The following is a 144,179-nucleotide window of genomic DNA, read 5'->3' as shown; positions in this document are numbered from 1 at the left end:
GTATATGTGGTGTTCTTGGTCACGGTCCCGAAACAACACAATGTGTAACGTTTACACCTATTAAATTCCCACTTGCCGCTCACGTGACACACGTTTCAGCCTCACATAATCACGCCGCCTTTGTCACACAATCGGGAGAGGTTTGAAAATTTTTACATTAAATATTGAAATGAAGATGAAATGTAGTAATAATTATTATTAATGTTTGTAGGTTTTCACATGTGGCGATAATTCGTCTTATTGTTGTGGGCATAGTGATACAAACAGGCCAATATTCAAGCCTCGGCTCGTTGAATCGTTAAAGGAAATCCCGTGCCAACAGGTGGCTACAGGGGTTAGTTTCACTATGTTTTTAACAAATGATGGTCAGGTTTACACGTGTGGGACGAGTGGGCACGGTCAGCTCGGTCATGGTGACACGTTGGACCGACCGACACCGAAGCTTGTGGAGTCGCTTGTGAGCGTCGGCCCGGTGGTTCAGATTGCTGCTGGTCCGAGTTACGCGCTTGCGGTCACTAGTGATGGAACCGTTTATTCGTTTGGGTCTGGAACTAACTTCTGTCTTGGTCATGGTGAGCAGCATACTGAACTTAACCCGAGACCGGTGCAGTGGTTTAGGAGAAAAGGGATCCATGTGGTTCGTGTGTCGGCTGGTGATGAACACGTGGTTGCACTTGATTCTAATGGTTATGTAAGTCAATATTTTAAACTTTAAATTAGGGGTTTGAGTTTCCGACATGACACGAACCTAACACGAAATTCGCAAGTTTGGGTTTGCTTTTAACGGGTTTGGGTCAGACTCTACGAACCCGTTTAGCTAAAAGGATCTTGTTTGTGTTAGCCTGACAGGTTCGCGGGTTGACCAGTTTAACCCATTTATTATTATTAATTTGTTTAAAATGTGTTTTATGTCAAAAATTAAATTTGTTGGTTATTTTATGGCAAATTTGAAAAGAGAAATAGACACAAGATTTTATAATTAAAGTGTAGTTGTTTTATATACACTTGTATATTTTGTTGTAAGAATGTAAATGAAAAGCATTACTACGCGAAAATAATAAAAAGTCAAAAACTTTGGATCAAATGAGCCGTGTTCGTGTCAATCTGCGAATATTCATTTCGTGTTCGGGATCACTTATTTGACACAACTTTTGGGTCCGTCTCGTGTTCGGACCTTTTTGTAATCCACAAATTATAATCTTTTAGTCTTGAATATACCGTTTTATGTATCAAATTCAGGTTTACACATGGGGAAAAGGGTATTGTGGTGCACTTGGTCACGGTGACGAGATTGATAAAACGACGCCCGAGCTACTTACGAGCCTCAAAACTCACCTTGCTGTTCAGGTTCATATTATTTATCAGAACACTTGTGTTTATAATTTTTATTGAATACTAATTACATTTTTGTGAACTTATGATTTGTAGGTGTGCGCAAGCAAGCGAAAGACATTTGTGTTGACGGATAATGGATACTTATACGGGTTCGGATGGATGGGGTTCGGGAGTCTAGGGTTTCCCGATAGAGGTCCGTCTGATAAAATTTTGAAACCGAGAATGCTTTACACTCTGAAAGGTCATCATATATCTCAAGTAAGCACGGGTTTATATCACTCGGTTGTGGTTACAAACCAAGGCCGGATATTTGGATTTGGAGATAACGAACGAGCACAACTTGGGCATGATATGTTGAGATCTTGTCTTAACCCGACTGAGACCTCGGTTGAAGAAGCAAGTGAATTTGGTGTTTGTTAGGAGATAGTATTGATGGCTTTGTTTGTTGGATGTTGTTGAAATAATAAAATGGCTAGGATTGTTTGTGTATTTGAGGCTGTAGTTATATTGGTTTGTTTTAAAATTGTTTGAAATGAAATGTCTATTGGTGATTTACATCAATGAGAATATAAACTCTTGTTGACTTAATATAGACATTGGTGATTTACATCAATGAGAATATAAGCTCTTGTTGACTTAATACATATATGTAGTTTTGTTATTGATGCATATCTTTACTGTAAGTTTTTAAGTAATTTACAAGTTAGAATGCATGTGGTACATGCATACAAGGGGGTAAGGTAGTCTTTTCAACATAATTAACCCACGTTCATTTAGTTTTAACAAATATAATTACAATTATGGTACCTCAACTTTACTCAAATTTTGTAATTCAAGAACTACTTACAACTTTGACCCTTCATGTTTACCCATTTTTAACTCAACTTTATACTTTTTTATTTTAATCTAATATGTTTTACAAAAATATGATTTAAAAAAATCTGAGCATACCTATTTAAACGGACTTATTTTTGTCTACGTTTCAATATAATTTTTTTTCAAATCAGATGAACGGTTTGAAATGTACAAGTTATTAACTGCATAAATATATGCATGAATGTACAAATTTTTTAACATAAATGGTTACAATTTCATCTCATTAGTTACATATCTAACCCTTTATCTATTTGATAACAAATATAAATAAACTTGTTACAATTAAAAAAGTTCACTCATTAAATATTATACTATTTGATGTACAACTTTGACCCCTCGTGTATATTCAAATTACTCAACTTTATTCTTTTTTTTTTATATTCATTTTATATGTTTTACAAAAATATAATTAATAATACTCAAGTTATATAAATATCAAAATAATCAAGACAATCTCGACTTTAAGATTTCAGCTTTAGTTTAGAGCAGAGCTGAGCTGAGTCGGCTTGATGTAAAGTTCAAGTCAAGCTAGACTTGACTCGCTAACAACCTTAACTTAAAATGTTATTCCCGCTACATCGTGCGGGCACTCGACTAGTATGTAATTATTTGTAATTCTATTAATATGAAAAAAGCGAGGCTTGTTCGACTGTGCTAAGCCTACCAGAAAGGCGAAGAGGTCTATTTGGCGACCGATTGGGAGCGCTACTAGGGTGTCAAGAACATGAAATCCAAACATTTATTCCCAAGTCAAGATGTTTAATACCCAAGAAACTTATGAACATTACATAATCATCCAAATGATAATATCACAGATGATTTCATCATGAAACAAAGATGAAATTCTAACAAACGAAGACAAAGAGATAGAACAAGACATCTACAGACCAAGTCACAAACTCTACTTTGTAATTAGTAGAAGAGACAACACCGATTTGAGATGTTGAAGCAGTGCACGAAAGAATAACACGTGTTCGAGATAAATCTAAGCGAGTGGTGTGGAGACGTCATATTACCGGGTTCCATACCCTACCCGAAACCGGTGACACCAGGTATGGTGTTTCAAGCCAATAACTAGACCTGAAACCGAACCGGTATGGTCAATACCCGATTTTCAATACCCAGCCATATCCGAACCTCGTTAGATATTAGAAAAACCCGATTAGTGCATTTATACGCGTGATAGACCCTTTATAAACCCATCTAATCTGGCCCAGTAAAGTATCCAAGCCCACAACAGTTAACAACAAAACAGGCAACACCAGCCCAACATGAAAAAATAAGACACAATTAGAAAGTATTTATATATAGTATGACAATATGAATTAATACTGAATTGAACCTAGCATATATTTAACTATTTCAACATAATAACATGTAAAGTAACACAAATGTTTTTAAGCTATCTTGGAGATCTAATTACTATTGTTTACCCAACAACGTAAATACGATTAATAATACTACTGTTACCTTATGATATTATACCTATTAAATTATTATTAAGTATCCATAAAAGTTTGTGTTATTTTAGGCGCTTAATTTGATGTGTGAATAGGCATGTGGACTGGCAGGTGACTTACTAGCTACACTCTCCACGTAATTATGTCTTTAATGACACACGTAGTATGAACAAGGTGAAATGCCACGTAATGTTTTGTACGTATGTCGTATGAAGTAAAACCACGTGAAAGCCTTTAACGAAGACACATTTGCACGAGGCATTGGACATGTTTTTTTCTCAACCAACATGACAGATGTGGTGATGAGCTACTTATTTATTTCTTTAACAAATGATTAATAGTAATGTTAATGATAATAATGGTACCTTGGTAAGAATAATAAAAATAAATCATACTTTATAAGTTATAAAATGATAATTCATGTTTTAAATTTTAAAAAAATATGTGTCACACATGTTTAACCAGCTATCATATTATTTTGTCTGTTTTCTATTTCACAGGAACAGAAAGAACATGCTATTTTTTTCTATCAACCTCAATAGTAAATTATATAAATTATATATACTTTTATAACCATTGTTGAAGTAACTTAAAATAATACTTGCTTCATCATGCTTTTATGTTTTTATTTATGATTTTGATGCCATCATCAAACTTGCACGCTTTTTATAAGATATGATTAAATTTTCACACTTTTTCTAAAAAAATTTATAAAAATTTCACATCTTATCATAAGATCTGTTATTTATTCTCTACTTTTTATTAAATTGTTTCGCTCTATCAACATCATCATCACATTTAACAAAAGTCCGGGCTTATTTAAAAATATATTTAGTTCTCATTATGTTTTCAAATGAGAGAACTTGAACACGTATACATTCACGGACAGCAGAAAATATTAGATTAATCATAAGTTCATATCATGGTATGATATGATATAAAGTGACTACACTCACATTTTTTAAAATAAGCCGTTCATTCACTACCCAAAATAGAGGTATTCATCACTAGAACAGAAATTGAAAAACTCCAAACTCGATACAAACCAAATTCGAACCGTCAATCGAGTTGATGATTTCGATTCAGATTTCAAATTTGTAGTTTTCGATTTGTTTAAAAAAATCCATTTATAATGAAACAAATTTTAACTATTAATGTCTATGTTGGACATAAAGTAATTTCACAAGCAACTTTTTATATCAAATTACATTTTAGGAAATATTCGTAACAAATTTTGTCTTTATTAATAATTATAAGCAATGCCCAAAAAACCACGAAATAAAATAAAATTTGTGAAATAAAATTTTCTTTTTATTTATACTTATTAAATAAAATAGAACAAGTAAACAACCTAAATAGTTCATATTTACGTAATTTACCCTTCATCTTTCTCTATAGGTCATTTTCATCACCTAGTAAATCATGCTCTCCAAATGTTCTTGAAAAACTTTCAACATACTTGAAAACTTCACAATTCCAACCACACTACAATCCTCTTCAATCACCCACACATAACTCACTCGCATCGCGATCGCCTGAATCATCACCGCCACCAACGAGCTTCCAGGATGGCACACGATCGCCTCAGACCTCCTCATTATCCTCGCAGAGTAGCTGTCTGACCGTTTGTACCGCCCAGACCGGGCAGTACTAGGCGAAAGAACATTTTCTTCATCAGAAGAAGAGCTGGAATTACAGTACGGAATCCCAGACGAGTAAGTCAAAAACTCGTCCAGCATTCCGTATAGATTCCTCTCTCTTAACCTGGATTCCACTATCCTAGTAATATCCTCTGGAGGTCCCCCACAGTCTATGTACGCCAGGAGATCGCCAGAGGATAACGTTGTGATTGCAGCCGCGACCATTTCGTCGCAATAGTTCAAAGTGAACGGCGAGATTTCGCCGATCAAAACCCCGTCGTCGTCGATGACTGCGACGGATGTTTGGACGGCGAGAGAGGTTGAAATGGCGTTGAGCGCTTTTGACGCCGGAGAGTGGTAATTTACTGTGAGAATATCCGTCGTGATGATTCCGAGTGACTCGACTGAATATGCGGAGGTCGGAGAGAATAATCCGATTGAACTTAGAAGAAACCTCATCACATCTTCTTGGGTCAACCAGCAGAATTCACGGCCGCCAGAGTGAGTCGTCGGAGCTATTGACGGTAGCTGCCGGAGCTGTTTTCTTTTGAAAGTTGTGTTCTTTATTGGCACCACAAGATTCTGAGCTCCATTGATGATAAAATCAATAACTTCAAGCAAACTGAAAAAAAAAAGTAATAAAAAGTTGAATCAAAACATAAAAATAAAATAAAATTTGAACATGCACATTATCAAATAAAATAAAATTTGAAAAAAAAAAGTAATAAAAAGTTGAATCAAATAATGGTCGTCCGGGTCTGGATAGAAACTGGACGGCCGCTTTAACAAAAGTTTTCAAAATTTGACGGTCAATGGTCATATTGTCGTCCTGATATTAGCCAGACGACTGTTTTTACCAACATTTTTCAAAATTTGACCCCCTATATACAAAAAAAATCCATTTGCATATTGTTAAATGACTGTTTTGACCAATATTTTTCAAAGTTTGACGTATGTAGTCGGAATCTCCATTTGCATATTGTTCAAACAACTGTTTGAGTAATATTTTCCAAAGTTTGACCCCTCTAGTCAGAATGCCTATTTGCATATTGTTCAAACAACAGTTTTGACCAATATTTTTCAAAATTTGACCCATGTAATCAGAATGCCCATTTACATATTGTTCAAACAGCTATTCCGACTAATATATTTCAAAGTTTGCTTTTTGTTCACTAAAAAATCCAGAAAACAAGTAATGGAGAACCCAATTATAGTGGCTAAGCAAAATCCAGAAAACAAGTAATGAACAATTTAACAAATATGTAGCAACCTGTACGAGGGTTCCACATGCTGAACAACCTCGGCCGGGACACGCGACAACAAGACAGAAACAGGCGCTTTAAGCGCGTTGGAAGGTGATAATATGTTGTCTTGTTTGCATAGGTAACAAATAATATCAACCATGCAGAGTTTACCAACGCAACGGCAAACATCGGTCGTGGAGTGGTCGCAAGTCCAGATGCTGATGTGGGTGTCGCTGGAGGATTTAAGGGCGGTTAAGGCGTGGTGGATGGTGGCGGAGATAGGTAAGGAGGTGAGTGGTGGCTTGCCGAGGCAAAGATCGGATACTTCATGTGCTAATAAGCGATTTGCCATACACTGGTTTTAGTGACGAATATGCGACGATGTGGGTGTGAAATAGAGAGTGTGTTGATGTGGCGTGATGTATTTATAAGCACTAGTAAATCATGAAATGTATTTTTTTTTATAATAAAGATAAAATGTAAATGATGTTGTTTGTACAAATCATGTGCTTCACTATTTGTCTCTATAGATATGGAAAAATCATGTGTTTGTTGGAAGTGGCCTGAAAAAATTTCGAATAAATAAAAATCATGTGTTTGTTCATTGTGTTGAGTTGGCGTGTTGATGGGCTGATCGGTTTTGAGTTGGTGTGGGTTATCGTGTTGAGATATTTTAACCCTAACCCAACTCATATATTTATTCGTGTCGTTTCGCGTCGGTCCAATTAATTTCATGTCGTGTTTCGGGTTAACCTATTTTACGTTCATATACGAAAATGAGTAAACAACTAATTACTCTTATTCATATAAAACATGTTCAGAAATTGTGATAGATTTAATTGTTTTTTTTTTGTATTTATCACTCATTTCTCAATTAACAGTGATAGATTTAATGGTTTTTTTCCTTTTTTTTTTGTACTTATCACTCATTTCTCAATTAACAAACTTAGATTCACATATTTAGTATAAGATAAGAACAAATGAATGAAAATAATTAAAGAATAGACGTTATAACTAACAAAATAAAACCGTTAGAAGTAAAATTTAGCAAAAAGTAGTTTAAAAAGAAATTAGTTTTACTTTTAAAGTTAATTGATAAATGAAAAAATAATAATCTAATTACTTAACTTGTAAAATTTAAAACTTCTTATACCTAAAATCAAAATAATAATTTTCTAAAACTCTTAAATGAGATAACAGGTCAACCCACTTTTTAACAAGTCGGTTCGAGTTGACCCGTTTTTTAAACAGGCTGGGTTCGGTTTGACCTTTTAAAAAAACGGGTCGTGTCAGTTAACCCAAAACCCATATTTTTTTATGTCAGGTTCAGGTTGTATCATGAATTGACACCCCTATCAAAAGTTGAGTCATTCGAAATTCTAACCCTAAATATTCAAAATTTCCAATAAATGTTGAAGCGAGATCAACGCTAGAGTGAACTTCGTGGGTAGCAAAACCAGTGAGACAAACACACAAGTACGAGGGACATAGCGTGATTAAATCTAGTGATTTTACATTTATGTAGCACATTAGAAAGATATTAACAGGAATATGATCAACTAGTTTTGTTTTTCCTGCTAAATACAATTTCATCATTGCGTTCATCTGGTCTTACATGAAGCAAGATCAACGACTAGAGAGCATTTCTCACACTTCACACGCTTTTTGAACTGCCTATAAGAATCGGCACACACACACACCACATTGATTTCAAAACTTATACACTAAGAGTTGCAATAACTTTATAATAGTATTGTAGTAATCCCTAGTCACTAGTCGGATGGTTGGGTGAGGACAAACGATTTTGTGGCACTTAGTCATACAACCATGCTTATACGTATTGCATTGGTGTGACACATAAGACGCTTAAATATAAGTGTTGCTCTCTCATACAGACACATTACTTTTTATTATATGTTACACATTATGTACAGATATAATATGTGGCTCTCATAAATCCTAGTATATAATTAACTTAATTCCAAATTATATTTTCTTTACCAAAGAAGGGTAGCATGTATATAATTGAACATCACTTTAAGTTTGTGGTAAATAATTATTTTGCTTGTCAAATCTAAGGTGGTTCATGTTAACCAATCTTTATTCAAGAAATGTATAATGGATCCAACATTGAGTCATTTTATTTGTCCAGTTCCTAAATGTTCATGTTAAATCATGGAGTTAAACCCGGGTTGTTTTGTTTTCTAGTCCATACGTTTCATGTTAACCATTCTTATTATTATTAAAGGAATCTATACAGAACCTGATTATCTTAAGTAATTTATAAGATTGGCTATAAATTAACAAATTACAACATAACTCATCCCAATGAGCCTAACCAAAGTATGTGGCCTTGATCAAAAGGAGAAGATGTTGACTTGTAAATGTCATAACAAGTGTTTGGTCCAACTAGTATTTTTTTAGGCAGTTATCAGTTTTTATGTTAGAATCTTACATGCAACTATGCAAGTATGAATCATGCGGTTTTCTTGATTTTTCTATGAACTTTTTTCTTATGAGAAAAATAGGAAGTTAGTACAAGTTAAATAGTACTTGAATTTAGAAATGAATAAATTGGTGTAAGACTTTTAAGAACATGGCATAAATCTGTGTTTGACTTATTTACAGTTAACATGTTTGAATTTCCTAACGCCCTGCTTGCGGTGCGCGCATATAAAGTATATATGTGTGAACCCTCGGGTGGGCAAAAGTAAAATTGCACTAATTTTGACGTTATTTTACCAATCTCGTGAAAATAACGTTAAAGGTGGCGGAAGGTTAATCAGGCATCATGTGGTGGCATTGATAGCCGAAAGACAAGGGCACATGCACCAATCAGCCGGTGTCCCTGATGATCGAGTGCTATGTGCCTTATGTCCAAGGCTTGATGCAAAACTACTATCGAGCCGGGGGTCTCACCGGAAGCAGCCTCTCTATCCCTATGGGATAGAGGTAAGACTGTCTACATCTTACCCTCCTCAGACCTTACCATAGCATTGTTATTGGTGGGATATACTGAGTACGATGATGATGATGATGATGATGTTTGAATTTCCTGTTGGATTAATTTCTATTCCGGGTCACAAGTCGGTGAACCGGGCCAAAGAGGTTTTAACAAGTCAGTTAAAGTCTAAGGGGTATTATGAAACATTCCATATGCTTGGTGGCCAAGTTCACCTTGTTGGCCAAGTTGACCTTGTTGCCCAAGTTCACCTTGGTGGCCAAGTTGAGTGGTGACCACATATTATGCTTGGTGACCAAGTTGGGTTACTAGTATAAATACATGTACAAAGTTAGTGTTAGACACAACAACAAACACAACACTCACCATCATCACTACCAAAGTTATTATAATCAGTTTTTTGAGTTATATTTTCTGGTTATAATATAAGTCGGTTATTTACAAGTTGTGCGTTAATTATCGTTTATCATTCTTGAATTGGTATCAGAGCTCGGTTCAAGAACGCGATAATTAACGGCCAACAAAGAAGGTGTCTCGATTGAACAAGTTGTTTGATTTCCTGAAGAAGTTGTTAACGTGGTTGATCGAACAAGTTGGTTTGATCTCCCAAAGAAGTTGTTGTCATTGTCGATCGCATAGTTCGTTCAATTGTTACTTTATTCAAACAAGTTGGGTTTGAGTAGCCATGGGTGACACGACTCCACCGCCGCCGCCAAAGGGGAAAAAGAACGGGCCATCTTCCGTTCAATGTCCAATGTTAACTACAACGAACTATACCGTGTGGGCTATGAGGATGAAAGTAGTCCTAAGAGTTCACAAAGTTTGGGACACCATCAACTCGGGTGTCCCCGATGAAGACAAAAATGACATGGCTATGGCCTTGTTGTTTCAATCCATACCTGAAACCTTGATAATGCAAATTGGAGATCAAGAAACAGCTAAAGCCATGTGGGATTCGATTAAAACCCGACACTTAGGTGCCGAACGGGTTAGAGAAGCACGTCTCCAAACCTTGTCAATGGAATTTGACAATATGAAGATGAACGAGTCAGATTCCATAGATAACTTTGCGGGCAAGTTATCGAGCATTGCCTCGAAATCAGCGGCTCTCGGCGAAGTTATAGATGAAGCAAGGTTGGTAAAGAAGTTTCTCAAAAGTCTCCCAAGATCGAAGTATATTCAAATGGTTGCTTCGCTTGAGCAAATATCAATAAAACAGGATTTGAAGATGTTGTAGGCCGACTCCGAGCCTATGAGGAGCGAATCCGAGAAGAAGAAATTCAAGGGGCTGACCAAGGTAAACTTTTATTCGGTAAATATGATTCATCAAGTCATAGAAGTTTTGAATCTAATGGGGGGCGAGGACGAGGAGGTCGAGGCCGTTTTAACGGCCAATACCGAACCCCTAGTACCGAACAAAGGGTCATCAAGTCGGGGGAAAACAAAGGTGAAGAAAGATCGGTCAAATTTTATGTTACCGATGTGACAAGTTTGGTCACTTTGCATCAGGTTGCCCGGACCGAGTTCAAAAGCGTCAAGAAGCAAACCTAACCGAAGCCCGAGAAAATTTTGATGATGCGGCGTATATGCATCAAGTTGTGTTCATAAATGAACAAAACCTAATACCAAAGAAATACGAGACCGAGCGGGTCGAAGATGATGTATGGTATTTGGATAATGGGGCAAGTAATCATATGACGGGAAACCAGTCATATTTTTTAGAGTTAAACGAAAACATAACCGGGAGGGTTAAGTTCGGAGATGGGTCATTTGTTCAAATCAAGGGAAAAGGCTCAATTCTTTTCCAAGGAAAATCGGGTGACCAAGACTTGCTAACCGAGATTTATTATATTCCGGAGTTAAAAAATAATATAATAAGTCTCGGCCAAGCAACGGAGTCCGGATGTGACAATCGGATGAAACACGATCTTCTGACCATGTACGATGAGAACGGGAGGTTACTCATGAAGGTCAGGAGATCCGAAAACCGACTCTACAAATTACGAATGAAAATTGGAGCTCCCGTGTGTTTGCAATCAAAGATTGAAGATGATGCATGGCGTTGGCACGCAAGACTTGGGCACATCAATTTCGAGTTAATGAAATCGATGGCTAAGAAGGATCTTGTACGAGGTTTACCACATGTTGAACACGAAAATCAGTTGTGTGAATCGTGTTTGGTGGGTAAACAAACGAGGCGTTCGTTTCCGGGTACATCATCGTTTAGAGCATCCCAACCTTTGGAGTTGGTTCATGGTGACTTGTGCTGTCCAATAACCCCATCCACTATCTCGGGTAATAGGTATGTCTTTGTTATTATAGACGATTACTCACGATATATGTGGACGTTTTTATTGAAAGAAAAATGTGAAGCGTTTGAAAGTTTTAAGAGGTTTAAAGCCCTAATCGAGACGGAAGCGGGTTTACCAATGAAAACTCTCCGAACCGATAAGGGATGAGAATTCACTTCACGTGATTTCAATCGCATCTGTGATGAAAGTGGAATTATTCGGCATTTAACCGCCCCGTACACGTCGCAACAAAATGGCGTGGTAGAAAGGCGAAACCGGACTTTAATGGGGATGGTGCGGAGTATTCTAAAGGCGATGCAGGTACCGAATTATATGTGGGGAGAAGTAGTCCGACATTCAACCTTTTTAATCAATCGGGTCCCAACCCGGGCCTTGGTTGATCAAACTCCATATGAACGGTTCAAGAAAAAGAAACCGATTATTGAACACGTTCGAGTATTTGGGTGCATGGCGTATGCTAAAGTTGATAGTGTACATCTAAAGAAACTTGATGATAGGTCAAGACAGCTCGTTTATCTAGGGTCGGAGACGGGTTCAAAAGCATACCGTCTCTTCCATCCGAACACCCGGAAAATTGTTGTTAGTCGAGACGTTGTGTTTGACGAAAACAAAGGGTGGAATTGGGTAAAGAAAGTCAAGAAGAATGACTACGAACCGGGTATGTTTTCTATTGTTTGGGGGGTTCGGTTGACAATGGATCTGGTCAAATCGAACCCATTATTGAAGAAACGTCTAAAAGCAACCCGGGTAGCCCAAGCTCTGAACCTACATCATCAGTTCAACCCGAGTCCAACGACTCAACCGAACCAAGTCATATCGGGCCTAATTCCTCAACCCGCTCTCAAGTTCAGTCGACGAGTAATGGGTCATGTGACATCTGCCCCGATCCGACCCGACCCAGGTACCCGTTTTCCGATCCGATCTCTTTCTTTTATGATTTAATATTTATTTATACTTATATTTTACTTTTAATAATAATAATATATTTTCCTTCCCGCCTCTTTCTCTCTCTTTCTTTCCGCCGTCCCCTCCCTCTTCCTTCTTATCTCTTTCCGCCTTCTTTTCCCTCTTGTCGCCGTCCCGCCCTTAAGCCTTGTTTCCTTCTTTTTCTCCTCTCCTTGTCCTTTGTTTCTTCCCGCCTAAGGTTGTCTGCGCAGCTCCACGCGCCAGACTCCTTACAAGGAAGCCTGCGTGAAGACCATCTGTTCCAGCGATACGCGAGACGAACTCTTCTCGCAGCGCGCTAAGAATTGTAATTCTTCTCGCAGCGCGCTAAGAACGGTAGTTCTTCCCGCGACGCGCTAAGGATTTGTAGTTCTTCTCGCAGCGCGCTAAGAATCGTAGTTCATCCCTCGACGCGCGAAGAATTCTAGTTCTTCCCGCGGCGCGCTAGGAATTGTAGTTCCTCCCGCGGCGCGCTAAGAAATGTAATTCTTCCCGCGGCGCGCCTTAGCCTTCTCGCGCTAAACCCTTTGAGTTTTCTTCTGTTTAATCTAGCCGTTTGCTTTTGTGTTGTCTTATCTCCTGTGTTGTTGACCTGACCTATCTTATGTCTGAAAAGCCACTTTTGGCGCAGCATGCGCACCAACCCCATTGGTTGGCAGAAAAAGTGACTGACATTATCTTTTGAGATCTGCTTTTTCCATGCCTGACCAGTACCTTTATCTGACCCGCCCATGCCTGTTTACTGTTCCCTGTCAGCTTTATCTTGCCCCCTGCAGCTGCCATATCTTTTGATATCTTTTGCTTTTGGAATCTTTTGCTTTTTGAGATCTTTTCCCCTTTTCTAGGGATTGTGTCCCCTAGGGTTTCTCTATAAATAATAATGTTATTTTTCTTAACACATCACACACAAACACTTAATTTAACCTCCTCCTTGCTCTCTCTGCCTCCGTCTTCCTCCCTGTTCTGCCCTGCTTTTTCGGTAATATATTATATATAATAATTTACTTATTAATTATGCTAACTTATAATCAAGACTTAAAACAGATCATTAAAACAATAATCTTATTTATAGGTTAACTTGTGCTTGTTTAAAGTTGGTTCTTGCTTTATCTTACACCGCATCGTTTATCAAGTGAGTAATCTCGTACCTAATCCCATTTTATTTTTAATGTTTTGGGATGTTCATGTGTTCATACAAACTTAGAGTCTTAAACTTGTTTATGAACTTTAGTCGCGCAGTATCCCATGTGTTGAGGACGTAGACTTGGCTGTTTATTTGTATGTGTGGATCATTAACCGTCTTGTCGGTCTATTCCGCAGTTCTCATGGTACCATTAGATGAACACGGGAGAACTATCGTTTATGATTTTCTCTTTTGTTTACACTTGCACAGTCTTTCTTGTTTGTGAGCTCAATTGTGAGCACTGGCAGTCTATGAATCTTAGAGTTGGTCCCGATCGGATTACACCCTTGTTGAAAACCAGACATACACATGTTGCGCGCAGATTTATTGTTATCTATTATCTATTAAACTTGATTTCTCACCAACACGCAAGTGTTTGACGTTTTATTTTAACACATGTTCAGGTTTGCAGTAGCTACATTTGGAGCTTGTGGACACGTAGGACGTTTTTACTTTTGGACCTAGATTAAAATGTATCAAGACAAGTTATTGTTGTTCGAATATTTTGCCTTATAATATATTGAATTATGTTGATTTATGTTATCTTATGTCTACTTGCGCGTGCGCGAATGAATGTATTTATTAAATATTGACACCCAATAGTGTCACGAGTAATGAAACAATATGTGGCGCCCCGATGTATAATCCGCCTTTGGTCGGGGTGTTACAGATTGGTATCAGAGCTCGTTGACTTTAGGATAGGTGGTTAGACGTAACGGCCTAGAATACCTAAGAGTCCCTTCTCGCGCATGAGAGAAATCTCATGTTTGCGCGCTTATTGTTAATTACTCGTTATTTATGAATATGCTCGCGCTTGCGCAGTGTATGATTTTATGTTTTACTCCGCGATATTTCGATTTTTGTTGAATTTCGATTTTTATTGATTTTACTTACATATTCGTTTGTTGGATTTGAAAATCCGAAAAGTCATGGTGATACATGAATAGTTGATTTTCAATTTCCATTTACGATTATGTTCTGAGGTTGGAGACTTGAAAAGTCATGGTGATACATGAATTGTCAACCTCCAATACTCATTTTCTTGTATATTTTATATTGAAGATTGAAAAGTCATGGTGATACATGAATCGTCAATCTCCAATACTCGTTTGCTCGTATATTTTGAATTGGGAATTCGGAAAGTCATGGTGATACATGAATTGTCGATTCTTGATTCAAATTTGTTACCTTTATTAAGTCTGCATTTAGGGTCATTTATTTTACTTTAACTTTTGACAGTAACTGACTCCGTGAAACCAAGCTTTTCGAGGTTATACTTTGCGCTAAAACCAAGATATTAACTAAAATTAAAACTTTTATAGAATGCCTCCGCTATCTCGTCGCCATCTCAAGAAGAAAGAAGCCGCGCGCAGACGTTCGCTGCAACGTTCCCAGGAAATGGCCGCCGCAATAGCCCAAGCCTTAAACCAAAACAATGCTAACACCTCTGGTTACAACATTAAGTCCTTTAACGCGGGTAACCCTCCAAAGTTCACAGGTCTTGAGGGAGCCACCGTGATGCTCCAGTGGCTTGAGAAAATAGAAAACACTTTCCTCCACACCCAATGCCCCTCAGACAGACGAACCCTATATGCCTCTAGTGTCCTGGAATCAAGGGCGCTTACTTGGTGGAATGGAGTAGCTCATGCGCGTGGCGCAGAAACTGCTTCTAGCATGCCCTGGGAGGAATTCAAAGAAATTCTGACGCGAGAATTCTGCCCTCCCAACGAAGTTAAGCGCCTGGAGGAACAATTTTGGAACTTGAAGCAATACAGCGATGAAGCGCGCGAGTACGCGACGCGCTTCCATGAACTAAGCCTGCTTGTCCCTCACCTTGTTACCCCTTCCCGCCGAGCCATAGAGAAATTCCTTGGGGGTCTCCCCATGGAAATTCAAGATTCTGTATGGGCTAGAAACCCAGTTACCCTCTCTGACGCCATCGAGTTGGCCGCTGTGCTCAGCGACAACCATGTCATAGCAGGAACCCTGTTCCTGCGGGGATCTGAGAAGACCAAACTCACCAAGACTGTCCCTGAACCAACAGAAACCAAACCTGAACCCTCACACCATAACAACCCGAAACGTAGGCGCAGACAAGCTTACGCGCTTACCAGCCCGCCCATAGTCCAGCAACCCGCCTACCAACCTCTAGTTTACACGCCTAACCCACTGTCAACCTACCCAACTCCCCCTATAGTCCACAACTATGCCCTAACCAATCTCGCACTCCCTGCCCCGCCACCTAAGAAACCTTATACAGGAAACCACCCCTTCTGCCCAACCTGTAGACTTCACCACCCACCTCAAGTCCCATGTCGACTTTGTAACCGATGTGGCCGCGCTGGTCACCTTGCAGAAAACTGTAGAGTCCTTCCCGCCAACCCAATTGCACCAACACCACCAGTCTACCCGCTGAACCCACAACCAACCTACCAAAACCCACGACCCAGATCGTGCTTCAACTGCGGTGATCCCAGTCATTTCCGGAACGCATGCCCGAGACTACAAGTGCAAATCACGCAAGCGAATCCGGTGAACCAGATTTCGAACCAAGTGACACGCGGACGAGCTTTTAACATAACCGCGCACCAAGCGCAAGCGAATAATGACGTAGTTAATGGTACATTTTTGCTTAACGGATTTTATGCTTCTGTACTTTTTGATACTGGCGCCGATCGAAGTTTTATTTCTCGCGCGTTTGAGCAGAAGCTTGCGCGACCGCGCAGCGATTTAAAAGAAAATTTTTCAGTTGAATTGGCTAATGGCGAAACTGTTTTAATTAACTCAGTGATTAAAAATTGCACGCTTAACCTTAACGAAAACGATTTTCTGATCGACCTCATCCCCATGCCTCTTGGAAGCTTTGATGTTATCATTGGTATGGACTGGCTTACGCATAATCGCGCCGAAGTTATTTGCGCCAAGAAGATGATTCGCATACCTCGAGAAAATGGTGATCTTCATATCTACGGCGAGAAACCCTCCCGCGGTCTTAAACTTATGTCTTGCGCCGAAGCCCGAAGGCTCATGCGGAAAAGGTGTATTGCATTTTTAGCCCATGTGGTCAAACCTGCTGAAGAAAAGAAGAAGCTTCGCGATATCCCTGTTGTGCGTGATTTCCCTGAAGTTTTTCCTGATGATCTTCCTGGTATCCCTCCCGCTCGTGAAGTCGAGTTCCGTATTGATCTTGTCCCTGGTGCTTCCCCCGTAGCTAAATCTCCTTATCGTCTTGCACCCGCTGAAATGCAAGAATTGGCAAGTCAACTTCAAGAGTTGACTGCTAAAGGATTCATTCGCCCTAGCTCTTCGCCCTGGGGTGCTCCGGTGTTGTTCGTTCAAAAGAAAGATGGATCGTTTCGCATGTGTATTGATTACCGCGAGTTGAACAAACTCACCATTAAAAACCGGTATCCCTTACCGCGTATTGACGACCTCTTTGATCAACTCCAAGGTGCCTCCTGTTTCTCCAAGATCGATCTCCGCTCTGGCTATCACCAGTTGCGCATCCGCGATGAAGATGTTCCGAAGATTGCTTTTCGAAATCGTTATGGCCATTTTGAATTCTTGGTCATGTCCTTCGGTTTAACCAACGCACCCGCCGTTTTCATGGATCTAATGAATCGGGTGTGTAGGCCTTTCTTGGATAAATTCGTGATTGTGTTTATCGATGACGTTCTGATTTATTCTAAAACCAAGGCCGAGCATGAGCAACATCTCCGATTGGTATTGCAAAAGCTTAGAGCCGAGCAGCTCTTTGCCAAGCTCTCCAAGTGTGAATTCTGGTCTGATGAAGTACAGTTTCTTGGTCATGTTGTAAACAAGATGGGTATTCATGTCGACCCATCCAAAATTGAAGCAATCAAGAACTGGATTACGCCGACCACTCCTTCTGAGATCCGTCCCTTTCTGGGCTTAGCTGGTTATTACCGGCGCTTCATTTAGAACTTCTCGAAGATCGCTTTGCCTTTAACAGCTCTAACGCACAAAGGTAAACCGTATATTTGGGGCTCGAAGCAAGAAGAAGCCTTTCTAACGCTCAAGTGATTGTTGTGTGAAGCTCCTGTTCTTGCGCTACCTGAGGGTAATGAAGATTTTGTCGTGTATTGCGATGCATCCAACCAAGGTCTCGGTTGTGTTCTCATGCAACGAGGCAAGGTTATCGCTTACGCATCAAGGCAACTCAAGGTTCATGAAAAGAATTATACAACTCACGATCTCGAACTAGGCGCAGTTGTTTTTGCCTTGAAGATCTGGAGGCACTACCTTTATGGTACTAAGTGTATCCTTTACACTGACCATAAAAGCCTTCAGCATATCTTTGATCAGAAGGAACTCAACATGAGGCAACGCCGATGGAACGAACTCATCAGCGATTACGATTGTGAGATCCGGTATCATCCTGGTAAGGCTAATGTGGTAGCCGATGCGCTCAGCCGAAAACCCTGCCAGCTTAACTGTATCTTGCCGCGCACGCAGCTTCACTTCGCGCCGATCCAAAGCAACCTTGAATCGCGCATTCGTGACGCGCAGCGCGCATCCATCAGTAATGGTAACCTTCGCGCCGAGTTAGCGTGTGGCGCGGAAGCGCACTTTGTCCCTAATCTGAGTGGGATTCTCTGCTATCTCAATCGCATCTGGATTCCTTGTGATGAGAATCTTCGCGCTGATATCCTGAGTGAAGCGCACAAATCTCGGTATTCTATTCATCCCGGCGCTGATAAGATGTACAAGGATTTGCGCATTACTTATTGGTGGCCCGGTATGAAAAAGGATATTGCTATGTTCGTAGCTAAATGCCTGACTTGTTCTAAGGTAAAAGCTGAACACCAACGCCCATCTGGTTTGCTCGAACAACCAGAAATTCCTATGTGGAAATGGGAAAGTATAGCGATGGACTTCATTACCAAGTTACCTTTGACAGCAAGCAAACATGATAGCATTTGGGTAATAGTGGATCGTTTGACTAAGTCTGCTCACTTTCTGCCCATTCGTGAAAACTACCGTGTTGAGCAACTCGCGCAGCTTTATGTCAAGGAAATTGTCTGCCGCCATGGTACTCCTTTGAGCATCATATCCGATCGCGATGGCCGTTTTATATCTCGCTTTTGGAAATCTCTCCAATCTGCGCTAGGAACTCGCTTGGACATGAGTACGGCATATCATCCTCAGACTGACGGTCAGTCTGAGCGAACTATTCAAACTCTTGAGGATATGCTCCGATCTTGTGTTCTTGATTTTGGAGGTAATTGGGATTCGCACCTGCCTTTGATCGAATTCTCTTATAACAACAGCTATCATTCCAGTATCGGTATGGCCCCATTTGAAGCACTTTACGGTCGTAAGTGCCGCTCCCCGATTTGTTGGAGCGGAGTGGGAGAAGCTCAAATCACAGGACCCGAACTTGTTCAAGAGACAACCGATAAAATCGCCAAGATCCGTGATCGTCTGCTGACTGCTAGAAGCCGACAGAAGAGTTACGCAGATCGCAGGCGAAAGCCTCTCGAATTTCAAGTTGGTGATCTTGTTCTCCTCAAAGTGTCGCCCTGGAAGGGTGTTGTCCGCTTTGGGAAGAAAGGTAAGCTTGCTCCTCGATATGTTGGACCATTTAAGATTCTCGCGCATGTAGGAAAAGTTGCCTACAGACTTGACCTGCCGCCCGCGCTCAGTAATGTGCATCCAACGTTCCATGTATCCAATCTCAAGAAGTGTTTAGCTGACGAGAACCTTCACATTCCACTTGATGAAGTTCGCGTTGATGAATCTATGCATTTCGTTGAGAAGCCTGTTGAGATTATGGATCGCGAGGTTAAGCAAACCAAGCGCAGTCGCATCCCCATCGTGAAAGTTCGCTGGGAGTCCAAGCGCGGAGCCGAGTTTACATGGGAAAGGGAAGATCAAATGAAGATCAAGTACCCGCACCTGTTCTCTGCGCAACCTACTTCGAGATAAATTTCGGGACGAAATTTCTTAAAGTAGGGGAGACTGTGACATCTGCCCCGATCCGACCCGACCCAGGTACCCGTTTTCCGATCCGATCTCTTTCTTTTATGATTTAATATTTATTTATACTTATATTTTACTTTTAATAATAATAATATATTTTCCTTCCCGCCTCTTTCTCTCTCTTTCTTTCCGCCGTCCCCTCCCTCTTCCTTCTTATCTCTTTCCGCCTTCTTTTCCCTCTTGTCGCCGTCCCGCCCTTAAGCCTTGTTTCCTTCTTTTTCTCCTCTCCTTGTCCTTTGTTTCTTCCCGCCTAAGGTTGTCTGCGCAGCTCCACGCGCCAGACTCCTTACAAGGAAGCCTGCGTGAAGACCATCTGTTCCAGCGATACGCGAGACGAACTCTTCTCGCAGCGCGCTAAGAATTGTAATTCTTCTCGCAGCGCGCTAAGAACGGTAGTTCTTCCCGCGACGCGCTAAGGATTTGTAGTTCTTCTCGCAGCGCGCTAAGAATCGTAGTTCATCCCTCGACGCGCGAAGAATTATAGTTCTTCCGCGGCGCGCTAGGAATTGTAGTTCCTCCCGCGGCGCGCTAAGAAATGTGATTCTTCCCGCGGCGCGCCTTAGCCTTCTCGCGCTAAACCCTTTGAGTTTTCTTCTGTTTAATCTAGCTGTTTGCTTTTGTGTTGTCTTATCTCCTGTGTTGTTGACCTGACCTATCTTATGTCTGAAAAGCCACTTTTGGCGCAGCATGCGCACCAACCCCATTGGTTGGCAGAAAAAGTGACTGACATTATCTTTTGAGATCTGCTTTTTCCATGCCTGACCAGTACCTTTATCTGACCCGCCCATGCCTGTTTACTGTTCCCTGTCAGCTTTATCTTGCCCCCTGCAGCTGCCATATCTTTTGATATCTTTTGCTTTTGGAATCTTTTGCTTTTTGAGATCTTTTCCCCTTTTCTAGGGATTGTGTCCCCTAGGGTTTCTCTATAAATAATAATGTTATTTTTCTTAACACATCACACACAAACACTTAATTTAACCTCCTCCTTGCTCTCTCTGCCTCCGTCTTCCTCCCTGTTCTGCCCTGCTTTTTCGGTAATATATTATATATAATAATTTACTTATTAATTATGCTAACTTATAATCAAGACTTAAAACAGATCATTAAAACAATAATCTTATTTATAGGTTAACTTGTGCTTGTTTAAAGTTGGTTCTTGCTTTATCTTACACCGCATCGTTTATCAAGTGAGTAATCTCGTACCTAATCCCATTTTATTTTTAATGTTTTGGGATGTTCATGTGTTCATACAAACTTAGAGTCTTAAACTTGTTTATGAACTTTAGTCGCGCAGTATCCCATGTGTTGAGGACGTAGACTTGGCTGTTTATTTGTATGTGTGGATCATTAACCGTCTTGTCGGTCTATTCCGCAGTTCTCATGGTACCATTAGATGAACACGGGAGAACTATCGTTTATGATTTTCTCTTTTGTTTACACTTGCACAGTCTTTCTTGTTTGTGAGCTCAATTGTGAGCACTGGCAGTCTATGAATCTTAGAGTTGGTCCCGATCGGATTACACCCTTGTTGAAAACCAGACATACACATGTTGCGCGCAGATTTATTGTTATCTATTATCTATTAAACTTGATTTCTCACCAACACGCAAGTGTTTGACGTTTTATTTTAACACATGTTCAGGTTTGCTGTAGCTACATTTGGAGCTTGTGGACACGTAGGACGTTTTTACTTTTGGACCTAGATTAAAATGTATCAAGACAAGTTATTGTTGTTCGAATATTTTGCCTTATAATATATTGAATTATGTTGATTTATGTTATCTTATGTCTACTTGCGCGTGCGCGAATGAATGTATTTATTAAATATTGACACCCAATAGTGTCACGAGTAATGAAACAATATGTGGCGCCCCGATGTATAATCCGCCTTTGGTCGGGGTGTTACAGGTCACAGGTCCATTCGGGTGAAAATGAGGCCCAAACGGGTCTAAGACGTTCAACCCGAGTCTCGGTTTTACCAAGAAGATTATAAGAAGATTATGTGTTACATATTGACTCTGACTATGAGCAATTGCTTCTCACAGCAAGTGGTGAACCGAGTAGCTATTTTGAGGCTAAGTCGAACCAAGAATGGGTTCGAGCTATGAATACCAAGATCGATTCGATAAACAAGAATGAAACATGGAGGTTAGTCGAACTTCCAAATGGTGCAAAATGTATCGGGTTGAAGTGGGTGTTCAAAATCAAACGAAACGCGGATGGAACGATAAACAAGTACAAGCAAGGTTGGTTGCAAAGGGTTACGTGCAACAACCCGGGATTGACTTTGATGATGTTTTCGCTCCGGTAGCCCGAATCGAGACCGTTCGGCTACTAATCGCATTGGCAGCATCTAACGGGTGGGAAATCCACCAAATTAATGTAAAGACGGCTTTTCTACATGGTGAATTGAAAGAAGTTGTGTTCGTTTCACAACCCGAAGGATACGAGAAAAAAGGCGAGGAGGCAAAAGTTTACAAGTTGTCAAAGGCCTTGTACGGGTTAAGGCAAGCTCCCCGAGCTTGGAACACAAAGCTCGATAACTTCCTACGAGACATGAAGTTTCAAAAATGTTCCAAGGAACAATCGGTTTACCGAAAGACGGATGGGAAACATTTTTTGATCGTAGCCGTGTATGTGGATGATTTATTTGTGACAGGTACAAGCTCGAGTATAATTTCCGATATCAAAAGGTATGGCGACCAAGTTTGAGATGTCGGATCTCGGGAAGTTGACCTACTATCTCGGAATCGAAGTAGTCCAACAAGAGGACGGGATAGTAATTACACAAGAAGGATACGCCCAAAGGATTCTAAAGGAGACCGGTATGCAAAACTGTAATCCGTCTCAAGTCCCGATGGATCATGGTGTGAAATACTCAAAAGCCGAGAATGAAGTCGAACTTGATGCAACCGAGTATCGAAAGGTAGTGGGTTGCTTACGGTATTTATTACACACTCGTCCGGATATGGCATACTCTGTGGGTATTGTTAGTCGATATATGCAAAGCCCACGAGAATCTCATGGTATGGCAATACGACACCTATTGATATATTTGAAGAAAACGACGAGTTACGGGATCAAGTACGGGAAGAACGGGTCCAAACGACTTGTAGGTTATAGTGATAGTAGTCACAACATAGATGAGGATGATGGTAGAAGTACCACGGGGCACGTGTTTTATTACGGGCAATCTCCAATTACATGGTGCTCACAAAAGCAAGCGACAGTTGCACTCTCATCGTGTGAAGCCGAGTACATGGCGGCTTCATCAGCCGCGTGTCAAGCTGTATGGCTCCGAGAGTTGTTGAGTGAGTTGACTGGAGAAGCATTGTAGAAAGTTATGTTGAAAGTTGATAACCCGTCCGCAATAGCCCTTGAGAAAAATCCGGTTTTTCACAACCGAACAAAGCATATAAAGTCTCGCTTTCATTTTATCCGAGATTGCTACAACGACGGCGAGGTCGATGTTGAGCACATTAGCTAGAAAGAGCAACGAGCCGATATCCTCACTAAAGCACTCGCAAGAATCAAGTTCACGGAGATGCGCGAGTTACTTGGAGTTGAAGACCTTTCTAATCCGAATCAGAACTTAGGGGGTGAATGTTGGATTAATTTCTATTCCGGGTCACAAGTCGGTGAACCGGGCCTAAGAGGTTTTAACAAGTCGGTTAAAGTCTAAGGGGTATTATGAAATATTCCATATGTTTGTTGGCCAAGTTGACCTTGTTGCCCAAGTTCACCTTGGTGGCCAAGTTGAGTGGTGACCACATATTATGCTTGGTGACCAAGTTGGGTTACTAGTATAAATACATGTACAAAGTTAGTGTTAGACACAACATCACAACAACAACAACAAACACAACAAACACCACCATCACTACCAAAGTTATTGTAATAAGTTTTTTAAGTTATATTTTCTGGTTATAATATAAGTCGGTTATTTACAAGTTGTGCGTTAATTATCGTTTATCGTTCTTGATTTCCTCACCCATAGAATAAGATCAAGGCAATATTGTTTGTCAAGACATTAAACTCAGTATATGAACATGCAAAGACTGTATGCTCAACAAGTATTTAAACAAAAAGCATAGTAAACACTAAAAAAAAAAACAAGGTTGCAAGAAACTGCAAACTAGAGGTCGAAGATGATCATGGATTCAGAACGATCATCGACAACCTCGTAAATTTTGATCTCTAAATTGTCATTTCGTATAAATTCTAAACTTTGTTTCACACTTGCAACTAATTATAACTTGAAAATCGCTGAGTAACTAAGAAAACAATGTTTATGTCTTGTACAGTTGTACTCATGTAACGATCATTACAAAATTCTTATATACACATATTTATAAAAGATGATCACTACGTAAACTAATGAAAAGAAAATGCGACTATCACTTCCTTGATTAATGAAATATTGCTAGGATCCCTTCAAAGAAGATATTAAGAAAAAAGATAAAAAGAAAAAAAGAAAAAAGTTATAGTGATCTCTATATAAGGGACGATATCATGTGCTACAAAACAACTTTTGGTGGAAGACTGAGTTGTGAATGTAAGGTGGATTTATTAACATCTATCAACCACTATATATACATATAATGTTATCTCTTCGGCTCTTCCTCTATTTCTTTGCAAAACTTCAAGTCATATAACATTAAATATAACATATATTGTTTTGTATATATTTAGGCTACATATTACAAATTGGGTAATGGTTACGTTCGAAGTACAAATCAAGGATAAGAGAATTGATGATCCTATCAAGTGTTGTCAATCGCGGGCGTCGCCACTGCACCATTGTCGTTGCCGCCGCAACCACCACATGTCACCTAGGCGTACCATGAAAGATTTAGCGTTTGAAGTTTGAACCTGCTTTGATATTTCTTTCCTAAACACCCCGAGTCTATTTTGATTTGAACTCGTTCTCATTCAAACCAAAGTAATACTTTTTAAAACGATAAACCCATAGTTTTGCTAATTAAAAAGGTAACGTGGTCGTTAAGGAAATGAATTCATTTAATATCAACTTTCATATCCCAACTATTTTCATAATAATAATAAATTAACTATAGTGACTAACTTTGAATCAATTCATGGGAAACAAAACATATTTAACTTTTGACATACAAATAATATGTACATACGTGTTGTGTAGAAGTACAGTTAAGTGTTATTGTTGTAAACACATAGATGACATCGAAAAGGTAGGAAACAAAACACATGTTAAGCAGCAGGTTAAGATTTCGAAGGTGACAAAAGAACCGCCGTGAGGTTCCAATAGTGAGCCATCTCGGCTGCATGCGTCCTGAGAGGTGCTGCTGCTTATCGTATACGTTCTCCACTGTCCTTTCACCTCAACATGTGACTTACCTAATTGTCTCTATATATATAATATGCATCTCTCAACATACATACTCTCATATTTTTGTTTTAATATATGCCCAATATTTTTATTTCTACTCTTAACAAAAACAACAATTTCGGGATTGCATAAAAAGTAATATATGTTGTTCCGGTTTATAAAAGAGCTTCTGTACCGCTAGCCCTTCTTGAATAGCAAAACTAAGTCTTTAAAAAACTACATTAATAGATCTTGTGTGTCATAAGATTACTAACAATGGCTCGTTAACTCGACTTAGAAGCTCCATAATCTCATGCACATGGAAATTAAAGTAACAAGTGCAAATGATATAAACATGTGTTGTTTGTCAATGCGCGTTTTCTCATGTTTGGTAGCTTTACATGAAACAACTTTTATAAAAGCAGATGGGTCGTAAGCGCTACTCTCAATCTCACAAGAGGGGAAACCGTTGTTAGATCCACATACGTGTGTTTCCTTTTTTTCTATCCAAAGACTAAAATGTCAGTTGGTATAAGTGTTAATCTTCCTTCCAACATGTTGGTTAAGAAATACATTAACGCTTCTTTCTTAAAAGAAATCTCGGCACACTTGAATATATCAAAAAAAGCATACCTAACCAAATTGTATCGGTAGTTGAATCCTAGGAGCACTCTTCAATGTAGTTCATGTTCGCGAGAGGAGTTCAGATACACATTGCGACAAACAGTGCATATCTCATCAATTGGGGATATGGGAATCATGAGGCAATGGATAGTACGATACTCCACTAACGACATATGTTGGCCCAGCCCATCTATTAGGCTAAGGGTAATGGGGCTTGGTTGAGCCCCAAGTGATCGAATCAAAACCCGACACGTACGCGATGATATGGCCCTGGATCAAGCCCCTCAACCAAGCCCCAGAGGGTGTAGTGGTCCAAGTGATCCGGGGCTTGATTGAATTTTTTATTTATTTTTTATTTTTTGTTATGCACACAATTATAAATTAAAATACTTCATTAAAACATAAATAAAAAGAAAAATAAAAATAAAAATTAAAAATAAAAAGGAAAATAAAAAATACATATAAATAGCGTTTTTGTTTTTGTGTCGCCAATTCCTTCCGAATACGATCTTTTTCTTTCTCCATTAGCGCTTGGTCGGATGGCGGTAGGTGGCTAAAGTCTTTGGCTAGAAAAGTCAAACTCTTGAAACGGCTTCTTTTATGTCGAGCTTCACCAATCGAGAAGAGGCCACTTGACAATTCCTTAATTTCTTTTTTATAGTCGTCATCAACAACCGTTTTTTTCCCACGATCCCTACCCGGAGAACGGCTACAACCTTAGTCTTTCAAATGACCTTCGGACAAGTTTAGGTCCGTCAATTTGATTCTCCGACCCGCTCGAAGATACGTATGTGACGGACGCACTAGTTTTTGTACGTTTTGCCCCATTGGCCACGTCCTCCGCACATAGTTCAATCCATTTCGAGCACTTTCTTAACACCTCCCACAAGTAGCCCTCGTCAAACGTCTTCACCACCCCGTACCTCCTCAACACCTCTTGTTTCCATTCATCACAAGTGAATTGGTAAATCGCGAGATCGGACCCACTCGGCCGCATTCGGTTAGTATTGCGGTTATGTATGTTGGTAAACAATCCTACATATTTATGAGTATCGGTCCACCGACCCGATATCATATTATCGGTACGAGCCCTACTCCCAACTTGATCATAAAAACATTCCCGAACCTTGGCCCAAAAAACTCGAGCTCTTTGAAAGTCGGCTACAAAATAAATAACAAAAAATGTATTAAGTACACATAAAACTTAAAAGAAATATTAAATAATAAAATTCACGAAATAATTTACCCGCGTCCCGATCTTGGGATATTTTAATCCAAGCTTTCGATAACGCAAGTTTCTCTTCTTTAGACCACGGAGTAGACTTCCGCTTCTCCGGTGCCGAAGGACCATCCGCTTCGCCGGTTTTCTTCCCCTTCTTTTTGTGGGATCGTTTTGCCAGCTTCTCCGCTGCCGGCTCCGGTTGTGTTTCCGGGACCGAATAATCGGATTGTGACATATCCATGAACGCTTGAAACGATTCGTCGGTTCAATCCCAAGGGAAATTGAGTGTCGTTGATGTTGATATTACCGTAACCCGTGCCCGACATAATTTTTAACTTGAGAGGTTCTTAAATTATTAGAGAAAAATGTAGTGAGAATGGTGTGTTATTGTTAAAAAATGGGGTAGTTATTTATAATGGGTTTGTAAAAAAAACATTTAAATGGCCAACGACTATTTTTTTAAAAATCCAACTAGCCAACGGCTAGTTATTGCCCCGCGGTCCCGGCCGCGGGGCTCGTCCGCGCCCCTGATCACTTGGGTGTTGTGGTGTTCGCAACCCACCTAGGCCGCCACCTGGACCGCGCCCCTTCCTTCACCCCCCATTACCCATGGCCTTAGGATAACAAGAAGAAAAAATATAACATGTATGGTGCTCACAGACACCCGAAAACGGCTTTTTGTCGAACCATGTCAAAGTGTATTTCGATGTCCTAGATAGTTTTACTTAAAAGGGACATTCACCAATGCATGTTACGCTTTAGCAGGTGGTGTCCTTGTTAGTGAAACTGCTAAAGTTGAAGCTTGGAATTGTGTCACGAAGGCAAGCTAAAACACCAACATAATTAGAATCCATACAAAAATACCCCTGTCGAGTTGAGGTCATGAAGCACCCAAAATCAGGCACTCGAGGCTACAAAGGTATACGATGAAACCTCAAACCTGTACTACCATCGACGTGTATAGGTTGACACATACTTAAGCAAGAGAAATTTTGCCGATACTCATACATGATCGAAGTAAAAGTTGCTCACTAAACATGTTACCTAGTTTTAGAAGATGCATTGAATGCTTGTGATCGGACAAAGTTAAATAATGAAAAGCTCTTACATAACTATTTTAATTAACTTTGATTCTTAAATAAATTAAAATAATTAATTTAATACGAACACTATTTAAGTTTAATAAAAGCGGGCGTTCTAATCAGTGTTGTAAAAGTCGGATTCCAAGGTCCTCGGACATCAACCTTGCCGCCTTTTCCCAACTCGGCCACAATTACTCGCCAAGGTCCAACTCGGTCAAAAGTCGGAGTACTCGGGATTACTCGGCCTCCAAGGTCAGGTCAACTCGGCCAAAAAATTTTATTTATTTTTTAATTTTTTCTATTTTTTTTTTATTTTTTTATTTTTTACTTTTTAGTAAAAAAATTAAAAATAACAACAAAACATGAATTTTTTTTCATATGAATTATACTTATTTTGACATTAATTATGTTTATCTTAACATATATATAATATCCAATATTTATTTTATGTTATATTTATCATGGCCGAGTACTCCGTACAAGGGGGTCGGCCGTCTAGGGACCGCCTAACAATTTTTACAACGTTGGTTCTAATAATATTTTAATTAATCTATGTTTCAATATAGATTTTATACTATAGTAACATACATGTTAATATCCTGTTAGTCATATCACAACTTTATATTTTTTTTATATTTCGGTTTATATAGCGAGTGCGCTACTGTTTCGGAATTGTAACAAACCAAGCCAAGATAAACTAAATCCCCGTCACATTCTCGCTGAAACGCGAGGGTTTCGTCAGCTAGTTTGAACTAAAAGCATAGTAGCAGAAGGTAGGACTTGGCCTTCGGTCATGAACTCATGATGGCTTCATTCACTGTCAGACTGTCAGCATTAAGCCCTTAAAATCTGTTTAGCTGAGTGGCATGGTTTGGCCCGTACTAGTCATGAATTCATGGACCACACTTCCTTAATGGGCCGGGCCTTCCGGGTTAAACTTTTTAAAACTTGAGATTTCACTTCATTTGAACATAATTTGTTAATAGTCTAGTATTTTAAATAATAAAAGTGAAATAACGCTACACTTTCTGGATGCATAATGTGTATAGTATATACATATAACATATAAGAGTATATACATATAACATATAAGAATTTGTAGATCTAGATGTGTTTGTGCTTGTATTTGTATAAACATTTGCATGTAACTCGACAACTAGACATATTAGCTAAAGTTGACTTGTTAAGTATTGTTTTAAATTAGAAAAGTGATGCATTTATTTAGCCTTTTTAGCCATTTAGGTGTTGAAAATACACATAAAACAACTCCGTTTTCTAACCCGTGAACTATGTATTAAGATCTTCGTAGTGGTTTTACAAAAAAAGTTAAGAATGCTACAACACACATCACTGTCACGTAGGTGAAGATGTTCACTAAAATCTTGTGTAAAAAGTATATATCCTAATGTGGTTTGAAAGTTATAGTGACAAAAGATAAAAGTTGTATTACCATTATTTATTTTATATTTTGTAATTGTCAAGTTGACTTGATATTCAAATGTGTATCTCTATATATATATGTCGTCGTCGTCATCATCATCATCATCGTACTCGGTATATCCCACCAATAGCAAAGCTATGGTAGGGTCTGAGGAGGATAAGATGTAGACAGCCTTACCTCTACCCCGTAGGAATAGAGAGGCTGCTTCCGGTGAGACCCCCGGCTCGATAGTAGTTTTGCATCAAGCCTTGGACATAAGGCACATAACACTCAACCATCGGGACACCGCCGATTGGTGCATGTACCCTTGTCTTTCGGCTATCAACGCCACCACATGATGCATGATTAACCTTCCGCCACTTTTAACGTTATTTTCACGAAATTAGTAAAATAACGTCAAAATTAGTGCAATTTCACTTTTGCCCACCCGAGGGTTCACACATATATACATTATATGCGCGCACCGCAAGCAGGGCGAACTCTGTATAATATATGTGTTATATTCAAATGATAGCCTGAATTATTTGAGTTACGAGAATTGTGTAGTAGATATTGAAGTTGAATTAAAGACCTTCACAATCAAAATTAGTAACGTTTACAAGTGTTCTTGAAGACAAGGATTTTCAAAACTGAGATCAGTGCATCTCATACGAGTGTTGGGTCATAAACATTGGAGTAGATTTTGATACAATTTTTTTCTAAGGCCCTGTTTGTTTTTGCCTCTTTTCTCTGAATAGAGGAAAACGTCTGATTCGGTCAGACGTAATCAGACGTGGGGCTGTTTGTTTTTTTTCTGGCATTAAGAGGTTCAGCGTCTTAATAGCATCTGAACAAGTAAGAGCTTTTAGTGGGTATGAAAACCTCTTAACCCAAAAAAACATACGTTTGTCTCCGGCCTCCATTAACTTCTAACCCGGAGACTAGGCTCCATCATCGACGACTAGAGGTTCGTCTCTAGCCTCCACCTCTTAATGATTCAGATTTCAGACATCTGAACAACCTCTTAACATTCAGATGTGGTATTCAGATTCAGACTTAAATCTCTAAAAAAACAAACGGGGCCTAAAAGGCCGAATTTAATAAAAGGAAAGGGAACAATTCGCAAACTACAAGAAGACCAAAATAAGAGTTCAAATACAAAATAAAACTACAACTTTATGAGTTTTTGAAGAAAATAACTTTCATATTTAGCAATTTATCTTTTTTTCTTTTTTTTGATTGAGAATGGGAATCCTACTATCGTACACAAATGATCCTAAATTACTATTCTTGCATAGGTTTAAACTTGAAACCTCTCGTTTAAGAGGTATATGTCTCTATCAAGTGGGTTAGCCGCTAGCCCCACACTGGCAGCAATGTGTTTTGTAGGAATATAAATTTATTTATTGGGATTAAAAAAACTTGAAAAATCTCTTTAAAAATATAGGAAAAAAAATGGCTGTCCATGTACAAAGCTCAAACCCAGCAAAAAGGTATGCTCAACGGACCAAGACCGGCCATAGCATATGGTAGGGTAGTCGACCGCCATAGTTCCGACTACCCGTTTGGTCCGGATTTTTTTTTAAATTATATGTATTTTTTTGAAAAACTATATTTATACTTAATGTTTTAACACAATTATATAACAACTAATTTGGTCTAGTGACAAAGGGGTATGACTCCCAACCAAAAGGTTGTGGGTTCTAACCTCATTTGAAACATGTTTTAGCCTATATTTAAACATTAGTTTTTTAAACAAGCTAAATTATAACCAAGAAAGCCAAATTAAAAATTAAATTTTTTAAACCCAACAAAATACTCTTTTTTTACTTTAGGCCCAAATGATTTTCGCCTTCGGCCCAATTTTTTTTTAATTCTCAGAGCCGACCCTGCAACGGACTTATGTCCAGGTCAAGAAATAGGACATTAGGGCTCATGGGTTTGCCCGCATCCAATGAAAAAAAATTATTTGGTATGTATACGAGTATTCTGGTCCGACCCACAAAAAACTTGGACACCGACCTCCTACGAAATTTCAGCCTAAGAAAAAATGAAGAACTTAATCAGAAATAAATACATATATATAGTTTAGCTATTTAAACACATATAAAGATCTAGTATATATATAATTAAACCATTGAATAAACTAAAACAAGAAAAAGACCAAGACTATGTTAAAGTAAAAATCTTTGGAAGTATCTTTATTTACTTCTCTCTTATTGTTTTCAGATCAACATCTTTTAAGTGTACTAAAAAAAAGTTCTTCAAGTGTAGATGTAGATTTGATTTTCTATTGAGCCTTTTAAATTACATATGGATGAAGAGTCGAATCAGGGTTTTAATCTTATGTTAGAATCTGACAGAGGGCGAGGGTTTACAAATTCCAATCCAATTATGACGCATCAAGGGCTACGGTCTTACGGTGTGACAGTGGTCATGAAGTTGACCCATGACATAACCTCAAAAGGATAGATTTACGCGTGAAAGCTTCAACAATTAAAGAAATATAAATAAATAAGTGGACGACAAGATGTAGTCTGGTTTGTCAATGGGACCGAAATATTGGTGTAACCCTGTTGTGTATGTTAAAAGTTGTCGGTTTTCACTTTTCACTAATGCTTTGTTTTCAAGTTTCAACTATTAAACAAATAACAAGAAACAAGTAATAGTAAACAACTAGATTTCAAAAGATTCATCCTCAATTTACTCAACAAAACAAAGTGAGCAACTCTTATTACAACTAAAACAAAATTTACACAACACCAAATTCCTACACTCAAGCCAACCCAACAAGCTTCTCACTTATCTCCCACACCTTCCGAGCCTTGTCCGCGTCACTCGCCTCCGCGGACAACTGGTTCTCAAACGAAGCCGAATCCTTATTCCAACTCCAATACACCCCCGACTTCGTCAAACTCGGATCACTCACCACTTGCGCAAGCCTCTTGCCCGATTCCTCTTCCGAAACATACCCTTTCGTAATAAACTTTTGGAACGGAGGAAACAATAACCGAAACAACGGAATATGTTCCCTAAACAACCCTGTTGTCGCAATGCACCCGGGGTACAACGACGCGAATGTAATCCCGGTATCCTCATGATACCTTCTATGAAACTCTTGCATAGTTAACATGTTACATATTTTACTATCTTTATACGCCTTTGCCCCGTCAAATTTACCCCCGTCTATCATGGTTGAACTGTTTAACCCGTTTAGTCCACCAGCTAAACCCCTCATGTCCCCTAAATTAGCTTTAGGGGGCACGTTTCCCGCTAAAGTATTCGTGTTACCCGTTATCGACCCCACGATTATTAATCGTTTCGACGGGTAATCTGATTCTTTCATGTCATCAAGTAATAACCTTGAAAGAAGGAAATGACCTAAATGGTTTGTTCCAACACTTAACTCTATTCCATCTGCGGTGAATGTCGGTTCTCTCGCGGTCGGTTGGTAGACCGCGGCGTTACATACTAACACGTCTAGCGGTCTACCCGATTGTTTAAAATTCGCGACGAATTGTCGGACGCTGTCGAATGAGGCGAGGTCTAGATGCATTACGGTGTAATTGTCTTTTGATATTCCTGCGGATTTTGCGGCTCTTTCGGCTTTTAGGAAGTCGCGGCACGCCATGATGACGTGCCATTTCCCGGTCTCGGCCAAGGCTTTGGCTGTGGTGAGACCGAGACCGGAGGAGGCTCCGGTGATGATTACGGTTCCTTTTCTTAGTGTTTTCTTCCCCTCCGGTGCGGCTCGGGTCACTGGAGGAGCACTTGTGGTGGCTACTGCTTGAGTTGTGAACACTTTACTTCTGCTGAATGTCAAAACACAATTTATTAGTTATATTTCTATTGTAATAATGTTTTTATAACCGGATCGGATAGCGAACCGGTCAGGTAACCGGTTCACCAGTTTAACCGGTCGAATCGGTCAGACCGTCAGCCCAAATTCGGCTTAAAAAATGGCATAAAAACAAATTTTCCAAAAAAAAATTATTTTTTAATAGGAAAACCGGTTCAACCGGTCTGGTTTTCCGGTCAGACCAGTGAACCGGTTCGAACCGGCCGGTTTTTTGGAAACCGAGCTAGCAGCATATAACCGGACCGGCCGGTGAACCGATTCCCGATCCGAACGGCCGGTCCGGTCCGGTTTTAACAACATTGGAAATTACAATGATCTTATAGTAAAAATGTAATACGGTTATCCTGTAGTTACACCACTCTCGTCTGATTTGATGCTATCAAACGAGTGTTAGCAAAACACTCAAATAAGAAAAGGTCAAACTTTGAAAATTATTAGCTAGAACGTCGCTGGATGACATTATAACAATTGTTTTAATCATTGGAGATCAAACTTTCAAAGCCGGTCAAAACATCCATTTTGGCTAATATTCAAACGGCCATTCGAACCATAGATCTACGATCAAACTTCAATATTTATTTATTTATTTTATGTCAAAAAAGGTCGTTTGACCACTATCCAGGCAGTTGTTAGAAACAGTGTGAGATATGTCAGATTAGTGCATGACGCATGATGGCCCCACCATAATAATCTATCTCTTCTAATAAAAAACTACCTACTAATGCCACTTGTCAATCTCATAGCCCTCCTCACCTTTTTTTCATTTATTTCAATATATAACCCTTATCTTTTAAGCTACTTCAATATATGAGATTCAAGTTTGTTTTTATTACATGTAAATCTTAATCGATTCATTCATTAACATCAATGATGAAATAAGAAAATAAGGAAATATAAAAATTGACGTTGCAAGTTTGTTAGAATAAAATTTTAAAGTAACAAGTAAAATTAAAGCAAATAAAATGTGCATCATTATCGAATAATTTGGAGTTGTATGGTAAACTACAAATTGTCTTTTTAAACTCGGATTCGAGCAACAATATGTAATTTGAACTCGGGAAAATGTGTATTTTCTTTATTTTCTCCAAACGTTTTGTATAAATATTACAAACATGGAGAATACCTATTATATATATATCTTGGTGTTTAGCATTAAATTATTAAAGTTGAATATGATAATTATAATCTATATGTATACCGATTTACTATATGGTATGTCATTTATTTATATGATTTTTCTGCTTAGTATAAAGGGTTTTAGTAATAAGAAAATCAATATTTAGTTTTTAATATTTTCTTCTATAACTCAGACCAAAATGCTTAAGAAACATATAGATTCACATTAATATAAAAAAATAGTTAATCCGGTTAAAAGTCATTTACCATGCTTCCAACAAATCCGAAATCTTTGTTTTTTGTCTATAAGTTGTTAAAATATAGATATCGATTAATTAAATATTCCAGCAACTCCCATAATGTTAACTAATAAAACGGTATTAGTATTTAAAATTTAAACATTTCTTATCGAATACTTTCAACTATTATAAATAAGAATTACTACATTCACTTTATGTAACTTTAAATATTCTAATATCCTGCTAACTCAGAATAATCACTTTTATTTGAACATGATTTTAAGGTTAGTATAAATATTACACATTTATTTGAACTTATAAATGTGTATTTTCTTTATTTTCTCCAAACGTTTTGTATAAATATTACAAACATGGAGAATACCTATATATATATATATATATATATATATATATATATATATATATCTTGGTGTTTAGCATTAAATTATTAAAGTTGAATATGATAATTATAATCTATATGTATACCGATTTACTATACAGTATGTCATTTATTTATATGATTTTTCTGCTTAGTATAAAGGGTTTTAGCAATAAGAAAATCAATATTTAGTTTTTAATATTTTCTTCTATAACTCAGACCAAAATGCTTAAGAAACATATAGATTCACATTAATATAAAAAAAATAGTTAATCCGGTTAAAAGTCATTTACCATGCTTCCAACAAATCCGAAATCTTTGTTTTTTGTCTATAAGTTGTTAAAATATAGATATTGATTAATTAAATATTCCAGCAACTCCCATAATGTTAACTAATAAAACGGGATTAGTATTTAAAATTTAAACATTTCTTATCGAATACTTTCAACTATTATAAATAAGAATTACTACATTCACTTTATGTAACTTTAAATATTCTAATATCCTGCTAACTCAGAATAATCACTTTTATTTGAACATGATTTTAAGGTTAGTATTTCTTTGTCATTTTTCACTAACATGAAATGAAAAAAAATCATGTTGTTATATTTTAATTTCCGGCTTTATATGTTGCTTGATTATACAATTGTTAATTGTAAAATATAAATCAAGTAAAAATTTGTCATACACAGAATATTAATGACACCAAATTTATCATGATAAATCAATTTCAAATTATAAAGTTTATAACGATGACTATATCATCAAAGTTCATGTTATCTGGTTTTTTTGGATAATCATGTTTTTGAAATAAACATGAGTAGATGATCTCAAATGATATTATATTAATTGATTAAAATGTATGATATTTTATGTGTATGAATATTTTTTTATAGTTTCATGGATATTTTATCATTCATCTAGGGTTGGCATGTACTTGAAGAATCTTATTTGTCACACTCACAACTATACGTGCCTATATCAAGAGTTATAAGCATACCTATATGTTCCCTTATCAAGAGTTACAAGTAGACATGGACTAAAGATTTTGATATGTGATAAACAATGTGTACCAACCAATGCAATCACAAATGTAGTGTACAATGGAGGTTTTACTTATTTATAACATATTTGTGTAATCTTAGTTATGTAATTTTTGTAATTTTAATGTAAATTGTAACCATATAAAATATATGATCATTTTGTTAACTATATTTTATTTAATGGTTACAGTATAAAACTTTTAACAATTACCCGTGTAATACACGGGCTCAAACTATTACATAATATATCATGATAATACAAATCATACATGGTTTTTGTTAGATATAATTAACAAAATAGTCATTTTGATCAAGATAATCAACAAATATAGCTTTTATATTTTCAAAAGTTACACCCAAAGTTACACCCAATCAGGTGTGACATTAGTTATCTAGTGTTGCATATTTCAATCTAGCGCAGCATATTAGATCACTTTAGCGTGACATATATGATATATCAACCACAAGGTTTGCAGGTAAATGAACCAATTTTGTTACTAAATATTATTAAATTCAAAGATCTTTATATAAAAATGGTTTTTTAAAATGACAAAATTTTAGTAACTTTCCAAATATATAATACCCTGCTTCATGATGCCTTAGAACTTTGCTTCTTGATACCGACAACCCAAAATGATGATCCGAAAGTGAAACTCCAAGGAGCGTTGACTCCTTCAAATTTACAGTTGACTTTCCAGGCAAGTTTAGAACATTGTGAACGGAGAATGAGGTTGCTAGAAGAGCCATTGCCGACTAAAATTAGTGGAATATTAATTAATATAAGTGATGGTGGTGTTGAATAATAATATGTTGGGTGGTTTGGGTTTATATAGAGGTGGGGGTTATGTGTTTTTACTATTTGTGGGAATAAAAGTGGATAAATTTATGTTTGAAGTGGCCAATCAGGAGACGAGATTTGGATTGCAAGCACGTGGGTTTGATGATATTAAGGTGCCCCATCCAAGGAATATGTTTTTTACTTCCAGAGTTATGGGTAGCGGCATGGGAGTTCAAGTTGTGGATAATATGAGACAAGTGAAAAGGATATAATAATTATTCATTTTTAGAAATTGTCTTTTGAAAAGTTAAAATTAAAATACTACTCTCCTGTTAGGAGTATGCATAGGTACAGTTATTGGTTTATTCGATTTGTTCGGTTATGAGATTTTTTTTGTCCCTAATCGAAGATCAAACCTAACCCAATTTGGAAAAGGGTTGATCGAACCATAATCGATCCAAATTCAGTTATGTTCGGTTTCGGTTAAAACCTAACAAATCGATTTAAACCGTATTTAAATAACAATTTATTTTGTTTGTGTTCCGGATTCGGACGACTGTCTGGGTTCCGTACTACATCAAAATATTTAAACAACCCCGGCATATACATCCTAAAACCAAAAGTTAAAGACCATAATAAAGCATCCAAACCGACGAACCATTAAATAGTTTTAAAATAGGAAAATACAACTAGCTAGTCAACAAAAATAACCATCCTAAAGCATTCAAAAAAAGAAAATATGAATTATTGGACTACATATTAGACAAGGACTTAAAAAATATTTGGCCATGTCCAAAAATAATTAATATACTTCATATTTTATCGATTAATTCGGTTAACCGAATAAATCATACTAATCGCCTAAAAGAAAAAAACATAACCGAAAATAAAATCGTAAATTGAGTTCGGAATTCGGTTTTCGGTTATAACCAAATCGAATTTGGATTCGTTTTTTTGTTACGGATACGATTCGGTTTTCGGTTTTTCTGAACACCCCTATTCCTGGTAGATTTCGTTTTAAAGAGACATTATATTATAAAAAAAAAAAGAACACAGTGAGACTGCCAAGCTATTAGTCATGTAAGATTGCATACACCAATTCAACACAACACCGAAACTACCATACACAAAACACAAAGATACAATAAAATCAAAACAAGGACTTACATCAAACCTTCCATTCTAATCCGACTATTTTCCCTCTGTATTTCATCCAAAGAAAATAGAAGTGTTTTTATCTTCCTTCAACCGATTAATCAAGACTCTTGTTTTATTGAAAATGGTATCATTTCTTGTTTTTTTTTACAGTCAAAGCTCTTTAACCTCGAACGCAGATACTGCAAGGATTCCACTCCATGTACTTATAAACTGTCACACTACTGAGGCAACGTAACATGATATTAAAATGTATTCCATCGACTCCAAATCGTCTTCACATAGTGGGCACATATAAAATGCATCTAAATATCTAATATCCCTTCTAGGAAGCGCATCCGATGTTGCTATTTTCCCCATTTCTGTTTTCCAATCAAAGAAGTTCACCTTAAAAGGTACCCAATTATTTCAATCTGAAACGAAATAATATGCGTTTCTACTTCCAATTTCAAAGACTGGCAAGCATAATTTTGTAGTGAATGACCTGCCTCTTACTAGCTCTGAACTCCAATCAACTTTTTCAAGACCAAGACTGATAAGACCGCTTCAAGATGGTTAATCTTCAAACAAATTTCGCCTTTTGTCGTAGGAAAACACTCTCAATTATAAGATGAACAATTTTCTCTGATTAAAACTCAATAAACGATAAACCTAAAGACACAACTAAAATTCAAACAAGCAAACAAAATAAAGGTAAATTATCCAGACGCAGTTCGGTTTGTGTTATATATAAAATGATTTACAAAAAGGTAAATTAGTTTGCCGATAACTTTTGAAGACTTTCTTCTTTATCTTCAATATTAAATTAATTCATAGATATTAGATCGTATCAATGTCCACCTCCACACTCTCCCGATAGATAACTGCATTCAATCCTTAAATGGTTTTTTTACTAAATAGTGTTTAAATCTAAGATTTCTACTTATGAATAAGACATTAGTTTTATCACAATTAAATGTTAGATACTGAGAGTAACTATTTTGATTGAATATATTGTTCTTATCTATGCATTATTGTAACTGCATTCTCTTTCATACACAAAGAGATCAACTATAAATCTATTCACTTTAATTAACTTACGTGAGACGATTTTGCGTATTCATATTATGTTTTTCTTGTTTAACTAATCATCTATTATTACAAACCCTAGTTGCATTGCCACATGGTGGCACATTCATGTGGACCCGTCATTTTCTTTTCATCTTCTCATTTTTCCAAAACGAAATTAATTACTTTTTCTTTGTATGTTCTAATTTTGTTATTGTTCTCTTTAAGGATAAGATTTTTTTCCCGGTTACTTGTACCCCGTACATGCACCCACATATTCAATACTGGTATTGGTACCAAAATTTTGGAACTTGGTATTCGGTACTTACGAGAACAGGTTAACCTAATAAAATAGTAATTAGGGTTATCACTTAGAACTTTTATAGTTCATTTTTTAAATACATAAGTTGACAATGGTATGTGAACATGTGTTAACATATTACATTATACTTTGATAAACCGATGTAATACACGATTTTATTTGATCCATGTAAGACATGAGTTTGTTCATTAAAAATGACCACATAACTTATTTAAACTTTCACTTAACAAACACCAACAGATACCAAGTGACTCACTTGATTAACCAACTGAAATAGACACATGATTTGTGCTTCATGCTCATTCTAGGACAACATTTTCTTCTGGTCCCTAACCTCAGGTCCCAATTATCGACCGAAACACGAAAAACACACGATATTTGTATACACAAATCAATAATTCATTCATTTCCACCAACATAAAAATAAGTTAAAAAGAAGATACAGAGACTCAACTGAATACACAAGAAATGAATCATAAAAATACAAATTAATATCTCCAAGTCTCTACAATTTCATCATTCGCTTAACCGTATTCTCTTCGGGTTTTTTTCGTTTTTCTTTTGTTATTTTTCCTGACACGTCTATTTGTTTCCTACTCAAGAACTGGCTCCTTCATCAGTTCCATATTTGAACACGCAGAAGCACCGCAAAAACAAAACACGACTCTCCTGCTAATATTACAACCTTTGAAGCTATCTGTACAACCCAACAATATTCCACTTATATCCGAACCGGCATTCCAAAATTCTGGAACGTTCTGATCTCCCCACGCAACCCCGCCGTCACAATAACCATCCCCCACGCTGACTTTCCTGCAGTCAACCCATTTGAAAAGTCAACACTGGCCCGTGGACTTGGGTTCTTGGAACCCATTACAAGCTTCTCCTCGGGCCACGTAGCCGATATCCTATCGAAAAAGTACCCGTTTGATGCGCTCGATATGGTCCCGTGAAGCGGGCTGCTGATTAACGAACTGTCTATTCGGTTCGTTTCGTCTTCGGGTGTGGGAGGATGGTTAGCCGTTGACGCCTCCTCGTTGACTAACCTTTCGTGGTCAACGGCGGGTTCGGTTGACCCGAACCCCCAACAGGTGTCGGTGATACCGGGCCAGGGGATGGCCATTGATACGTCTTGACAGTGGAAGTGCTCGTATGATTGCGTCACGGTTACGCCTTTGGTTCGGCTGGCTCGTGAGTCAGCTTCGTTTTTCCAGATGTACACGTTGGAATCCTCGCTGGCACACACCACGTATCGCCCGTTTGTCGACATGCAGGCCGAGATTTGGCTGTTCGTGTTGCGAAAACCTGTGATAATATAATACGACAACATATATAAAATTATAACAGAATATATTTATAATTTTTTTTAACAATATGATATACGTGGCATAGATCGTTTACCTTTAAATTTGTGGATCAGGTCAGCACCTTCAACGACACGAATTCGCGAGTCTGCAGATGTTATTAGCACTTCTGTTGAACTCCCAGGAGCAAACTACAAGTTTAAATTAAGAATTTTAATCAGCAATGTATTTAAAAAATATATAAATAATATAAAAACCGAACCGTAAAAACTAAACTGTTGTATCACCTGAAAACCGGTTATTTTTTTATGATGTGGTTTTTTCTTCTTATTCTGCAGGTTGATCTGACTCTTCTGCTGCAATCTATTTTCTGAAGAAAAAAAATAAAGAAATTAATTAAAATACAAACAGAAAAGAAAACACCAAAGATAACAAAAATTGTTTCGTACCGGTTGTATTGTATAAACGACAGCTCCCTTTGTATGAACCGACTAGTGCACCCTAAATTTTTTGAAAAAAATATAAATAAAACCATTGCCTATGATAATAATAATAATTACAATAATCATATATGGTTCAACGTTTACCCGACCATCGGGCGTATAACACGCAGCAGTGACCATTTCATGCAAATCATTCCAATCAACAACTTGTCGATCGGGAATACTCCATATTCGAACCTTGGAATCTAAAGATCCACTTATGAAATATCTATCATCAACAGGATTAAACTGTATACAAGTCACTGCAAAAAAAAAAAAAAACAATGAGCAAAACATCCTTTTAATTAGTAATAACAATATAAACAATATTAAGTTCAGTTCTTATTACCATAATCACTATGAGAAAAGACCTTTAAACACGACTTGCTCGACAACTGCCATAACCGTACTGTTTTATCCATTGATGACGAAAGCAAATGCTGAGATTATATTATTAAAAAGCACATTAATTATTATACAGCTAATGTCGATAATCAAAATCACAAATGTGTATAACGATATCTAACCTGAGATTTGGACCACGAAAGATCAAGAACGTCTTCAAGATGACCATTAAACGAACAAATCGGTTTTTCCGAAAGTGCAAAAACGGTATCCGGAACAACAATCGGATCCAAACTGATAGATTTCCTACTAATAGACAACCGACCCCTTCGTTTCCTTTCAGGCACGTTTTCCAAATTCGATAAAGAACTCGGTTCGGGTGACCCGTTCGACATCAACAACACGTTCAAATTCCCGTCTTCTTTATCAAACAAAAGATCACCTTTCCGTTCCGTGCTACCAACTTGCCAAACATGAATCAAACAATCCTCACCCGCACTCGCAAGATACTTACCGTCCAAACTAAACTTAATCGTCCAAATCGACCCGGTATGCGCTTGAATCTCTTGACTTTTAAACAAACCGGTAAAATCTTTACACGACTTCCCGTACTGTCGAACCCGTACCTTTTCCGGCCCGTGAAAGGACCCGTCTTGGCTATCATCCGTAGCCGAGCTGGACCGTCTCCCGCCTTTTTCCGACGAAGTGTCTTTCTCATCACTGCTTCGTCTTTCTTTATGACCCGTAACTGAACTTGCAACGTTTTTAATACTTTTCAACCAACTTCCTTTCTTCTTCGACTTCGATCCACTTCCGTTACTATTATCACCACCGTTCAAATCCGGTAACTCGTTCCCACCAGTTTCGAAATTCTGTCGTCTCATCAATTCTTGAACGATCGGTGAATGCCCGACACACATTTCAAATTCTTCAATCGTTAAATGCTTTCCCGTACCGACTTCCGTCAAATTAACCTCTTTTACCACAAACTCCTTTCCGTTATCCAAATTCTTAATCGTACACACCGCATCGTCGTCATCTTCATTCCCATCATTACGAGCCCGACCCAAACTCACATCCGTATCGACCTCCTCCACCACCACATCATCACCTCCATTCACATTCAAATTCATAACAATCTCATCGCTACGCCTAACGGGTTTACCCGACGGAGGCTTACTCGGCGACACACCATTCGCATTGATCACATTATTATTTACATTTACACTCTCTAAATTAACCTCTCCACAAGAACCCAAATTGGGTTTCGAAACCGAACCCGAAACCAAACCCGCATCCGAATTGGGTTTTTCAACCAAACCCGAATTGGGTTTTTCAATTGAACCCGAACCCGAACTGGATTTAAGTTTACAATCACAGTACTCATGATCCGCAGACTTAGATCGAACAATTACAGGCTTATAATCACTAAACTCAACAATTTCTTGAACATCTAAACAATCAGCCGAGACAGATTTACCGAATTTCAGGTCACCGGAGTTGAAACCCACGTCTTGATCGGCGGCAAGACCCACCTGCCGGAGCCACCGCCGCCGCCGTTCCTCCACCGACGTGGGTTGCGAGATCCACACGTCGTAGTTGCCGGAAACCCTAGCCCGTTGAAACTGCTTAAACTGTTGAAACCCAACATTATTATTATTAATAATATTATAATTTGGATCTAATAAGTTGTTGGTGACGTCAGCATCGTCGTCGTCATCGGAGCAACAAGAAGAAGAAGAGGAGCAGGTGGTGGAAGATAATATCCGATCAAGAGAGTCGTGAAAGCAGTCGTCGTTAACCGCGTTATCTTCTCCTCCGTTATCTTGGTTAACGGAGTTGGTCATCGTTCGGGCATTCCCATCGGAAAATGAAAATGCCCGCCGGAAAAAGATGAAATGGACGGCTGAGATGAGATCTGATGATAAACAACAAACAAAACGGTGTCGTGTTGGGTAATGGGAAGAAGGAGAAAAGGAGTTTGGGATTGGTTTGGTTTTGGGTTGTGTTTGGTTTGGTTGGGTTTATGTTATTATGTGTGTGTGTGATGACTACTACTACTATAATAATAGAATAATAAATAAATATTATTAATTTTGTAAAATTATAATAATAAAAAACATATGTGATGAATATAGAGTTGTACAATAATTTGCATATGTATTTGTGTTAGAGAGAGAGAGAGGGACTTGAAATTAAATTGTATTGTCTCTATCCTTGATTAAATACCTCAATGTCATTTTAACGGTTTTGTGTTTTTTTAATTAATGTTTTAGGTTTTATTTTTACATTTTATCAAAAATTGATGTAATGATGTTGCTAACTCAGGCTACATGTTGTGATAGGCGAGTGAGGGTGTGAGCGAAGGTGGCCACATTAGTTGCAAATGTACGACGCTTCTGGCGCGAGTGGTGGCGCGATGGCCTCCTGTGAGCCCTCTAGGGAGATAAGGTGAAGGTTTGGTTTTTATGGCTTGTGAGCAGGGGCTTTATTCACGACAAGATTAGTGAGCGAGCATGGAAACTTCAAATTAAGTTGTATTGTCTCTATCTTGATTCTCGAAATCAATTTTTAACGGTTTTGTGTTTTTTTATTAATAATATATTTTAGTTTTTTTAAATGTCATCAAATACTGATGTTGCTAACTAACATTTAACCTACTTGTTGGTATATTTAGTTTATGGATTAAGGGTTTTTTTAAATGAAAACAGTTTTTCTAAGCGGTGTAATTTAGTGTTGTGTAATGTAGATTTATCTCTCGACATTTGCTGAATTCATATATTTCAACATGCATACTTCATGTACTTTTTTATGCTACCAGCTTATAAATTACGAATCTCTCTGCTTTGATACATTACGGACGTAGCTTGTAATTATTACTTCTCAAATTGCTAGTGTAGAAGAAAAAAACATATGTATTTTTTTTAATTTTGTTTTTAACTAGGGATTCATGTGATCTTGTTCTTAGTTAGGGTTTTTCTTGTCATTTGACTTTTTTACTTTAAAAATGTGAAGGTTTCACAAGACTAACCTTATGAAGTTGTGGGTTAAATGTAATAATGATGTGAATAAAAGGGATTAATTTGAAAAAATCAGATTGTCGTCTTTTATCTCTTTTATTTGAATATTATTATTATTATCTTACAAGAAATTTTCAATTCTTATTCTAGGATGCAGTCAACATAATATATCACATCAAAGTTAATTCTAGTGTCTTATATGACCGTCATTTTTATATGAACAAAATATCAAAATTTAAATATATAGAGTATATGTAAAAATTGAAGGGAAAAAAAGAGAGATCAAAGTGAATGGTACAAAATAATAAAAGTAAATCCACAAATATATTTATTTCCTTTTTAAAATGCATGTTTTGAAAAATCCACCTTAAGTTATGCATCAATTTTTTTCTCTATCGTATTCTTTAATATTAATTAATTTTTATTATTTATAAATTCTTAAATTGTTTGAAGAATGTATATGTAAAACGGAGTTTTTGTTACTATTTAATGCAATATTATAAAACTTTTTAGTTTTTTACATAGTGGAGATTTGTTACAAACTATAACTAATTAAGATTGTAATGTCCCTCAATAGACATAATGTGATGATAAGGGAGAACAAAGTACAACTCGTTCGAACTTGACAACAACCTAATCAGCTGTTGACAACTCATCCACTCCATTTGAACCTCTCAAAACCCGCAAACACCGATGCCTCTCTCTCTCTCACACACACACACACTCTCCATCTCCTGTCCTTTCGGTAGGTATATTCACACAATGACTTTTTTCGTGGGGTACTCGCAGGGCCGATGACACCCATGATACTCGAATGGAGGTACCCGAGGGTGCCCCGTCCCCCTTAAGGTGTCTCCCCTTTGTTCTAGAGATGAAGAGTTCAGATCTTATAAAAGCAAATGTAACTAGTTTATAATAATGTGCAAGAATAGGTGACTTTGTCGTCAAAAAAAAATAATAAAAGGATGATTTTTATACAACAAAAATATTCATATTACAAATACACATACTTCTAAATTTGTGGTAGATTTATATGTATATTTATTTTATTGTATATTAACCAATTTATAAATTCATAAACTAGAAAAGATGACTATTCTATCAAGAGAAAATGTAAATAAATACAAGTCTACAATAAATGTGAAATAATGAGATGTGGACCATGCTAGTATAGATAGGGTAGGAGGACATAGGGTGCCCTCCCCCACCATTATCATTGTAGTAGTACATTTGGATGACCTCCCCCACCAGAAAATATGCCCTCTTTTTAGTTCAAAAAATCCAATTTAATTTCATCTTAAATTGTTATCTAACTTCTTTTACACACTCTACAACATAATATTAAATGACAATACCATACCCTTTTTAGTTTTCCATTTATTATACTTACTTCTTATGTTCAAGTCCAAGGACATAGCAAATTCAAAATTAAAATGTAACGGTATATAATATGAGGTACAAAAAAGAAGCAAAGTAAATGTATGCACATTATTCTATCATATGTTCCTGACAAGTGTAATATATTAGTTATAGTTGTTGTTAGGTGTTTGAGATTAATTGTGATTATATTTGCTAGAATTTGGTTGGATTTTACATTTTTTATTACTTTTTTCATTATTATACATTGTTGATTAAGTTAATCAACTGAATTATGCCAGCTCAGTTCATTATGGCTATGAAGTTATAGAATAATTCAAATGTGTAGAAAGAAATATTTTAACATTTGAAGTTATCGATTTAAAAAAGATTAACCTGAATAGATAGACTAGGTTTATATTAAAATGAAAGGAGACAAGCAAATTTCAACTAAAGATAAAACATTGTAATGTACTATGTTGTTAAAGAATATTATACAAGAATATTTTGTGCAACGTGATATGTAAATCAACTGGTTAATTATTATTAAGAGAAAGTACAGCCTACCAATGCATATGTATATTACTGGTCTAGTCTTTGCATATTGAAAAGATATCGATGTATTCGGATTTGAAACAACCTAGAAATGTCATCTCCGACGAGGCATATTTTAACTAAGCTAGATATGTAGCGTAAGACCGTGACTTAGATAGTGGACGAGGGTTGCCCTAAAGGAATCATCATCAAAGAACAACTAGGTGATACCAGTGCTCAGTGATGGATCTAGAAGAAAAAATTCAAGGTATCCTAAAAAGTTTTTTGAACTTGAGGGAATCCTAGCTAACATTTGCCGAAAGATATTCGAATACATAAAACAGAGAAAGAAAATTTTTTTGTCCTGATAGTCATTTTGCCCCTGGGGGATCCTTTACCCTCCCTATATTTTTGGGTTAGAGAGTTGAATACGGGAAACCAAGTATAAATCATATATTTATTATTAATTACATCAATATTAACTTAAATACATTAAAATATATGCAACCAAATCCAACACGTGTAATCCATTTATCTAAACGGGTTGTCAATTTGTAAACGAGTTGGTGGCTCGTAAGCGAAATGTAATAAAATTACAAATAGAACGTCGGGTTGTATACAAGTTGTACTTAATGATTTAATCAGCCATGAATAAACAAGCTGATGATTTGACCTTGTGAAATATTTTTATATATATATATATATATATATATATATATATATATATTCTCATTTTAAAGGATTGACGAGGCGGTCTATTAAATTATGAATGTGAAACAAGTCAAGAGAAACACACATTTGTCTACGGGAAGAATTGGCTAGCATGTCACTTTTATCTTGAAGCAATCCCAATAGTATAAATTGAAGTTGATCCTCGCTTTGCCGTGATATGCGCGTTTTGCATTTCTTAATATGAGTTCTTACCCACACTAGAGGTCTTACATGGTTCTCTCTATCCTAGTCACTTCTAGTTTAAAACAACTTACAGATAAAAGGAGTGCTCTACTCAGATGATGCATCGCATTATTGCAAATTCAGTCGTGTAACGTGACCCAAATGACACAGTATCATACAAAAAGAAAATATAGGAAAGGATGACATGCATTTGTAATCTTGAAGATTATGAGATGTATAGTCTTTCTCTCTAAATAGTTCTTATATTTGGATCAGATCTAATAGCGAGTGAATATATGTGTTGGAAGTCTTAGACATGAATACAAAACTCTTTATTTTCATTTGGCAATATGCAACATTGGATATTCATGTCTTTCTTAAACATGATGGTAACAAAAGGCGATGAATACAACAAAATTTATGAGAGTTAAAACAAATTAAGAGGAAAGAATAACCAATATTGTATCAAAGATCAATTAATAACCAATAATAAGAATTGAAGGTCGAAATACTTTGCCTCGACAGAGGATTGAAGAAGGGATGGATGGGAAGTAGAAGGAAAGAGGAGATATCCATAATCCATTATAAAGTGATGGTGAGACAGATATATCTGGGGCCTACACATGGTTCGTAGATATAGAAAGAAAGACGTATAACAATTCATATCACCAATGAACACAAAAGGTCGTCGTGATAGTTTTCCCTAAGCAACACAGTTATCGAAATTCGAAATTACACAAGAATGTTCAAGTTAACTAAGGGAAACAAACCTTCTAAGACACAATATTTTGTGACTAAGAATAATAACAAATAACTTGCAAGTGTAAGTCTAATGTATTTTCTTTTACCAATCTCCAAAACAAGTTAGACTGAGGAGGGGGCATGATGAAATAACCATTTCGGACTTGGAACAATATATAAAGGTCATCAACATCATGAGAAACCCATACAAAGTCGATCCCTAACATAAAACCACAACCCACTTACTGGGATCAGGGTTATGCTAAAGGGACTACCACCGAAGTCAAGACTACAACAATCCGACTTCCTTTGAGATAACCTGTGACGAAACTAAGATAAACCCCTCCGAACAAGGCCACACATGAGTCCCAATAGAATAGAATAGAATAAGATAAGACATAAAATTTGTTATTGATGATTATTTAGAGAAAAGTAATGGTCATGCGAATGACCATTAAACTTTTTAATTTGATGTGTGAACCATCATAATTAATCATGATTTCATTGGGTAGAATAAACACACGCTTATTTGGGGAAAACAATCACTATCACGCTGGGTCACAATCATCTAAAAGCATTCCCAATATTATAAGTAGACGGGGATCCATGAGGGATGAGACCGGTACTAAACCGAAAATTAGCAGAAGTATAAACTAAGTATTGCATTGATTTTGTGGAACTAGTATTATTGAAAATGCCAAAACCGGAATGTTACCAACACCAAAAATATGAAAAACGAATACCAATAATTGAGAAAAATGTATTAGTATCTTCACCTCCCAAATGTATACAAGCTTAATACCATTACACTTACACTTTGTGTGCTTTCAGTTAATTCATAAATTCTTACTCTCATATGTAAGACGAGTCGTAGAGCTTGTCTTTGTGACCCGTCAATGCTTTTTTCTCTTCATATCATTGAATCCCTATAATTATTATGTTGTTAGAATTCACATAAAATGAATAATCAGTGTATCAACCTACTATTTTGGGTAAAATTGGTTTGGGCATTGTCACACCCCCATCTTAGACCTGGGAGTGCGACCAATAGTTGGTACCACATTTGTAAATAAATCAAGAGTTACGTATTCAAAGCAGAAGTCTTTAAAACATGTTGATTTAAAATATAATATTTACATTCACAAAAGGCGGGATTAAAAGTTCCCGTTTTAAAGTTACTTGTTTGTTTTACAAAAACCACCAGTCTAATTAATATTAAGTTTAACAAAAAGATCCGAGCCATCAGATATCTTGAGCACTTCTCCATCTTAAGCCCTAATCTTGATCACCTGCAAAATATTTAGAAAGTACGTCAGCAACACATGTTGGTGAATATGCTGATGCTAAAATAATTTTCTTTTACTTGATTACCCCTCGAGACATAACTTGGGTCCGGCCCATCGTGGCTTAGGAATAATCAAGCTTTAAAATAATACAATTTATAAACTCAAGTCTCTACACTATTTACCCCAACAAACACCGCAGCATTCGACTTAGTAAAGTACCATACGTATACACATGGTCATTACTTCCCGCAGGCGAGCGTGACTATAACCAAGTGTGGTGCATGTGCCCACCGCATTTTACCACATATGTAAGGATCCAGACAAACGTACACGACAGCATGAGGAATATGCTTTTACTTTTGTTTATAAATGTTTTAAAGACACGTAGTCCCATGTAAATCTTTTCATATAACATGTTTGACTCGTTTTAAAACAAAGTTTGGGGCGTATTCACCTTTTTGATTTGGATCAGCTTCAATCACTGTCCGAGGGTCTTTCCCGTTGATATCTCGCACCTATAGTACGAGTATAACCTTTTGTTAGTCGAATATACCCCGATTATAATCTTTAGTCTTGTTTTATAATCTTTTCCTCGATTATATATTTTCTTTACTTTAAAACTTTTAGTTAAAAGTATTTCTTTTCTTCCTTTTATAATAAACCTTTAGTTTGCTATTTCTTTTAAAACCCTACGTTTCTTCTTCTTTAAGAAACGTATTCTTTTCTTTTCTTTATTATTTAAGAATATTCATTATTACTTAAATAATATTTATAACAAAGAATAAATATCACATCGATATATGTACATATACTCATTTTACTTTCTTTTCTTTTCTTTGTTATTTTCTTTTATTTTATCGAGGTATCGAGTATTTCCTCGACTTTGGGTTTTAAGTCTTTTCACAATTTTATCATTTTATTCGGGCATTAAGCCTACCTTTGTTGGCTTTACAAAACCCTATATGATCGAGCAGCACTTTGACGTCTTTACCCTTTTCCTTATCTTCTTTGATCAACACTTTTTTTGACACGCTTATCGAGGCACCAACTCTTCACGGCACGTTCTTCGAGATGGTCGTTAGGACGTTGGGACAACAATACCTTCTTGTTTGGGACGTCGTTGATGTGTCGGCTTAGTGACACGAATATCGAGGAACGTTGGTATTTTTGCACGCTTTACGAGGTATCAAGGGCACGAACTTCAAGGTAATCGAAGGTATGGTTTATAATGTCTAGAGAGATGATTGAGAACTGATTTTTGGTGTGAGAATGGTTTGAACCCGAGCTTGCTATTTATAGGCAAACCAGGGGGCTCATCGCTATATGTGATGGCCTCCCTGGGTCGCCCATCGCGTAGCGCCAACTAGCTCAGCGCAGTCACCCTCTAGACTACCATGTGGCTTCCTGTGGCAGGCGTTGTGTCATGTGGACACGTGGCGGACGTGCTGCCACGTGGCGACACAGAGTGCCACCGCTTGACACGTGGCAACACGTGTCTAGCGTGTCAGAATGTGTCATCGCGATACGCGATGACTTTGGCACTAAGGCCGTCGCGTATCGCGATCGGCCAAGGAGACAAAATTTTCCTTTTTAACCTTAAGGTTTAGAATTTGACATTTTTGATCCCTTGACTTAGAAAACTTGGTATTTATAACTCGTAATTTTCACGGTGGTACAGGCATTCCATGATTTTCAAGTGTGGAACTATTGAAACTACAACTAATGGTATGCAAGTCGTGTTAGTTAGAGTATCCACAATAGAAGAATTTTGAGGTGTTTTTAGGAAAAAATGGTGATATTAAGGAGAGATGGTGTATGGAGATTCTTGGTGAAGAATGTGTTTGTGAGGAAGATGGATAACAATGGAGGAGAAAGAGGGTGTTTTGTGGGTTCAAGTGCTATGTGGACATCCAAAAACACCTAAAAACACCATATGTTGGTGATTTGAATGTGTTTTGTGGTGTAAAGACTATCAAAACCATATCATGATGTATGGTAATTGTGTCCAAGGTAAGCTATATGGCCACGATCAATGGAAAGGTTTAGATTTTTATTGAGCCCAAAATTCAAGTTTAACTTGACTTTATATATTAGGGTGTCTCATGATCCCATCTATAGAATATAAGTGGTTTACTAGTATGAATTGGTATGTATCTTTTGAATAGTGTTTGCTATCTTGTGTCATTCGGTTGCTTGGTTTGTTGGTTTCTTGAAGCATATTTCCCAAAACAAGTTAGTATAGATGGTGGGTATGCCCTCATACATGTGTAATCTATTATTTCCCTCTATATACTTTTCTTGTCAAAACCATTTACCAAAAAAAATTTAGTATATGAAGCATCAAATTTCATATGAAGTAAATGAAAACTAATTTATATTCGATAGCTAAAGTTGACAATGTGTGAGGAGTAACTAGACAAGTAGTTATTAGTTTATATTAAAGTTATGGTTTTATGTATGCAAAATAACTTTTTGATAAATTCATTTATACAATCTTGATTCAATAAAATTATAATATGATTGATGAAAATATTAAAGTTAATTGCAATTGGCATTACAAATAATATGCTACTCGGGTCCAAAGATAACTTTAACACCAATTGGTGTAACACGTGATGTTTTTTATTTCAGCCGCACCATTTAAATAATCATTAGTCTCTTTGTAAGGAGATTTAGGTATTTGTTTGTGATACGACTATGACATGAGAATAAGCATGTTGTGGTTGAAAGAAATATGGATAGTATTCAATTATGGTAGTAAATGTGTGTATTAAATGTGATCGTACATGTATTGCTTGGAGGTCGTAGTCATTTATACAGGCCATAGGTGAGAGGTACTCGTTACAAGGTGCCTAGTGTCACATTCGGGTGCCTAGCGTCACACTTGATGCTAACAACTCCTTTTTCCTACATGATCTTCTTTATCATATGTGTAATCCCTATAATTAATGTGTCTTAGATAAAAATTCACAATGTTTTGGACATACATTTTCTTAAGTTTATAATCTGACTCACTTCTTATAGATAAAGTTGATACATGAAAAAATAACCACTATATAAAAACAAATTGCATATAAACGTAAAGGTAAACAATATGCAAGTATGTGACATAAACACTTATAAATAAATACTTATAACTATCTAAATAATCTTTTTAAGAAAACATATATGTGATTAATTAGTAACTCTAGCTGTCATATAATAGCATAAAAAACATCTAATATATATTTTGAACCACCAATGCATTATAGACGTCTATTTATATTCTATCAAAGTAATCCAAATCAAAGCCAAACGTCCGACCTACACGAAATTAGGCAACCCAACATAACGAGTAGTCTCCGGGGCCAATAGAAGAAAGTTCGTAGCAAATTGTATGTACCGTAAATGTTAAGGTAGGTTGTAAAATTAGGAAAAGTATAGGGGTTGATAGTGACATTCACCAAATTCTTGATGATGGGTGACTAAAAGCTAAAAAGAGAAGTTGTAAAAGACCAAATCAAACCAGTCACGTCAAAACTCCCATCAAAACACTCAAAAGCAAATTTATATTATATTTTAATGATTTCTAAATAAATTTAGAACTTTCTGTGTTATAAAAAAATATAAACCCGACATTGTTTTATCCGGGGCCGAACTTCAATCATTTTAACCTTAAAATAAAAGGAATTTCTCTAAATTTTGGGTAAAAAGTGGTTTAACCGTCAAACATAAATTAAGTACGAGGTTGTTATTGTTTCTATGTTTTTAAATAAATTTACTTCGATGTAATGGTTTCGTAAACACAATTTCTTTTTAAAATTAACTTAGTGTAATAATTTTATTTTCATGGAAATATTTTAATAACCAAAGGTTAAGCTAATGGTTCACTACTTATTATTTTTTATTAATTTAATTATACATGTATAATGTTTTTTATATTTTAAAATTTTTGAGTTATATAGATATTTACTTATTATTATGTTTATAAATACCAATATATTATGTGTAGTTAGTTATTAATTATATTAAATAAATAATAAATAACATGCTAGTTGTTCTTGTAAGGTTTTAGAAACTAAAAACTTCATCTTCCAGAACTAGTATAGTTTATTAAAATATTTATTTTTGGGATATCGTTGATTTTAAAAGAATATTGGATTATCATCCTTACTAAAGAGATGAAACATAAAGAAATGTTAAGCTAATGAAAAATCAAGCAATCAGTATAAGTTTTTAAGCTCATTTGAATTGATGTTATACATTTTTGGTCTCATACTCATAGATATACATCACAAGCTATTCAAATAAGATATGTGTATTTTGATAGCCGTTTTTTGTTGAAAACGACTAAAGGAAAGCTGCACAAAAATTTAGGGAAAACGAGTTTGAAACACTTTTAGAGAAAATTTGAATTTTGTGAAAAGCATGATATTCATTTAATCATATATTAGACATAACAGAAAACTATACCAATTATGATTCAAAAAAACAAAGCTACAATATCACCAATTAGGAATATTATAACTTTGCTTGTTTTTAACAAAGTTGATATAAAAATTAAAGAGTTTGGTGATCGCTTTAATGAGATCAACACAAAATCACTTAAACACATGCTAGCTTGTAACTTTGTAACTCATTTTATATGATTGATGCATCAAAGTTAATTTGATTGTGTGGTTTTTGTCCATGTGATTTGATAGTGGGGAAAAGGTTACTCTTTAATATCGACTTGGCTTGGACATTGATAGCGTGTGAAAATATAAAAAGGTTTGCCAATTTGAATGATATTTTTGACCTAGCTAAATTATGGTGAAAACAAAGAACCGTATTTCATTTTCTTAATTTGGTGTATAGATTATTAAAGCTAATAATACTTTTTTCGTTTCAAACACAATGGTTGAGATATGTTTTTTGAAAGTAAAGATCATAAGACAAATTTGTGCAATTGAATTAGTGATTATTTTTTAATGTTTATGTAATTTATAGCGTCAAAAAGGAACATTAAAAATGTTTCTCATGAAATTGTATTTGAATTTTTTTTTCTAAAAGATGAAATCATGCAAATGATATTTGTAATATGTATTTTGTATTAGTATATTTAGTGAATTTGTTTAGAATTCTTATTTTGTTTATTTTTACCGATTTTTTCGATCCTACCGAGTAAAATTTATGGATCCATCACTGATGAAAAACGGTATGATTGTCTCTATCATTTTAAAGAAAATGTTGTACATTGGTCATCTTTACCGTTTTTAGAAAAAACCTTAGTGAGAATAAGTTTTGGTTGAAGATTACAGAATTAACATATGATCAAGTGGCGAAGCTTGGACAAGTTTGTCGGGGGGGGGGGGGGGGAGGGGGGCTCAAATTTTCGGCCAAAAACGGATAAATTTACGCTACGTGTACAAATTTTCGAGCGAAAAAAGGGTTAATATATACTACCGCACAAAAAAAGGGGGGGAGGCACCCCCGACCCTAATTAAGTTCCGTCCCTGATATGATTGATTTGTTTATATCCACCTAACCTTTGAGTAACTGGTAAGATTGTTATTTTGTGATGTGGAAGTCACGGGTTCAAGTCGTAGAAACAATCTCTTACACACAAAATTGTAAAGTAAGGCTATGCATATATGATCACGAAGCAATCCATCTCACTCCCCATACCCTACGCAAAAGCAAGAGCCTAGTGCACCCAGTACGCCCACTAAACCAATATACATTATTGTGTTACTAATTTGGTTACATCTTTCTCTTACTTTTACTTCATTACCAAATATTCGTTTTAGGTTGTTACAAAAATTGATTATCATATACTCTAGCCTTTACATTTATCAAAAATACTTCCTCCCACCCTTTAACATCCCCTTCATTTATCACCACCACCCTTTTTAATGCCCCCAAAGCAACTTGATATTTCAAGTCTTGTAACTAGTTACACCTAACTTCAAGTATGTGACAATAATTAAATAAATACTCATGATAATAAACTCACATTTCACTTCATGATATTTCACAATATTTCATGATAGTTCATGCACCTATGGTTAATTAGTTATATGCACCAATGATTACAATTATAAAAACTTATATTATAATATTATATTATATAAAGAAGAAATGGTTGACGGGGATTATACTTCAAAAATCTATGATAATAATAATAATAATAACTAATAATTTATTAGTTGTATTTCCATAACCTAGTTGCAATATATATGTGGCGGCATTGATGATGAATGTGATATGTGTGGTGAAGTTGGTGAAGTAATTTATGACAATAATGAATTATCAACACTTTGTCTATTTTTAGGCTAACTTATTAAAGAGATTTGAAAAGAAAACTATAGGCTTCTAACATGTGTTCAAGATCTTCCCATCGTTTCCATGACATCTTCTGTCGGTAAACAACGAGGATGATGCTACAACTTTAACGCGTTGCGGATAAAGCAAGTTGTCAGATATCTTTTTGACGTGACCATGTACCTTCCTATTTATAATGTAGATATAAAGATTTATCAAATAAAATGGACTGTTATAATGTGATTACGAATTAACAAGAATAATAACTCGAGGGGATAAATGAATCCTAACCCAGCTATTAAAGTGTTAAAGTACAAATATCTAGGGCATGTATTCCGGTATGAGAATGTGTAGAAGATCATGAGTTTTAAAACACTTTTGCGGGTACCGATTACCCCAAACATACATACATATTTACATGAAGCAAACCGGTAGGCATTTTATTTTATATTTATTTTGCTTTATTTGTGAATTTTTTTAACAACCAACGAATTTATATATATATATAAACGTTAGACAAAGCCAACTAAAATTTATACAACCACCAAATCACCACTAAAGAACACGGTTACATATTAAAACCCCGCCAAACCTCCCCAGACAAATTGCCCCACTTCGACCTATCTTAATCCATAAAAAACTAAGAGACTTAATCTTTCCCACCAGACTGTTTAAATGAACCGGTTTCCAGTTTAACACTCAAATCATTCCTAACTTTTCATAAGCACCATAACGTCACGAGACAAACCATGTGAAATACCTTTACATTCTTCCCAGGTAGACCCGTGAATTTGTAAATTTCCAACAAGTCCTGAACCACTAACGCATATACCAAAGTCCAATGGTACCTTAGACAAACCACACAAGACGAACGCATGGCCCACGGTTTCCAGTAATCCCCCACATACCAGACACATTACCGAAGTGTGGATAAGATATTGAATATTGATCTATCAAAATTATTTTTTATATTTTTTTATTTTCTTACAAAATAACAAAAAAATGAAAAGCAAAAGACGTGGGTGAACCACTTGACAACAAGCATGCTTCATACCCCCTCTATGCCAACTCAAAGTACCAAGGTCACCCCTCTACTTTTCATTACTTGTCAAACTTAGCTGGAAATTGATTACAACACACCCTCTAATAGTCTAATCACATATTTCCTTTTACTTAATTAAAATGCATTTTAATGATTAAGATTTTTGTCAATCATTTATTGATCAATTTCTTGGTCACAAACTGAAAAATACACATTATTCTTTGAACAAATTGCAAATTCTTTTAAATGTCAAGAACACATTTACAAAATTCGCATTACTCAAAAGAAAATAAAGTGTAGCGTTATTATACAGGTATGAAAGATCATTCAAACAAAAAAAAATCATATCCATCAAGTTTTGGTAGGCTATATAGATAGAAACTGTATCATTTGAACCAATTTCGTAAACAACTCATAAAACTCTTATTATTAGGTTCGTTCGAATTTAAACAAAAACTTCTTTATATTATATAAGGATGACAAGGTGTTGCTAAACGTACAATCGTCAATACCATATTTATTGAATACACACCCCTCCCCCCCCCCCCCCCAAAAAAAAAAAATTAAATTTATCAATTATTATTAGCCCATAAAATTATATACATACATGTTAGTCCTTCAATATTTTTTTTTCACTTTTAATAGTTTTTCATTGAATATATCAAATTAAAAATATTAAGCTATTATTATTAATTTATTTTTATTCATATTATTAATATTGTAAATATTTAAAAACATATATATAAGGAAGACTATAAAACCCAAAAAAAAACGTTACATATGAGTAATATATAAAAAAAAGTTAAAAAATTAAAAGTTAAGATGAGGGATATGACAAGTATATATTTACAAATATTAGCATTTGATTTATTTTGTAAAACAGAGTGCCGTTTACAAAGAGTGCTTATCATTTAGTTTTTTTTATTTTAATTAAAATTAGATTTTGTGATTAAAATAAGAACATTGAGAAAGAAGACTTGTGTAGTTTAATTGCTGTGTAACATGGTTATGATTTAATTAGTGACAGACAGCCCACGTGGCTTGATTCCCACCAAACAGCCTGTTAATGGTCATTTAGTACTTTTGTAAACTGCTTTTCAAATGTAATTTCGGTGTATGAATAATAATTACAAAGAAAATGCGTAGCATAATTTCATTTTTAAATAATATTATAATTAAATTTAAATGATTTGTTAAAATATTAAATATGTCCACCATGTAATTGTAATATATTATTAGTCTATAAAGGGTGTATCATATACTACGTGGGAACAAACTTGTTCAATAATTTTATATATTCCCTTTTGCATTATTCATTAAGATCATGTACCGATTCATTTTGCTTCCTAAATACAATGTTCATTACAAAGCCACTTGATCATTTTACATACATATACATATATATACATACATGTACACATACATAACCGAAATGTCTTTGTTTATTGGAGATAGTTGACCCATAATATATGGTTACTCCATGAAACATTTTAAAGATTGAGGATAAAACTATTTTACATGCAATATAGTTTAAATTAAGATTTATTATTTATTACCCTTATGTCATAAATAAATTTCATGTTATTTTTTTTACATGAGAGATACCGAAACACTGTAAAATTCACGTCTCAAATACCAACAATATGTTTTAGACGAATTGATTGTGGAGGAGAGGACAACTTCACGGTTTGTGCTTGAGTGGAAGTAAGTTGTGATTGAATAAGATTGATGACCTCCCGAAAGTTCCCACTTAGACAACCAAAAGTAAATTTGTGAGCATTCTGTAAATAAAATGGACAACTTTGATTGGTATGAGGTCATATACTACAAAGTGCAAGCATCATGTCAAGTCACTTGTATTTTGTTCAATTTACAATGGTGAGACAAACCACATTGAGAACAATGAATCGCAGGGTGTTTTTGTGACACCTTAGGTGAACCTGACATTGTTATATTATGTCATACAAGAGATGTTGACCCATAAGGAATTTAATGCTTCATATAACAACAACGCGCTTTGTTGTATTGTTATTATGGATGAGTGTAAAACTTTACAGCTAAACTTGCTCGAGTGAAAGCAAACCATGATGTGTGACATCCTGAGAAGGTTTCGCTTGAATAAGCAAAAACAAATACGTGAAAATCTTATGGTAGTCCAGACGACGTTAGTTGGTATGACATGTAAGATGCTACACCAAAATCCGGAATCTTGGTCGTGACTACAAGAGTGGTTGTAATAAACAACAATATTCAATGCGGAGGCTTGGATTTTATTAGTCTTGTACATATTGAACTTAGAAAGAATGAGAGCGGAGGATAGAAGATAAAACAAATTATGAAGAGTCTCTTTCGTGTTTGTTACTTATGGCGTTTAGGGTGTATAGAGAATGATGGAGGAATGAAGAATAAAATCGAGCAATGAGTGCCGCCACAAATTTAAAGATTTATGAAGATTTAAAAAGGATGAGCGGAAATTCATGGAGGAACTTTTATATTACATTTTTAATATAAAAAATATATATATAAATACATAAATCTCATTAATTTAGCTCTTAATATTTTTAAAAACACAAAAATAGTAAAAAAAAATACACATAAATTTCATTAATTCAAAATAATAATATTAATAATAATAATCATAGGACATCCCTGTTAATGACCGCCTAGGTTCGACTGTCGGAGGGTCCCTTACTTCTGTATATAGACGGTGATATCTCATTTCGTCATCTTTTATATATGACCATATTGTGTTATGTAATGCACACATACATTTGGTTCCTAATTTTCATCATCTTATGAGATTGAGCTGATTGCTTGAGTATAACCCCATTTTGCTTTTAATACACAGAAAGCGTGCTTAATGTCTTTTCTTTCTGATTGTTGCACATTCTTGAACATATTTTCCTTTGCCTCTGTTGGATATGGGAACACTTTTACAAACGTAGACCAAATAAGGTAGATCCCATATGTAAGATAGCAGCCACGTTACTATTGTCGTCCATTTACATGAAATGGCCACTTAGACACGATTCCAAGAAACTTAGTAGTAAATACATATGAGCAAATTCAGTATGGGTATCGGTTGGTACCGGTACCAAATTTTTGAGTTTTGGTATCGTTACCGGTATTTCCCGAATTTTTTACCTTCAATACCGGTACCGTCCTGGTACAGGTACAAAAAATTTGCGACTTTAATGATCAGGATTTTCGGTACCGGTCGGTACCGGTACAGTACCGATCTCATCCCTAGCTGTAAATATTGTAGATTGTTTGACAACATTGATGCCAATGTTTGAACCATGCATACCCAAAAACGCATGAAAACCACAAATCATTTGAAGCCACCGCTTCGAACATGATTATCGTGTATTGGTGATCGCTTCACACACACATGCGCACGCGCGCGCGCACACACACACACACATATATATATATATTGGTCGCGTAGGCTGGTCAAGCGCATCCTCTGAACCCAATGCAGTTAATGCTACCGAACATCCCTGGAAGTCAATGTTTTTCTTCAAGTGTCTTGTACAAAAGTGCAATGTCGTGGCTAGTCAGTTTACGCCATAACTCATCACCAATTCACCATATAACATAACTATGGCATTACAGATATTCTAGGCATTCACGTGAAATCAGTTCAACCATACAATAAACTCATCAAATTCATTAGGAGGATTACCATTTGCATTGTGTTTTAACTGCCGATGTGAATTTTTTTAAAACCGTGAAAATTGTTTTGTACCTAAACCATTCAAATATTGCTTCTATATCCCCAATAATTTTTAAAATAATCTCTTTCACATCCGAAACCTCACTCGAAACATAGCTTTAGCGTATTTTTGGGGGTATCAACAAAGCACTCATCTATTAGAACATCTAGAGCTTGTTGATGATCACATGGTGCATATATATATATTTGGTATAAAAGTTTTGAAGAAAAGTGGGTTTATTTATAAGATTTATTTTTTTTTTTCATTTTTTTTAAATGTTCAAACGGTCTCATAACAATTGCCAATGCCACGACGGGCAGTGTACCCGATGGTGCCGATCAACCCGATCGCAAACCCGGGAGACCCCCTTACATAGTAAAGTTGGGATCACCAGAAGTCTCAATAACCGACTTGTCAACTCTACTGAAATGCATGTTGTTTCAGTTTCAGTGCCGGCCCTACTCTTTTGTTGACCCAAGCAAAGGCTTGAGGCCACTAAACTATTAAGGCCCCCAAATTTGTAGACAAATTAATATGTACTTTGTTAATAATATGCAGAGGGTTATATAAATTATACTATATTAATGTGTTAAGCAAAATCATTTTATTCAATGTGATGGGTATAACATACGGATGAGCTCGTTATAATATCGGTACCGATCCAATTGTCAATTTTGGAAAGTGGCAATGGCCAATTCCTCATGTTTTTATGCGATCGAGAGTGTATTCCTTGCTCCTGTGATTTGGGAACTATATTATGTGTAACTTGTTTTGGTCCTTTTGGAATTGCCGATTGCGATTTGAATTTGAATTTTGCATGTTTTTTATTCGGGTTTTTCGATTGTAAAGTGTTTATACTTTATACCGGTCAACGAGTGACCAAGGTTTACAGATGTTCTTTTGAATTTTGGATTTGCACTTCGATTTGGATTTGCCCAATTAAGATATTGCTAGATTTGAGGTTAATTACTTATTAGTTTATTACTTTTAAATATGTTAATATACCAAATTTTACACTACAAACGTTGCCCTATTTTTGCCTAATATACAATTTGTTGGAATCAATAAAGCTAGAAATGCAAGATTTATGCAAATATGTTTTTCTTATGAACACAAGATATAGCTTCAAACAAATTTTTTTAATTTATTCAACGTCGGTTCCAAGCACGAGTAAAAGAGTATCTATATGAACTTTTTTTTAGAAGGCCTCCAACTTAATAATTAGTTTGAAGCCTCAGAAAATCTTGGGCCGCCATTGTTCAGTTTTTGGTTATGGATTATGGGTCGAAAAACAACTTATAGGATTTATCCAAATGTATATATATTACCCATAAAATGGGCCCATTACTTTTTCCATACCCTTGAAATTGACTGCATGTATTTATGGACAACTTTGTTTATTGGATCCAACAAAATTTGCTTAATATAGATAGATCTTCTGAATCTTCATTTTATTCCTAGGTATACCTAATATGTTATAATATTATGTTACCTTCCTTTTATGTTAAAAAAAGATACATTAGTTTTTTTTAAGTATTCATTTTTAAAACATGTTTGTTATAGAAAGTTAAGGTTACAGTCCTATCTAGAGGTGTGACAAACAATATCGCTTGGTGCATTGATCATACGTAAAGAAAGTCATAAAAGAAACATTTTTCGGCTCCTTCATCTTATACCTCCATAGCCACCAAGTTATACCTATGTAATTTGTGTTTATGTTACTTATAAATGTATATATAAAAGTAAAACCTTTATAAAGTTTATGCACATGCATTATTTTTTGTATTGCTTTTTTCTTCATGGCCATTTTCCTTGGAGCATGCATTTGAAACTTTGAAAAACCTCAATGAATAATATAAGAAAGACACGCTACACACGAATACGTACGCAATACTCACTTAGTTATCGGTATGAATTAGAGACTCGTGTAAAAGTCTTGTCACTTAATAGTTATATATAATCCTCATATGAACTTGTATAAATGGAAAGTGTGCCTCGTAGGCTTATATAATGTAAACAAACTTGACAAACTCGACTCATCTAGTATTGTCAAGTATAATCTGTACGGTTTCTTTACAACTTCACAACTTAAAACAAAGTTGTAAAGAAACCATACAGGCATATATCAATGACCAATTTCAAGAGAATATATAAAAAGGACAAAATGTTTTAAGTTATCATGAACTCAAGAAAATGAGTTTATCCCATATGAAACTATCACCTTGTGATGCATTAGCCACACCATCTTCCATAGTCTCCCATGCAAACAAGCCATCACCCGGTTCAAACCCGTCATTGTTACTCGTGCCAGCATGTTCTGACGAGTCATTGACCAAAGGATTGACCGCAAGCTCTACACTTGGTCCCGAAGATGGAACCGAGACTTGTTTCAATTCTTTGATGAAAAGATGAGGGAAGTTGAGCCTTGCCTTGTTTCCTCTCAACTTAAAAGCCTCATGATCATACGCTAACGCAGCTTCAACCGCGGTATCATACGTTCCCAACCACCGTCTACTCCTACTATGTGGGACCCGTATTTCCGCCACCCATTTTCCCCATTGGCATTGTCTAAACCCTCTATATAGCTTCTCCACAACCCGTTGGTCAGACGGGTGATCTTCATGCCCCGTCACACAACCATCCGGTTTAAAAGAAATCATTTGTTGAGGGTTGTCATCAAGAGAAAATGGAAACACAAATTTTGATTCATGTTGTATTTTGATCTTCTTAAGTGGTTGAACCGGATCGCATGATTGCTTACCTTTGTTCTTAACCGAACCGGAAGATGTCTCAAGAACATGTTCCATTGATGGCTTCTGAATTAACTAGGATACTCCAAGATTTAAGCAATAAGCACGCGTGCAAACATGTCACACTCATGATAGGCATGCTTAGGAACATTTGACTTTGGGGATTTATATGTTTGTTTATTTATGATATTGTCAACCGTACCACCTACGAAAGAGTGCACAAGCCAATTAGAAGCTTGGATCATATAAAGAAAGATGTGTCTAGAAAGATTATGTTGAAACATTATTTAGTTGGTACTCACAATTATTCATTGTGATAGTTTTATGAGAAACACAAGAACGAATATGCAAGATCTACTCTAAAAATCTACACTAAAGTTAGACCATAAACCTTCTTTATATAGAGGACGAACCATTACAATGATTATGTTGAAATGTTATAATTCTTTGTGAAAGAGATTATCAATTATATATAAATGGCGACAATTATTTAGTTACATCATCGAATATCCTAAAAAATAATCAGTTCCATGGATACACAGTAACCACCATGGGCTATGCCCCTTAGACTCCACCTAGGCGTTTCCCTAGACCCCGCCAAGGGGACGGTTGAAACCCTCGTGTTCTAGGGAGCTTCGCCTCTTGAGCCCTTGAGGTTGTTCTTAGATGTTCGTAATAGTTTTGAACAATCGTGTAATGCACACCTCCTAACTCGCATTATTGTTTATTCATGAGTCTATAGTGTGACACCAAATGTATGTTAGATTGACCGAGCCTTGCAACGATATATACGACTAAAGAGGACCACTGTAATACATTAATTAAGAATTTTGCTTTGAGAACAATGACATTGTAAGCTTTAGGCTATGCATTGTGATTTAATTAATAATGACTAGTAAAAGAGCCGCATCACCCTCATGCAGACAATGATACTTTAACTAGCCCGCATGTTTACTAGGACGTTGTGGGTTAACTAACTTTAACTAGCTAGTTATGACTTATGAGTGGTGAAGACAAGAAAAAGTTGGTTAAATTGAACTTAATCTTGAGCTAGTTAACTTAGAGACCATTCAGTAATCACAACACGAACGAATCTTGAGCTCGATAACTACTTAAAGTCGAAACAAGACAAACCCGAGCTGCTAAAATTTTAAAGAAGACAAATCCAATGGCTCCACTAAAGATAAAGTCGGCTCCATCAAGTTTCATCAAACTCGGCTCCACTCCAATGGCATAATCATGCCTTCATCAACTTGTTTCACGTGATAGACCCCATACAAAAGATTTTGTACAGTAGATGTTGATTGTTAATGTTTATTTGTCCTAGATTTGCATGTTTTCTTTCTCTAATTTAATAATAGTCTCACTCACTACATGCACCCAATGTTGTAGAATCGTCAGGCTAGTTGGACGGTGGGATAGAGACTAGCAATTATTCGGATTGAAATTTATATATAGTTTTTCAAATATACATACATATTTTAAGTTTTATGTATGAAAATTTGAAATTCGACCTAGTTTGTACAAATGGGGATTAATACAAGTCAGTGTGTTAGAGACAAGCGACTAATCGAGGATTAATCAGGATTTTTACAACATTGCATGCACGCATATAATATGCAAAAACATGGTCATTGTTTACTCTTATTTCTTCGATTTTCTTTATTAGTTTGTTATCTTTATGCTAAAAGTTGACCCGAAACACCTTCTAATATCTTATGTTCTTTTTCTGCTACTTTGAATTGATACACAACATACTCATCCTACAAATAGATACACAACATAGCCATCATAGTGTTCATATATCGCTTTTGAACGAACTGGCTGAAGAAGTTATGGAGTTCAATTCACTTCCATATTCAATACACAGCCAACAAAAGCTTTCATGTAGTAAAACAACAAAATATACGCGTACACTGTCAAGTTTTTTTATCAATATATTCAACAGAGAAAATCATGCTGCCAAACTCTACCATGGTCATGTTAACTACAACCCAAGCAATGCGAATATAGTATACAACACTCAAAATTCCAACTTTTTATAAAAAATATAAAATAAAAATCAAAGCGTGTTTATAGAGGGAAACGCTAGTAACGCACAATATCTTGGAGGCAGTCATAAAAATGCGACATTTTAATTTTTTTCTTGCCTGAGTAAATTTCTTCTGCACTTCCACCGGATTCTCCTTGTGCTGCCATTTCCACCACCATATAAAGCCTCTTAAGTGGCGTCTGAAACACCGCCACAAACATATCACCATTTAGTTATTTTAAAAAAAATTAAAATAATAATATACAAATATTTGATAATTCAAGAATCTTACATCATTCAAAGCCTCAGCAGCAGTATCAACATCCTCGTTAGCGAACACATTAAGTTGTTGCAATACCTGAAAACACAAAGATTGAGGCAAAAAACATTAAATACATCAAAAACATATAAAACAAAAGACAAAACATGTAACAAGGAAGCTTACCTTTTTAACATCCTCGCTCTTCAATGTAGGAACATTATAAGTGACCGAGAAAGCATCACAAACACCAACCGACTCCAAGAAAGATACTTCACTTGTTGTCCCGATAACCAGCATATTTTTACCCTGAAGTTTAAGTAACAAAAACATAATTTAATTATGTTTAATCTCATTCAGTTAGCAAATTATATATCCTAATAGAAAAGAATATACCTTTGGAGGAAGCCTTTTGAGAAGGACCATTAATGTCTGAGATATTAAGTTTGAAAACCGAGGGCCAATGGCAACATATTCCAGTAGTCTGTAATTGTGAAATTTGAAATAAGCAATAGATTAATCAGCAACCGACACAAACTTCATTAATACTATTTATTAATTAATCCATAAGCACGTCGTTTTACCTTTCAATATCATCAAGGACAATAATGCTCAATGTTGACTTATAAGCATCCTCAAATACCTTGACAATTTGGGCACATTTACTCGGTTCACTAAGTCCAATCATCGATTCAGCAGAAATCTTCAATTATATAAAATATATGTTAATTTGGCATAATAAATAAATAATAATAATAATAATAATAATTTTAATAATCAGTGAATAGATTATTTTAAACTTTTAATATAAAAAAAACTTACGATCTTCACATAGGGGAAATCGCTACCGATACCAACAGTAGCTGCCATTGCAGTCTTACCACTGCAAAAGATGATAAAAGAAAAGGTTGTGAGATTGGAGAAATTATTATATTAGAATTAATTAATGACTATTAATTAAAATTCAAAATCATAATTTACCTGCCACTTGGACCTTCTAGAAGAACTGTGATGAGTGGGCTACCTCTGCTAACCTTAACTTGCTCTGCTAACAGCATGGTTCTTTTAAAGATATGATCATGTCGTTGACCACAGTCTACTATTCCGTTCAGTCTGCATTGATATATAGAAGTTCAGATAATGTTACAAAATTATTAATTAAAATGAAAAAAGAAGCATGAGATAATATTATAATTTTACCTGCAACGTTCAAGGTCGTCTGTTGAAGCACCAAATGCAGGAGTAACTTCATGAAGAGCATTCAAGAAATCCTCCATTGTGACTTTTATGCTTTCTTCATCAATTGTTTTGGTTAAATCATCAAGGCTAAGCTGGCGATTGAGGGCGTAAGAAACTGCACTTTTCACCACACCTTCAAGTTCCGCTCCACTGTAGTTCTTTGTTCGTGCAGCTAAAATGCAATTCATTAGAATTTATTATACCATACTTCTCGTAAACAAATAAAAATGCAAAAATAAATATACCAAGTTCTTGCAAGTTAACATCTGGAGCTAGAAAAGAATTCTCTTTCATCTTATTTGTATGAATCTGAAGAATTTGCAATCGACCATTTTCATCAGGAAGGCTGATTTCCACTTGGACTTCCAACCGACCGGGCCTAAACAAGGATTGAAGAAATATTTAACAAAAATAGCACGAACCAATGACATTTAAGTAGCCTTGTAAGCTAACTGAACGTTCAGTAAACAATCTGGCAGGAAGCTCATTTATTTAATAAACGAACAAACATGAACAATATTTTCTGTTCGTTTAGTTAAACGAACGAACATTTGCACATGTCTCGTTAGTTCACTTATGTTTGTGAGCGTTTGTTTATGTCCATTCATTTATGTTAGTTGTTTATGTTTGTTCAAGTCCGTTTGTTTACGTTTTAATTCTTTTAGGTCCATTAAAATAAAGTCTAGTTTTCATAACTTGCTTAAGAGTAAAGTGCGGTTTCCATCCCTGTGGTTTGTTCAAATATGCTATTTCAGTCCAAAAGTTTAATTTGGTTCAGCTATGTCCATTCTGCTACGCTCATGAATCGATAGTTTTTAATGTTAACAAATGAACATAAACAAATACAAGCACCTTCATCTTCTTAAAGAACGAGCATAAATAAGAAAACCTCGTCCGTCTGATTGTTCGTGTTCAGTCGTTTGTTCGGTTAGAGTTAAATGAAAGAACACGAATATTGTTCGTTCGTGTTCGTTTACAAGCCTACATTTAAGTTATAACATCTTAATGAGGGATAAAGAACTCACCTCAAAAGAGCTTCATCAAGCAAATCCTTTCTATTTGTCATACCAATAAGCAAAACATTATTCAATGCTTCCACACCGTCTATCTAAAGAAGAGATTTTCCAAAGTCAAATAGTCAATAATTATTTATTTTTTGTTAATTATAAAGTTGGGATTTGAAAATTTTATCCAACCTTTGTAAGAAGCTGATTAACAATGCTATCGTGCACTCCTGTGCCATCCCTAGTTGAACCTCTAGACTTACAAATGGCATCAATTTCATCAAAAATGATCACATGCAAGTCACTTTGATCACCTGAAACAGTTTGAAAAACGGGTATCAGAATTGAAACAAAATTTGTTTCAAAATCAAGATTCTAACAAGTAAAGAGTTGCACCTCGTGTTCTTTGATCTTGTTCAGCATCAGCAAATAAGTCCCTTACATTCTTCTCAGTTTCACCAACGAATTTACTCAGCACTTCAGGTCCATTCACAATCTAGTTTGTATAAGTAACAAACAAAAATTATCAATGGGATCATTAAATGCCATTGTGGATTCACATTCACATAATAAACACGAACAGAACATAGAAATAGAAGGTCAATGCATGCATAGAGTACCTTTGGATCCTTCCCGTTCAACATTTTTCCAATCTGCCGAGCCATTAGAGTCTTGCCAGTACCAGGGGGACCGTATAGCAGCATTCCCTTGACATGCTTTACACCCAGTCTACAAACAAAGATTCACATTCCCATTATAGTTTCAAAAGAAAGTAAAAAATATATATTTCACAATTAAGAAAATATCATGGACATTACTTGCTTGCCACGTGTGGAGGAAAAACCCTAGAAGCGAAAGCTCTTCTAAATATATCTGCAAATTCATTGCTCAAACCACCAATACCGAGTGATTGAAGGTTAAACTCCTTGTGCTTGAAAATGTTGCTGCTAGCAGCCTCGCGCTGATTTATAATCTGCACACACAGAAAAAAAATTATAAAACGGAATAAATAGTCAAAAAGTCAACGCAATAGTGCTTTATAAAACCTTTATTCCACTAGAATTAGAAGCTTCAAACACAATGTATGAATCTTCAGAAAGCATGCCCCTTTCAATGTTTGATTTTCCCTGTCCTTCCACAGCAACTTGGGTGACCGTGAAGATATAACCATTTCCCTGATGCTCAAATGTTACCCTTTGTCCAGATGTCAAAACCTGCATTGAAGCAAATACATAATAAGAAAATCGTTGGCTTGTTGTAATTACAATCGTTAAGATGGACAAAACATCAACATACCTGGTTAGCAAATCTTTTCCTAAGCTGTTTAGCTAAAAGAACAGCATCAACCTGCAAAATAAAACAATGTTCGAATCTTTAGGTAATAACTAACAGGACGAAAGAAAACACATGCTTAGTTTAAAAGCATGAAACTTGCCTGCTCTTCTTTGTTCCCTTTTTTCACAAATTCCAACTCAAGGGTAAGTAATGCAATGTTGAAATCTTCAGGTGGAATAAACCTAAAATGATTGGTAAAATGGATTTGTAAGAGAACCAACAAAAAATTAGTTAGTTACTTCACTAAAGTAAGCATAACGACAAACCTGCTAACAGATACTGAATCTCCAGTAGAAACTCTTGAATGACGTCGTTGGATGGCATTAAGCCCAATATGCCCATTTTGTATCGTATCATACGCAGTTTGTTGCAGTTAAGTGAAACAATAAAGTGTGTTTTTACAGATAACATGATAAAAACAGGAATTCAATGCTCAAACAGATCATTTAAACATATATAAATAACAAGGTAGCAATCACTTAGATATGACATTTAACAATAACCAAACAGTAGCATGAGTCATGAACTTCATGTAATGATCTTCTAAGTGACATCAAGAACAACAATATCAGACCCTGTCTAAGGAATTTATATCAAACACGAATATGGATTAAGCTAGCTATCTGCCTAGTGTCAACCCTGCTAAACGGTAACCTACTGTACTATGCTAACAACAATAAGCAATACGAAAAAGTCACAAGTAAGGGTGTAAACGAGACATGAGGAGCCGAGCCTGAGCTCAACTAGGCTCGAGCTCTGCACATTTTGATTTATAAGAGCTCGGCTCGTTTTGAGCTATTTTTTCTAAATCTTGAGCTCGGCTCGTGATCCGTTTTTTCATGTTCAGACTCGGCTTAGGATCCCCTCATTTGTTATTTATTAATCAATTTATTTATGTTCTAATATTTTTAATATATTTTAAGAACCTTAAATGAGCCTGAGCTCAACTCAAGCTCGTATAGTACCTTAAATCCTTAATCGAGCCAAAGCTCGGCTGTGTGGTGTGAAATTAATATAGGGAAGTCACAAATAGGTAAAAATATAAAATATAGAAGGTTCGTTAAGGCTCGACAACCCTAAACAAGCTTCCATACAAGGCTTTGAGTACGGGCTCGATAACTAACGAGCTTTATTTGAGGCTCGGGCTCGAATAAGTACGGATCGTTTTGAGCTTTTTACCGATCCGACATCGAGTAGCTCACGAGCATCTTGGCTCGTTTGCACTCCAACTAACAAGTAAAGTTAGAAAACACAAGATCATGAAATATTAAATTAGGTTAAAACATTGCACTCATCATAAATATAAAAAAAATGCAGAACAGCACAATTACATTACATTCACAATTTGCCTAAGGAATTTAAATCGACTACCGATCCAACTTAACTAACTATATCTGCCTAGTGTCAAACCTGCTATTTGGTAAACAGAAATAAAAATACTGTACTATGCTAACAACAATAAGAAATTAGATATTAAACTAGGTTAAACACACTCATCAAAATACTAACAAATGCAGAAGATCAACACTAAATTACACTCACAACTTTTAAACTAAAACGAAATTCAATCACTACCCTTAAACAACTAAACAATAACATTCAATAATCAGCCAATTTCAGAACATTTCAAACATCAAATGTTGGTAAACTACTATACTATGCTAACAAAAATAAGTAATTAGACGAAAAAGGCTAACAAGTAGGGGTTTAAAATAGTCGATCCCGAGCTCGAATATGCTCGAGCTCAGCTCATTCGTTTTCTCAAGCTCAGTCTCAACTAGAGCTTGGCTCGTTTTTTATTATTTAATCTAAATGTTTTCAATTATTTTTATATATTTTCAGAAGAACCTGAGCTCGGCTGTGCAGTGTGAAATTAATGCATAGAAGTCTAAAATAGGTAAAACCAAAAATACACAAAGCTCGTTAAGGCTCGAGGAGCTCAAGAACAGCCCGGCTCGTTTTTACCCCTACGTAACAAGTAAAGTTGGAAAACACAAATTAGGTTAAACATTGCACTCATCAAACTACTAACAAATTTGTTTTTAACTACTTTTATATATTATGAGAAGAACCTCAAACGAGCCTGAGCTCGGCTGAGCAATGTGAAATTAGTACATAAAAGTGTAAAATTAGGTAAAACTGAAAAATACACAAGGCTTGTTAAGGCTCGACGAGCTCAAGAGCAACTCGGCTTGTTTTTACCCCAACTGTAATATGCTAACAACAATAAGTAATTAGACGAAAAAGGCCAACAAGTAGGGGTTTAAAGGAGCCGATCCCGAGCTCGAATTTGCTCGAACTTGGCTCGTTTTGACTTACAAAAGCTCGAGCTCAGCTCGTCATTTATTAACTAATTTAAATGTTTTTAACTATTTCATATATTTAGAGAGGAACCTTAAACGAGCCTGAGCTCAGCTGTGCAGTGTGAAATGAACGCATAGAAGTCTACAATTCACAAAAAATACACAAGGCTTGACGAGCTCAAGAGCTGCTCGGATCGTTTTTACCCCAACGTAACAAGTTAGAAATCACAAATTAGGTTAAACATTGCACTCATCAAATCACTAACAATTTTTTTTAATTATTTTTATATATTATGAGAAGAACCTTAAACGAGCCTGAGCTCGGCTGTGTGGTGTGAAATTAATACATAGAAGTCTAAAACAGGTAACACTACAAATACACCAGGCTCGTTAAGGCTCGAAGAGCTCAAGAGCAGATAGGCTCTAGAAACACAAATTAGGTTAAACATTGCACTCATCAAACTACTAACAAATTATTTTTTTAATTATTTTATATATTATGAGAAGAACCTTAAACAAGCCTGAGCTCAGTCGTGCAGTGTGAAATTAATGCATAGAATTCTAAAATAGGTAACACTAAAAATACACCAGGCTCGTTAAGGCTCGGCAAGCTGAAGAGCAGCTCGCCTCGTTTATATCCCTACGTGCACAAATTAGGTTAAACAGTGCACTGATCAAACTACTAACTAACAAATATAGAAGATAAAACCTAAATTACATTCACAATTAGCTAAACAATAACGATTAATAATCAGTCAATTAAAACCAGTAACAAATTAAAACACGTAAGATAGGTTAAAAGGATATGCTACGGTGAGAACGAAGACGTCACCGACGAGAGCAAGCGCGAAATTAGATCCAGGCACGGCGAACTGACGGAGATCCGACGGTGAACAGTAGGCGCAGTTAGTGTACGCCAGATCTTTGGCCGGTGTGTTTGTTACGATCATCGTTGTTGGTGAACCTGAGCTTCTATACATTGTATTGTAGTGTACAGATCAATTCAAATCAAATGAAATGAAATTATCAGAATATTATTATTATTATTAGTACTGGTTTTTATTTGAAGGACGGAATAAAGAAGAAGTAATAAGACGGTTTGGATTGATTGTTGACGGAGTTAAGAAATGAAATACCACCGGGTTAAGTTAAAGGCTTTGAACAGTTTGCACCACCGTCAATTTATCTCATGGTTTCTCGAAGACTAAACTAACTTACAAAGTAACCCCTAAAATTTACCTTAATATGCAACTTTTATCTAAATATAATTATTATTTTTGAAACGGTGACCTTTCATGAAATTGTTACTTTACAGCCGTTACATAAAATAATATGTTATCTTTGTTTAATCTAATTTCGTTTTTACGGTTTCACTTCCATCTCTATTAGTCTAAACCACATCGTTGATATCCTCACCCTTTGCGATAGCGTAAGGTACGTAAGTTGTGTAAATCGATTTAAAATGTTTTGTTGATTAAAGATGTGCTTTATCTTCCTTTAGTTTATTTTAATGGTTGGAGTTAAAAACAATGTAATGACAAGAATTTAGTTTGATGCAGGTTCGGCATGTGATTTATTATAGGTTGTGAAACTGGTAAGGGGTCCTTCACTAAAGAAATCAAACATATTTACATTGTTTTTACTTCTTATTGCTACTAATTTTGTGTTATATACTTATGGAAATCGGCTCCCTGTTTGATAACTAGCTGCAAAATGGGTTACGATCTGTCTCACAGGTCGAACTTTAGTTATGTTTTTTCTATAAATGATATATTATAACGGGTCGATGCCATCTATGTTTATCTGGGACTGCTTATTATTTCTGAACAACTCGAACTCATATTATGTTTTGCACTCAAATGATCTACATAAAACATTAGCTGAATCGACCTGTCAAGGCGTTAGGTGTATCCTAAATTGAGTTTCTTTTTAAGTTATGTTTGATCCATAGTCACATAATTCGCTGGGCAAGCCACGATTTTCGTATTGGATCGTTTTGTACCGAATCGAAATCAAAAACGTTCCCAATCGCTATTAAATCGCGAATTCAATTGAATGGTTCGTCGTTGTTAATTGATGGAGAAATCGATTTCAATTGACAGGTTCCTGTCAATTTAATCGATCCTGTAATTTTGGGCAGCAAATTAGGAAACTCCTCGATTCCTTTTTTTCAATAATTACTGGGTTTCCAAGTTTCAAAGACACCCAATCAATTTGACCGATTTATATTAGGCATATATTCATGTTATTAATATCTCTACCCTACTCTTCTTATTCAATCATACGTACCAAAAACCCAAATTTATACATAATTTCAGTTTCTCCAGTGACATTTTGCAATTTTTATTTTATGTTATATCTATGGTAAATTGAATTTGGTATATTCTGTTTTAAATTGGGAACATCGAACCGGATTATATGGTACACCGTACCGGACTGTACCGAAATGAGTCTACCCCCTTCGTACCGAATACGCCCCAACTAGCGAATTGCGTTCCCGTTCCTCGTCCCCGTACCGGAGCGAACTGCGATCTATGTGACTATGGTTTGATCTACAGGTTGCAGCTCTTCATTTGAAATAAGAAATCAGTTTTTATGATTAAACCGAACCAACAGCAAGCGCCATAACAAGCGCACCACAAACATCCGCTGCACTGCCTCCTGTAACACCGGCTCCAAAAAGTCATATCAGTAGAACGCCAGCCAGCCAACCAAGAAAAGGTATGATACTACACCACACACTAACTAAAACACATGCTTACATCAAATTTGTACCTGCTGCAGGCATGGGAGAGATAGGCAAGAAGCCCAAGCATTAGCTTGCAAGTTGAAAAGCATGTATGTTCTTTTGCAACAACAAAAAGTCAAAAAAAACTTATCTATTGGGAAAAGGCAACAAAAATGCAGCAAATGGGAAAACTCTTTTATAATCAACTAATGCACTGCATTAGTAAATAACATCTACAAATTGAACTCTTAAGCTTTTGTAATTACGGAATCTTATGAATATGTCTAATACACGAAGAAAATGGTACCAGTTCGGCCCGCCGCAACGCGCGGGTACAATTACTTGTTTACATTAATATGCAACTTTTATCTAAATATTAATTTTCTTTTTTTTTATAACTGCGATATTTTGTATTTAGGTTACCGTACGCTACAAATTTGAAGAGTCCAAACTATGTTGTCTTAACCAGGCTCACGCTAGCTTCAAATTTTGGCTTAGGTGTTCCCCTGGGAAACCATACCGTCGAATGGCACTTGACAGTCGTTGTGTCACCATAAGATAACTCTCTGGCGTAACACACGGTGAGACGAAAACCCGGGTGGGCTCAGGGTTTGAACTGACAACTTTTGCAAAAAGCCTAACTCAAATCTCTCATTGTCAATATCCACCCAAATGTGGCATAAGTGACATTCGAACTTGAGTCTCCACTGGAGAACCCAAGCCATCTACCACTTGCCACAAGTGAGGGATATGTTTTTAAAAATTTAAATTTTGTAGTCTATTTTCATGTGTTTAACGACCGATGATTTTAATTTCTATCCTTATACAAGTTTTGGGACATGAGATGGGTTCGGTGTGTCGTGTTCATCATTTGATTTTCAACCTATACGGAGAATAGAAAGACGGTAAAGCATAAAAAGAACATGATGGTGGTGTACGATAAAAGGACAAGCTATGAAACCACTCCGTACATTATAAAAACCTCACTCACATCAGATTGTGCCTAGTGGGCGCCATACCCACCCAAGGCGTCGGATTGAGAGGGTTGGGGTGGGGGCGCCTCCCACATAGCGTTGGGTTAAGAGGGAATTGGTCAATCCTATTTGTTAATGAAATATGACATGCCTTACTTTTAATAAAAAAAAAGGAGAAAATTACTGTTTCCGTCCATGTGGTCTGAGAACGGAGTCACATTGAGTCCTCGAAAAATATTTTGAACCGGTTGAATCCCCATGGTTCCAAAAGTGAACTGGATGAGTCCCCCTGCCATCTTTCTGTTATTAACACCGTTAAAATAATGGGCAAATGGGTCTTTTCACCCAATAATATAAAATCCCACCATGGTAACATCTAACCTGCAATTTTCTTAATTCGATGACGAGATTTGGGAGAGGGTGGACCAGTACTTTCACGGTCATCTTTTTGTACTTTCACGCCACTGGAATTAACTCTGTTGCCTTCTTGCACCACAATCACCTTCACCACCACCACGATTCCACCCAACCTGCAACAACAATTCGATTCCAATCAACGCGGCTGTAATACACCATTAAATCTCAACACCAAACACCGCCGCCGCAAATAATACCTCTGCAGTCCTTATATTTACACTAAACAAGCTTGAATCATACCTTCGATGTTGTACTCGAGCAGTGACATGTTGCCACGTCCGCGTCCGGAAACCGGGCAATCGAGATTTGGGGGATTGGAAGCCATGAGTGAGATGGGTTTTGTTGGAAAACATGAATCGGAAATGGGTTTGGCCAAATTTGAAGAGACTGTGAGAATTAGGATTTTGTGAAGATGATTAAGGTATTAAGGTTTTGTACTTTATATATATATATATATATATATATATATATATATATATATATATATATATATAGAGAAACATAGATATTACATTAACATAGCAGGTAGGCGGGCAACAAGCTGCGCCGCCACCCCTTTCTGAATTGCAAACCCTAACCTGTTAAAGACATACCCCTGCCCCTTTGGAGTCGACACATTGCTATGCGCAACCCGTTGGACCCTGGTTAGGAAACGGATAGCTTTCGGTGCCAAGGAGCCAAAGGTATCAAAAGCCAGAGGGACAAAAACATGTTGGTTCTCTTCGCAGGCTTTAGCATGTTTCTCCACGTTCTTCGTTTCAGCCCTTTTCATTGCTTGCCCAGCTACAAACCCATTATCCCTCAAATCAGCTAAAGGAGATACCCCTGTGAGGTCAACACAAGCGTGTTTTCCCCCGACCCATCCTAAGACGAGCAAATCTATCTGTCGTAGAGTGGATCTCCCTTCCGTGGGGACTGTTAGGAAGTTTACAGGGGCTTCCTTTTTAGCTGATATCCCAGCTCGCCTTAAGATGTCCCAAAGAACGTCCCGCACCCAATCATGTCGGTATTTGAACCCAGGCATCTCCTTACAATGAATCGCATGCTCTCCGAATTTATCCAGGCAAGCCTTACGGCAGATCGGACATGTTTCGTCTTCTGGGTACATTGGGACCATCAAACGGTACTTAAGAATGGCCCTATACTCGACCGCAGACATGCTTTGGCCCAAGCCATCAATCGGGATAACGGTCAGAAAATCTTGGGCATGAGGACCTTGTAAGCATTCAATAACCGCCTTCTGTCGGGGGGACAATCCAAAAACTTCTCCCGGGCTCTGAACGATTTTGCCAAAAAGGGCATTCGCCAAAGTTTTTTGAGGCTTTGGTGGGGCGGTGTCCTTCTAGAGAAACCACCAATGTCAAAGTCTGGGAGAGCGTCATTTAGGCGTTCCAGGGCCTGCACGTAGTCTGAGTCCAGGTCGACAACTCCGCTATTCCTTAAGATGTGATTTTGTAGCTTCCAAGACTGAGCCCTCGACGCTACAAAAGTGTAAACCCCAGCATCATGAGCCGAAAGAAGGCCTAAACCCCCAAGCGCATCGGTAAAGATGCAAGTCGCCACTGAAGATCACCAAAGAACGGACCTCCACATATAACTATGTCTTCGATGGCTTCTCGAAGCCCCTTATCAAAACAGGATATCGCATAATCCATCATATGGGGGTGGCATGTTCGTAACCCAAAAAGCAACTTAGCAACCCCATGCAAGACCTAAGCAGGAGGAGTTCGCTCTGGGGATCCCTAAGGCAAGGTAAGAGTTTCATAAGATCAACCGCACGAGATGCTCTCCGCCTCGCCAACTCCTTAATAAAGTAGGGATCTCGACTAACAGCCCCTCCAAGGAGCTTTACCCTTCTCTCGGGTCTACCAATCCCACTAGGGAAAAGCCCATCTTTAACTTTCACTCCATTACATGTTGGCCAAAAAACCTCGGTTTTCTTAATATTAAGTTGAAGCCCCAATGATGGCCTTTCCGAGCTGATAATGTCTAGGGCTTTAGCGACTTCGTTGGCACCACCAATGATAGTCCCATCATCCAGGTACCAAGCATGAAATGGGAGGTTACAGTCATTTTGTACCCGGAGACACAAGAGGGTGTAAGGCTAAGGCAAAGAGGAGGGGCCCAAGGAGGTCTCCATGCTGAACCCAGTAGTGGCCCCTATACAATCATCACCAACGTACAACCTAGCCGGCTGGGCATAAAGGAACTGGACCCATAGATAGATAGACTGGAAATGATGATGAACCTCCCGGAGAAGGGCTGTGCGGTCGACCATATTGAAGGCGTTGGAGAAGTTCATGGTAAACATAGCTAAAGAACCGTCCGCGTGAAAGGAGTTAAGAAACCGGTTCGCGCTGTGAAGCACCGCCTCTGCCCCATTAGGGGTCCCTACCCCAAACTGAAAGTCCCCTAAATACTGAGTCATTCCTTCCCAACCATCTTCATAGCCACTTTAGAAACCAACCTACGCCAGATAGCCCCCACAGCAATGGGCCGAATTCCATAATCCGGCTTTAATAAAGGGGTAAGGGGGGCCGAAGCAATAAACTCAGTGAGCACCTTGGGGCACAGACCCCCTAGCCATAAGTTGACGACTTCAGTGATGGCTGAGAGCAGACCCATGGAAGTCACTGATCCCTCACCACTAAGAGCATCCAACAAGTGTTGCGCCCGCATCCCGTCTCTCCCGCATGAGGTCCCTTTAGGAAATGATCGGATACATTTAAGCACACAGTCCCCATCCACAGAGAGAGTCGGCAGGGCGATAGAGCTAAAAGGCAAGGACGGAGGCGGCACCACTGGGTGTTTATCAATGAGGGCTTTCATGGTTGAATCTCCGAGAGGGGCAACCCCACTTGAGCATAATACCTTGACTGTAGTTGTGAAATGACCATCCCTGACTTTCCTGAGACATTGTTTAATATTTATAAACATGAACCCAGTTAAAGGTATTAAGGTTTGCGAAGAGTGTGAGAATTAGAATTAGGAATTCTTGAATTAGGATTTTATTTTATATTATTAGGTGAAAAGACCCATTTGTCCATCATTTTAACGGTGTTAATAACAGAAAGATGATGGAGGGAATCATCTAGTTCATTTTTGGAACAACGGGGATTCAACCAGTTCAATTTTTTTTTTCGGGGACTCATTGTGACTCCACCCTCAGACCACAGGGACGAAAACAGTAATTTTCTCTAAAAAAAATAAAAGATAACTAAAGAGCAAACCTTGTAACCGGGCTTCCAATGTAGCCCATGAGCAAACAAAAGATGAATAAGACTAGAGGAAGCCCAACAAAAGCCCAAAGAGAGAGCCCCAAGCAGACAATAAAGATAAGAATAAAGAAGGTAGCCAACAAGGAAGAGTAAAAGAGGGGAAATGTATCTCCAAGGCACTGTTCCTCTGAGCCTGGGGAAAGGCTCAAGATGGCCATGTCCCCAATACAAGCCGATACACGTAGAGTAAAGGGATAAAAGACAAAGACTGAGGGCATAAAGAAGAAATTGAAGAACAATAACTAGTAGATAGGAAATATAGAAATCATTTATGTAAAGGCCAGCACCTTGGCTCCCTTTATATATGAAGAAAGGTTGCTCGAGGATACATACAATTTTTCGTGTAACTAATGTATCATAAGAACTAAAGAATATTTTTCATGGCCATTCTTTTTGAAGTATAACCTTGAATCCTCCTAATCACAATACATCTTTTATTAAGGTATGTTATCGTAAAACGTCTTATAAGAATCATCTACTACACATGTTTAATTTAATGAATATGATATTAATTCGCATGTCGTTTTGCTTGTTGCTAGGCCCCTCTTAATTTATTAATCAAAAATCCTGAAAAAGAAGTAGATAATTGGTGAATGATTTATTCTATAGACTAGCTTTTGAACTCGTGTATTACACGGGATTTGTCATATAATAAAAATAAGAAAATCCATTATTTGAAATAAATGAACAAAATTAAATGTAAAAATAAAATATATAGTACAAACAATAAGAAGTCTAGAATCTCAAATTTACAAAATCGATTTTTTATGTACAATATTTGCATAGATTGTTTTGACCAATTACCCGTGTATAACTATAATGAATGAGATGAAATATTAGAAAATTTAAATGAAAATTATAACCCATTTCTCAAAATTATTTTATCCCATGACCTATGGATTGTTAGAATAAATAAGATGAGAAATTAGATAATTAGAAATGAAATTATAACACATTTGCCAAAATTATCTTGATCATGACCCATGGATTGTTAGGTAGAATTAAATGAGAGATTAAAGAATTAGAAAGAAAATTATAACCCATTTGACAATATGGTTTGCTCCATAACCTATGGATAAGTCAAATAAATGAGAAGAGAGATTAGACAGAATAAATATGAAATTGCCACATCATCTTCATTATCTTCTTTGATAAGTATTTTTATTAGTATAGTTAGATTATTAGTATAGTTGGATTATATTTGTGGAAAATCAAGGCCATATGACACGACATATTGACATCTAAACTTCCACAAAGAAATAAAATAAATATAACCGATATCAAAAGTTTATAACATATGTAAACACGTAATAATTACATTATTATTATTACTATTCATAGTTCAGACACACACACACACTGATATCTATCAGTCGAGCCCATGTCATCCAAATCGATCTGCACCGGATCTTCACTATCAGATCACATTTCCACTCAATCATTATTAATACATGTAGCAGCCGCAGCCGCCGCTGTAGCTGTCGGTGCACACGCTTACTTTTATTATTACCGCCGATCCGCCACCATGTTTCGGAGCCGGGTTGTGGGTATAATTCCGGCCCGGTTTGCTTCTTCCCGGTTTCAGGGTAAACCACTCGTTGAGATCCTCGGCAAACCCATGATCCAGGTTCAGTGTAAACCCTTAATTGATAACAATGGTTGAATTATTAGTGGGTTTAATTTTACTTTTAGTTTTGAGTTGAAATTAGTTAATTGTTACTAAAGGTTAGTACAGTATTTGGATTATATGTTAATAAATCTGTGTTTAATTGATACTAATTATGTAGATGCAACCAGTTAGGGGTGTGCAAGAAACCGAAAACACCAATCCGAAACCGAAAAAAACCAAAAAATCCAAACCGAAAAATCCGAACCGAAACAAAAACCGAATTTATAAATTTTTAATTTTTTACTTTAAGTAATTTATAAGAATTTAATAAATATGTAACTCAAATATTTTTTATCAATGTATAATAGTCTACAAGTTAATAATTAACAAAATTATTTATGCCTAAATTCATTATTTTTTGCCAACTTTTTTTTTTCGCCCTATAATTTCAAGCCCAGATGGCAAAAACCGAACCGAAATCAAAACGAAAACCGAAAAAACCAAAACTGAACGGTTTCAAAAAAATTCCAAAACCGAAGTCTTGGTTTTCGGTTTGGTTTTAGCCAAAAACCGCACCACGCACACCCCTACAACCAATTATGCAACTGGGTTGTGTTTGGGTTAACTTGTTTAACCCGTTTAGTTAAAAAGATCTACCCACTAACCAGTTTATGAATAATTAGGTTTTCGGGTTGGCGTATCTAACCTTTTTTAAGAAACTGGTCGTGTTCGGGTTGACCCATTTAGTTAAGTAGATCTACCCGCTAACTCGATGAACCCAATTTTTACAACACACCAACCTGATTAACATCTTTACAACTTGACTATTTGTTAACCTGTTTGAGACGTTTAAATAAATGGGTTAAATGGGCCGTGTTCGAGTGTTTGGGTTACGTGATTTTAAGTGTGTATGGGTAACGGTGTATTTATGTGATTTGATTACCTCACAATTAGGTTTGAGTTGGCGTATTTAACCTGTTTTTTAACAGGCCGTGTTCGGGTTAACTTGCTTAAGCGGTCTAGTTAAATAGATTGACCCACTAACTAGTTTATGACACGACCTGAACATGATACGAAAATAATTAGGTTTTTGTGTTGGCGTATCTAACCCGTTTAAGAAGTGGATCGTGTCCGGGTTGACCCGTTTTGTTATACAGATCGACCCACTAACTCGATTAACCCGATGTTTACAATAAACTAACCTGATAACATGATTATTACCCGTTAACCCGTTTGAGATGTTTAGATAAGTGGGTTAACTGTTCGTGTTCGAGTTACACGGTTTTTAGTGTGTTTTTGACACGAATAAAATTACGGGTCGTGTTTTGGTTGAACGATATAAGCAGCCGACTGGACTATATTGATACCCCTACGTTGATATGTTCTACCTGTTTAATTTAACTAAACAATACGTTACACCTATATATTACAGCCCGTTTAACTCGTTTACAACTTGATTTATAACTTTTCTATCTTTCTACAGAGAACTTGGGAGAGAGCAAAGTTAGCAGCAACTTTGGATCGTGTTGGTAAGTATATGAACTAAGTTTAGAATTTGTTCTTGATTATCGTTTTCTCACCACTTTTATGATTTGGGGATAAAATGGTTGCTTGTTCCATGAGTCATTCTCATGAAATTAGCACTGAGAATCATTGAATGAAAGAATTGGTTTAATGTTTACCTTGATAAGCCGACTAATATCTAACTTTGGTAGCTAAATTGAACATTGATTACGTTGTAGTTGTGGCAACGGACGATGAAAAGATTGCAGAATGCTGTAGAGGATTTGGAGCTGATGTAATAATGACCGCAGAGTCCTGCAGAAACGGTATGAAATCATGTTTATCTTCGTTTCATTATCAAGCTGAGTTATAATAATATCTTTGTCGGTTGAAAATTAATATTATTTGTATGCTGTAAATTTTAGGTGCTGAGAGGTGTAGTGAAGCCCTTCAAAAGCTCGAGAAAAAGTATGATATTGTTGTCAATATTCAAGGAGATGAACCTCTAATCGAACCTGAAATAATTGATGGTATTGTCAAAGCGCTTCAGGTAACATACGCTAATCAAATTCTTGTCATTTTTAAAAATACTTTATATATTTTTTTAAACATATTGTTGATATTTATTGGTTTATGCTGTTTGCAGACCACCCCAGATGCAGTTTTCAGCACAGCAGTAACAGCTTTGAAACCAGAAGACGCGTTTGATCCGAATCGTGTGAAATGCGTGGTTGATAATCGCGGTTATGCGATCTACTTTTCTCGAGGCCTGATCCCTTTTAACAAGTTTGTGCTTCTTTTATTTAAAAAATTTAATCTTTTTTAACATTTTCAAATCATTATTTAAATTCTGTTATCGTATCCTTATCTAGGTCCGGGAAAGTCAATCCTGCATTCCCATATAATCTTCATCTAGGTATTCAGGTACAGATTTAAAAACACAAATTTTATCATTGTATTTTTATTAAAGAAATAATAATAATTTAATCTAAGAATTTTATTTTATAGAGCTATGATTCCGAGTTTCTAAAGATATATCCCGATTTAACTCCAACTCCTTTGCAACTGGAAGAAGATTTGGAACAGTTAAAAGTTCTCGAAAATGGTTACAAGATGAAGGTACTGAAAGTGGTTTCTTGAAAAAGATTTGAATAATGGAATCTGAATTTTTTTTTTTTTTTTTTTAAATCTTGCAGGTGATAAAAGTGGATCATGATGCGCATGGTGTCGACACGCCTGAAGATGTTGCCAAGATTGAAAGTTATATGCGCGAAAAGAACCTGGCTTAGATTCAATGCCGGGACCTGTGTAGTTGCAATGAGGTTTGCTGCCAAAGTACTTAAGATTTCATCTTCGTTTATATCCGTTAGTGAGTGTGTTTTGTAAGATAAAGCTTGAATTTTTAACCGTGATTATGTATGTTTCTACTGAGTTTGTAATTTACTTTGAGAACATTATATTATAGTTTGTGGAACAAAATTACTTACTGTAACAGTTAATTATTAAGTTTATTAAAAGTCAAGAGTTTGTGTCCCAAGTGGTGGCATGCTGCCGGTAAGAATCAGGCTGTAACTAATACCGGGTTGTTGTACCTTTTTAATGGTTTGATAAAAAATTAAAGAGTTGTTTTTTTGGCTAAAGTCTGCTGCGTTAATTCTTCCGATAAAAGAAATAAGTCAACATGAAGTGGATGTGCACAAATCGGTTTATGGGTTCAAATTGGTTCGGGTTTGAAACCTGATCAGGCTTGTTAAAATTGGGTTGGCTAAAGCTAAAGCGGGTTTGATAACCGGTTTAGGGTCGAGAAAATCCAGCCCTGTAGAAAGGTTCGGGTTGTAACCGGAACGGGTCAAAACTGATACTCTCAAACCAGTTTAAAGTTTCACTTTTCTACTTTTTTTTATCATAGATAAAAGCAAACTAAACATAAAGAACTCAAAGCTCACCCTTTTTTTAATATTTATAATTTAAATAACACCATAAATTCTAATACGTTGAAAAAAAAATACTTGTTATCTATTTGTTGAGGCTTAATTTTTTATTCGTCGGCTTAGTTCGTCGTTATTATCGTAAACACCCATCATAAATTAAGGACCAAAGTGTAAAAACCATAACAGAAGAAGAAAAAACAAAAGGGAGGGGGGTGGGGGGGTAAAAAAAGGCTGGTTTTTAAAACGTTTGAAATCAGTTTGATAACCGGTTTTTTAGTGGTTAGTTTCGGGTTAGAAGCCGGGTCGATTTCCAAATTGAAATTGCTTCTTGAAAGTACAAACTGGTTACAAGCTGTCGGGTCGAAACTTGAATTGGTTTGAGTCAAACCGGTTGGGGGCCAATGGAGGATGGCCTTTGGTTAGATCAGGTTACATTTTTTAGCTCGTTAGGGGTATATATGTCATTACCAATTAATTTATAAAAGCTTTATGAAAATTTTGCAGTCAATGGTTAGATCGGTTTTGCCATTCAAAAGGGGTTGGCGGCGCAGCTTGTTGCCCGCTTACCTGCCTCTTTATTGTAATTGGATCCTTTTATCGGAAATAAAGTTGAAAAGTTCCAAACCGGTTAAAAAAAATAATAAAAAAAATAGTTAATGTGTCAAGAAAAAGACTAAAAGATTTGGACAAGTAACTTCATAATATTTAAATCTTATTTTAATTTTATGATGCTTTGATTAGTTAAGATACACATATTTTTCGAACCGTTGAGCGAATTCTTCAAACGAGCCACAGACTAAATTCATTATTTCGGCATACACTTACATTTTGATATATGGAAAACCCTCACCTAAAGCCAACGCACATGAACATTCATTCGAAGGCACGAGAGTGCCATGAGATAAAACTCGTTCACTTCAAACGTCCAACTAATAAACGTCAGATACTTGCTTAGTTTTTCATCGGCACCTGATGTCATCGAAACGAAATGTAAACAGAATAATAATATCTTGAAAGAAAGGTGTGAAGCATGTGACACATCCTCCTCATCCACCCCACAATAATCTCATCTTCCCAACAACACAAACAAAACTAACCACTCACTCCTTACTTCCATTCATTCCGTTATTTTCCGATGGCCGGCGTTCTCGAAACCCTAACCGTTCCTCGCGCCTCTTCTCCGATCACTCAACTCTCACTTCGCCGGAACTTCTTTCTGCCGGAATCACGAGCCTCAAAGCTAAACATCAGTTCCTTCCGTTCGTCTGGATCCGTCCGATTGACGTCATAATTCGGCCGACGTGGCGGACGAATTGTCTGCGAAGCTCAGGAAGCAGCCGTTGAAGGTTCGATTCGGTTATTATTATGAAATTTATGCTAATTCCGTTATACTGTATCGCTAGACCTAGTGTAGTGTAGGCTGTAGGTATCTCTGATACTCGTTATTCGATTATTTTGTCTATTTATGTTTGCTTATGCTATTGACATTTTAAATCTATACACTATTGTAATTGAATAGGAAGAACACGTTCGTCTCGATTATGTTTTCACCTAATTCGGTTATGCTATATGTGTAGACCTAGTGTAGGATGTAGGTAGGGGTGTGCATGGTGCGGTTCGGTGCTGTTTTGGCTAAAACCGAACCGAAAACTAAACTTTCTGTTTTTCAATTTTTCAAAACCGTTCGGTTTCGGTTTTCGGGTTCAATTCGGTTTTGAATTCGGTTTTTCTACTCGTATTTTGGGCCAAAATAGTTTGACCCAAGATATTGAATTGGGCTTAATATTTTTTTAAAAATAAATAATGATTAATAAAATATTGTTTCGAATAACGATAAACGAAACAAGCATCAGAGATACCTACATCTAGGGGTGTGCATGAAACCGAAAGAACCGATTCGAAACCGAAAAAACCAAACCAAATTAGAAGCAGACGGTTCGGTTTTGAGTTTTATTAAAAACCGCAATGTTGGTTTTGGTGCGGTTTTGTGTTTTGAGAATAACCAAAAAAACCGAATCGAACCGAAATAACCAAAAAAACTGAAAAAAAAAAACCGTAATAACCGAACCGAACCAAACCATAATCATTAAAACCGAACCGACCTATAACTATTTGTTTAATTCTTTATGTAAGATATTGCAGTTTTTAATGCCTACATTCAAAATTATAAATAAAATGTCATTAATTCAATAGCAAACGTTAAATATAAAAAAAAATATTCAAGTGGATAAAACATAAACGATTCAACCAAAAAGTAATTCGACATAAACGATGGACATTTAGTAAAGCAATATTATTTGTTATTATTATCATTAATTACATAAAGAATTAAACAAATAGTTATAGGTCGGTTCGGTTTTAATGATTATGGTTTGGTTCGGTTCGGTTATTACGGTTTTTTTTTTCAGTTTTTTTGGTTATTTCGGTTCGATTCGGTTTTTTTGGTTATTCTCAAAACACAAAACCGCACCAAAACCAACATTGCGGTTTTTAATAAAACTCAAAACCGAACCGTCGGCTTCTAATTTGGTTTGGTTTTTTCGGTTTCGAATCGGTTCTTTCGGTTTCATGCACACCCCTAGATGTAGGTATCTCTGATGCTTGTTTCGTTTATCGTTATTCGAGTTTTAGACATAATTTTGTTTGGTGATTGATATTTTAGCTTCATTTTGTTGATGATTTTGTTAGTTGAATTACGAATACGTGTACAGGATTGTAGTTGTGTGAGAAGAACGTGTTCGTCTCGATTGGAAATCACATTTGATATCTTTTTTATTGATAAATAATCATTGAGTTAGGGATGTAAACGAACCGAACCTAACAAGGCCTTGTTCATGTTTGTTCGTTAAGCTTTTATTGGACAGTTGAACGGTTCACCGTTCATGAACACCTAACCGAATGACATTTTTTGTTTATGTTCGTTTATTAATAATTAACTTGTTAATTAACGGTTCACGAACACAAACAAATGTTGGTAAATTAGTGTTTTTACTGAAATCGATATTTGTTTTGTTGGTAATTATCAATGTGGACTTGTAGTTATCAGTTTTCTTCAAAATGTTGAAACATATAGTTCTGGTCTGGGTGTAAGCAAGCCCAGTTCGAGCTCGAATAGGCTCGAGCTTGGATCGTTTTAATTTACGAGAGCTGGAGCTCGGCTCGTTTTAAGCTCTATTTCTAAAACTCAAAGCTCGGCTCGTGAGTTGTTTTTCCAAGCCCCGGCTTGAATCATTTATTATTTATTAATTAGTTTAACACGTCTTTGATTATTTTTATGTTTTGGGAAAGCCCTTAAACGAGCCTAAGCTCGGCTGTTTGAATGTGAAATTAATACATAGAAGTCCAAAAGAGGCAGAACTTTAGAATACAAAGGCTTGAGCGCGAACTCGATAACTATACTAGCTTTATTTGATGATTGTGCTTGGCTTGTTTCGAGCTGTTTATCGATTCAATCTCGAGTAGCTCATGAGCGGTTCGACTCGTTTCCACTCATAGTTCTGTATCTGATTTATAACTCTGTTGACATGTGTTCTAGATGATCTTAATTGATGGAGTATATCTGTTTTCATATTCTAATGAGTTTTGTGAAGTGATTATTAGGTTTGATTACAGAATCATCATTTGTTGTGTTAAATGGAACTTGCATATGTATCTGCTGATTGTTGGTGAACAATTTGAAGTAAATTGTGTATTTGTGTTCATATCCTAATGATTTTGTGAAGTCAGTATTAGATTTGATTACAGTATCAGTGTTTTTGAATGTTAAAAGGAACTAGTACATTTATCTATGATTGTTGATAAACGACTGAAGTAACTTGTTGAGATTGCAGTGCTTCCCGTGACTGATGGATCATGGCAATCACTTGTTCTGGATTCTAAGCTTCCTGTGCTGGTTGAATTCTGGGCTCCATGGTGCGGTCCATGTCGCATGATCCACCCGATCATTGATGAGCTGGCGAAAGAGTTCAACGGCAAGCTCACCTGCTACAAGGTGAATACTGATGAGAGTCCTTCAATTGCTACCCAATATGGTATAAGAAGCATCCCAACTGTCATCTTCAAAGACGGAGAGAAGAAAGAAGCAGTTATTGGTGCTGTTCCGAAAACTACTTTGTCAACCAGCATTGAGAAGTTTCTGTAAGAGGTATTATCAACTGTCTGTACATACTAGATTTGGATTAATTTACTTTTGATTTGTTTGGTCTATTTTATCATAAATTATGATTGTGTTCATTGTATATTTTCTGTCTTTTTTGTGTTGAAATCTGCAAAATCCTACTTTATATGCAAACCCGAGCTCTTAACGTGGTTTCACCTGGGTGGTAACTAATTTAACCAGCTTAAGTGTAAAAGAAACAGACCCATGTTTTGGTAACCAGTTTGACCTAAACTGAATATGTTATAACCGAAACATATGTCTTCATTATTTTCCCAATTTCCTTTTTTTTTATATTAAAACAAGAACCGAGGGTAACGGTGTCATCAAGTCATTTTAGATAATTTGGGTTTACGTAATATCAAAGGGAAATTCGAATAAGCTTCGTTATGAATTTTGAGGTGCCGAGCGCACATTCTTTCGAGACAAGTATGATTTATGACATTAATGGACGGCGTCCAAGTAGCATCACCTTGACCAATCAAATGGCGCCTTCGACGAGCCAAAAGTTGATTACCATAGTTTAAAGCCCAAAGAGCTTGCCTTTTATCTATTTGGCTGGTAATTGGTAGGGACTATTAAAGGGTCTTTGGCCTAGTGGTATCAAATGTATGTAATACAACGTTGAGGACTGAGTCACATGGAGTACCATGTATGTTCAGGAGTACGATTGAGAATGTGGTGTTGGCTTTTAAAATAAGTTGGAACTGATCCTTCATGGCAAATTTGCGGATTGGGAGTAACTCAATGATCAACAGTAAATGTGCATTGAGTAGGATGATACTATGGTAGTACTGACGACCAAATATTAGCGATAAATCAGGACTTAAGCGAATCGTCGGTAGTAACTAATTTGCTACTGACAAAAGTCAATCATGAGAAATAGCTAAGTCACTATTGTAAAAGAAATATATGCAACTAGTGAACCATGACACTAACACACAGTTGCACGAAGCATATGATGTTTTAGCAAAACATTGTGATGGCCTCTAAAATGAAAATCTTGATCTCAAGTATTGTTTTCATAACATAAATTATGCGTACTTGTTCTTAATTTTTCTGAGACACCCAATTGAGATTTCAAGTGACCCATCAAAATACTTCAATTTGAAAATAATAACACGATTATGAGAAAATCATGGATAACATAGTTATCATTTCATTTTCTCTAATTTCCTTCCAACTCAAGAACACACCTAATTAAAAAAATTTTCCTTCCCTTCCCTTCCCTTCATTTTAATATCCTTCCATCTCCTTTCCTTTTCTTTTCTAGGAAATTACATATTGCATAACTTATAGATACAAGCAATTATGTTTCTAATGTACCCGACTAAAAATTTGGTAAAAGCTAAAGCGGATTGCGTCGTTCAAACAAGAGAAAAAACTTATATTTGGACATCAAACTGGTGTACTAGCCAAAATGATAGAAACATGAAATGGCCAAGCAAACCCATTAAACGGGTTTGATAGATAGAACTTGACATAAAATAGACTTTAGACTAATTGTACCATGACTTGAACTAAATATAACATCACACGTAAACCTATACATAACATGTGTATTTATCGGTTAACACATAGGTTTTTATATACCTTTTCATATTAGTACTTTAATATTTTATATTTTAATATTAGTACTTTAATATTAGTACTTTAATATCCTAAAAAAAGTACTTTAATATTTTGTATTCACATTGATTTCTTTTTTTAAGCAATTAAATCTAAAACATGAAAATTATTTCTAAGTGTTTTCTATATTAAATATTCAACTAATTTAAATAAAGAACACTCTAAAGAAATTTTGAAAATAATATAAATGCGTTAAAGAGGTCAACCTATGTGCTCGTCGGGGTTGACACGAACACGGTCCTGTAAGCCACACATGCTTGTGGGTTCAACCCAAGTTCGTCTAGACTAAATCCAAACTCGTGAGTTCTTGTTGGGTTAATAACATGTAAAAATATGCACTCTTAAATAAAACCATCTGTAATGCATATATTTTTTGCTTCAAGGACCAATATGGCCCTTGCGGCACTATGCAATTTAAGTATGAGCCAGTAACTTGGTTCAACATGCCGGATCATATATTTTTTGTTTATTATGATTCTTGTATAAACTTTATTCGGTTGTTTGGTTGAACATGGTGGAAGATGTATTGGTGGATTAAATGCATCTGACAAATGGATGTCTAAAATTGAATTTTTATGAGAGTTGTAAGATTAGCATGTGATCACTTGAATAAACGTTTAAAACCTTCACCAATTGGTCCACAACTTGATTGATTTTCCATTTTTATTATGTAATCTGTACTATATATAATACCCCAAACAAGGGTAAATTAAGACGCTTGGATTAAGGGATTTACAACCAAATATGCATGAGGTACAACATTAATAAGGGACACAAATGTCATTATAACATCAAATCTCATGTGTAATTGCAATGTCTTCAAAATAATTACAAGTTTCATCCCTTAAAATTACACAATTGGTCCATGGTCTTTTACATATATATTATTTTATTTTCATTTTTAACCCAACTACCCCCACGGTTTTTAAACGGTCATAACTTTTTCGTACGTTAATATTTTTTAAAATAAATGACATCATAAAAACGAGCATTTTATTATCTTTAATTTGATTATCATATTGCTATAGTTTTCGAAGTAAAAAAAATTTATGCAAAAGCGTGTCCGGTTTGCTTTTGATGGTTTTTTAATTAAACAATGAGTCCACTTTACATGTTTTTTTTGTCGTAAAAAACCAAAACTAAACTGTTTCTAAATAAAACCCAACTAAACCGAACCATTACCAACGATTAAGTTCTGATTTAGTTTGTACTTTGATAAAAAAAATTGAGTTTAAAAATTTAAAACAAGAATTATTAATCTGCATATATCGTCACTTCAAACTAATCATCAACTAATACATTATTAAGAGAATCATACTAAGAACAAATATAACTTTGGTCATATAAATAATAACCTTAATAGAATAAATAGAATGCGAAATCATAACAAGAACAAAGATTATAAAAAACCATTCTGGAAATTTGATTAAATTTAAATATAACTATTATTTCCTTTCAAAAAAGTAATATATTTCTTAAATTTAAATATAACTAACATAACAAAATAATTGTGCTAATTTACCAATCGAATACAATACTTAATGCATCATTTAAAAATTTTTAAAGTTAATTATAAAGCTATCTGGTTCTTGAAATCGATCCAAGTTCAAACCTTAATGACATAATCAGTTTGAGTTTGAATTGACTACTAAAGACCATCTCAGTTTATTCATTGATATAAAATTTAGTCAGAATATAAAACTCATGAAATACAATAGGGACTGTTTTGCAAAGATTTAAACAAGCATTAAAAGTCAGGGATAAGTGGACAACAGCTAACGTTTTACCTTAGATCCGATCCTGTCAGTAGTAATTAATGTCGTTAAAAAAGAGTATATTTTTTTTTGAACATATTTATTTAATTCCATCATTTCCATGAAATCTTTGTCTTAAATATAAAAATGTCTTTTTTAAATAATAATATATAAAACACGAGGCCAATAATGTGTTCATTTCAGACATCTTTTTGTTTAAAATATATGTTTTTTATTTTTTTAATAATATGACCATGACAGGTTGAAACTAATATTCATTTTGGGTTAAATCTGCACACACACCCCCCCTCCTTATATTTACCTTTTTGCACCTTTTATTTGACAATTGATATGATTAATTAATTTTTTTTGTGAGCTTTTATGTAAATGACATATTTTTTTTTCTTTCACACAATTTAATATATATATGATGTCTTATATAAACTTAAATACAACTTTATAGTGAGATTATTTTTAGTAATGTTTTAATGTAAATTTTATTAGAGACTGCTATATAACTTGTATAGGTAAAAAGTATGACTCTTGATTTTTATAAAATAATTATCAAAACTTAGTTAAAAACAAATATGCCACAACCTTGTATTTAATTATTTAAATTTATTATTAAAAATATCATATAGTAATAGGTATAAAATAAAAATAAAAAATCTAAATTGTTATATGAAATGTCAAATAAAGATGCAAAAGTAAAATTAAAGGTGTTGTAGCAGCCCTTTATCAAATCCAGATTAGTAAAAGAAAGTTAGTTATAATCTGATATCTAGTTCATGATTCTAAAAAGTAAGAAACAGAATATAACTCTTAAAAAAGGTTTTTTTTAGAACAACAATTTTTTTTGTATTAGCCTACTACAATCCTTAAATTTGGAGAACTCTGGTGTTTAACAGTGTTCATGCGGTCTACAGAGTTTGGCTAAGGCATTTCTCGGAAAACCATACCGTCGGCTGCCACTTAACAATGTGTACCGCTACAAGAGCAGAACTCTTTAACATAACACACTGTGGGACGAAAACCCGGATAAACTCGGGATTTAAACTGACAACCTTATACGAGTTCTAGCTTAAAGTTTTAATTTTTCTTAAAACTTTAGAACAAAAAAGGTAAAAAGATTTTTTAAATTTTCTAACAGAAGATAAAACAAAAAAGCAAGAAAAAGATGAACATGAAATAATTAAACAATTAAACAAATAATAATATTCCCATCTCTCTTCTTTGTGAGCCCCTTCACACTCTTGCTTTTTACTGTATCTTCTTTTCATTCTACTCTCTCTCTCTCATCAATCACCAAACCCTTCTCTCTCTCTCTCTCTAGAATCTAAACACAAATGAGAGGAGTAATGGGCAAATACCCATCTAGTGATGGCAATGGTGAACTGAATGGTGCAAATGGGATCATCAAAACCAACAGAAAATGCAGAGATATTGTCTTTCTTGTTTTTTTCATTGCTTTTTGGATTGCTATGATTGTTAACTCAAGCTTTGGCTTCAACCAAGGAAACCCATTGAGGTAAAGAAACATAAAGTTTCAAGCTTTTTTTTTTTTGAATAAATGGTGTTAATTTTCTTTTATAAAAGATTTAATTTTTCTTGAGAAGTTTCAAGATTTAACCAAAAAAGGTAAAGAAACACAAAGTTTCAAGCTTTTTTTTAGTTTTTGAATAAATGGTGTAAATTATTTTTAAAAAAGATTTAATTTTTCTTGAGGGTTTTCAAGATTTAACCAAAGATACCCATTTAAGGTAAAGAAACATAAAGTTTTAAGCTTTTTTAGTTTTTGAATAAATGGTGTTAATTTTCTTTAATAAAGATTTAAATTTTCTTGAGGGTTTTCAAGATTTCTTGTTGTTGTGTCTCTTTCTTGGTTAATAAGCTTTTATTATGGTCAAGATTTGATTTTTATAGATGATGCTAATTATTTAAGTTCTTTTTCAAGATTGATATCTATATCTGTTATTAATTTGTAAATTTTGGCTGCTTATTATTAGTCTTGTCAAGTTAGTCAAGAAGGTACTCAGGGGAATTGCATAATTCTTGATAGGTTATTATTTGGGGAGAATTTGGCTTAAGTTCAAAATGTCACAATCTACTTTTTGAATTGCATTATTAGTGATTGGGGTTTTATTTTCTTTGAATATACCAACAATGCCAGAATACATAGGCAGAGTTAAAGGGAAAATATTGTTTTATCTTTTAATGCTGAGTATTTTCACTCCATTTTAGTTTGTAGTAAAAATCTAAATATGACAGGTTGAGCTAAATTTTGAAATATTAAAACTGACCGCCTAAGTAAATAGATCAAAACTACTAAAAGTTGTGAAAAAAACCTTTGAGTTTGAAATTAGGGCGCCATATTAGGAATTCGGATCCGGAAGTTGGAGTAAACCGCCTCTGGTGTTTGTCACGTGATCCAGCTCGTTAAGATGTTTATGCCCAAAGTTTTTAATATTCTTACATCAAGATGGAAAAAATATTTATATATCAATTAGAATAGGCTTCCTATGCTTGCATTAGTTGCATATCTACTTATTTAAATTATTAATCTATAATACACATAACATTTTAGTTTTTCTCAATAATATTTGTTTTGTCAGGCTAAACTATGGATTAGATTACAAAGGCAATGTATGCGGAGGCAAACACAAAGATTTCAACCTCCGTGAACTTGAACTCACATATTATGTTAATCCTAATCAAGTTTACCAAAGTGGATTAAAAAACAGTGGACTGCAACTATCTCACACGCGTACAATATGTTTGTTAGACTGCCCGGTCCTGTCTGAAGACTCCTTAAACTGGGTTTGTGATTATCCAGAAGGCGATATCCGTATCACATTAGACGATTGGATCGATATGAATTATGATTATTTTGCTGACCTCACTCCTGAATTAAGAAACAGTTCTCTCGAGCTTCAAGGTCCTTGTTATCCTGTTATTTTCCCGAGTGTAAACGGTATGTTAATAATGTTATAAGTTGTTATAAGTTAAGTTTGTGAATAATGGTTTTGTTTTTTTGTTGGTGATTTTTTAATGTTTTTATTGGTATGGCAATGCAGTTTATTGGACTTGCCAGTTTATTGATCGGCCGTCGAACGTGTCGTTAACACATTGGAAACAAATGAATGGGGTTACTATTGAAGATAATATGGTCATAGATAAAGCTATTCATAAATCCATCAATGCTCGATCGGCAGTATTGAAGGTATGGTAGCCTAATTGTGTTTTTCATTCCCTAAAATAGCATTTTATCGTCTACCGACTACCACACTGTAAAAGTTTAAGGTAGGAGTGGAAACGAGCCGATCCTGGGCTCGACTCATTTAACTTACACTCTTACAGAGAGCTCAAGCCTAGTTCATTTCTAGCTCTATATTTTTCAAGCTTGAGCTTGGCTCGTTTATTATCTGTTACTTTATTTATATGTATTTATAACTATATATATGCATATTTTGATTATAATTTTAAATATAACTAATATATATTATTTAGTTATTTTGTCATAATTTTACATAAAATAGTAGTTATTAAAAAACTTATATTAAATAAACTTCATATAAATAACAAGCTTGTTTAGGCTCTCGAGCATGATAAGTGAAGCTCAGGCTTGGGCTCATTTATCGTGGGTATTTTTTTGAAGCTCGAGCTTGGCTCGTTTATTATCTGTTTATTTATATGCATTTATAATTATATATGCATATTTTGATATGTATTTAAATATAACTAATATATCTTATTTAGTTATTTTGGTCATAATTTGATATAAAATAGTAATTATTAAAAGAACTTATATTAAATAAACTTTATGTTTAGGCTCTCAAGCTTGATAAGTGAATTCAGGCTTGGGCTCGTTTATTAAATAAGCTTATTTTTAGGCTTGAGTCCGTTAAAGCTCGGTTTGATTCGATCTTTAAGCAAGTTGATCTTGAGTAGCTCATGAGCGGGTTGCTCATTTACAACCGTAGTTTAAGGTGGCAAAATGGCCGTGTGGATATGTCAGTAATGGTACAAAATAGTTTTGTCTACTTTTAAAAAGAATTTGAAATGGTTGACCCGTTAGCGGTTAGACTCCTTCCCCTTTTAGCTAAAATTTTTGATTTAGCCCATTTGAGATCGAACACAATACAAGTTGATCCATTTATAACTGATCCTTTTTTAAATATTAAAACTTGTGTGCATACCTTTAGCATATTCAAGATTTTAGATTCTTTATTGGTGTAATAATTGCAGAGATACGTAGCGGATGTTGGAAAATCATGGCCCGTTTTGATAGTGTGTGGAGGACTCTTGCCTCTACTTTTATCATTGTTATGGCTTTTAATGATTCGACATTTTGTACCCGCAATGCCATGGGTTACCGTGTTCTTCTTTAATGGCCTTATAATATCAGTCACAATGTTCTACTACATGAAAGGTAATATAATGCCACGGATTAACTTATTATTCTTGTAATTTGAACTTATAATTTTTAAATCCTTTAATATAATATTGACTCTTCTTTTTCTTTATTTTGATCTTTTTAGCCGGATGGATTGGAAACGATGCTATCTCGCCCATCATTGGTGAACATGATCCATACTATCATGTTTCTACAAGGGTATATTCTTAAAATCAATATTTTTATTCATTGGCTGATATAAATTTACTAATGAATTAATTTGGTTTATTCAGGAGCAACATCATATCCGTGCAGCTGCGTTTCTAATGACGTGTGTTATGATTGTTGCTGTTTTATCATCTATAGCTATAGTGAGACGAATTCTTATGGCGACATCTGTACTCAAGGCAAGTATACTCATATATTATAACAAAACATCGAATTAATTACACAGATGGTCTCTATGGTTTGGTCATATTGCAACTTTAGTCCCTAGTTCCAAAACTTCATTTTTAAACCAAGTATTTGCACGGACATAACACTGTTGGTCCCTAAAATGGATGGAGGTTAATTTGGATGTTTTCTTTATGTAAATTGTGCATAATCTCCTTAACATTAAAATAAAAGATCTTGGTGTTTTCAGTGGTGGCCCCGCGATGGGGGAGACGACAGGGATGAAGAATGTTTGGGGAGGGATGAAGTTTAAGGTTTTGTGGTGGGTCCACTATTTTATTTATAAATTAAAGGAAGCGAGGTCCAAAAGCTCTTATTTATTTAATGATAAGGGTATTTTGGACAATTTACATGGAGTTAACGGAACAAGTTAACATCCATTTATTTTAGGAATTAATGTGTTACGTTCACGCACACAATCATTCTAAAGTTGTACTTTTGGAACTTGGGGACTAAATTGCAATATGACCAACCCACAGGGACCATCCGCGCACTTAATTTTTTTAAATCCCAGTAGTTCATAAATTAACAAACTTTATTTGCAGGTTGCTGCAAAGGTGATTGGGGAAGTTCGCGCTCTAATAATATTCCCGGTTGTACCGTACTTAATCCTTGCAGTCTTTTACATGATTTGGTTATCGGCTGCCCTTAATCTTTTCAGTTCGGGTCAAATAATCCGCAACGATTGCACCACAAATTGTTGTGCTTATGATCTTGGAGCCAAACGGGTCAGTTGTGACGACTGTTGCGGTTATAGTATCCATTACACCCCTCACATTGCAGCTTCAATTCTATTCCACTTGTTTGGATGTTATTGGGCCACTCAGTTTATCATATCTTGTTCTTCAACCGTGATCGCGGGTTCTGTCGCTTCATATTATTGGGCTCGTGGGGAAACTTCGGTTAGCCTTTTAGTGAATTAAAAATCCTTACTTTTTGGTTTCTTGCATTTTTTTGTTTCTAATGAATGTCTTTATTTGGTATAGACAACGATTCCGTTTCTTCCGGTTTTTTCGTCAATGAAGCTGCTCACACGTTATAGTCTTGGCTCGGTGGCAATTGGGTCTTTGATTGTGTCTTTTGTAGAGTCGACTCGGTTTATACTTGAGGCCGTACGGCGGAGACTTAAAGTTGCTGACATCATGCCTGACAACTGGTTTAAAAGAATGATGCATTATACTTCTCGGGGTTGCTTGAAATTTATTGAATTGACTGTGAAATGTGTTAACCGGAATGCATACATTATGGTAAGTAAAGATTCTACCTATATCGTTTTGATGAGGTGGCAAGATGGGCGGGTCGGTGGGGTTGAATAACCTGTCAAAACGGGTCATTTTTTGTATGGGCTGAAATGGGCCGGGTCAGGTCATGTTGACATGCAAACACTTTTTATCAGTTTTTTTATACTTTGTGCGACTTTTAATCTTTTTGATCTCTTATCCTTTTAGCTAAATTTTTTGAATCGGCCCGTTTCAGATAACCCACCCATTAACAAGTAGATGGTTGAAATGGGTCGGGCCAGGTTCTTTTGAACTGCAACACTTTTTCCCAGTTTTTTTACAAATAAATAATGCTTTAAATATGATCACAAAAACATTATTATTACAGTAATACTATAAATCATTAAATATAATGGTTTACACATGCAGCTTTATGCATTAAAATTATGCTTTGTGAGACTATCAAACTTTAGCTAAACTTATTATTATATTGACCCGTTTCAGATAGCCCGCCCATTAAGAAGTAGATGGTTTGAAATCGCACTTAGTTTTACACGTGTTTTCATTACTTGTTTTTTTTGGCAGATTGCTATAACAGGAAAAGGGTTCTTTAAGGCTTCTGAAATGGCGACGGATTTGATAATCAGCAACATTCTGCGTATAGGCCGAGTGAATGTAATCGGGGACGTTATACTGTTTCTAGGAAAGCTATGTGTGAGTCTTGCAAGTGCACTTTTTGCATTTCTCATGTTGGACACTCACAAATACAAATCATCTCACAACAAGATCACATCCCCGTTATTCCCCGTGCTGGTATGTAACATGGGTTCAAGTAAAAATCGTACCTTTGATAAAAAAGATTGTATCTTTGATCGAAAAGATTAAATCTTTGATAAAAAAGATTGAATCTTTGATCAAAAAGATTAAATCTTTTATCGAAAAGATTGAATCTTTGATAAAAAGATTGTATCTTTGATCAAAAAGATTAAATCTTCGATAAAAAAGATTGAATCTTTGATCAAAAAGATTAAATCTTTGATAAAAAGATTGTATCTTTGATAAAAAAGATTGAATCTTCGATTAAAAAGATTGAATCTTTGATGCTAATTTGAGTTTATGGAATTATAATGCAGGTGTGTTGGGGTTTAGGGTATGTGGTGGCAACCCTTTTCTTTGCGGTGGTGGAAATGTCGATCGATACTATCATACTTTCATATTGTCAAGACGCGGATGAACATCAAGGGACTGCGCATTATGCACCTCCACTTTTGATTGAAACATTTGATGAACAAAATGAGGTGCAAAGAATTGCTCAGTAAAGGGTATGAGATGTAGTGGGAATTTTTGTTGTTATTTTTTGTGGTGGTAGTATTGTTAAGTGGTAGGTTATGTATGTGTAGAGAACAAGTGATGATAATTATATATAAACAGTATTATGATATAATATACATATAGCCATATGTGCTAGTTTTGGATGTATGATTGAAGCATGTGTAAAGTGTTTTTGAGCTTACTTGATGACATTTTTTTATTGTATAATGTTGAATGTGATGAGAAGCCCTTTGTTTAATTGGATATCATCATATATTAAGACTAATAAATACTAAGGGGGGAGGGGGTGGTGTAAAGCTCCTCACACACCACCTTCTTCAATGGTGGTGTGTCACATCATCAACCTCAAATTCATCACATGTAATGGATTTTTACTAGAGGTGGTAGTGTGGTGGCTATCACCCATCACTTGCTCCCTCTCATTCCCAACGGATACCTCTCCTCGATAAACACCCATCACTTGCGTGATGGCTATCACGCAAAATACCCCATCACGCTTGACAAACGACCGGCGCCGGTGTTCACTTAGCCATCACGCGTGATGGGTGCCTCCTCACGCAGTGCCCCGCCCCCTCTAAGAAAACAGAATGGTTATCAGATATAGTTATAAATAAAAGAAAAAAATAATCAACTTAAAAGTTGCACAAAATTATTTATTGTATAATTTGCAAGAATCAAAATTATCATTGTATAATGGATAAACTCTCATGACTTACTCTACATAAAAACGATGTGCAAAAGATGTCGTATACCATTAACTTTCATTGTATGGCGTTTCATATTATCTTTTCATCTTTCATCTTCAAAGGAGTACATCTGTGACTTTGCAATAACTAAAAATATGGAGTTCAATCCCGCCATCTGAGATGACGGAGCACCTACAAAACACTTACCCACTTGTCAAGGACCTAGAAACCATTTTTATTACTAAACCTACTACTTCAAAAAAATTTATGTTATGTAAGGGTGTAAACGGGTTGAGTCATTTATGAGCTATTTGAGATTATTTTGTACTCAAATGAAACCGACCTTAAACAATCTTGACCTAAAATAAGTTCATTTAGTTAACAAGTATGAGCTTTATACACTGAACTTGGATATGCTCGTGAGCCTAAACCAGTCCATGCACAATAAAACTATAAGTTAGTGATGGGAATCCATCACAATAGACATTTACCTGGTTAAAAGTATTAAAATAGACATTGCCTTTTGGTTTTTCTCAAATTAATACCGACTAGATCAACCATTTAGAAATCGCCACCTGGATTCTTTAAGCACCGAGCACATTATATGCCGTCACACGAACCATCTGAAAATGCGCCACTTCAAATATATGGGTGTGACAGAACGAGTCTCACCCAATGTTTATTAGGCCATTTTCAGCCCTGTCCGTGCCAACACGTGAATTGTAAAAAAATGGTCTTACTAGAGACACTACTTATACGCCCCGTATAGCCTTATACATGACGTCTTGGGGTGTCCCTAGAAAACCCAAATAATAATAATAATAATAAAGTTAATATTATATTATTTAGTTTTGACCGGTCAATTTTTAATATTATGAATATCCCTTCGATTTGGGTATAGTCTTGTTCTACAACCTCACTCACTCAAAAACCCTAGATTTGCGTTCATCAGTCAGCTTCAATTAAAGGTAATATTATCTTCAAATATTAATCACTCAGGCTTTAATTCAACATTTATTATGGTGTATTTGTTTTTGCTGATTTCAAAGTTGATAACAATATTTGATGCACTGTAATTTGTAGTTTAGACTTTAGGGTTTATGCTTTCTCTGTTTATTGGATGCAAATAGGTTGCTTTTTCAAGCTTGGGCTCGGCTCGTTTATTAGTTATTAGTTATTAATTAGTGTTTTACCCGGCACGTTGTGCCGGGAGGTTGGTAAAACCCAAGCGTTGAGGTGATAAATTGATGTGAATTCGGTCGGTCTCGGTTACATGCGTTATTGTACCGGGAACTAAAACCAAAATATTCGATGTTTATTTGGTCGGTAAACACGGGAGGTGGTAAATTCCAAGCATTGTCGGTCCACGGGCCAATGGGTTGGCGTTGTTGTGTAAACTCGGGCGATGGTAATAACCCGAGTGTTGAGGTTGTGAGTGTACATGAACTCGGTCGGTTTCCTCCACGTTCGTTGTCGTACTATAATTAAAACAAACAAACAAACAAACAAACACAAAATTGACGTTCGGTCGGCGAATTCAGAAAGATTCCGTCACGTTCTTACTGTACGGTAATTAAAACAAACAAAAAGACACAAAATTGACATTAGGTCGGCTTCCGTTATGTTCGTTACGATATCGTAACTAAAACGGAAAAAAACAAAACCAAAAAAATACTCAAATGCCAAGGACTAATACGGTGCCGCTAAGTGTTTCAGTCGGGACTTAGCGGCACCAAAGTCTTCAATTGTTATATAGTAATAACTAATGTATATACGTTTTTAGTTACTTTTAAATATTTTGAGAAAAACTTTAAACGAGCCTAAGCTCGGCTCGATCTCAGCTCTGTAAAACCTAAAAGATACATATAAGGCCCGTTAAGGCTCCACGAGCGTAAAAGAGCTTCCCGTACAATACTCAAGCTTGGGCTCGATAACCAAACGAGCTTTATTTGAGGCTCAGACTCGGCTCAGCTCATAATAGCTCGGCTCGTTTCCAGTATTTTTGTCAATCCCGGCTCGAGTTGCTCACAACCTCATTTGCATAATAGTTATGTTGATTTCTGCTGAGTAATTTTGTTTTATTTCCAATTTGTTGGTTTAAATCCTACATTTATTGTTATTTGGTATATATAATTTGAAAAAGGGTTTGTTTATGTAAATGACAGTTTACAAAATGGGAGGTAGAGGAGTGATTAATGATAAATGGTCCATGAGGATTTTATGGCTAACAGCAATCGGAAGTGCCGTTGGTATGAATTTACTAAATTACCCCTGTAAAAGGATCGAACCCGTTTGAATATATAAGATTCGGTAGTTTATTTGGTGTTGTAGGACTGTATATGGTTGCAGTTGAAAGGCAGACACAAAACAGGGAAAAGATGATGGCTGAAGCCTTAAGGGCAGAAGCAGATGCAAATAACGCATGATTTGTCGTTAACCGAAAGCCAGAGGTTTTTGTTTTGAGACATGGTTTAATAAATGATCATATAAAGTCTAAAAGTGTAGAAGTTTTATGTCTTGAAATCTTTCAAGAATGATGATATGCATTGTGAGTTTGTGGCTAATTTTGTTGTTTGTTGATGTAGATATGTTGTTGAGTGAATTGCATTTGTTGTGTTTTAGGAATTGACTTTACTGTATGATAACTTAGTAATATTTTTATTGTTAGTTTACATATTATACAAAGTTAATACTGAAATATTTACTTACAAGCGGTAGTCAGGTTAAACGAGCTGCAGCCATTCTCGAGCTTGCTTAAGCTTGAGCTTGGTTCGTTTTGAGTTGTATGTTTCAGGTTCGACCTTGGCTCGTTTCTTTTTTATTAAATATTTAAGAAATGGTTAAATTGCAAGAAAATATTGAAGGACAAGCTAAATAATTTTTTTGTTATTAGATTTTTGAACAAACACCCTCCCTACTTTTGCAGACGCATTCTATACTGATTTTATATGGTTATATGACTTGTATGACTTTTTCGTACCCATATAAAATAGGGTCGGATAACTCGTATAAAATCCACCTATATGTGAATCATGTATTGGATAAATTACCTACAAATAACTTTTACAAGGTCATACGACTCGTATAAAAGTAAAATTATTTGGGTCGTACAAGATGCTTATTTGACGCGATACAATATTCCGATAACTAGTTGATTCGCATAATTATGTGACACAATACAAGATTCCGATAACTATTTGACTCGACACAAGATTAAACATTGAATTAAATGAGCATATACATGTTTGGAGAAATAGTCGTTAGGAAAATATGCGAGCATAAACATAACTTGGAAAAATAGTTGTTTTAAACTAGTTGCTGAAAAACTATTTATTTAAACCATTTAAAAATTAAAGTCATATAGGCTCATACAAGTTGTATGGAATCGGTCAACGAATTCTAACAAAATCCGACAATCATAGAGTCGTATGACCTTATACAACTCTTATAGATGGGACCGGGTGTCTCGTAGGGGTGAAAATGAGCTGAGCTACTCGCGAGCTACTCGAGATCGGCTCGTTAAAAAGCTCGTTCGAGCCGAGCTTTATCGAGCCCGAGCCAAGCCTAAAAATAAGCTCGTTTAATAAACGAGCCCGAGCCCGAGCTTTACTTATTGAGCTCGAGCTGGCTCGCGAGCCTAAACGAGCCTGCCATTTGTATAATTTTTTTAAATATATATTTAATAATTATTAATTAATAAATATAATGTTATGAAAAAATAAATAAATATAGCTAAATAATATATATTCTTTTATACATAAAATTATAATAGAAAAAAATATATAAAATATTATAATTATATAAAAAAATAATTTATAAATAGTAAACGAGCCGAGCTCGAGCTTCAAAATCCATTCACAAGCCGAGCTCGAGCTTTGAAAATAGAGCTCGAAACGAGCCGAGCTCGAGCCTAGTCGAGCTCGGGCTCGGCTCGGCTCGTTTGCACCCCTCCGTGTCTGGATAGTTGGCCTGGATGTTTTTATAGAATATAGATGAAGCCAAACAAACTATGACCATTTCATTTATTCATTAGAATCTTCACGTGTGAATCTATTTTTTTTTTTGAGAGGATAAATATACTTGCATTAATTTAACATCCAAACGATTTTACAATGAAGTGGCAGGTAAGCGGGCAACAAGCTGTGCCGCAACCACTTTTGGATAACAAACTCAATCCTACTAAAAATAAAGTTCCGATTCTTATGGGCCGATACGTTTAAAAATTACCTACAAATAACTAACATATGTGTAGATAAACGTTTAAAAATTTAAACCATATGAACAAATTAATATAATGGCTTCATCGTACAAAAATAGTCATTTATATGTAAGAAGTAACCATTTTTATAGGAGGAAGCATGTAATTTAATCAATTTATTATTATATAAAACTAAACCTATCATTTTTATATAGCTTATATACTCGTGTAGGCTTGTGAGCCTATTCAAACCTCAGCTTGTTTATTGCATGAGCCCAATTTAAGTGCAAGCATGTTTAAGCTCAACTTATGGGCGGCTCAGCTCATTTACACCCGCAATCATATGATTAAGAACGAGCCAAGCACATTATAATTAGAACATGCATGTAAAAAAGCAGAGTAAGACTAACAAAAATAAACAAAATAATGGAAGAAATAAGGCATGAATTAACCAAAAAGGAAAAATGTTTAAAAACAGTCAGTATAGTATTTACAACAAAAATTGAATGTATCAACCAAAATTGAGAGACTCTATCCATCATATGCTACATACACCAGAATCCTATCTTCTTCTCTTTCCTTTCTTAAAAAAAGAGTCCAAAAAACAAACTATCAAATGACCATATTGTCCCTGTTACCCACATGCCTTCTAGAACGAGACCTCCTTTCTCCTTTCCGTTTAACAACGTTTTTCTTTACCAGACTCTTAGCATTTGAACCATTACCCCTCACAGGTGTAGAAACCGTAACAGGAACATTAACGCGTGCCCGTTTTACCAGTTTAGTCACGGGTGGTGGTGGCATGTGCTCTAGTAGATCTCTATGGTATGCCTGTGTATACAAACAAATTCAAGGGTAGATAAGACATTTCATCGGAATTCGTAATTATAACAAGAATGCAATTTCATACCTGTATAACGAAATTCCGTCTTTCACAGTCCATAAACATATTAATATTCCAGTCGACCCGAGACATGATTTTGTCTCTTACAGTAGAGAAACTTAACTGGTCCCGTGAAGTAAATCGGTCAACTTCATTGAACCATAAACACGTGAAGAGATTCGTTATCGGAATATGTTCTCTTATGATGACACAACCTTCCGGAACATCTACACGAGAGACATATTTCCTTTAAAAAACACGTTCCAGTAAATATGAAAAAGTTTGGAAAAAAAAGTAAAGAATAAAACATACCACTGATTATAGGAAGCTTAGCATCAGAATAAGGCGTTAAACCCTCGTTTCTGTAAAAATTAATTTGGTGATCAATCGATGCGTTGTCGTATTTCCCTGCAGCTTTATTAGCTTCAGCTTCTTCAAACACATCAAAGCGCCTATAATGTTTTGAAATAGCAAAAGTTGCATTGGGTCGCCACAAAAACCTGAACAAATATATCACAATCATGGTATACAAGTCACAGGATATTTATAAAAATAATGATTAAAATGAAGTTTGAAATTACCTTTCGAGAAGTTGATATGGGTCCACAACGAGTTGCAGCTTCCCGTCAATCCATATAGAATACCGAACATTTGGAAAGAGTCTGTGTAGTAAAAGCTTTGGGACCTGCCACATGTATAATTTGGTTTATACAAAACCTAATTGTATAAACTTATAGAAAATTGTATAAAATGTAGGGGTGTGCATCATGAAACTGATAAAACCGAACCCAAAAAAACCAATGTTTGGTATTATGTTTCCATAAGAACCAAACTTTCAGTTTTGAATGTAATTAAAACCGAACTGAACTGAACCGAACTTATGGATTTTCATTTTTAATTTTAAGTAATTTCATTTTTAATTTTAAGTAATTTACAAAAATTTAATAAATAGCTTTACCCAAATATTTTAGTCCAGACGTACAACAAAAATTATTTACAAAAAAGATTTAGGTCCAAAATTTCAAGCCAACTGGTAAAACCGAAAAAAACTGAAACCACCCATACCAAAAACTAAAAAAACTGAAACCGAATTGTTTTCAAAAACTTAAAAACCAAATTTTCAGTTTTTGGTTGGGTTTTGAGCCGGAAACCAACCCATGGATATCCCTAATAAAATGTAACCACCAATTGGTGTCTAGCTGGGTTGGATAAGGCTTGGGCTTTCCTATGGGAGGTCTCAAGTTTGAATCCCACTCCGGGCGGCCTTGAGGTACCCGTCACCAATGAAGTTCTACTAAGACAGGGAAGCCGTAGTGGCGCGGGTTCGATCCTGAGGGTCGGCCCAGATCTGTCGCGGACTGAATGGAGGTGTTTTACCGGCGTCATACCTCTTGCGGGGTGGGGTGATGGGTATCCAAATGGGTACCGGGGTAAGGGTTCCCTCCTCCAACCCTTTTTTTTAATAAAATGTAACCAGCTTTCTAATTTCTACTTTGGATGGCCAGCTTTCTTTTTGGTTAGAAAAGAACTTTCAACGTTCAAATCTTCTTTAATTTAAAGTAACCAACTTTTAGAAATTTCAATTTCAGGTCAAGCTGTGGCACTGGTAGCTGGCGTGTCAGTAATTCTTTTATCATGTTACTTTATTTTTCCTTTTCTGATGAAGCACCAAATATCCATTTATCTTGGTAATTACCTTAAATCACAAATTTTGAAACTTTCGTGGCTTTTTAGTAACCTTTTTAATAAGTTGGTTACCCAAAAAAAACAGACCAAAACTGGTAACCTTTTAACTTAAACGCAATTTTATGCCCCCTCTAAACATCTTCATTTCTCCATCATGCAGGAAAAAGAGCATCTTTCAGGAATATTTTACTTGCAATCTTTTATCTCCAACCATCTAATGCAAAATTTTTGCCTCTAACAAAAGCTTATAAAAGTTTAATTCACCTTAATAGAATACTTTAACTAAATTTGGTTGTTTCCATGATTTATCTTTGTGCTCCATTGGTATTAGGCTCTTATAGATATCTCCACGCACGAAAATTTGGTAATTAATTTTGAGTTTTTATGATGACTATTTAGCAAACTATATAATTAGTCAAAATAAAATAAGCTATACAGTATAAATTCAGTAGACCACTGTGTTAAAAAAATTATTAGTTAATGCCTGCAATTTACTAATGTTTTAAATCAATGAACTGAGAGCTCATTTATTAAATACATAAAAAGACGATATTTAAAAGATAAAGAGGACGAACCTTTCCATTTCGTCTAGCATCGGAGTAAGGAATATTATGCACAACAATAATTCTCCATAATCCAACCTTCATTCTGTAGTCCAAAGCACTAGAATTTCTCATATATGCTTCAGTTTCTTCATCAATAAACATATAAAACGGTATGTTTTTACTTGCAGCCTCGCTGATCTTAGATGGCTGCTGAATTACATCATAGTTTCCTGAAAACCAAGAAACAATATGTTATGCAACGATAACAAATATTTATAAGAATTAAAAGAACAAAACAAATTTTTTACCAAATATGGCTGATGCAACAATAATATCATTATATTGTTCCAACTCCACAAGATCAGAAACATCGATATCGAATCCAGTTTTGTAACCAGGTCTGCAACCTTTTACAAACCTGAAAGAATTTATATCATTAAAAAAATTGTTTTAAACGATGATAGCAAAGTTTATATCAAACACGTACCCGCAATGTACGGTCATTGATTCTTTAATATCAAAAGATTCATTCCTTTGCTTTATGGAAGGATATCCACCAAAATCTGAGCCTTCATGTGGTTCGGTTTTAGTAGAAGTCTCCTCATGGAAATAAGTTAAGTGTTGAAGAACAAGTGATGCTGATGTGGCACTTGGCATACTAGCCATAGCTTCCTCCACTGGAAGATAACATACAGGACACGCTGGTAGAACAATAACATCACAAAATCAGTTACAAAATGGTTAAATCGGTTAAATTATAGACCATTTTAAACGTTTAAAGTTTTAAAGAAACAGACACGACTTGCTTACGTCTAGGTCCAGGTCGTCTCCTATCACCTGGAGGAGGGGGTGGAAATGCAAAATTCTGACAATAATTGCTATGAGAAGCGACAGATCCTGTGGAATGTAATGCACTAGAAGTATGTCGGGTAGGAGGGTTTTCTTCACACACAGACAGAGTTCCTTGTATATTAGAATTATCATCTTTCTCACTATGAACCGTTCTGGAGAACTGAAAAGAGGTATTATAAGCATCACTAAAATGATTGAAGATTGTGCTCTCTGGTGCATCTTCTGACAAAACAGAATCAGTGTAAAAAAGGACTATTAGCAACTTCATTGCAAGAACCAAAATATGTAATATAGTTGAGAAACCAACCTCTATTGACAGTAAAGAACCCTGATAAGAAAGCCATGAGAGCAATTGAAACCAAAATCATCATTACAATCTTCTTTCTACTTAGATACCTACGTAAAAAGGGAAGAAATATATCTTTCTCCCTCGAACCATTGAGTGACATCCTTGAAGGCTTGCGTGCAGTGAATCCATTTTGAGTCGGCAACGAACCGTTTTGTGGTTGTTGTGGTGATCCATAACTCTGTGTTCTTAAATCCAATGACACTCCAGTCATCGTAATTCCAGTCTCACTGTTCTGCTCTTCATTGCCTTGTTCCCTCACACCTCATTAACAATAACCAGAATTCCTCAATTTCTCTCACAAACACAAACCCTAACAGATCAAAAATTCTCAATCAACCGGTAATTCAATCAATTCCATAAGCAATCATGAAGCACATGAACACTAGATTTGATTCCAATCATTAATCGAACAAACATTACGGTGAATCAAATAGAAACATGAAATTTTCATGTTGTATAATAAACAAATTAAAATCAACCAGTAATTCAACCAAATCCATAAGCAATTACAAAACATATGAACACTATTCTAAAGCAACTAAGTGATTCGACTCCAATTGTTAATCGAACAAACATTAATGCGAATCAAATAGAAACACGAAATTTTCTTAAGATTACGCAAATCAATCTAACTTCTTATTATAGAAACAGATCAAAATCAGCCTGCAATTCAACCACACCCACAAGAAATTACAAAACACATGAACACTATCTAAAGCAACTAACTGATTTGATTTCAATTGCTAATCAAACAAACATTCCCGTCAATCAAACAGAAACACAAAATTTTCGTAAATTCATGGTGAATCAATCTGAAGTCATATTACACAAACAGATCAAAACTCAACCTGTAATTCAACCACATCCACAAGCAGTTACAAAAACACAAAAACACTATCTTAACCGAACAAGCATTACGATGAATCAAATAGAAACACAAAATTTTCATAAAACCATGTTTTCGAAGTCGTATTATACAAACAGATCAAAATCAACCTATAATTCATCCAAATCCACAAGCTATCACAAAACACATAAAAACTATCCAAAGCAACTAACTGATTTGATTCGAATCGTAATCAAACACAACTTATTCGTAAAATTATGATGAATCGATCTAAACTCGAATTTACACAAAACAGATCAAAATCAACCTGCAATTCAACCAATTCCACAACCAATTACAAAACATATTCACAGTATTCAATTAACTAATTCGACTCCAATCGTTACAGTAAATCAAATAAGAACACAGAATTTAGGTCAAATTAGTCATCAAATCAACCTGACGTCACATCCTCCAACCAGATCAAACTCACACCTCACATTACTTCACGATCTAAACCCTAGCCACGCCACGTCACACAATTCGTACACAAATCTATCACAATAACCACAAATTCACACAGATTCAATCGTGTATAAGTCAAATTACACCTTACCTGTTCGCCTGTGATGCAATTGACTGTAACAGATTCAAACTCGAACAATAACAGTCTGGATAACTGAATTTGTTGGTTGTGATTTAGTGAAATTTGAAGCGAGATTTGATGAGGTAGTTTTATGATATAATGATATTATTAATATTAATAATAATAATAATAATCGCATCTGATGAGCCAATGAGAATGGTGATAGTGGAATCCGGGTTTGATTATTATTCGTAATCGGAATGGAATAATAATAATAATAATAATAATAATAATAATAATAATAATAATAATGAGTTTGGTGTTTGGAACCGTCTTCTTGTTATCGCTTTCAGTTATTGGTGATTTATGTATATCTTTAAATCTACATTTTGTTTATTGGTTAAGTTTTTGTTATTGGTAATGTGACCGTAACTTTATGTGTTAAATTGTCAATTTCTCATTGATTAATGTGTTTCTACAAATCTAGATTATTGATTGAGCTTGTAACTTTATCTAAAAATTTTGAAAAAATAAAAAAAGTGATAAAATATTAAAATGTGTGATCCTTTCTCGTTTAGAATCATTGTATTGATATGAAATTACAATAAGTTAGCGACACTGTTATTTTGATATAGAATCATTGTATTGATATGAAATTACAACAATACTGGATTAATCTTTTAATAACAAAATTCTAGTAAAAAGTTGTTCTCATATTTAAAAAATTGCCCTCGTGTTGCATTATTTGTTAAATTTTTTTGCTTGATCTTATTTTTTTAGCTTCTACGCTGTCATATTTTTTTAATCATGCGTGATCCTCATTCTTCTTCTTTTACATGTCTTAGCACGTCTGTCTATTGACCAAGAGCCTAGCTTTCTAGGATTAACAATCATAGTTAGAGTAAAATGATAGATGTGCTTCTCATTTGATTATTCAGTTGGTTATTTGTGTGCTTTGTCTATTTAATTATTAGTTATTTCTCCACTTTAGTTATTAAAATTTTCAAATTGTCGATTAAGACAAGATATTGGCAAATTGGTATCAAGACTTGTGTGAATCTTGTCCATGTAACAATATTTAGTTTTTACCCTTGCTAGTGCGGATACAATAGACGCACTTGCATGCATAAGTATGTAATTAGATGTGGAAAATACTTTTAATTTATAACCAACGAGTGAAACTCGTTTATTTTCATATACACATTGGCACATATCAAGTTTTTGGTGTTGTTGTTACGAACACGATTATAAAAACCATTCAAGTAAGTAGTTTAGTCTTTTTTTTTCTTTTTTTTTTGCCATATCAATGTTTTTACTTCAATTATAAAAATTCAAAAATATATCTTTCTTGTCATTGTTCCCATTTAGTTTATGCCCATCATTTAAGGATTTAGTTCCCCCATTTGATGAGCCTAAGCGAGAACTACACCAAGGGTCGAGTGAACGTAGCCGAGATCTGATCCATGCAATCACCTACTAATTGAAAAGTGAGATTAGTGAAGAAGAAGAAGAAGAAGAAGAAGAAGAAGAAGAAGAAGAAGAAGAAGAAGAAGAAGAAGAAGAAGAAGAAGAAGAAGAAGAAGAAGAAGAAGAAATAGAGATGGCGGTTGAAGGCACCGACACAATAGTTGTAAGGATTGTCGGTGGTATCCAAGCATCGTTAGACAGACAATCCATGCTAACAATTTCTAGATCAAATCAAGTGTAATTCAGTGTAGTGTAATCAAAAGTGTTATGATAATTAGTAACGCGCTAATATGTGTGTAACATTTGATTGACTATAAATAACGATGACAAGAAAAACTAAAGAAGCAATATGGATCAAAACAACATATTGATGTTATTAATGTGGAATTGTGGTATTTTGTGGCGCGCACATGGAAATCTAAAAGCGCACAACACCGAAGGAATGGGAATGTGGCATAGTATGAGAGTCAGATTTACCAAAGTACCATCTAAATGACTCGAGGATAAAATGCCTAGCAAAAATACATCTGTCAGATATGTGCTAACAACATAGTTTCAATATCATGCTCATACGAATGAAGTTGATAAGCAAGAACTAAGGAGGATTCATTTGACATGATAAGTGTTTGGTCAATGAAGTCAGTTTGTTAAGAAATAAGATGCATTTGATAGGATAAGTGTTTTGACACGTCTTTTGTTAGCATGACATTTTGCTAAGCTTCTATGATTGCCAATGACTTATATCTTTTGTTAGTATTGCCTTAAATTGACGTTTTATTAATAAGTGGTTTGAAGACAAAATGTTTTGTTGTCTTGTATTGTCTTTGTATAAATCAGTTGTTTGAAAAAAATATCCCTTTCATTATTTCATTTTACTTTATGATCACTTACATTGGACGACAATAACATCATTTGTGTATGTCATGCTAACACATCATTTAAATTTAAACACCAACTTTAATGTTGTAATAACTATTAACAAATTGATGTTTACAGTGAAAAATATCTTTCATATCGTAAACGATTAAACCGGATAACTAATGTTAGCATGATCAAATTTTTATAAGCATTCATCTATGTGTTCCTTACCATGTGAAAATTAATGTTAGATGGAGAAGAAATTTGATGACAACGTTGACGAGCTTGAAAAAAATACCAACAATATGAATAAAAAAAAGTCATTCTGTCTTTACATCCTACTTTTTAACAATAACATGTATTTATGTTACTAGGACATTATGTAAACACAACAAATTATTAGCAAGTCACCTATGACATAATTTATTTTTTGCATTAGATTCATCCGAATTATTCACAATGTCGACTTTTCCAGAAAAAAGTATCTTTTTTAGAACAAAGAAATTACTTAAATGTAACAAAATCATGCTTGACTATTTTGATGTTCTTAAGGACTATAAACTCACCCATTTTAGCATAAACCTCGTTGAACGAAAAAGCAACACACGCTTTAAAAGTTATACCAACTTGTGGTTTTTTTAAAATAACATTGGGAATATATCTCAAACCCTCACACCCTTGAGAAAGGGAAAACCTTATCCAACACCTAGCTAGTTAACCCCTAATTCTCTAACGGGTTAAGCTTCAAGAAACTTGCAACAAACGTAATTGTGATTAGAGCTTGTTAATAAAATATTATGTGTAAAGGAGTTTGAATCTCATAATGTTTAATTCAATACATAAGACCAAAACCTAGCCACCAACACCTAAGGAGCCATCGCCACTCTACTCTTTTTGTTCGCTACCAAAAAAGAAAAAGAAAAAAAAAAAGGACCAAGATATGTTTTGAGTTTTGGTGTTTTCTTGTACTTGTTAACAACCTTTGATTGTTGGAATGTCGTGGATTATCTAATCATCCACCCAGTCAACCAAGTTTAACTTTAAAGGGTTGCTTTGTTTCTAGGTTTTTGCAACTAAACTCATTGTTGCCATCCTTATTAGATAAAGGATAAGGACGGTTCCTTAATATCTTTTGCCGCAAAATACTTAGAATCAGATGCATGAAACCCAACAAAAAGAAGGTGAACGGATAATCAAGACGAAGCATACAACTTTTAGTTTTACACATGAGATAGTATTAAGATTCATCGAATAACGACTGGAGGCTAGGGTTAAGAATCGTTAACCAATATATTGGAAATTAGAATTAATTAATGCACTTTCTAGTAAGACATAATTCCAAAATCACACAAATTATATTTATAAATAAAAAAAATATAGTGTGATCCTGCAGCCTAGTTCGGTTTTATATAACGGCTTTTGGTATAAACTGTAAACCAAATCGTTTGATACGGTTAGGGATGGCAATGGGTCGGGTCTGGGACGGGTCTAGGTATTCCCAGACCCGAACCCGATTATAAAACCCGTCCCAGACCCGTCAGGTTCTTATCGGGTAATTACCCATCGGGTATCGGGTAAACCCGCGGGTTTCGGGCATACCCGTCGGGCACACCCAAATTAAACCCATCGGGTTTCTATCGGGTTTGACAATACAAATATATATATATATATATATATATATAACAGAATAATATTAAACTTTTCAAATGTTACGATGACCGGTTATCGGAACTAACAAAAGCAAACACATATATATATATATATATTAATTTTTAATATTATTATATACTAAACATATATATAACAAATATATAAAAAAAAATTATGCCGGGTATATCGGGTATATAATCGGGTAAATGGGTCAATGTTATCGGGTAATCGGGTTGGGTAACCGAGTATTTTATAAATCCCAAACCCGCGAAAAATTTCGAAACTAATCCCAAACCCGTCCCAAACCCTAATGGGACGGGTAATATCCGTCCCAATTATGTCGGTTTTCGGGTATTCCCATCAGGTCCGGGTTTAACTGCCATCCCTAGATACGGTTTGAGAATTTTGAAATCAACCGACAAAAATAAAAAACAACTGCAAAACCAAAGTAATGACCAGTTTAGACAGTTTGACTATTTCAAACTAGACCATAAACATACCTAGTGTAGGCAACTACATTGTCATATTGATGTAATTGGTCAAAATTTGTAATATGACCTTTCTTGTTCAATTTGGTTTGAAACTGATTAAAACGAAAATCAAACAAAAAATGATTAAAATGAAAAGAATTACAAATTCAGTTCAAGAGTCGAATTGAATTTTCAATTTTAGATATTAAAATTCCGAATTCAATAATTTTTTTTTAAAAAGAAACCGTGGTACATATGAGTTTAGCACATATGTTATGTTGCCTCATACTCATTGTAACAATTATAGGGTACAAAAATCTATTAATGTGCCTAAACCAGTTCGGTTATAAATCGAATCAATATGGTCAACTTTAGTCAAAACCAATTTGGCTAGAAATCAGTTCGGGTTGATAACAATTTTCACGAAATCGTAAAACCTATAGGAACCGATTATGGTCAAGTTGAAACCGGTTTTTCAGGTTCAAATTGGTTTCAAAGCGCGAGAATACAAAATTAATTTACAAACCCTAGGGTAGGGCTGTGTTGGGAACCAGTTTGAGTCAAACCGGGTTTAGTTTAGTGTGATATCGGGTCGGTCGGTTCCGGCCCGTACACCAAGTAACCCAAAGAGGTTTTGATCCGGGCACCCTGATTCGATCAAATAATTTGGATTGCCGCTCACTTGTTATATTATTGACTCGCTCAGCCGACAACAAACCCTAGATAATAAATACCCAAATCAATCAACAATCAACCAGTCAATCAATCGATTTGCTACTTCGGTAAGTCAATTCAATTCCATCTCACCATCTGTTCGTTCAATCGAATTTAACCCGTAAAGCGAGTCTTGTGCTCTTGACCCGTTTAACATATTCAATCAAGTTATTTAACCTAATTGTTCAAGTGTTATTTGGCCCAGTTAACCTAATTATTGTGTAATTGTTGCTGTTTATTATATATTTGCTTTAATTTATTATTTTTGGAGATGATGTGTAACTCTTTAATGGTTTTGCCTGCCACTTTATTGTATCGCTTTGCAGTAGCTAAATCTATGTTGCATCTTATTTTATAATAGGTGAACTTTTTTAATGCATTTAGATGTATTTTATTTGTTGCTGTTTTCTTTGTAATTGATGAAGTTTTGCTGAAAGTTAACAACTTTATTTTTTTCACAATTTGGGTTGGTTCGAATCGACTCGAATTTGATCGAATTCTAATCGGTTCAGAACAAAATGAACTTGAATCGGGTTGAACTTGAATTTAGTTTTAAAAATGTTTAAACCGAACTACCTGATGTGAATAACCTGTAACCGATTCGACTAACACCTCTGGTTATTTGCAGTTAAATTTAAGAAATATATAAGGCTGCTCATATTTGCTTTTATTTTACTTACTATTTTGGTGATGATGCTGAACTCTTAATGGTGAAATAGATGAACTTTTTGATGCATTTAGATGTATTTTTGTTGGTGAAAATATGTTTTTTTTAGTGTTTGATGAAGTTTTGTTGGAATGTTTGCTATATTCTTTAAAAAATAGCTGCAATTTAACAACTTTATTATTTTTACAATTCGAGTTTGTACGAATCAACCCGAATTTGTATCGAATTCGAATCGGTTTTGAACAAAATGAATTTGAGTCCGGTTTCAGAAATGTTCAACCCGATCTACCCGAGTTGAGTAACATAAAACTGATTCAGCGAACACCTCTGGTTACTTGAAGTCCAAATTTAGGAAATAAAGAAATATATAAGATTGCTCATATATTGGCATCTTTTAGTTGCAAATGTTTTGGATTCGGTTTGATGTTACGTTACAGTTTATCTATTTAGTGACTAGTAAGATTTTTTCTACTTCATTCGCACCTGTTAACTGTTATCGTTAAGATCTAGCTTTGATGTTACTTTATAAGTTTTTGAGAGGATGTTGAATTCTTGTAGAAAATATTGAACTCTTTAATGGTGAAATAGGTCACCTTTTTAATGAATTTAGATGCATATATTTTGTTGTTGGTGAAAATATGAAAAATGGTCCTGTATATTTATGAAGTTTTGTTGGAGTGTTTGCTATTTTCTTTGAAATGGCTGCAATTAAGTAAATTTTTCACATTTTGGGCTGGTTCGAATCAACCTGAATTTGTACCACATTCAAGCTTTTGAATTCGAATCGGTTTGAATCCAAACTGGGTTAGAACAAAATGAGTTCGAATCCGAATCCAGTTTTAAAAATGTTCAACCTGACCTACCCGATTTGAATAACCTGAAATTGACTTAACGAGCACCACTGGTTACTTGCAAATGTTTTGGATTTGTTTTAATGTTATGTCATCTTTTAGTTGCAAATGTTTTGGATTCGCTTTGATGTTACGTTACAGTTTATCAATTTAGTGACTAGTAAGATATTTATTAATTGCATTTCATACCTGTTATAGTGAAGATCTTATTTTGATTTTGTTTTTATGATTGTAGTTTAGTTTCTTACCAATTACCTATTTTCTTATTAATACTGTTTCAAGACGTTAGTATGCTCGATTGTTTTCCATCATCGTATACTGTTTTAACTTTTACTCATTTAGGAACCATAAAGATGGGCAAGACGGTTGAATATGCTGATGCCGAACCTGTCAAGATGAAAAAGGAATCAAAGAAAAACAAGAACATGACTGATGATGATACACTGATTTCTGGTGATGATAATAACCATGTTGAAACAGACGGTGACCATTTAAAGAAGAAGAAAAAGGATAAACACATGGAAAAGAAGAGGAAATCGGAGACGAAAGAAGATGGAGAAACAGATGGTGACACTTTGAAGAAGAAAAAAGATAAGCATAAGGAGAAGAAGAGTAAATCAGAATCAAAAGAAGATGGAGAAACAGACGGTGGCAGTTTAAAGAAGAAAAAAGATAAACACAAGGAGAAGAAGAGTAAATCAGAATCAAAAGACAATGAAACAGATGATGACAGTTTGAAGCAGAAAGAAAGTGATAAACATAAGGAGAAGAAGAGCAATTCAGAATCCAAAAAAGATGAAACAGACGGTGACGGTTTGAAGAAGAAAAAGGATAAACATAAGGAGAAGAAGAGTGAATCAGAATCAAAAGAAGACGGAGAAACAGCCGGTGAGGGTTTGAAGAAAAAAGATAAACATAAGAAGAAGACTGAATCAGAATCAAAAGAAGACGGAGAGACAGACGGTGACATTTTAAAGAAGAAAAAAGATAAACATAAGGAGAAGAAGAGTAAATCAGAATCGAAAGAAGATGGAGATGAAGATCAACGTGACAAGGGTAATTTGGTAAATGATGATTCACAGAAGAAGGATAAAAAGAGGAAGAGAAAACATTCTTCGGAGGAAGTACAAGTAGAAGAAAATGAACTCGACCCAAAACCTGAAAAAAAGAAAAAGAAAACGAAGAAAATAGACTGTCAAAATTTGGATATTGAAATGAACATAGATAAGGAAGACAAATCCATGAAGAAACAAAAAGTCAAAGGTAGTAAAGCGAAAAGCAAGGCAATCGAGTCAGGTGAAAACAATACAGAGAAACCTAAGAAAAAATCCAAATCTAAGAAAGTTAGCTTCTCGGGTTATGTAGAAGTCTTCCCACCATCAGACTCAGAGCCAGACAAACAAACGACAAATGGAGACGGTTTGCTACGGGGAAAGAGGTTTACACCGGAAGAAGATGAAATTGTGAAAAAAGCGGTTCTCGACTACGTAGTAGAAAAAGGTTTAGGAGATGACGGTTTGAAGATGGTCTTGAACTGCAGATCTCACAAGGGAATGAAAAAGTGTTGGCAAGAAATCGGGCTTTGCATACCGTACCGCCCTTACACCGCTGTCTATTACCGTGCCCACAATTTGTTTGAACGGGCTGAATCGCGGACATGGACACCAGAAGAGTTTCAACTGCTGAGAGAATATCATAAAAAATACGGCAACGATTGGAAGAAACTAGCTGCGGAGCTCGGGAAACACAGGTTTCATGTGAAGGACGCGTGGCGAAGAATTAAATTTGAGAATTTGAAATCAGGAAGGTGGACTCAAGAAGAGTACCAACAGTTATACGATCTCGTGAATCTGGATTTACAAATGAAGATCAACGGTGAAGAGAAAAAGAAGTCGAAGCACGGGATGTTGAGAGATAATATTCCATGGACTGCGATCAGTGAGAAGCTGTCAACTAGAACTGATGCAACGTGCTGCGAGAAGTGGTATAATCAGCTGACATCATCGCTCGTGGTTGAAAAGAAATGGGCTGATGCTGATGATTATCGGATGATCGGTGTGCTATACGAACTGGACGCTGCTTGTATTGAAGATGTCGAGTGGGATGATATTCTCGAGCATAGGCCTGGTGAGATCTGTTTAAAAAGATGGCATCAGATGGTGAAATACATAGGGGATTATAGGAGTAAATCGTTTAATGAACAGGTTGACATATTGGCTCAACGTTATTGTCCGGATTTAGCAGAGACCCGCGAGACTTGGGACAACAAACCCCTGGTGGATTGATGTTTGTGTTGCCTGTTTTTGTTCTTTTTGATTTTAGCTTAATATTATGCATATTTTATGTTATGTTTATTAAGTAGTTTTTTGAAACATGGATAATGAGGGCTTGCAGGGATGTTTTTCTTATGTATGAATACTGTTGTAAAGTGTTCTTGATGTTGATGAATGCTTTTTTAAAAAAAAAAAGATTATTCACATTTATGACCGTTTAACCGTCTTTTTTACAGTGATTTATAAGTTGTGACCCTGGTTCGATTCCTGCTTTCATCATTTAGTTTTGGCTGCACAAGGGTGATGATGGGAGACTAGGTGAGTAGGTGACGTTCACCAGTTGGATCCTTGAACTGAACATGTTTTATCTCACATCACTGTTGTGTCTTTGGGCGAGCGTTCATGGGCGTTGGCTTTAGGTGAGGATTTTTTCTGGATCAGAAGGCTGGTGTATCCCGATATAATGAATTTAGCCAGTAACTTATTTGGAGGATTCGTTAGCCGTTTTAAAAAAATAAAATAATAATAATAATAATTGTGACCAACAGTGCTACTCGTTAATTCGCTACGTCAAGCTTGGCTCGGTAGTTAGGGCAGCTGGCTTTACCGGCTGGCAAATCTCAAGCAAGCTTTTTTTGAGCGACTTTTCAGCTTTTTGAGCTACCCTACGTTCGACGAACCCAAAGATATGTCCCACAAAAAAACAAGTTGGACAATGTATTTTTCAACAAAAATCATCAGATCATAAAGATGCGTTAGGCCAAGCGTAATGGACAATGTTCAAAACACCACCATCCATCCCATTGGCTAGTTGTATGGCTTGGCCCCATTATAATCCTCATCTAGCGTTTTGTACAAATTTACTTCAATTGCTCGTGTTGTTTTCTACTTTAAAAATGTTGGATATTCCATCAAATGTTTAAATGTAAAATGTTGGTTCAATTAGTGCCATTTGTGGTGGTTTATAAAAATGACATACGAACACAAACACGTTCATTTTGTTGACGAACCAACTCGAAGAAGAAAATTTTCTCTCAAATAATAATTAAATTTTGTTATAAATGTTCAAACATGGTGATACTTGTTCAATACATGGCCATAATTAGTTAAACATGATTATGTCTAGTCAAACAAAGTTATAATTGGCCAAACATTAGTAAACCAAACCAAACTCATGTGACAAATACATCAATGATTCAATGGTGGTCAAACTAGACTCGCTCCTCCTAATCATTGTCTTCTCAACTCATTCTTCATTTCATATTCACACTCCAGGCAACTAATCACCGCTCAGTGTTGATAATTTTAGTGTTATTGACATGATGTAAGTTTTATTGGGTTAACTTAATGATCTAACAAGTATTATTAATTATTAACGAGTTGGGAGATGCGAAAGTGCATGCTCGTTTAATTTCATTAATATTTCTGGTTTCCGGTTTATTTGTTGGACCATATATTGGGCTAGTTAAATTAAATGGGTTATAATTACCAAACCAACAAGGGCCCATTAACAAAGAGTGATGGATCCAGCCATTATTTATTTGATCTAGACAAATTTGATTTTAATAATTCCATATTTTTGTAGTTGATCGATAATAATTCCACCTCATAAAATAGTTGTCACTAGCTTCACCTTTCACACTTGTTTTTTTCATTGGACCACCATTAGTTAAGTTTTTCTTTTCCCAAATTTCAAACTGATGTATTAGAGATTTTGATCGGAATGAGGATACAAGTCGATGCAAAACCTCTCTCTCGTTCCCGTTTAACAAATTTGGTTGTATATATTTAGCTTGAGCTTGAGATAGAGTCAGAACCTAGAATTAATGAATAGAATTGTCGGAAATGTTTTGAAGCGTTTTGAGTGGGAAAAGTAATTAACGGAAATGAATAACGAGATGAAACATTAAAAAGTCTAAATACCAAAATTTTAGTTTTTGTTGCTCTCTAAATAACCTCAGAAATCTATATTTGATTATTTAAACTTTTTTTTATAAGAGCTTTTAAACTTAAAAGGATTATCAGTTCAGCCTAGAGTTGCACAAACAAGTTCTAGGCCCAAATCAGTTCGGGTTAAAACCGCATTAAAAAGTAATTAAATTTTTATTAACCTGTATTTTAAATATGTTTGTGTTTGAGTTAACCTATATTTTATTCATTTTATGTTTGGGTTAACATAACAACATGTATAATAAAAGTATAAAACACATCATATTAGGCAACTTAAAGTTGAAAAGTAAGGATAGGCATGTTCAAAACGGTTTGGGACTAGGAACCGGAACCGGTTCCTAACCGGTTCCTATATTTAAAACCCCCTTTTAAACCGGTTCCAGGCTCGAACCGGTTAGGGAACCGAACCGGTTCTCCCACCCTCGGACCCCTAACCTATCTAACCGGTTCTTACCGGTTCCTATACCGTAACCGGTTCCAACTGGTTACAGTGTAAAATTTTTTTTTTTTTCGTTTTTCGTTTGCGATTTGGATTCTAAACTACGATTCGTATTTGTATAACATGAAAAATAAAAAAAACAATTAACATAAAAATAAATCCCACAAAACTTGCACCGAGCCTTCAATGAATGGTCATCACTCAATTCAACCAAATCCCAATTGCACCAAATCTCTTGATTACGATTATGAGGTCAATACGAACGAAACTTGGTTCGGCGTTGGAACCTTGACCAACCGATGATTGTGAGGCAGCCATAACAACAAATATGAATATAGAAGAAGAGAAAACAAGATATTAGAGAACTCAAAACGTTGTAATAGCGTTTTTTTGTATTTTTTTGCATTCGGGTTTGCGTTTTGAGTGTTGTGATGAACCCATGACACCAAATACCTATTTATACTAGTAGTGGGGTGCTTGGGGGAGCCAAAAAAACGGCTATTTTTGACCCCAACGGTCAAAAAACGGCCAAAAAAACGATTTCCAACGGCTATATTCGATCCAACGGCTAGAACCGGTTAGGAACCGGTTCCGGATGGTTCGGTTCCAGAACCGGTTCCGGTTCGGTTCCGGTTCCTACCCGCCCCCACTCAGAAATGCAAGAACCGGTCACGGATCATCGGGTTGAATCAGATAGGGTCCGGTTCCTACAAAAAACGGGTAGGAACCGGTTCGGGTCCGGTTCGGTTCCAGGAACCGGTTTCGTTGAACATCTCTAAGTAAAGATACAAGTCAAAACTTTGGCCAGGAAAAATGATTATAAGGTTGGTGTAAAAGACTAAAAGTTGTGTAATCTTAAAAGAGTTGACTTAGACTTAGGTTAGGTGGACTTGACATGGTACGCATAATGCTACAGGCTTACATCGTCCGATCAGAACAAATCAAATCTTTTTACTTTCAATTATATTATTTTTAAAACATGGACAAATAAAGTGGATATCTTTCTTTTATTTTCCTCATGTTGAAATGTCATTGGTTATCTTCTTTTCACTATATAATGTTTTTCTTTGTTGGTTTTAATAATAATAAATATTATAATATATCTCCTCTTTTTCTCATCTCAGTCATTAGCGTTAAAATTTAAAACAATGCCACATCTACAAATGAATAGACATATGAATATATGGTTGGAGATATGATATGGTTGTTGTGATTGCTAAAAGAGGATTTTTATGGCCTTGAGTGGTGGTGACATGGTTGTAAGAAGTCACCGGAGATGGAGACGGAATTGGGTGGGTGTGTTGGAAGAGCTGATAATGAAGGCATTAAGATGAAGCTGTTAATAGCTAAAAAGAAAAAATAGCTATAAGATCATGTGGAGTGGGGTAGAGTCCCAACTACCTCACTATCAATCCAAGCGTCAAATCATTACAGGGGAGCGCTAAAGAGGGCGTTAACCATTTCTTTGTTAAGCTTGTAACGGGCTTGAGGGTGGGAAGTTATTGGTCCACCAGACCAACTTTTCACCAATTAAATACGAATACACTTCATTTTATTTTGTTTTATAATGTTTTTCTTTTATTTGATTACAACATTTATATACATGACAATGACGTGACAATTATTTTTATAATTTTTAATTAAACCACTACACAATATTTTAATAATATCAAAACTCAAAATCATTAAATGACATTATAATAAAAAAAAAATCTGAAAGCCACCTCTTTATTCCGTTGGATAGAGGTACGGTGTGTCTACATCCCACCCTTTCCAAACCCTACTTATAGCTTTGCTGTTTGTGAGACTTAACTGGGTATGATTGATTGATTGATAATGAAAAAAAAATATGTTAACAATTTGTTTTTATATTAAAATGACTTGTAGTCTAAAATACCCCTCCAAAAAGCAAAAAACTTCAATTTGGTGCTTTTAGGTGCTTTTGGAGGGGTATTTTGGACATTTTGCCCCTCCAAAAAGCAATAAGCAAAAAAAATAAGTTCAGCCAAACACCCTCTTAATCCAGGGTTATAAACGATCTGAGTCTAAGCTTGTATAAGCTTGAGTTTGGCTCATTTAGCTTCGGATAACTTGTCTCGATTTATTTAGCATATGATAGCTTGAATTGGCTTGATTATTATTAATTAATTACTTTGTTGTTTTATTTATATATATTTGTAGTTCTTATTTATATTTACAATTGTAACATTTCATATAGCTTGTCATTTTATTAATAATTTGCCATTTTATTAAATGTATAAATAAAATAACAAATTTGTTATATATATATATATGACAATATATATATATATATAGGGAAAGGATCAAGAGAGAACTCCTTATTATGGAGAGAACTAAAGAACTCCTAAGTAGAGGGGTAGAATTGTCAAATTACTTCCCAATATGCCTCAAACGTATACGCCCCTTCCCCTGTGTGATGGAATCACCATAAACCATTGTGCTGGTATATGAACCCTAATTATCGAGACATCACTTTCAAATTGAGACACAATGGTTGATTCATAACCATACTTGTTAAGTGTATTGAAGATCGATTCCCTATTTGATTTCATTGATACACCTGCAAGAAAAAGAGGATGATTCAGAAGATCAAATACTTCTAATTGAGTTGAAAATCGAAGATCAATCCTTTCAAGAATCAAAACAATAAGCATTACAGGTTCCTCTTTCTACCTCTAATTCGTTATTTTGCAATTTTTGTCGGGTGTATTTCACTTTGAATATTTAATTTATGATTTTTATGTTGTAATCAACAAATTGATTGGTAATTTATTTGTTTCATGTATTGACCGAATTATTTAACTGATTAATCATGAGTTGCGACATGATTAGGATATAATCAATCGTCAATTATAAGTTTGTATGGAAATAAGGAAGACAGAGTTTTCTGTTTAACCTAAGTACTGGATTTAGGTTTTTACAATGCATAATACATGTACTACATAAGTGTATTAATACATGCATTACATACATGAATTAGGCAAATGCACAATATGTGTATACATGTATTACATACGTCTGACGTCAAGTATTACGTATATGTAATACTGTTGGTATTACATATTTCCAATAATAAAAAGAAATATACTTATGTGAAATACATGTATTACATATGTGTCATACCGAGTATTACACAAATGTAGTATTAAGTATTAGATATCTGAATATTGTTTGTAATGCATATATGTAATACTAATAAAAAATATTGATATGTAGTTTGTTAACTATTTACAATTGTATTATGCAGTTTTGGAATTAACTTATGATTATATTGTTAATATGTGGTATGTTGGTTGATGTTTGAACTTTATATGAGTAAAGTATTGTTCCTGGTACACAAAATAACCATTACCATACTATGTGGAAGTGCAAACTCTGCACCATTGAGTAAAGAACGGATACAAAAATCAGGCGTTAAAACTAGGGCTAAAGGCTTCCTAAAAAATAAGATCTCTGTGTAAAAAGAAAGTTTGGAATTAGGCAAATACGAAAATGGGCTGGAGCAATATATGAATCGTCTCAACGAGTTGTATATTAGAGGTAAATAGCTAATAACTAATGTGCCTTTACGTTCTGTTACTTTGTTAATTTTTTGTAATTATCATGTTTTTTTAACTGTTTCAATAGATTCATATTTAATTGGCTTATGATTATTAGGTTGTAGCCCTTCATTCAAAGTGAATCTTTATTATTAATGTATACACGTAGTGTATCTGAAAATTGTGATGATAATGTTAACGCGAATTTTGTTTAAGTATACTGCATATATATACAATATTTCCAGCCTGTATTGTTTTTCCTAAAAACCACCATTATATGTTTGTATTAATTGCATTACATATATATATTTTCGTATTATATATATGCAATACTATTGTATTAGATATATGCAATACTAAAGTATTACATTTATGCATTACATATGTATTACATAGAAACACTAACTATTTACTTTTGAAATACTAACTATTTACTTTATTTTACAGCTAGATGATGAAGATTTGACATTAAAAAAGATACCAAGAAAAAGAAAATATGGTGTTGGAAAAAAATAGAAGTTTATAAAGCTAAAGGAGGACCAATAACATACGGCATGGAATATGATCTCATTCGTCTTCGCATCAACTTTTTGCTGTATTAACGGTGTCAGCGAAAAAATGAATAAAATTTAATATAAGTGGGTGAGACTTGTTCATACTATTTTCATAACTTTAATTCAACCTTCTATATTTGCATTACATATGAGCTATGCATATTCTACTTACATTTTTTAAGCATTGTATATTTGTACATAATATTTATCTTTTATCTTATTAAGTTTCTTGAACATCATAATTTTGAAACCATTATCAATACATAGTATTTTAAACTGAATATGCTAAGGCCGCCATAACAACCAAAGCATTCATACCCCCAATGTATTTTTGTTTCTAGTCCAAATGGTTAAATAGAAAAAACTAGTACTCTTTAACAATCAACAATGCATATTTCTTCTCATTTCATCAAGTTAATATACCAATTTTTAGATACATCACATATATGCGTTAACAATGAATACATATTGCTACATTAACATTGATAGGTTTAAACATATATTACACATATGCACTACAACTAAATATATACAATCACACTAACATTACTATTTGCAACAAGACTTTTATGCAAAATAACTAAAAATATGCATTAAATTATCATCTATGTACTACATAAACGTTACACTAACACTGCATATATGTGCAGTGTATATGTAATACATTAGTATTGTATATAGGTAATGCATCTGTGCTGCATATATGTAATACATCAACACTGAATAAACTATACAAACCATATATTCTAAAGTTCTAAGGTTCTAAAGCTCTAATGTGGTATCCTCTTCATCATCATTTTCCTCTTCTTGCTTCTCATGCTTGTATTACTCATCCACAAGTGCCCTTTGTTTCACTTTACATGACCTTTTGACTTCCTCGTGATCTTCATGTATGTGAAATACATATAACTTCATTGATACAAACATATGTATCACATTACTGTACACATTAAATGTAATAAAATATAAAAAGAGTACCACTAAAACTATTATTTTCACCGTTGTTTTCCAAATCAACTTCGACTTTATTGTCCAATAACTTCCCATGTCTCACATTTTCTTCTTTTTAAGCACTTTGTGGTTTTCGTGTCTATATCATATACGCAACGTTATAATATAAAACATTATAGAAATATTTAGCAAACCAAACTCTTAACCGTCATGAAAAATAATATGACAGTGGCTTATGATTCAAGTAAACCAATTGAAATGTACAACTATAACAATAGTTAGATTTATTCAAGGTGCTTTACCATGAAGAGTAAGCAGCTTAAAGTCTTAAACAAGGATTCTGCCACAATAATCGAGCAAGCATGTGAATACCAAAACGACTTCATTTAGACATTTCATCAAACAGTTAGAGGGCATACCAAATTAAATGAATAATTTAGCCTATATTGGCTAATTAACCACCAAAATTGAACAATCAAATATGCAAATTCTAACTAAAACGAGTTCATTTACACATATGCATTATAACTAAACATATACAGTTATGTTAACGTTATCGCGTTTAACAATACATAAATGCAATATAACTAAAATGAGTTCAATATAACTAAAAAGTCTGCAATATTGCATATATGTACTGCATCGACGCTGCGTATACATGTATTACAACATCACCGCATATACGTAATGCGTCAACAGCGCATACACATGTAGTACATTAGCAATATGTGTACACATTAATGTTCATCAACTCTGTATTGTTATTCAATTAAACAAGAAAGAAAAATACAGAGCATATCGAACACGATAGCCTCTGTATGCTTGATTGTGTGTATAATACGCCCAATCGATGAGAAAATGTGTGAAATTGAATATTACAATCATTTACCTATTGTTATTCTTTTGATTTGTGCTCGATTTCGAAGCAGATTTGGACGAATTAGAAGATATGAGAAAACCCTAGTTATCAATGTCGATGCGAGGAACGAGTATCTGGATTATGGAAGAGAGTATGCTGATTTAGAATTTTAGTCAATTTCAAATTTACCCTCCCTCATTAAAAAACCCACTTTTCTTGTTTTTTCCTATTTTAGCCATTGATAAAGTAAAATTAATGGTTTTTAATTGAGTTCCTTAGTTCTCTCATTAATAGGAGTTCTCTCTTGATCCCACCCCTATATATATATAGGGAAAAGATCAAGAGAGAACTTCTTGTTAGGGAAAGAACTCCTAACTAGAGGGTTATTTTTGTAAAATTGCTATTTAATATGTTGGGATGTACGCACATCTCCCCTGTACCCTGCACGTCTCCCTTGTACCCTGATTTAACCTGTGCATCAATTTTGAACCATAATTAGTGAAGATATGTTCCATACTCATGTCTCAATTTCTATTGAAGATCGATTGTGATGGATTTCAATCGTTTAACATGGCAATTGAAGGTATTTCAGTTCCGATTGTATCTTCCTTTGTCATTTTTTTCTTTCTTTTACTGACTTACAATTGTTTCACTATTAATCGATTAGGTGTTGCTTCGTCTAAAAGTTCTATAAACAAATTTGACATTATAATACCAAAATTAGGTGATATTAGGTCAGAATTTGTTGTTATTTGATGGAAAACCCCTAATTTGTTTCATCACGGTGCCAAACTGATTTCATCTTTTCTTATTAATTCAAAATCGGTCAATTATAATTGTATTATATTGCACTCTAATGGTGATTATCGACAAGGTAACATCATGTTCTTATACTACATATATGTAATATAATGTTACGTATGGCATATATGCAGTGTAAAATAACAAATGATTTATTTGATTAGAATGCCCAGTTGAGCTCCTTTCTCCTTTCTACTTAATGGTGTTGCTCAACAAGGTACCATAATGTTTATATACTACATACAAGAAATATAATGTTATGTATTACATATATGCAGTATAAAATTACATATGGTTTATTTAACCAGGATGTCTATTCCAGCTCATATGTTGATATTGCTTCAAGTTCTAGCAATTACACTGGTAATATCTTGCAATTTTATGGTGTTGAACAATAAGGTAACATCTCGTTTTGTATACTACATATATGCAATATCATGTTACATGTGATTAATAGATATTAAATTGACATGTATTTGTTTAGAAATAGTTATTACTCAAGGAAAATACCATAATTTGTTTGAACGGACTTCCCAAATGAGTCCAACGTATATTACACGTAAGAAATATAACTACGACCGCCTAACAGGTAACTATTTTCCTTTGTGTTCTATTCACAATATATTTATTAGGGCTATGCAAAGCTGATTACCTGACCCAATAATTGATAACCGAAAATTGCAAATAAATGAAACCGAAAACCGGACCTTTTAAAGCAGGTCCGGTATCGGTCTTAACTGGAATTGGTTTTCCGGTCTTAGAACAAAAACCGAACCCGATATTTTAATCAGTTAACGCTAACAGTTGGAGTTTATAGCCTGAAATTATATACGCGTTTACCTTCTGTGGATGAGATCTTTTGTTGATCTTGGTGTGAGTTCAAAGGATTCACACAAACATATCAAATCTTCAAATTACCAGTACTTTTTTATGTTCTTAGCCATTAACCTCCGGGTACAATTAATTTATAAAATTCTTATTTTATTTACTTAAGTTGATTAAATTCATCATCTCACTGTGAACTTGATAATTAGGGAATGAATCCAATTCACTATGTATTTCTGCAATATTTTTTGTAAGCGCACGCCATCTGTTTGATGAAATGGCTGAGTCAAGTAACGTTCATAATCGGTTATTCGGTTTTCAGTGGACCTGACCCGAACCCGACCCGAAACCGATTTTGAATGATATTAAAGACCAACTATATAAGTTTGTATATAGGGCCGATCCGGGTTCGGGTTTTTTCGGGCTTGTTCTTCGGGTTTTTTCGGGCCGGACCTAAATGTGCACACCCCTAATATTTATAATAGTTTATGTTAATATGTTTTAATGTGTTATACGTGACTTATGTGTAGGTTAACCTTGATGCACATGATAAATCAGATTTTTGTTCATACACGGATTTCGCGCGTATCGACTAATGTGCAGACATATTTTTTTGTGTATTTGTATAAGTATTTCTATCATTTAAAATCAGCGATGTTAGTTGATTTTGGTCAACAATGTTTGCGAAATTGTTAGTAATTTATCGTCTAATCATACCTTACGCATGATTATTAATCAATTCACAACATATATTCAGCCTTATATGTTTGTATGTATTACATATGTGTAGCATATGCTTTTAAATTTTCCATGTGCATTTTAACAAGCAAACAATTATTATTAATACGTGATACAATCGTAATACATATATGTCATACACTAGTGATACATATATGTAGGACATTAGTACTACATATATGTAATAAATTTAATACAATCATATTATATTGTTTAAAAAATATATGAAACAAAAGTACTACATATATGCAATCACAATAATGCATACGAGTGATTTAACCATAACTTATCCAAACCATACCGTCAAATATACTATATTACATATATGCAGTACACATAAAATTCACATTGTCCTTCCTTTTATTTGACATTGCATTGACACAAGCAAACAACTGACGGGGAGACGGACGAGTTCGCATTTCAAAGCATGAAATTTTGCACACCATTTGTTAACTATAATCAAACAAACATATGTAGAAAATTAAAATTTTGTTTTTTAACCAATCAAAAGATCTTTCATTACCAAAACAACAATTTCAAGGACAATCTCAACAAAGAGCTTAAAATAAAGGCAACAACAACATATTTTTAGAGTTATACAAAGATTTTGTGCTACATACACAAACTTAGTAATTGTTCAAAAAATTGTTTAAGATTATTCTGCCTTTACAAACTGCATTCGAGTCTGGGATTTTCTAGTGTCTTTATTCATGGGTGCGTTGCCTTTTGTTCTTTTCTTCTAACTTATGGTCCATAAGCATCATTTGTCTTCATTTGTCTCTTGATGCCACGTTAAATTGCACAAATCTATTATAGAAACAATGACTGTATTATGAACATAAGAACTAAAATGTAGGAAGTCAAAAAACATATGGATCCATATATACTGTGTATCAACAGAAAACATATAGAACAAAACATGTTTTGAATTTTGACTTACTACAAATTTACATGTCTTCTCTGATTGTGGTCCGTTAAACATTCGATCATCACTCGTAAATGCTAGCATTTGAAGTATCTTAGATTTCCAACTCACGTAGTTTACAGTCATTGAATGGCAAGAAATCACCTCGTTTGGTTCAGAATTAAGCCTATTCCAAGTATAAGCCTGAAGGTCAAGTAAAATATCAAAACATATTATTTTGATATGACAAAAAATACTTTCTTGTCTAAAATGTTTAGTTTTTATTTCCTTTAATAATTACATAAACTTTTGAATAAAATGATTTAAGAAACTAATGCATTAAATAAGTATCTTATTTGACTTTCACCTCGTTTGACATGCTTTTTTCAACACCTCAGTTTCTTTCTTTCTTTCTGTTTTTTTATACCTTCCTTGTTTGATTCTCTTCATCACCTAATCATATATTAAAGAAAACCATTAATTTTTATACATGATACAAAATTAATATACATAATCAATTATAATAAATGGTACACTTAACATTGTTTAGTTCAAACATGTTACACGTATGTAATATACCTAAACATATACACTTACATTCACTATTATTTCAAAACTACATATATGCAATATAACTCATTATACAGTAAAATACATCATTTATAAACTACATAAACTAATAATTATGTGGTAAAATTAACATGACAGTGAGTTATGATTCAAGTACCGATAACTGAAATATACAACTGTAACCATAGCCTGTTTTATTCGAGATGTTTTACCATAAAGAATAAGTAGCTTAAAGTCTTAAATAAGAATTATGTAATAATAATCGATTAAACATGTGATTACCGAAACAAGTTCATACAAACATTTCATCAAACAATTGGAGGGCATACCGAATCAAATGATAAATTAAGCCTATAATGATCAGTTAAGCCCCAAAATGGAACAATCATATATACATGTAACTAAAACGAGTTCACTTACAGATATATATTATAACTAAACATATAAGGTTACATTAACATTACTACGTTCAATACTACATATGTGCAATATAGATAAAAGTATGCAGTAAAATGCATTGTTTATGTACTAAATATATGTAATATTCGACTAATCATGTAAGACATCTAAATTGATATCAATGTCTATACCGCATATGCAAATCATTCCTAACTTTCACTAGTAATCAATGTAAAAAAGTATTTTTTAGTCGACACTATGTTGATCTTCATTCAACCCAAAAAACACAGTATTGACAATTTATAAATGTAATAGACCTAATCAACACTTATTATGTATTAATTGAATGATTGTGAATGTTTACCTGGAAGTGTTCTTCAATTTTCTGCTTGATTCCGTGATGGATTAGACAGATTAGATGATCGATCAACCGATTTACAGTGTGACCGCGAGGTTTGATTCTGCATGAAGGTTGAGTAGGTAGATGGACACGATGGATTAAATCTACTTAATTCCAGTTTTTCCCTCCCTTTCAAAAAAACCCACAAGGTTTCTCCTTTTCATTTCACTTTATTTATCAGCATTTAGTGATATTTAATTGAGTTCTAACTATATTCATGTTATAATGTAATACGCCTATGCATTTATATACATATGTGATCATGTAAGACAACATTACCGTGTTTTGACGAACTTATCTATAAAACATTCAATCAATCACATTAATGTACTGCGTACATGCAATCAAACAAATAGTAACTTTATATCAACGTTTTATTGTTTGGTTTAAAAAAATAACAGAGTATACTGCATATGTAAACTGATATACACGAAATAATGCTTGATTTAAAAACCAAACACACAATAACAACATATATTTGTGCCAATCGTGTTTAATATACCAATGATTCTTGTACTACATATGTGCAATCGAACATATATGAGCTAGTATCAACATTTTGTTACTCAATTATAAAATAAAACAAAAACACAAAGAATATTACATATGTGAACTGATATACACACATTAACTTTTAATTTACAAGCGAAACGCACAATAACATCATATGTTGCTTCGGTTATGTGTAATACACCAATAATTCGTGTACTATATATGTGCAATCAAACATATACGAGCTAGTATCAACATGTTGTTACTTGATTTACAAAAATAAAACACAAACTCAGGTAATATTGTATATGTGAACTGGTATACACACGGTAACGTTTAATTTACAATCGAAACGCACAATAACAATATATGTTGCTTCGGTTGTGTGTAATATATCAATAATTCGTGTACTACATATGTGCAATCAGACATATACGAGCTAATATCAACAGAGTGTTACTCGATTTACAAAATAAAACACAAACTCAAGTAATATTGCATATGTGAACTGGTATACACACATTAACGTTTAATTTACAACCGAAACGCACAATAACCACATATGTTGCTTCGATTACGTGTAATATACCAATAATTCGTATACTATATGTGTGCAATCAGACATATACGAACTAATATCAACAGAATGTTACTCGATTTACAAAAAATAAAGCACAAAAACAGAGAATCGGCTACCTTTTTTAGCTGATTCGCTGTAATACGAACGAGAGCGTGATGATAACTTGCATAGACGATTACCTGATGGTGTTCTTCGGTGTAACCGGCTGATTTTCACGTTGAATCGGACGAATTTTTGCAGCGGATATGAAGAAACCCTAGGTTTCTGGACAGGATGATGGTGTGAGATCTGGATAGAGAGAAGCGATATTTGTGAACAGAGAATGTGATATACTTTTAATACCTAATTTGCCCTTTTCTATATAAAACACATTTTCTTTTCTTTGTTTTCTCTTTTCCCTTTAATTTCACTTTTGATTAAGTGAAATCAATAGATATAATGAAGTTCTCTATGATCTCTCATTTAGAAGAGTTCTCTCTAGATCCAACCCCTATATATATATATATATATATATATATAACTACATAAATAATAAGCTCTACGATCCTAGTCGAGTTTAACAAATGACTAAGTATGAGTTCGTTTATCACATAAGCTTTAATACATGCTAAACTCTTTGAAGATCAATTCAATTCAACCTTTCCAATTTTCGAAAAACCGGTATAGAGTAGCTTATAAGCAACTATGTTCGTTTACATTTTCAAAAGCTAACCAAATGAAATATATATATATTATTATTCATTAAAATGAACATATAATACAACACTCCTTTCATAATCACCCACCTTATTTAATACAAATCAGTTACACACCAATCAACCCTTATTATAATAATAATAATAATAATAATAATGAAAATGACTTGAGTTTATTATCATGAGGAGCTCAAGAGCTTACTGGACATTGATGATATCTTAATTAAAGAATTAAACATCAATTTGTTGTTATGAATATATCCAAGTTTTGACTTATGAGAGTGGTGGCAAGGATGTCTCACTACACCAGACTCTCTCTCTCATAACAACAGGCTTCCAAAAGCTGCCCCAAACTGTCAGAATATATAAATGCTAAACAAGAAAATGTATACAACTTTTCTTTGATTTTCTTTTTTCTTCTTATTTCAATTCCCATTTTTACTTCTCTCTATCTAATTATCTATCCATCCACTCATCTATCCAGATCCTGATACCTCAGATCCATCACTTCTTCAACCATAGATCAGTTTAATTCTCATTTCAAGGTAAAAATTTAATCTTTTTTGATTCTTGATCACTACCCATATGTTCTTTTATTAATATTTTGAGTTGGGTGTGCTTTAAAATGCTTTCTTGATGTGGGAATGTGCTCATTTTGTGAAAATTTACTGTCTTTTTGGATAAAGACTTGATCTTTATGTGTTTTTAATTGTGGGCTTTTGAGGGGTTGTATGTTCTTGATTGAAAATGGCTCTTTTTTGTTAAATTATTAATCTTTTTTGATTCTTTATTACTGGGCATTGCACCAATTTCATTCCCATATGTTCTTTTACCAGTAATTTTAGCTGGGTATGCTGCAAAATGCTTTCTTGATGTGGGAATGTGCTCATTTTGTGAAAATTTATAATCTTTTTGGATAAAGACTTGATCTTTATGTGTTTTTAATTGTGGGTTGTGTGTTCTTGATTAAAAATATCTCCTTTTTGTTAAATTATTAATCTTTTTCAAGAAAGTAATTGTGTTTCTTGTTTCTTTTTAGTGAAATTGAGCAAAAAGGTTGAATCTTGGAAGTCAATTCAGGGTTTGATTTATTATTATGGGTTGTGTTTGTGGCAAACCATATGCCATTGAAGATAGCAGAGAGAGTCCAAGGGACAAAGCAGAATTAAGGGTGCCTAGGGTTACATCATCAAGAAGAGAAGATGTGTACAGGATGAAACCCCAATCAGATAATAATAATAATAATAATAATAATAATAATAATAATAATAATAATGGATCAATGCTGATTAATAAGCATGTTCACGGGCCGGTCAGGCTGCCCGGGGATAATTTTGAGAGGAAACGAGAGAAATCAGACGCCATTGTTTCAACACTCCATCATGCCCTGGGCAATATTCCAAGAGCAACCGAAGGTGAACAGGTGGCTGCCGGTTGGCCTCCGTGGCTGGCGGTGGTTGCTGGTGAGGCGATTAAAGGTTGGGTGCCCCGAAGAGCTGATTCTTTTGAGAAATTGGATAAGGTTTGATTCTTGTTTTTGAGATAGCATATTTTTGTTTTTAAGTTTACGAACCTAATGTGTTTATTGGATAACATTACTTTCATAATGTGTAGAGGTGGCAAGATGGGTGGGTCGAGTTTGGTTGGTAAGGTAACGGGTAATTTTTGGTGTGGGTTGAAGCGGGTCGGTTTGAAGTGTGTCAGCCTCCAGAAAGTATAAATAGTTAATGAGCTAATTATGATTACAAAACATATTATAATAAGAATATTATGAAACTGTAAATGAACAATTTGAAAGGTTGCATGAATTAAAATTAGACTTCGGGTCACTTTTAGACCGTTTGGCCCAATTTTATATGACCCGTTTGAGATAACATACATTCGAAGCTAATGAGAATTTTCGTTTTATTTTTTTCAGATTGGGCAAGGTACATATAGCAATGTCTATCGGGCCCGTGATCTAGACCAGGGGAAAATTGTTGCTTTAAAGAAAGTAAGATTTGACAATCTCGACCCTGAAAGCGTCCGGTTTATGGCCCGCGAAATCCACATTCTTCGGAAGCTCAACCATCCAAACGTTATAAAACTCGAAGGTCTAGTAACTTCTAGAATGTCATGCAGTTTATACCTCGTTTTCGAATACATGGAACACGATTTAGCCGGGCTTGCTTCTCACCCGAGTCTCAAGTTCACCGAGTCACAAGTCAAATGTTACGTACGACAATTATTAACCGGGCTCGACCATTGTCACAGTAACGGTATTCTCCACCGTGACATAAAAGGTTCAAACCTGTTAGTCGATAATAATGGCATTTTAAAGATAGCGGATTTTGGTCTAGCAAGTTTCTTTGACCCTGGTCAAAGTCAACCGTTGACCAGCCGTGTTGTGACATTATGGTATAGACCGCCCGAACTTTTACTCGGTGCTACTTATTATGGCACTGCGGTTGATTTATGGAGTACGGGGTGCATAGTCGCTGAACTATATGCTGGTAAGCCTATAATGCCAGGAAGAACCGAGGTAATTATATTAATTGTTTTGTTAATAGTATAATATATTCTTTTAATTGTTTATTTAATTGTAGGTTTGTTGGATTGTAGGTAGAACAGTTGCATAAAATTTTTAAGCTTTGTGGATCACCTTCCGAGGATTATTGGAGAAAGTCAAAGTTGCCTCATGCTACTATTTTTAAGCCTCAACAACCGTATAAAAGGGTTGTTGCGGAAACGTTTAAGGAATTTCCGGGGCCTGCGTTAGCTCTTCTGGAAACTCTTCTTTCTATTGATCCTGCTGATCGTGGGTCCGCAGCTTCGGCTTTGAAGAGTGAGGTGTGAATTTCTTTATATATGATCGGTTTATATTATTATGGGGTGTTTTGATTTGCATTTTAGAACTGATTTAGGGGTGTGGCATTAAACCGAAAAAAAAACGAACCGGAATAACCGAACCCCAAATAAAGCTGACGGTTGGTTTAATGTTTTCGGAAAAAAAATATTTTTTGGTTTGGTTATGCACGTAACCAAAACCAAAAACCGAATTTATGATTTTCATTTTTTATTTTGAATGTTAACTAATTTAACAGAGTTAACAAATATTGTAACATGTGCGAGTTTAATATATAGTGTAAAATATGTAAGAATTTACTAATTATTAATTAACAAAAAGTATTAAGTCTGAAGTTTTTGGCCCAAATTTAATATTTTGGGTAATTTTTTTGGCCTAAATATACAAGTCCAAATGGTAAAAACCGAACCGAAACCGAGCGTTTTTCAAATTTTCAAAAACCAAAAGTTCAGTCTGAGGCAAAACCGACCCATGCACACTCCTAACTAATTATCTGATTATTGTGACCTTTAATTTAATCAATCTTTCTTTCTTTTTTTTCTCTTTATTTCTTTTTACAGTTTTTTACTACAAAACCGTTCCCGTGTGATCCTTCAAGCTTACCGAAATATCCTCCGAGTAAAGAATTTGATGCTAAAATGCGCGATGAAGAGGCTAGAAGGTACGTGTTAGTGTGTTACATGTAACCTTTATTTAATATATTTAAAATTTTGCGAATGATTTAAAATATTTAATTGTGATTTAATAGACAAGCTGCAGCCGGAGGGAAAGCCCACCGACCCGACCAGGAACGAAGGCCCGCAAGGGAGTCTCGGGCCATCCCCGCACCCGAAGCTAACGCTGAACTCGCATCATCTTTGCAGGTTAACTTTAGATATTTAATTAAAGTTTTTAATTATTAGTCAAATACCTAAAATACCCTTGATTATACAGAAAAGACAAGGGCAGTCGTATTCCCGTAGTGAAAAATTCAACCCGCAACATGAAGATTCGGCTTCCGGGTTTCCAATTGACCCGCCAAGACCTTCTCAAGCTATGGAAGAAGACCAACCCAATAACCTGCATAAACGGGCCTCACATTCCGGCCCATTAGTCCAACGGGCCGCCTGGTCAAAGGCAGGCAAAAAGGTCGAGTCAAACGGGCCGGATTTATCGGCAATGTCCGGTTTAGTAGCTGCTAGGAAAAGCATGTTGTATGAAGACCGAAGAGACAGGGACAAAACGGGACCTTCACAACAACAAATTCCAAGATTAATAAGTCGGTTCCCGGGTTCGCTTAAAGAAGCCTCTTCAATCGCTGCGGGACCGCCCGATGACGATGGAAGATCGGTTAATAAAGATCCTGTCAATGTAAGTTTTTTAATTAATTTTAAAAAAATGTTATCGTTTACATTTTACAAACAAAATGACGTTTTTACCCTTTGTGCAGATCGGGTACGGTTCCAAGGCCAGCAAGATTCATTACTCGGGCCCGTTACTCGCTCCATCTGGGAAAGTTGACCAGATGTTGAAAGACCATGACCGTCAAATTCAAGAGGCTGTAAGGCGGGCCCGTGATAAAACGAAGATTAAAAAAGTCCAGGCGGAAAATACATTCTTTTCGGGTCGCTGAGCTGGCTTTATTTATACCCTCGATGTGACATCTGCCCTGATCCGACCCGACCCAGGTACCCGTTTCTCTGACCCGATCTCTTTCTTTTATGATTTAATATTTATTTATACTTATATTTTACTTTTAATAATAAAAATATATATTTCCTTCCCGCCTTTTTCTCTCTCTTTCTTTCCGCCGTCCCCTCCCTCTTCCTTCTCTCATTCCGCCTTCTTTTCCCTCTTGTCGCCGTCCCGCCCTTAAGCCTTGTTTCCCTCAACTCTTTGCTTGTCCTTTGGTTCTTCCCGCCTAAGGATGTCTGCAGCTCCACGCGCCAGACTCCTTACATGGAAGCCTGCGTGAAGACATCTTGTTCCTGCGATGCGTGAAGAGAACTCTTCTCGCAGCGCGCTAAGAATGCATGTTCTTCCCGCAATGCGCTAAGAATGTATGTTCTTCCCGCGATGCGCTTAGAATTCTAGTTCACGCAGCACGCTAAGGATGCGATTCTTCCCGCAGTGCGCTAAGGGTTGTTGTGCCAGCCTTCGCGCTCGCGCACTCAGCCTTCCCGCGCTTAACCCTTGTATCTTCTGTTTAAATCTAGCCGTTTGCTTTTGTGTTGTCTTATCTTTTGAGCCGTTGACCTAACCCATCTAATGTCTGAATAGTTACTTTCGGCGCAGCATGCGCACCAACCCCATTGGTTGACAGATAAAGTGACTGACAATCTTTTGAGATCTGCTTTTGCCATGCTTGACCAGTACCTTTATCTGATCCGCCCATGCTTTTTACTGTTCCCTGTCAGCTTTATCTTGCCCCCTGCAGCTGCCATATCTTTTGATATCTTTACTTTTCAGAACTTTTTACCGTTGATATCTTTTCTTTTACTTTTTGAGATCTTTTCCCCTTTTTCTAGGGTTTGTGTCTCCTAGGGTTTTCCTATATATAATAATAATATTTTCATAACACATCACACACAAACACTTAATCTCTCCTGTTCTCTTGCTCCTTGCTCTCTCTGCCGTCTTCCTCTCTGCCTCCGTCTTCCTCCCTGTTCTGCCCTGCTTTTCCGGTAATATATATATATTATATAATAATTTACTTATTAATTATGCTAACTTATTATCAAGACTTAAAACAGATCGTTAAAACAATAATCTTAATTATAGGTTAACTTTGCTTGTTTAAGAGTTGATTCTTGCATATCTTTCACCGCATCGTTTATCAAGTGAGTTATCTCGTATCTAATCCCTTTTTATTTTAAATGCTTTGGGATGTTCATGTGTTCATACAAAACTTGAGTCTTAAACTGTTTATGAACTTTAGTCGCGCAGTATCCCATGTGTTGAGGACGTAGACTTGGCTGTTTATTTGTATGTGTGGATCATTAACCGTATGGACGGTCTATTCCGCAGTTTTCATGGTACCATTAGATGAACACGGGAGAACATTCGTTTATGATTTTCTCTTTTGTTTACACATGCACAGTTAGTCTTGTTTGTGAGCTCAATTGTGAGCACTGGCAGTCTTGTCTCTTAGAGTTGGTCCCGATCAGATTACACCCTTGTTGAAAACCAGACATACACATGTTGCGCGCAGATTTATTGTTATCTATGTATTGTATTAAACTTGATTTCTCACCAACACGCAAGTGTTTGACGTTTATTTTAACACATGTTCAGGTTTGCAGTAGCTGTTTTGGAGCTTGTGGACACGTAGGACGTTTTTACTTTTGGACCTAGAATTAAAATGTATCAGGACAAGTTAATGATGTTTGAATGTTATAATTTATAATATATTGATTTATGTTTGATTTATGTTCTTTATTTTCCCCGCTGCGCGTGCGCGATAAAATGTGTATTAATAAATATTGACACCAATAGTGTCACGAGTAATGAAACAATATGTGGCGCCCCGATGTATAATCCGCCTTTGGTCGGGGTGTTACAGATTGGTATCAGAGCTCGTTGACTTTAGGATAGGTGGTTAGACGTAACGGCCTAGAATACCTAAGAGTCCCTTCTCGCGCATGAGAGAAATCTCATGTTTGCGCGCTTATTGTTAATTACTCGTTATTTATGAATATGCTCGCACTTGCGCAGTATATGATTTTATGTTCTATTTCGCGATATTTCGATTTTGGTTGAATTTCGATTTTTATTGATTTTACTTACATATTCGTTTGTGGGATTTGAAAATCCGAAAAGTCATGGTGATACATGAATAGTTGATTTTCAATTTCCATTTACGATTATGTTCTGAGGTTGGAGACTTGAAAAGTCATGGTGATACATGAATTGTCAACCTCCAATACTCATTTTCTTGTATATTTTATATTGAAGATTGGAAAGTCATGGTGATACATGAATCGTCAATCTCCAATACTCGTTTACTCGTATATTTTAAATTGGGAATTCGGAAAGTCATGGTGATGCATGAATTGTCGATTTCTGATTCGAATTTGTTACCTTTATTAAGTCTGCATTTTGGGTCATTTATTTTACTTTAACTTTTGATAGCATCTAACTCCGTGAAACCAAGCTTTATAAAGTTATACTTTGCGATAAAACCAAGATATTAACTAAAATTAAAACTTTTATAGAATGCCTCCGCTATCTCGCCGATTTCAGAGAAGAGAAGCCTCGCGCATGCGTAGACAGCAACGTTCCCAGGAAATGGCCGCCGCAATAGCCCAAGCTTTGAGCCAAAACAATACCAACACCTCGAGTTATAACATTAAGACATTTAATGCGGGTAACCCTCCAAAGTTCACAGGTCTCGAAGGAGCCACCGTGATGCTCCAGTGGCTCGAGAAGATAGAAAACACTTTCCTTCACACCCAATGCCCCTCAGACAGACGAACCCTATATGCTTCCAGTGTCCTGGAATCCAGAGCGCTTACATGGTGGAATGGAGTAGCCCATGCGCGTGGCGCAGAGGCTGCTTCTAGCATGACATGGGAGGAATTCAAGGAAATTCTTACGCGAGAATTCTGCCCTCCCAACGAAGTTAAGCGCCTGGAGGAAGAATTCTGGAACTTGAAGCAATACAGCGGTGAAGCGCGCGAGTACGCGACGCGCTTCCACGAGCTAAGCTTACTGGTCCCTCACCTTGTTACCCCTTCACGCCGAGCAATCGAGAAATTCCTTGGGGGTCTCCCCATGGAAATTCAAGATTCTGTATGGGCCAGAAACCCAGTTACCCTCTCTGACGCCATTGAGTTGGCCGCTGTGCTCAGCGACAACCATGTCAGAGCAGGAACTCTGTTCCTGCGGGGAACTGAGAAGACCAAAACCACCAAAACTGTCCCTGAACCCGCAGAAACCAAACCAGAACCCTCAAACCGTAACAACCTCAAGCGCAGGCGCAAGGCCTATGCGCTTACCAACCCGCCCATTGTCCAGCAACCCGTTTACCAACCCCCAGTTTACGCGCCTAACCCACTGTCAACCTACCCAGCACCTCCTGTAGTCCATAACTATGCCTTAACCAATCCAGCACTCCCTGCCCCGCCAACTAAGAAACCTTACACAGGAAACCATCCCTTTTGCCCAACCTGTAGATTTCACCACCCAACCCAAACCCCGTGTCGACTTTGTAACCGATGTGGCCGTACTGGTCACACTGCTGAGAACTGTAGAGTCCTTCTCGCCAATCCAATTGCGCCAACACCACCAGTCTACCCGCAGAATCCACAACCAACCTACCAAAACCCACGACCCAGATCGTGCTTTAACTGCGGTGATCCCAGTCATTTCCGGAACGCGTGCCCGAGACTGCAAGTGCAAATCACACAAGCGAATCCGGTGAACCAGATTTCGAACCAAGTGACGCGTGGACGAGCTTTTAACATAACCGCGCACCAAGCGCAAGCGAATAATGACGTAGTTAATGGTACATTTTTACTTAACGGATTTTATGCTTCTGTACTTTTTGATACTGGCGCCGATCGAAGCTTTATCTCTCGCGCCTTCGAGCAGAAGCTTGCGCGACCGCGCAACGATTTAAAAGAAGATTTCAGTTGAATTGGCTAATGGTGAAATTATTTTAATTAACTCAGTGATTAAAGATTGTACGCTTAATCTTAACGAAAACGATTTTCTGATCGACCTCATCCCTATGCCTCTTGGAAGCTTTGATGTTATTATTGGTATGGACTGGCTCTCGCATAATCGCGCCGAAGTTATTTGCGCCAAGAAATTGATTCGCCTACCTCGAGAAAATGGTGATCTTTACATTTACGGCGAAAAACCCTCCAGTGGTCTTAAACTTATGTCTTGCGCCGAAGCCCAAAGGCTCATGCGGAAGAAGTATATTGCATTCCTAGCCCATGTGGTTAAGCCTGCTGAAGAGAAGAAGCTTCGCGATATCCCTGTTGTGCGTGATTTCCCTGAAGTTTTTCCTGATGATCTTCCTGGTATCCCTCCCGCTCGTGAAGTCGAGTTCCGTATTGATCTTGTCCCTGGTGCTTCCCCCGTAGCTAAATCTCCTTATCGTCTTGCACCCGCTGAGATGCAAGAATTGGCCAGCCAACTTCAAGAGTTGACTGCTAAAGGATTCATTCGCCCTAGCTCTTCGCCCTGGGGTGCTCCGGTGTTGTTCGTTAAAAAGAAAGATGGATCGTTTCGCATGTGTATTGATTACCGCGAGTTGAACAAACTCACCATTAAAAACCGGTATCCCTTACCGCGTATTGACGACCTCTTTGATCAACTCCAAGGTGCCTCTTGTTTCTCGAAGATTGATCTCCGCTCTGACTATCACCAGTTGCGCATCCGCGATGAAGATGTTCCGAAGACTGCTTTTCGAACTCGTTATGGCCATTTTGAATTCTTGGTCATGTCCTTCGGTCTAACCAACGCACCCGCCGTTTTCATGGATCTAATGAATCGGGTGTGTAGGCCTTTCTTGGATAAATTCGTGATCGTGTTTATCGATGATGTTCTGGTGTATTCTAAGACCAAGGCCGAGCATGAGCAACATCTTCGGTTGGTGTTGCAGAAGCTTCGAACCGAGCAGCTCTATGCTAAGCTTTCCAAGTGTGAATTCTGGTCTGATGAAGTACAGTTTCTTGGTCATGTTGTAAACAAGATGGGTATTCATGTCGACCCATCCAAGATTGAAGCAATCAAGAACTGGATTACGCCATCCTCTCCTTCTGAGATCCGTTCCTTTCTAGGCTTAGCTGGTTATTACCGGCGCTTTATTTCGAACTTCTCGAAGATCGCTTTGCCTTTAACAGCTCTGACGCACAAAGGTAAACCGTATATTTGGGGCTCGAAGCAAGAAGAAGCCTTTCTGACGCTCAAGCGTTTGTTGTGTAAAGCTCCTGTTCTTGCGCTACCTGAGGGTAATGATGATTTTGTCGTGTATTGCGATGCATCCAACCAAGGTCTTGGTTGTGTTCTTATGCAACGAGGCAAGGTTATCGCTTACGCATCGAGGCAACTTAAGGTTCATGAAAAGAATTATACAACTCACGACCTCGAACTTGGTGCAGTTGTTTTTGCCTTGAAGATCTGGAGACACTACCTTTATGGTACTAAGTGTATCCTCTACACTGACCATAAAAGCCTTCAGCACATCTTTGATCAGAAGGAACTTAACATGAGGCAACGCCGATGGAACGAACTCATCAGCGATTACGATTGTGAGATCCGGTATCATCCTGGTAAGGCTAATGTGGTAGCCGATGCGCTCAGCCCGAAAACCCTGCCAACTTAACTGTATCTTGCCGCGCACGCATCTTCACTTTGCGCCGATTCAAAGCAACCTTGAATCGCGTATTCGTGACGCGCAAGCGCGCATCCCATCAGTAACGGTAACCTTCGCGCCGAGTTAGCGTGTGGCGCGGAAGCGCACTTTGTCCCTAATCTGAGTGGAATTCTCTGCTATCTTAATCGCATCTGGATCCCCTTTGATGAGAATCTTCGCGCTGATATCCTGAGTGACAGCGCACAAATCTCGGTATTCTATTCATCCTGGCGCTGATAAGATGTACAAGGATTTGCGCATAACTTATTGGTGGCCCCGGTATGAAAAAGGATATTGCTGTGTTCGTAGCTAAATGCCTGACTTGTTCTAAAGTGAAAGCTGAACACCAACGCCCATCTGGTTTGCTCGAACAACCAGAAATTCCTACGTGGAAATGGGAATGTGTAGCAATGGACTTTATTACCAAGTTACCTTTTGACAGCAAGCAAGCATGATAGCATTTGGGTAATAGAGGAATCGAATTGACTAAGTCTGCTCACTTCCTGCCCATTCGTGAAAACTACCGTGTTGAGCAACTCGCGCAGCTTTATGTCAAGGAAATTGTCTGCCGCCATGGTACTCCTTTGAGCATCATATCCGATCGCGATGGCCGTTTTATATATCGCTTTTGGAAATCTCTCCAATCTGCGCTAGGAACTCGCTTGGACATGAGTACGGCATATCTCAACCTCAGACCTGACGGTCAGTCTGAGCGAACTATTCAAACTCTTGAGAGACATGCTCCGATCTTGTGTTCTTGATTTTGGAGGTAATTGGGATTCGCACCTGCCTTTGATTGAGTTCTCTTATAATAACAGCT

At 35.6% G+C, this 144,179-nt stretch overlaps 11 protein-coding genes and 2 pseudogenes across 15 annotated transcripts in view; 8 read left to right on the top strand and 5 right to left on the bottom strand.

The window, feature by feature from the left end:
- LOC143594186 (ultraviolet-B receptor UVR8-like) overlaps window positions 1-1,885 on the top strand; it is a 3,425-nt gene extending 1,540 nt beyond the window's left edge. Inside the window, exons 2-5 of the mRNA XM_077073563.1 lie at window positions 1-140; window positions 212-691; window positions 1,240-1,347; window positions 1,429-1,885. The exon at window positions 1-140 is cut by the window's left edge and continues 73 nt beyond it. Of these exons, the coding sequence (XP_076929678.1) occupies window positions 1-140; window positions 212-691; window positions 1,240-1,347; window positions 1,429-1,755 (1,055 nt within the window). The 3' untranslated portion in view covers window positions 1,756-1,885. The remainder of the gene's footprint in view (window positions 141-211; window positions 692-1,239; window positions 1,348-1,428) is intronic.
- Window positions 1,886-4,970: 3,085 nt separating this feature from the next.
- LOC143594176 (CBS domain-containing protein CBSX5-like) lies at window positions 4,971-6,915 on the bottom strand. Its single transcript, XM_077073552.1, has 2 exons — window positions 6,582-6,915; window positions 4,971-5,933 (listed from the first exon to the last, which is right to left on the bottom strand). The coding sequence occupies exons 1-2, from the start codon at window positions 6,905-6,907 to the stop codon at window positions 5,084-5,086; spliced, it is 1,176 nt and encodes a 391-aa protein (XP_076929667.1). The 5' UTR covers window positions 6,908-6,915; the 3' UTR covers window positions 4,971-5,083.
- Window positions 6,916-22,664: 15,749 nt separating this feature from the next.
- On the top strand, window positions 22,665-23,327 carry LOC143594175 (secreted RxLR effector protein 161 pseudogene; annotated as a pseudogene).
- Window positions 23,328-32,175: 8,848 nt separating this feature from the next.
- On the bottom strand, window positions 32,176-37,069 carry LOC143594185 (protochlorophyllide reductase-like). 2 transcript variants are annotated; one of them, XM_077073562.1, is made up of 2 exons: window positions 36,872-37,068; window positions 32,176-33,461 (listed from the first exon to the last, which is right to left on the bottom strand). In XM_077073562.1, the coding sequence occupies exons 1-2, from the start codon at window positions 37,033-37,035 to the stop codon at window positions 32,429-32,431; spliced, it is 1,197 nt and encodes a 398-aa protein (XP_076929677.1). In that variant the 5' UTR covers window positions 37,036-37,068; the 3' UTR covers window positions 32,176-32,428. The 2 variants fall into 2 exon arrangements, with proteins under 2 accessions (XP_076929677.1, XP_076929676.1); XM_077073561.1 differs by having other exon boundaries at window positions 32,178-33,464; window positions 36,872-37,069.
- Window positions 37,070-40,171: 3,102 nt separating this feature from the next.
- On the bottom strand, window positions 40,172-43,743 carry LOC143594184 (uncharacterized). The gene is made up of 7 exons (XM_077073560.1): window positions 41,904-43,743; window positions 41,726-41,816; window positions 41,482-41,639; window positions 41,344-41,395; window positions 41,182-41,264; window positions 40,992-41,085; window positions 40,172-40,895 (listed from the first exon to the last, which is right to left on the bottom strand). The coding sequence occupies exons 1-7, from the start codon at window positions 43,566-43,568 to the stop codon at window positions 40,312-40,314; spliced, it is 2,727 nt and encodes a 908-aa protein (XP_076929675.1). The 5' UTR covers window positions 43,569-43,743; the 3' UTR covers window positions 40,172-40,311.
- Window positions 43,744-64,664: 20,921 nt separating this feature from the next.
- Window positions 64,665-102,198, top strand: LOC143594174 (uncharacterized). 2 transcript variants are annotated; one of them, XM_077073550.1, is made up of 3 exons: window positions 64,665-64,677; window positions 101,721-101,826; window positions 101,909-102,198. In XM_077073550.1, the coding sequence occupies exons 2-3, from the start codon at window positions 101,736-101,738 to the stop codon at window positions 102,001-102,003; spliced, it is 186 nt and encodes a 61-aa protein (XP_076929665.1). In that variant the 5' UTR covers window positions 64,665-64,677; window positions 101,721-101,735; the 3' UTR covers window positions 102,004-102,198. The 2 variants fall into 2 exon arrangements, with proteins under 2 accessions (XP_076929665.1, XP_076929666.1); XM_077073551.1 differs by lacking the exon at window positions 64,665-64,677 and having other exon boundaries at window positions 101,743-101,826.
- On the bottom strand, window positions 65,160-72,623 carry LOC143594183 (vesicle-fusing ATPase-like). Its single transcript, XM_077073559.1, has 19 exons — window positions 72,323-72,623; window positions 69,478-69,574; window positions 69,312-69,393; window positions 69,173-69,223; window positions 68,923-69,090; window positions 68,695-68,849; window positions 68,497-68,605; window positions 68,273-68,372; window positions 68,069-68,190; window positions 67,898-67,980; window positions 67,118-67,251; window positions 66,834-67,044; window positions 66,615-66,746; window positions 66,456-66,516; window positions 66,218-66,336; window positions 66,030-66,117; window positions 65,820-65,942; window positions 65,667-65,732; window positions 65,160-65,574 (listed from the first exon to the last, which is right to left on the bottom strand). Exons 1-19 carry the CDS (start codon window positions 72,492-72,494, stop codon window positions 65,431-65,433), a joined length of 2,217 nt encoding a protein of 738 aa, XP_076929674.1. The 5' UTR covers window positions 72,495-72,623; the 3' UTR covers window positions 65,160-65,430.
- LOC143594173 (3-deoxy-manno-octulosonate cytidylyltransferase, mitochondrial-like) lies at window positions 80,239-83,544 on the top strand. The gene is made up of 8 exons (XM_077073549.1): window positions 80,239-80,538; window positions 82,004-82,049; window positions 82,263-82,349; window positions 82,449-82,573; window positions 82,670-82,809; window positions 82,896-82,947; window positions 83,032-83,142; window positions 83,220-83,544. Exons 1-8 carry the CDS (start codon window positions 80,293-80,295, stop codon window positions 83,310-83,312), a joined length of 900 nt encoding a protein of 299 aa, XP_076929664.1. The 5' UTR covers window positions 80,239-80,292; the 3' UTR covers window positions 83,313-83,544.
- Window positions 85,009-88,192, top strand: LOC143594172 (uncharacterized; annotated as a pseudogene). The gene is made up of 2 exons (XR_013146280.1): window positions 85,009-85,300; window positions 87,785-88,192. The product of XR_013146280.1 is annotated as an uncharacterized LOC143594172 (transcript).
- Window positions 92,803-99,081, top strand: LOC143594182 (choline transporter protein 1-like). Its single transcript, XM_077073558.1, has 10 exons — window positions 92,803-93,021; window positions 94,106-94,464; window positions 94,568-94,713; window positions 95,739-95,922; window positions 96,032-96,105; window positions 96,180-96,293; window positions 96,885-97,241; window positions 97,326-97,586; window positions 98,145-98,372; window positions 98,693-99,081. Exons 1-10 carry the CDS (start codon window positions 92,840-92,842, stop codon window positions 98,876-98,878), a joined length of 2,091 nt encoding a protein of 696 aa, XP_076929673.1. The 5' UTR covers window positions 92,803-92,839; the 3' UTR covers window positions 98,879-99,081.
- Window positions 102,199-104,000: 1,802 nt separating the features above from the next.
- On the bottom strand, window positions 104,001-109,678 carry LOC143594181 (putative hexosyltransferase MUCI70). Its single transcript, XM_077073556.1, has 10 exons — window positions 109,533-109,678; window positions 108,049-108,400; window positions 107,700-107,963; window positions 107,377-107,590; window positions 107,198-107,307; window positions 106,920-107,119; window positions 105,240-105,343; window positions 104,971-105,158; window positions 104,686-104,885; window positions 104,001-104,606 (listed from the first exon to the last, which is right to left on the bottom strand). The coding sequence occupies exons 2-10, from the start codon at window positions 108,299-108,301 to the stop codon at window positions 104,388-104,390; spliced, it is 1,752 nt and encodes a 583-aa protein (XP_076929671.1). The 5' UTR covers window positions 108,302-108,400; window positions 109,533-109,678; the 3' UTR covers window positions 104,001-104,387.
- Window positions 109,679-114,604: 4,926 nt separating this feature from the next.
- On the top strand, window positions 114,605-118,600 carry LOC143594180 (uncharacterized). 2 transcript variants are annotated; one of them, XM_077073555.1, is made up of 3 exons: window positions 114,605-114,729; window positions 116,522-117,373; window positions 117,437-118,600. In XM_077073555.1, exons 2-3 carry the CDS (start codon window positions 116,533-116,535, stop codon window positions 118,462-118,464), a joined length of 1,869 nt encoding a protein of 622 aa, XP_076929670.1. In that variant the 5' UTR covers window positions 114,605-114,729; window positions 116,522-116,532; the 3' UTR covers window positions 118,465-118,600. The 2 variants fall into 2 exon arrangements, with proteins under 2 accessions (XP_076929670.1, XP_076929669.1); XM_077073554.1 differs by having other exon boundaries at window positions 114,606-114,729; window positions 116,522-118,600.
- A 14,902-nt stretch (window positions 118,601-133,502) lies between these two features.
- Window positions 133,503-137,643, top strand: LOC143594178 (putative serine/threonine-protein kinase At1g54610). The gene is made up of 8 exons (XM_077073553.1): window positions 133,503-133,714; window positions 134,209-134,691; window positions 135,088-135,690; window positions 135,771-135,998; window positions 136,575-136,675; window positions 136,763-136,877; window positions 136,948-137,364; window positions 137,444-137,643. The coding sequence occupies exons 2-8, from the start codon at window positions 134,266-134,268 to the stop codon at window positions 137,624-137,626; spliced, it is 2,073 nt and encodes a 690-aa protein (XP_076929668.1). The 5' UTR covers window positions 133,503-133,714; window positions 134,209-134,265; the 3' UTR covers window positions 137,627-137,643.
- Window positions 137,644-144,179: the final 6,536 nt, after the last annotated feature.

The sequence above is a fragment of the Bidens hawaiensis genome, unplaced genomic scaffold (genome assembly GCF_021521415.1).
Source record: "Bidens hawaiensis isolate Kalapana, Puna unplaced genomic scaffold, B.hawaiensis_p1.1 tig00043249_1, whole genome shotgun sequence".
NCBI classification, from domain to species: Eukaryota; Viridiplantae; Streptophyta; class Magnoliopsida; order Asterales; family Asteraceae; genus Bidens; species Bidens hawaiensis.
Note: the sequence above shows the minus strand (reverse complement) of the source record. Positions and strands in the feature narration are given on the sequence as shown.

Bases quoted from the DNA above. Each gene is read 5' to 3' on its own strand.
- LOC143594174 (XM_077073550.1), top strand. From the start codon at position 101,736: ATGACAGTTTACAAAATGGGAGGTAGAGGAGTGATTAATGATAAATGG. The intron at 101,827-101,908 runs GTATGAATTTAC...TTGGTGTTGTAG, and splicing joins AGCAATCGGAAGTGCCGTTG to GACTGTATATGGTTGCAGTT.
- LOC143594181 (XM_077073556.1), bottom strand. From the start codon at position 108,301: ATGACTGGAGTGTCATTGGATTTAAGAACACAGAGTTATGGATCACCA. The intron at 107,964-108,048 runs GTTGGTTTCTCA...CTGTTTTGTCAG, and splicing joins GTTCTTTACTGTCAATAGAG to AAGATGCACCAGAGAGCACA. The intron at 107,308-107,376 runs GTACGTGTTTGA...AAATTCTTTCAG, and splicing joins TCAATGACCGTACATTGCGG to GTTTGTAAAAGGTTGCAGAC.
- LOC143594173 (XM_077073549.1), top strand. From the start codon at position 80,293: ATGTCATCCAAATCGATCTGCACCGGATCTTCACTATCAGATCACATT. The intron at 82,050-82,262 runs GTAAGTATATGA...ATTACGTTGTAG, and splicing joins AGCAACTTTGGATCGTGTTG to TTGTGGCAACGGACGATGAA. The intron at 83,143-83,219 runs GTACTGAAAGTG...TAAATCTTGCAG, and splicing joins AAAATGGTTACAAGATGAAG to GTGATAAAAGTGGATCATGA.
- LOC143594176 (XM_077073552.1), bottom strand. From the start codon at position 6,907: ATGGCAAATCGCTTATTAGCACATGAAGTATCCGATCTTTGCCTCGGC. The intron at 5,934-6,581 runs GTTGCTACATAT...TTTTTTTTTCAG, and splicing joins CATGTGGAACCCTCGTACAG to TTTGCTTGAAGTTATTGATT.
- LOC143594180 (XM_077073554.1), top strand. From the start codon at position 116,533: ATGGGCAAGACGGTTGAATATGCTGATGCCGAACCTGTCAAGATGAAA.
- LOC143594185 (XM_077073561.1), bottom strand. From the start codon at position 37,035: ATGGCTCTTCTAGCAACCTCATTCTCCGTTCACAATGTTCTAAACTTG. The intron at 33,465-36,871 runs GTATTATATATT...TTTGACATTCAG, and splicing joins CTAAGGCATCATGAAGCAGG to CAGAAGTAAAGTGTTCACAA.
- LOC143594182 (XM_077073558.1), top strand. From the start codon at position 92,840: ATGAGAGGAGTAATGGGCAAATACCCATCTAGTGATGGCAATGGTGAA. The intron at 96,106-96,179 runs GTATATTCTTAA...TGGTTTATTCAG, and splicing joins ACTATCATGTTTCTACAAGG to GAGCAACATCATATCCGTGC. The intron at 97,587-98,144 runs GTAAGTAAAGAT...TTTTTTTGGCAG, and splicing joins ACCGGAATGCATACATTATG to ATTGCTATAACAGGAAAAGG.
- LOC143594184 (XM_077073560.1), bottom strand. From the start codon at position 43,568: ATGACCAACTCCGTTAACCAAGATAACGGAGGAGAAGATAACGCGGTT. The intron at 41,640-41,725 runs GTAATAAGAACT...TTTTTTTTGCAG, and splicing joins CTTTTCTCATAGTGATTATG to TGACTTGTATACAGTTTAAT. The intron at 40,896-40,991 runs GTAAACGATCTA...ATATTATCACAG, and splicing joins CCTGATCCACAAATTTAAAG to GTTTTCGCAACACGAACAGC.
- LOC143594178 (XM_077073553.1), top strand. From the start codon at position 134,266: ATGGGTTGTGTTTGTGGCAAACCATATGCCATTGAAGATAGCAGAGAG. The intron at 134,692-135,087 runs GTTTGATTCTTG...TATTTTTTTCAG, and splicing joins CTTTTGAGAAATTGGATAAG to ATTGGGCAAGGTACATATAG. The intron at 135,691-135,770 runs GTAATTATATTA...GTTGGATTGTAG, and splicing joins TAATGCCAGGAAGAACCGAG to GTAGAACAGTTGCATAAAAT.
- LOC143594183 (XM_077073559.1), bottom strand. From the start codon at position 72,494: ATGTATAGAAGCTCAGGTTCACCAACAACGATGATCGTAACAAACACA. The intron at 68,606-68,694 runs GTAATGTCCATG...CTTTGTTTGTAG, and splicing joins CCTCCACACGTGGCAAGCAA to ACTGGGTGTAAAGCATGTCA. The intron at 66,747-66,833 runs GTAAAATTATAA...ATATCAATGCAG, and splicing joins GACGACCTTGAACGTTGCAG to ACTGAACGGAATAGTAGACT.